The sequence below is a fragment of the Coloeus monedula genome, assembly GCF_965178545.1.
Source record: "Coloeus monedula genome assembly, chromosome: 1".
In the NCBI taxonomy this organism is placed as follows: domain Eukaryota; kingdom Metazoa; phylum Chordata; class Aves; order Passeriformes; family Corvidae; genus Coloeus; species Coloeus monedula.
This window is the reverse complement of record NC_138781.1, coordinates 38,852,698-38,996,876: the sequence shown is the minus strand read 5'-3', so window position 1 is coordinate 38,996,876 and position 144,179 is coordinate 38,852,698. Positions and strand designations below refer to the sequence as shown.

The window sequence follows — 144,179 nt, the reverse complement described above, 5'->3', positions numbered from 1 at the left end:
AACTAGGCAATCACCTAATGTTAATTATAGCTTGTCACATCTCTAGCTGTGCTGATCTGATCTGATTTGCCTCTAGCCTTGGCTTCAGACAATTGAATGCACCTACACTCCATTATTCCCATGCATGTTTTTTCCTGAGCTGGGAATGATGATAGTATTTCAACTTCAAAATAAACCTCACAATATCCATTTCTTTTTTATGGTGGAAAATAAGATGTCTATAAGGATTTTAACCAGGAGATTTCAAGACAAGATAGGTGTCTAGGCCAGGAGAAGAGGCTGGACTAATAAGTGAAGTTTCAAAATAATTTTTATAACCTGTGATGCTGCACTTTTATCCATCCACAGCTCCAGGAGACTGACACCAGTAATATTTCCCTTTTCATCAAGGAAGTAATGGGCTTCATTAGAGACTTAGGAGATGTTTGCCTTCCTCAGAGCCAAGATGTTTGACTTCTTCAAAGTCAAGGGAGGTCGTCTCAGCTGTTGACATTTGTCTCTGCTGCAGATGAAGTTCTCTTCCTATTCAAAACGTATTTTAACCAGAGAGGTTGATCAAGAAGAGGGAATACTTTTCTGCACTGTCCATTTGACCTCCATTCCTACATGTCACCCATATGCACACGCTGACTCCTGGGCATTTTCTTTTCCAGCGTGCCATAGTAGCTGCTGCCCTTGGATCAGAAGTCAGGTGCCAAGGGCTTGTGAGAAGGAGGGTTGTACTGGGTGGCTGCCAGTGCTCTCCACAGACTGGAAATGCCATCACTCTAAAAGTACTGCAAAAGCTTATATCCTTTGTGAGAGGGTGCAGATTTTTGCTGTTGTGTGAGTTAAGGGTCAGTTATGAAAACCTTGCTGTTCTTTGCTTTTGCAAGCTGTGAGATAGCTCAGGACTGCATTATTCTTGGACCAGATTTGGAGTAGTCTAGCACTGAACATAAGCACATATTCTGAGCTTTAATTCACTTGGCACTTATTTTAGAAGCTGACCTAGTATCATTGTATTAAGAAATCTGTTGCCTTCCATCTAAGCATCCATGATGTTCCTGAAATGGGTGCTGACTAGTCTGTACCGAGTTTTCCCTTTATTTTTTTACTCTGTCACTTCAGGCCCACTGGATGGAATAATTTTTGCATAATGCAAACTAAATGATGACTAATAATAAGACCCAAGACTTGAAGCTGCTTTTGAAATTCCACTTCTTGAAAATAGATGTTGAAAAACACCCCTCCATTTCCCTTCTCTGTATAAATCTCTGGGTAAAATGCCTTGTCTAATACAGAAATGTTTCCTACTGCTTCTGCACTGGAGCATCAGTATTTTAATGATTTTTAAGTGCAAATGGGGTAACCAACAGATGACAACTATAACCTACTACAAGTAAGCAGAGAGAGAAGGGATAGCTAAGGTTTGTTTTGTTTAAAGAGCTGATCTAACTGATGGTGATGTGTTTGGGTTCAGGCCTAAAAGCTGTTAAAGCTGTTCAGAAATCAAGTGGATATAGAAAAAAATCTTACTTGCATGTAAGCCTGTGATCCCCAAAATATATTTTAGTGGAAATCTTTCTGAATAAAACATCTATTTTTTTTCCTAAGTGGAATCAACAGCATTGAGAAGCAGTATACTTGTCTAACAAAAAGTGAGAGAACTTTGGCCTTTTTCACCATTTTTACTGTGCACAGAGCCTGTATAAGGGGGGAAGGCCCCTAAGGCACTGGGCTTTGCAAAACATCTCATTTGGTTGGAAAGCCAACTTTCTAGCTAACCCAGTTTGAAACACCATGTTCCAACCACAGGTTCAATGCACATACACAAATGAAGCTACAAAATAAAGTGGTTTTTACTGAACCCTGATTTTGTGACAGCAGCCTAGCACACTGAGTGCCTGGTCAAACCCTACCAGCTGTAAAGCAGGACAGAGTGTTGGCACCTCTGTTGTTTAAAATGTCAGGACTCTTCCCACATGGAAAAGGTGGTGCATTATGCTGTCAGTGTTGATTTTGCAGCTGGACAGTAAGTGGTAGCTTGTGTGACAAACACACTGATGAATAGATTCAAGGAGCCGTTTATTGTCTAAAATTTCTCTGCTGAGAAATATCCCCTGGCTGTCAGGCTGGGGGCCCCAGGATTGCTGTCAGAGCCTTTGTAAGAAGTAGGGTGCTTTTGGTCTGATTCTGCTCAGTTTTCTTTGAACAGTTCCATGATTCTTAACAGCACACAGCTGTTGAGGACATGTGTGAGGGAGGTAGGAATTCTTGCTGCCTGAAAATCATATCCTATTCACAACACAAGCAGCAGTTGCACTCTTTGTAACTGGGCCATGCAGACAGGCTGAGCTTGTCCCTTTGAGGAGTCTGGACAGAGAAGTGCATTGAAAGCACAGGTAGTTGCTTCCTTTGGATCTTCCCTTGTGAATGCACACTAGGCTATTTGGAAGACTGCATTTCAAACTGGTATAGAGAGAAAGCTGGTTTTCCAACTAAATTAGATGTTTCGTAAAAGCATTCTTCTTTCCAGAAACTTTCTTGATTCTGCAGTTCAGGTATTCTTCACATATAGCATTGCAGCTTATCCTGGGACTGCAGCCTGGGCATGAAAACCCAGAAACTAACACCTTCAGCTGGAACAAAGCAAAACTGGCTTTGGAAATATAACCATAGGATCTTCTGAAGCTTATCTCCCTAGTCAGGCTGCCTCTCTCATTCCTTATCACCTGGCCTGTGTGCACGATGCCAGAAACTGTGTAATGAGCTCCAAACTGCAAAGACACCTCCTCTGCAGCAGAATGGGGACACACAGCAGCCACAGCATGTGCTGTTAGAAGGCATCTCTGCCATTCCCGATTAACTATAGGAGAGCAATTGAAAGCTTCTCTTTCAAATTATTTTCTTTCCAAAAGTACTTTGCCAAAAGTGCAGAAGTGACAGGAAGAGGAAAAATCCAGCTAATCTAAACTACAGCAAACCTCAGGTCAAGGAGCTTGTCAGACTGATGAACACGCTACACAAATTACCTACTTGCATTTACCCTTCTGCCTCCTCTCCTCAGTCATTTGATTTCACAAGTTTTGCTAGGGAGATTATAGATTAAATAGACAATCTTTGCCCAAACCAGTAGCAAAAAGTACTCAAGACCTTAAAGTGAAAACCAGGAAACTTCTACACCACAGGAATCCTGAATGTTCAGTTTAAAGAGGATTCACTGATTGGAAAATGCTAAATATTGACTTGAGGGCAATAAGAATGATAAATGTTCAGAAAGGAGGATGTGAGATCCATTTAAAGAAAGAAAAATAAGAAAAGAGGAGAAGTAGTCCAGCTAAAAATCTTACTTTACACTTTGGAAGGGGAAATCTGAAATTATATAACTATGCAAAAACCCTAGGAAAAGTGTTTAAGGCTTCACAAGCTGAGGAACTCCACTGAATACTAGGTTTAACACGGCCTCTAAAGCTTGAAAAGGAATGGTAAAGTCATTCCAAAAAGGCCAGAAAATGTCCATTTACTTTCTTCTAAATACCAAACAGACCCTCCAGACATGGGAATAGACTTCAGGTACCTGTCACAGCCTCAGTCTTTGCTGCCTCCTTCCTGGTCATCCCCCAGAGCCAAGCTGAGGGCTGGAGTTTGTGATGGGCAGCCCTGAGCTCTTCTCTCAGCCCCATATGCTGCCCACCTGGCTGCTCAGCAGGAGGCTGGCTACGGCTCAGGATGTGGGCTCTGGTATCCAGGAACAAAGGCCCCTACTAAGTTCTTGGACAGCCTGGAGGCAAGGATCTGGCATTGCACTGACTAATAGCAACACCTTTGTCCCCTTCCTGTGGCCAAGAACACTTGCACTTGGCCAGCTTTGTCAAGACAACCAGAATGGGCAGGAGTAGCAGGAGAGTTGGGAAAGGAGTGACTGCCACACTTCATTGTTTCCTGGGCTTTAGAAACCTTCCAAAGTCAGGTTGGAGGCTGGGACACACAACCGTTTCTAGGTCTCCAGCTCTTTGATCTTAGAACCATTAAGGTTGCAAAAGACCTCTAAGACCATCAAGTCCAGCTGTTAACCAATTCCATCACTAAACCACATCCCAAAATGCTGTATCTACGTGTCTTTTGGGCAGTGACTCCATCGCTTTCCTGGGCAGCTTGTTCCAGTGCCTGACTACCGTTTCAGTGAAGAAATTCTACCTAATGTCCAATCTAAACCTCCCCTGGTGTAACTCAAAGCCATCTCCTATTGTCCTGTTGCTTGTTACCTGGGAGAAGAGTGACACAGATTCACAGAATAGCTGAGGTTGGAAAAGGCGTCCAAGATCATCCAGTCCAATGGACAAGCCCACCTGAACCCCAAACTCAATGTGCTGCATGACCTGACACTGCTGACCCCATTCCTTCACTGCACAGAGACAGTCTGGAGTTCCTGCACCAGATCCTGGTGTGTTCAGCTCCCTGGGACCACACAGGAACGTAGTTCATCAATTGTCCCTTCAACAAACTTAATTCTGAAACTGCCACCAAGACACAAATACATGCCCCAAATTGTGGGGGAGCCCAAACAAGTCTAGCACAAATAGGAGACCTCCGCAGCCTGAACAGAGCTCTGTGAGACTCCCTGGCCTCCATGGCCAGTTGTGTGACTGTTCCTCCTCTTCAGGGCACAGATCCAAACCCTGTTGTCAGCTCCAGCCACATGTGATGGGAGAGTAAAACCATCAACTTGCTGGTTGAAAATACTAATTCCTACATAGCTTGTGCCATCACAGGGCCTTTCCAGCTATTCCAGGTATGTAGAACCAGTGATCAATATTCATCTTGCCTCTAGTCCGACTTCCAGCATTGAGAGACAATGATGTCCTTCTGTACATGGCAAAGTTACTCCTTTATTTCACATAGTCCCATTTTTTCTGTTTGATCTTTGCTGATTTTTGTCTTTAACTTAATTCTGCTTTTCTATAAAATGTGGTGTGTTGTTTTTATAACTTTCACTTGTTCTATTTGATTTCCTTCACAAAGATAACACAGTCATTTTTAATTTTTCATAGACGTCCTGTTGCTGCTCATAGTAATAAATTAAATTGTTCATCACATATAATTCATTGTTATGATCGTGTGCTCATCCACTTTGAAAGAGCGGGACTTATGCAGAAATGATTGAGTAAATTAACTATCTAGGAAAGCAAAGGTAGGACTTAATAATGTCCAATATGCTTTTGTACTTAAACTTTATATCCAAAAGCTGTAACACAAGCAGTTCTTGTTCTTTCTCACCTTTTTGCGTGATAGAATACAACCAGACTGTGTTCCAGGCTTGCCAATGTCTCAAGAATCTGAAAATCATGACCATCATCTGTCTTCTCCAGTGAGTCATGGAAGCAGATGGCCTTCCAAGTCAGCACTAAACCACAGTCCCCAGTGCTCTGACAGGGGACTCTGACTTCTCTTCTCTGTCCTGCTTCTAAGATACACCCATGGACAGAGTGCAGACTGAGCCAGCCTCTTCTGGCAAGTGAGGTCACTTACCAAGAACTCTCTTATTATTTTCAATATATTTTGAAGAAAAACAGCAGGCTGGAGCCAATTGATCGTCTTTTCCCAATGTGTGGGATCTGACAGGTCTAAAAAAAGGTATGTAAAGAAGAGGTAAGAGTTTGTTTATATGCCAGTCAGGACAAGGCCACAAAAGTAGACCTGTCATCTATCCTTATCTCAGGGGTTTGGAGCAATTCAGCTCAGAGAAAAATTATGTAATGAGAAGATACGAACATGCTAGAGAGGACATATACTCTGGAACAGTTTGCCCGAATAAACTGTGGCTCCCCCACCCTTGGAAGTGTTCAAGGCGAGGTTGGATGGGGCTCTGAGCAATCTGGTCTAGTGAAAGCAAGGGGTGTTGAATCTTTGAGGACCCATTTAATCCAGGCCATTCTGTGATTTTATGATTCTTAGTAATAACTCCTGATCATTGAAGAGCAAGATGGCAGAGAGTAACACAAGTTCCCTGTGCTCTGTTACAGAAATTATAATAAATATAATACAAATTCTGAAGCCAGAGGAGCTTTTACTAATCACCTTTCCTTAATTAAAATGTCCCATACATGTGGTCAGGAAAGGAAACATGCTAGTGTGAGCATGATATAGAGAAGTTGTTTATAGTTTAGCATCCTCTCATTTTTTCCTCTTAGGGTGTTCTGTCTATTAAATACTTCCTGTCCTTTCTCACTTGTATTGAGAAAAATTAAGAGAGAAATGGGGAAAATTGGCAGATAATTTAAAAAACCTACCATCAGTAACAAGATTTTGCAGTTTAGCAGCAACATTCTGAACTTCTTTAAACTGTGCAAAACCAAAAAGTGACAGCTTTTGGTTGCACCTTACATGTTTGCACATAAATTCCCAAATGTATCTATACTTCATTTCTGTCCTATTTCAATGCGTGGAAGTGACAGTTTCCTCAGCCGGTGAGGCTATGACAGAGGAAATAAGAGCAAAATTGTAAAAATTTTGATTTATCAAAGCATTTAAGTCTTTTGATTTCCATCTTTCTTTCTCCAATCTGTTGTTTAAAAGTCCTGATTTGGAGAGCTTTTCCGCAAGCCACTCGTAAGGTGCATTCCATTTGCAGAGTAATCTGGCTCCACCAAGTGACAATTGTTGTGATTGCCGCTCTGCACCTGCAGCTAAAATAATACAAATCTGGCACTAGATCCCACAACGAGCCAGTGCATCAAATTTTCATTGGAGAACTTTCAACTCCAGCAATTTTAGACCGTAGGATTCCCTTCAACTCATATGATGCCAGTGTGGACACAGAGAGTTGCCACTGATATTCTTGTTCTTTGTTGCACTGCACTGTGCCACCAGCATCCAGGTTTCTGTGTGCACCCATAATGGGTAATTTAAAGGTATACATTCCATGGAGGAGTTCAGAAAAAGTGAAGTGCAAATACACGTTTCATTGTCTATGTTTCCCTCTTCACTACGTATATATAATAATGCTATACATGTTACTGCTGGATTAGTAACAACATTGCTGTTGTTAATTGGTATATATATATATTAACAGTGCTGTGAGATGAGGATATACCTGTGGCATTCTAGCTTTTTTCTGAACTTAAACCAGGATATGCTAAAGTAGTAATAAATTTTGCCTGTAGTAGAAGAAACAACAGTTTCTGATCTATATAATAACCCCCTATGTATTTTCTTATTTTGAATTTCCTCCATGAATAGATGAGAAGGTTTATTCATCTTTTACCTACTTATTTACATTAAACTGGTGAATAACCAAAAGTAGTAAAAATCTTTAAATCTTTAAATCTTTTTCTACAAAGGGCTGTACCTTTTACCAATTTCTGTTACAAACATCCAACAGAAATGTTATAATTCCACTTATCTGAAGAACTTGGTCATGGGAGCAACAAAACTAACTAATTAACATTGGATAGGACATTTCAGATCCAGCTTGTTCTTCAGCTGGGAAAAGCAAATTTCTGACTTAGAAGCACTACATATGGCCCACATTGGTGCTATATTTTGACTTCCACACCATGTGTCGCACTACAGCATGTAGCTTGAGTTCCAAACTCCAATGAGAGGTGCCTGGAATGCTGCCAGAATCACAGCTCTGATTGCTTTGATTTAATGCAACTGTATGATGTGACTCTATCCACATGACTTAGCAGAGAGAGATCAAACCTGAGCTGAGGTTTTACATTTGAATCCTCCACTGACTCCAGTCACTGTAACAATTGTTTTGCCATATGAATACATTTATCTGCAATAAAATAGTATCATTAACAGATGCAGTACAGCATCATCTTCATAGAGAAAAACATCAGCTTACAGTAGAGAGTCACTTGGGCTAGAAGTATCTAGCTGTTTGGGGGGATATGCCCAACTGTTGGGGTAAAAAAGAGTGGAAAGTTTGGGGGGTGTTAGGATGAAGGTGATTGTACAATATCATAAAACCATTACTGCGTTGGGCACTTGTTCCGTAACATCCAATGGAATCCGTCTTTTCCCCAAGCCGTTTGTGTTTAGGAGGAGGCTGGTGGATGTTTGGAGGAGCTAGGAAGAATGAACAGGGGGACAAAAAGGAGAGTGGGGGAAAGAAGAAGAGAAACTGAAATGCTGATTTCGCTTTCTGTGACATTATGAAGCAGAGGCTTCCATTAACTGATTTGCTCATCGTTTTTCATATTGAAGACTAAGATATTGTCACTTTTTATGGTATCATTATGTATTTCAAAGGGGGATCTTTACACTGGATTAATGAAATGTGTTCCCACAGAAGCTTACGTGACAGAAGGAAAGTGAATCCCAACTTTTTTGATGCAAACCAAGAATAAGTTAAACAAAATAAATGGATTTACACCATTGTAAAAGCTGTGCAGACAAAAGCCAGCGATTTTGAGCTGAAGAAACAAAAAATACAGAACCTTCCAAGGACTGGGTACACATAAATTACTGCTTTTTCCGTTCTCACTGGAAGCTTCTCTAGTTTTAGAACTGCCCATGGCAGAGAGTTGGACTAGGTGATCTTTAAAGGTCCCTTGCAACCTAAACCATTCTATGATTCCATGTTCCTATGTTCGGTGTACCTTTCATTAACCTGTATTTATATTTGAAAATTCTACACAGTACACTTACCCTTCTGATTGCAATAGAATTTGTTTGCTGCCCTAAAAGTGTTGTTATTCATTAAGTTCTACCTTTTTTCCTTGGAGAATTTCCACACTGTGCTGCTGAAGATGGTGAAACAATTGGATGTGAAATGGAGGTTGATAGTAACAGAAATTAGCCTTCCCATTTTATTTCAGAGGTCTGCCAGCAGTCTGACAATGCTGTTTCCATAATGAAAATGGCTCCAGACAAAAGTAAACAAATCTAAGTAGAAATTAGGCATTGTGTCTACAATATAATTACTGCTTTTGAAGTAATTGTGAAGCAATTTTCACTTATTATCATAAAAAGGGTACATTCATGTCAGCAAAGGATAGACCTTTTGGATGGAGATGCCTAGCAGAACAGAAGAATTTGAAGATGGGCTTTCTTATATCTGCAGTCTATTTTCATTATCTTCTGAGCAGTTTAATAGAGACAACTATTGTTCAGTGGTGCAATTAGTATTTATGTAATCAACAGCTGTTACAAAGTAAAAGGTTTAGAAAACCTATTTAGAAAAACAGATGTGGCCTGCAGCTAAAATTCCCAAACTGCAGTAGTTTGGAGGAATTCTCAATCAGTAGTACATTTATGAGTTCCTTTCTGGAGGATGGCTTAAACAGAGATTATTTGGTAACTCTATACTGGGCCATGCAAGTCTTTCTAGAAAGCTCCTAACACTCTAGTTGTTTACAGGTTCCAAATACGATCAAAACTCCAATTCAATTTTGCTGGCTTGTTTTCATTTTAAAGGTGTGCAGCAGGTTCTTGTCTGGAGAAAATAGTGTCAGAGCTGGGAGAGACCTTTTTCAAGTGAAGAAAGGCCGTTTCACAGTATGTTACCAAAAAATGTGTCCGCTGGGCATCAGTGTTCAAAAATGAGAATTCAGGATGTGCTTGGTGTGTGTGGCTTGGACCATTAAGAGACACCGGATTCAATAAGAGAGCTGTGTAAATGGGGGGCAATTGGACTTGAAAGCATAGAGAAGTGCACTGTAGGAAATATAATTCCAGTATTTTCCTAACATATATCCAGGATGAAGCAATTGGAAGGACAGATTGACAGATCTTAAGAGTGTCTGTGTGAATGTTTATTTAATATTAATGGAAAGTTGCCTCTATGACATACAGCTGGGAGTTCCTGTCTGGTACCTTCACAGACAGAGTCTTTTAAGATCCTTGTTGGCCTGGATCATCCTAAGTGCATAATGATCCATCACACCTTATATTTTTAAATAGGAGAAACTTCTGAGCCATTTTCTGGTGTTGTCAGAAGTACTTCATCATCACAGCATGGTGAATGCACATAATTGTCCCAGAAAGTGAAGACCCAGCAGCTCCAAAAGGCATGTGAATTGTGCGCTTGCCATCTCTCAAGACGCAAGTATTGAAGGAGAGCTACTTAGTGAAATTCAGCTGAAAATTAAGTGCATCAGGCTATCTTTAAATGCAATCTTGGAAGAAGAGGTATTTATAAATGAAAAATACATTCTTAATTAAAACCTTTACAGAAGGATTGGGTAAGGGCAATACAAAAGAGTTCAAGTAGAAAAAGCCTTCCCGCATTGCCAAATGTTTCATGGTGTACTACCTATTGGAAAAAGTTTCCTCATTCAGATGTTATCTCTGTTCCCATATTCCTTTGCAATTTTGAATTATTCTCCAGTCCTTTCATTCCCATCAGGAAGAAAAGCCAGACCTATTGCCTGGATCCAAAGTAATTTCTTGGCCTGTTCCAGATGGGAAACCTATTTTGGGCTGCTGTTTCACGGTGATTTCCACAGGCGTTTCTTGGCTGGCTGCCAGCTCCTGCTCCTGCTCCCCTTCCACATGAGGTGCTGGGAGCCTTCAGAGGGATGCTGAGCTCCCTGAGCTCCCTCTGTCTGGCACCCCTGGGAGCACATTCCTGACTCCAGGCTTAGTGTTCCTGGGGAGGACTGTGCCAGCACCTGGAGGGTTTGTTGCCACTGAGGCCTGTGGGAAGAGGGGCTGCCTTCAAAGGCAGGAGCTGTATGTGAGGAGCCAGAGGGAAAGCTTGTAACCCCTGCTCTGCCTTAAATGGAATCCCTTCAAGCGTTCCAGTTCAGGCACCCACATGGGGAAGCCTTGCCAAAGCCTCTGCTGGGTTTGCACCGAGGACAAGGGATTAATCTGATGTGTAAAAACTTGTTTACTTGATGTGAAGAAATAGTTCTGGTCCCACAAATGCCAGTGCTCTGGCTGGGACATTTTCAGCTGTCGTTTGTAGCAGCAAAGTCTGTGTTTTTTTAATAGCATAAGGGTGTCTGCAGGGACCTCCAGAATGTGTCAGAGCAAGTCTGCCAGACCACTGTGCTGCAAAAAGGCACTTGAAATGGATGGCAAAGGTGTTGGGAAAGAACTACAGCCTGCACTTGGATTATGGATATCAGGTTTTACAGCAGTTAGTCCCATCCCAGACTCAACTCTGCTGACCATGAGGGCAATCTAGGACATCAGCAGGTGTTGTGAGGCTTGGGGCATTTTGAAGGGCAGAGAGCAGAGGGACACAGTGGGCAGCTATTGACCCACTGGTGGTTTGACCAGCAGTAGCTAGCATCCCCCAAGCTTTCCTCATTGCCCTTTAAATCAAAGGTCCTCTGGGGCAGTTCATTTTGGGAGCCAAGGGTGGCTTCAAGTCCTGGGCTGCCCTGTGCTGAGGGCAAGGGAACACACTGGGCTGGGAATATCCATGGGGAAATCACCTCGTGCCTTGAGCAGCTGACAGGCACACAGCCCTGTGAGCCTGGAGCTGTTGGAGCTGTGCTCCAGCTCCGGCACCAGGGCTTGGCTGCTGATCTGAACCCAGGGCAGAAAGGACACACGGGGACCATTTGGGGTGTGAGGTGTGGGATTCTTCTTAATTTCATTTTTATTTCAAGTTCTGTTAATGAAATCAGTAGTGCAACTAGGCAATCACCTAATGTTAATTATAGCTTGTCACATCTCTAGCTGTGCTGATCTGATCTGATTTGCCTCTAGCCTTGGCTTCAGACAGTTGAATGCACCTACACTCCATTATTCCCATGAGTGTGCTTCTTCCAGAACTGGTCATGATGACAGTGTTTTCAGCTTTAGAATGTGCTAACCATCCTCCCTGTGTTTTCTTTTTTAGTGGGAAAGAAGTTGGTAATAAGGATTTTAACCAGGAGATTTAAAGACAAGATAGGTGTCTAGGCCAGGAGAAGAGGCTGGACTTACAATACAGGTTTCAGAATTGTTTTCATGAACCAGCAACTACAGTGCTGCACTTTTAAAGGATTGTTTCAGGACTAGTTTTCCAATTCCCCTAATTTTACTGATAAAGTAAAGAATACTTCTTTTCTTGTTTTTGTGAGCTTGAAAAGAGACTTAGATGGTGTTTGACTTCTGCTGGTGAGCTCCTCCTCAGATTTGCAACAATCAGCATAGGGAAGGAAAAAATCCCTTTTTGTGATGTGCCTGGTGCAGAGGAAACACTCTCCTCTTGCTTCATGTGGATGTTATGCAGAGATTAATCTGTAGGGAAGACACTTTTCCTCGCTGACCATTTAGCCATCGTTCCTACATTTTACACACATGCATGCCTTCATCATTTTCTATCTTAACAAGGGGTAGCAGCTTTGATGTTTGGATCTGAGGTTAGTGCCAAGGTTTTGTAAGAGGGAAACTACTCTGTGTGTAAGCCAGAGTCTTACATAGAATCATCACAGAATCATAGAATGGCCTGGGTGGAAAGGGACCTTAAAGATTTTTAGTTCCAGCTCCCCAGCCATGAACAGGGAAGGACACCTTCCACTGCACCAGGTTGCTCAGGGCTCCATCCAACCTGGCCACTTCTCTGGGCAACCAGTTCCAGTGTCTCACAGTAAAGAATTTTTTTCCTAATATCTAATCTAAACCTACTCTCAGTTTGAAGCCATTCCCCCTCATCCTGTCAGTATGTGTCCTTGTAAAAAGTTCCTCTCCATCTTTCCTGGAGGCCTCCTTCAGGTACTGGAGGGCCACAATTAGATCAGCTTGATGCCTTCTCTTTTCCAGGCCAAACAAGCCCAATTGTCTCAGCTCTTCCTCACAGCAGAGGTGCTCCACCCTTCTAATCATCTTGGTGGCCCTCCTCTGAACTTACTCCACCAGGGTGATGTCTTTCCTGGATCCATCCTCACTGTAAAAGTATTGCACTTGCAAAAATTTGTGTTCTTTGTCATGTAAAGTTTATCTGTCACTTTTACAAAAAAGGCAAAGGAAGGGGAAGTGTGGATGTTCGGGAAGCCTGACTTTGCCCTTGACACAAAGCTCTGATTTGTGACAAGAAGACTGGGTGCTTCATCAGACCATGGCAGCTGTGGGACAGAACGTTTGCACCTCTACCATTCAAAATGTTCTTCTCCATGAAATGGTTGGTTCACTGTGCTGTGAGTGGTTTTGTGCACCTATGCTGCATAAACAATAGCTTTTGTGACAGACATACCAATACATTGATGCGGGGAACCAGTTATCCTCTAAAGTCTCCCTGCTTTGCAATAGGGCCTGGCTATGAGTCCTAACACAGTCTGGTCTCCTGTCAGAACTTCTGTAGGTCCAGGGTGATACTGGTCCAATTCCATCCAGATTTTTTCATACTGGTCCATGTCTCTTGCAGCTGGTGTGGACATCATGGGTTGCCTGAAAATCATGTAACTCATTTTAAATCTGCAGGCAGGTGACTGTGCCCTTACCTTTGAAGTGACTGAGCAGGTCATCAGAAACCACCGGGCATGACAGGAGCAATGGCCAGACACGACAGGCTACCAGCGAGTGAAGAGATCCGTACCTGCCCCTCCACTTCCCCTCATGAGGATGCTGAAAACCACAATGAGGTCTCCCCTCAGTGTCCTCTTCTCTAGACTGAACAAACAAAGTGGCCTCAGGCACCCCTCATAAGACTTCCCCTCCAGGCCCTTCACCATCCTTGTGGCCCTACTTTGTATGTCCTCTAATAGCTTAATATCTCTTTTATGTTGTGGTGCCCAAAACTGCACACATGACTCAAGGTGAGCCAAACAAGGTTAAGAATATCTACATATCATTATCAGAATTACAGATCTAGCTAGATTAGGATTGAAAAGGAAGAAGTAATTAGGGTTTTCTTGTTTATTTGGGAAGAGACATGGGTGGAGAAAGGAGGATCGAAACATGGGAAAAGTCCTAATAGATGTTAATGACATAAGCACAGCTGTCCGTGAGTACCTGCCCTTTATCACTACAGCCTGAGGCAGGGCAATTAGCCAAGCCTGTTGTTGTGATCATACCACGCATGTCTAACTTGTTTCCAGAGCCAGGAGGCCCAGTGTGCATTCAGTTGCCAGCAAGAGAACACCCAGGATGGACAAATTGAGCATCCCATCATCACCATGTTGGTATCTGTTCCAGGACTGATGATATCAACATCTCCTTGTCAGCCTAACATCAGTATTCGTGACACAAATGTTGGTTACACACTTATTAACAGATTGATTGCCCTGCTTCAAAACGCTGTGTGTGTTTTACTGACTCATCTTGGAAAATGTCTTGTTACTCAGCCAAGACGTAATAGGGAGAAAAATGACAGTCTCCAGGCAGGGTCTGTAGGAGGAAGCCTGCAGTTGTCCCTTTGAGGACTCCAGAAATGCTCTGAGAAGCTCATATAGCTTTTATACTGTTTTCTTTGGATCTTCAGGACTTGAGCTAATCTAAATTACACCAGGCCCCAGAATAAGGAACTTGACAGACTATATGGTGAACAGGTTTCAGAAATCACCTGTTCGTATTTATCCCTCTGATTTCACAAGATTTGCTAGATTAAATAGAGAATCTTTTTCCTATGCCATTTTTGTATCTCTCTAGTACTTTTCAGTAGTAGAAAGCTATGAAAAAATTCAGTGGAAGGTTCCTTGCATAGGTGTTTCTTCATGAGCTTCTCATTCAGTTCCTGGGATTCAGCCAGTCCAAGTGAATTCTGTTCCCAGAGCTCCAGCTTCTCTGCCTGCAGTTCTGGAGGCACACTCAGGGCTAAAGCCTGTGTCATCTCTTACCCACTTGTCCCTTGCTTCGAGTTCTGGCTTGGGTTATGCAGTGCACTGTGGTTGCCATTTGGGTATAGGCTCTGTTCACCATGGAGAATGTGACAGGAAAGGAGTTGATGAACATGGGAACTGAAACTCAGGACATCCAAAGTAATTCCCACCTTAGTCCAGGGTCCTTTGTGTGATCTCGGTCATGGGTCTTAAGCTTAACTGTCTGCAAGAAGGAAATAATATAACCCTGCCTTCCTAGAGCACTGATGATATAGAAATAGCACAATAATAGGAGTCATATTTACACCTTTTAGAGCAGGGTAGGACAGCCTGATCTCTTCCATACCTGTCACTTTGAATGTCACCCTTTGTATACAGCACTGCTGGCAAGTCTCCCTGCAACTGCCTGAGTCAGCTCTGCTTGTTTGAATTAATTCCTCTGGATGGTGGATTTAATGCTGTTCATTTTATCAAGCCTTCCTAGGCTTTCTGACAGGGTAATTGACAGCATTGGTAGGTTTTGCATGGCTCTTATTGTGAAACACTTGTAATGATGAAACCTTCTCACCTGAAGTCCTGAGGACTGAGTCTATAGGATGTTAATAAAATTAATTGAACAGAGTGAAAAGAATCCCAGGGATGGCAAGACCTTTCCTTCTGGCAAGCACAGGTATTTTGCAAGTGGGCGTGCTGTTCTGACAGAGGAAGAGTAGCAATGGAGTAAAAAACCTGCTGGTTTCCAGACAAAGAACAGCCTGGTTCTCATTCTCTGTTCACTTTTTTTATGTCTGCAGCAGACAGAAGTGTCTTGAACCCCTCCAACTCTCTCTTCTCAGTATTCTCCTGGCATGTAAGACATGGCATTGGGCCATGTGGAACAGGAAGCTTGCTCCTGCTCTGCTACACTTGGTGTTTTCTTCCACAGGCCAAGTAACATAAAGTCCCCTGATATTTTCTCTGTGATTTCTTGGGCTGTTGCATTAATGGTTATGTATTAATGCTGAGGAAGAAATGCTTATGAGTTGTAGGTTCAGGACGTACCTCTCGTTGCAGTAATTGATGTCTGAGAGTGTTGGCAGGATAAAGTCTACAGTTCAGTCTGAGTTTACTATTCTCCCATTCAGGAGCCTGGATAAATTGTGGTCACAGGTTTTACCTCAGGAGATTAGCCTTCTCAAGAGGAGAGAGACTGGCACCTTCATGCCTGCTGTGAGACATAACACATGGAGTTGGTGGAAGGCAAAAATACCACAGGTTGAGTGCTGATGGGAATTGAGTGTGTGTCAGCCCAGAGCCACTCTCTGATCTCTACCAGTGTCCAGCAAAGGACAGTAAAATTAATTCTGCTCTGAAAGTACCAGAAAGCTGAGGGAGGCATGATGAATAAATGAAGAAGGACAAGAAAACACACGGGAACTATTTTCTTAAATGCCAGTTTCTTAAGATGTCTGAAATGATGGTTTCATTCTCTCTCTCTGTTTTTATGTACTCCCATTGATTTTACCCTTCCCTCTCATCAGTAAGTTTTGACTCTTGGTGTTTTCTAGAGGAACTGAGATCCCAAGAGTGCTGGTTAAGAGGCCTCAAGGTAAAGAGAGGTTCTGTTCTCCTTACTACAGCAAAAGACAAGCCCAGTGCTTATTCAACAGAAAGAGTTCCATGTGGGATGGAGAGAAAAAATGGAGAAAGTGGGTGTGTGCCCACATTGTGGAAGTGCATCATTTCAAGATTACATGGAGTCACAGCTAATTATTATCAACACGTTCAACACTTTTTGCACCCCATGTTACATTCTTATTATCAAACATGAAATATGTTATTCAGCAGCAACAAATAAGGCCTGAAAAAATGTACACAACTTAATTCTAAGGCTGCTGGACTGAAAAGATGAAGATGTGAGCTTCTGAGGGGGGAAGACAATGAGAATAGGAACAGGAGATTAAGAAGCTATTTTAATACTTTAGGCCACATATTAAATTTGTTATTTATGTTCTTTCTTGATAAGGATAATGAGGGTTGTTTACATTACTCAGGGGTGCCACACACAAGGGCTGCCAGGAAGGCTTAGAAAAGAGGGCTTAGTGGATGAACTACAGCTCCAAAGATTCAAACTATGGGCTGCTGGGTAAGCCAAGGGGCATATGATCTTGAGCAGCTGTGTAGTGGTTTTCAAGGATGCATGGCATGCAAGTGGTAGTCTGAAGAGGCCTTTGGAGTCTGAAGAGGGATTTGGATGCTTTTGAACCATGTCTTAATATTATTCCTGCACAGTTTTTGTTGTTTCAGAAAGTTCAGAAAAACAGACTACCTTTGAAGAGGCTTAAAACCAAACTGTCAGGTGTATTTTCTTTTTTTCATAATTTACCCCAGCCCTCGAAGTGTTCTACATATTCTGCAGATAAGGAAGGAGGCTGGGGGATAATTCAGCAATCTTCATGCACGTTAGCAGCCTCAGCAATAAGGCTTACTCTTCTCTGGGGGATTTATGATCTTCCTAGAGAAGGGCCAACTAAATAAAGAAATACAAGAAAGTCATGGTGTGGGAAAACTTAGCTGTGTCTCCCTCAACTAGTGTCTTCTAGTTTGATCTCACTTTGCTGTTAATTTTTATATTTATATTTGGCATCTTTCTGAAGTGCTTCTCATCACAATGGAAGCATAAATCATGTTAATTAATGAGAGTAGCAGCCAAAAAAAAAGTGGAGCTAGCGCTTCTTTGCCATAGTCAAGAGCTCTTGAAAAACTTGTCCTTGATGTTGTTTTGACTGAACAAAAATTAGATGCATAATCACTATTAGGCTTGATTGACTACATAATTCTTTCTATTACACTGATGAAAAGTACATGGCAGGAATTCTTAGCCTTGTACAACTTTATTGCCACATACACATGTTGCTAAATAGCTGAGCATCTCCTTGACTTGGACATTTATCACTGAGGGCGTTGCAATGTCTGAGATAGTCCACAATAGTTTAGTCATGATGGAGAAAAAAATCCTTCCTGTTGATGTAAAATCTCTGTCAGGCACAGGATTAGGGTATGTTATTGTGAATCAGCACAGTACAGATGGAGAACCCACAAGCTCCAAACCCTTGGCGGCTCTCTCACAGTCATCTACAGTCATTTAATGAGCCTGAATTTAAGTAACCCCCTTTCTGACCTCAGATAACAAATCACACTGCTCACTGTGGGACGCTGAGCCCCTGGCCACCCAGCAGCAGCCAGGTTCCAAGAGTTATTTTCCTAAGAATAAGACAATTCCTGTATCCCTGAGTAAAACACCTGTTGCAAAGGATGTAGGGTGATTATGGCAATTCAGACCAAACTAGGTAATTATTAACTTTTCAAATATTTTCAAATCCTCTTGGAGTTTTTGAATCATCTTTCTGTGCAGCCAGAAATTGCCCTCTGAATGTCCAATGGTGAGAAGGCTTGGGGTCAATCCTCTTGACCTTGTTATACATACACCAAAGATCTTTGAGCGGCCAAGAGCCACAGGAGATACAGCACAGACCACAGAGATACAAAACTAGTGGAAGATGGCAGCAAGTCCCTGCATGTGAGGTGAAGGTGAGCAAAAAGCATGGCAGGGTCACAGAGAAGTTTGGTTTGAAAGCCTCTCTTGGCTTACCTTATTTTCCAGAGGAAAGAAAACACTACAGTTATCCAGCAGTACCAGCACCAGCACAGCCCTGCGACAGGCACGTGGTATCTTGCCATGGAGGTAATTTCTGAATGGCAGATCAGTCCCAAGAGGCAATGTTGGAGCCACAGAGTGTCTGAAGGACAGGTTTTCCTATGCACTTACTGTTCATCTCAAAGCTGAATCAGGGTTATATGTAAACAAGGAAGTAAATACACTGGGTTCCCCCACAGCAAAAGATCAATGTAGTCTGAAGATTTTAAATGCAAGACTGGTCCTGAAAACGCACTTACAATCTTTCTCTAAAGGCCTGCCATCGTTCAGAGCTGCTGTCTTGGCAGGAGTTAAATGGAGCAGAACTGGGTTCCTGCCCTCCCACCTGAACAGATAATCTTTGAGATCTCTGGTACAGTAGCCTGGTGTTGAGTCAATAGGCAGAGAAACCAAAATACTTAAACAGCTTGAAAGCTGTGGCTGACACAGCTGCATCTGTGGCATTACAGAGCTGTCAGTCATGTGCTGTTCAGTGCCTGGTAACCATCTTTCTGGTCTTACAGCAAATCACCTCTTAATTCTTTTCCCCTCTTGATCACTCTTTCTCTAACAAAATGCTATTGATTGCTGCTGGGCATCCCAGGCACAAATCAGACTCTCAGTGCAAATTCAAGTTGTCTTTGTGGCCAACTCTTGCTGGTGTCATGGGGTGGTGGGATGGGAGAGGCTTCAAGGGAACACTGTCATGAAGGAGGGGAAGGGGGAGAGGATCAGCAACAAGCAGGGAAGTGCCAGTGGGACTGAGGAAGCTTCAACAGCCCTGAGTCAGGCAACCTGAACTGAAGAAGGCAGGCAGACAAGGCAGGCAGGACACAGCAGGATGTGGGAGAGTCTGAAGCTGGCTGCACACCTGCCAGCTGGCTACTAGAGGTGAGGAGGGGTCTCAGGAAAGGAGAGGGGATGTATGGCTGGAGGTGCTGGAAGATCAGAGCAGGCATCTCTGCTCTTTGACCGGCAAGTGGGCAGAGCAGGAACAAAGTGAGCTGTAGAAGACGTGATGTAAGTGTTGACGTTACCTCATTTGGCAAGGGCAGGAGGTATTCCTGGAGATGGGACTTGAGAACAGGCACAGCAGAGCTGGATTCCTTGCTCTCGACTGAAGTCCAACCACAGCAGACTCCAGCAGAATCCTCTGGCACTGGGGCCTGGCATATAAACACGTTAAGAGTTGCTGTTCATGGGAGCAGTGCAAACAACCCAGGGGGCTGGCTGATAGCTCACATCAGTCACACATGAAATTCTATTTATACCTACCTACACAACCAAATGAGCTGTGATTAACAAATACAGGCCATTTCAAGCATCACAGACTAGGCTTGATGCTAATTAAAAAAGGGGATGGAGAGGAAAAAAATGTTTTCCAGCTCCCCCTTGTGCCTCTTCTCTGTCTTTGTTTTGTTCTCAATTTTGCTGGCAGACTCCATGCCCTGCCTCCCAGAAGTGATTTAAAGAAGTTATTTGATTATATGAGGTTATTTGATTATATGTTTTGTCTTACAGGACAAACATCACCCCCTGGGAAACTCAGGAGGTGCTCATGCTGCAAGTCCATGCCTGCATGCCTGCAGCTGATGGTCCCCGTCAAGCCCCCAGTGCTGGAACCGTGTTTGTGTGTGCATGTGCACACATGAGTGTTTGTATGTGTGTCTGTGTGTGTGTGCACAAGCACTCAGTGGTTGGCCAGGTGGAATCCCTGTGTTTAATCAGGAGAAAGCTAAGTTGTGAGCCCTCCTGGTTTGGGACGAGAAAAAAAAAAGAAAATTGGGAGAAGGTGAATCCTAATACAGATTAAAAAAACCCCCCAACGCAATAACTAAAAAGGAGGAAAGTTAAAAATATCTGGTATTATTATTTCCAGGCCCCAGAGGAAGCATACAGGGTGGTGTTGAGTCCTGTTCTGTAAAGGGCTGCTTACTCTTAAGGCTCATTCCCTCATCTTTCTTTCACCAGAAGCAGCAGCTGAGAGGGGAGATGTGGGGCAGGAACCACGGGCACAGACAGAGACCCTACAGTGACATCATTTGGATGCTCCAGCTCTAATGCTGCAACACATCCCCCCTCCCCTTGCCAAATGCCACCACCAAGAGGAGTTCAGTAGACCGGGTTGCATCCCATTTATGCTCGGCAGTGATTTAGGGCTCTTCCCATCTCTTAATTCCCTTCTGCTGCCGTGCCGTGTTCCAGGGATTGTGCTGTGAGTGCGGTGCCTGTTTGTGGGGCTGATGCTCTGCCCAGCTCCGATGCAGAGCTGCAGTGAGAAATGGCTGCGCATTGCTGAGCAGCTGGAAGCAGTTATTAACTGAATTTGGCATCTGAGCTGAACTACAAATGCATCTGGGTGGCTTGAATTGTTCTTAATTATATTTTTGTTTTATTGTTTTCATTTCGAGCTGTGCTCTACCACTGCTCTCTGTATATCTCTGTGCTGTACATTTTCTTTGCTTCCAGCCCAGGGTAATTGCTCCTTGTCGTGCTGTGTTTGCCATTTTAATTTTTTATCATCTCAGATACTTTCTTTTCTTTCCCCCTTTTGATTATTTGGTTATGTCATTCCCATTTGCCCTGACATTTCAATAAATTCACCTCTACATTATCTTTGTCCCTAGAGCTGTAGTTTATCCCTCTCTTTCTAATGTCTCTGTCTCAAAGCTGGATATAAACTGTTTATTTTTTCCTAACAGCTTCCCTTTTGGGCTGAGCAGCAACCAGCAGCAGAGTGAGTGTGCTGGGCCGCAATCCTGGAGCCAGAGTGCCCCCTTCCAGAAATACTGAGGAATAACACAGCTCCCTTTAGGGACAGAAGCACAGCCAGGCAGGACTCTGCAGCTCGGTGTGTAGCCACAGGTTAATATCCAGGTACTTAGTTGAGACTAACTAAAAGGATGCTGCTGCAAATGATGTGTAAGGAAGTGAAAATTTCTGGAGTACATTTCTAGATTGAGGGAATTCCCTTTATCCACTGGATTTTTCACTTCCCTTTCTCCTTCAGGTGCTTGTTTTTGTTTCTTTCAAACTTGCATTTTCATCTTTCCAGCTAAGAGCTCAGATGAAGGGTCTACACTGGTGGTGGGCTGGGCTCTTCTGCATGCTCAGGTTGTGCATGAGGAGGTGGCCCTCCTGCAGGACAGCATTTTTCCCTTTGCAGTAGCTGATTCCACTCCAAGCAGGTGGTTTCTGTTCAGTCAAGGCTTTGGGCTTTGAGTTTTGGCAGACACTGACAAATTTCACTCTGTGGTTAAAGACCACTCTCAGCCGGCCAGTCCAGTCACTTTCAGAGGGAACAGCCTCTTGCAGCATCACTGGAGAAAAAGAGGATCGGGGGGACCTTATCACCTGAAAGAAAGTTGTAGGCAGGTAGGAATTGATTTCTTCTCCCAAGAACAAGAGGAGGTGGCCTCAAGTTACACCAGCAGAGGTTTAGAATGGATATTAGGAAAATTTCTTTACTGGAAGTGTGATCCAGCAGTGGAACAGGATGCCCAGGGAAGTGGTGGAATCAGCATTCCGGGTGTGTTCACAAAACTGTAGACATGGCACTTGGGGACATGGCTTAATCGTGGACCTGGCAGAGTTAGGTCAGTGGTTGAACCTGATCACCTTAAAGGCCTTTTCCAACCTTAATGATGCTATGATTCTGTGATTCTTACAACTTTTTGATCAGCAGGGTGGCATGAATGGAGCAGTTCAGGGGCCTTGTTGCTGGTCACTGGCTGCTGTGGAGCAAAGTCTGGCAGCTCAGTTTAAAGGGGTTGATGAAGTTGGGTTTTGAGGGATGTGTTGGCCTTTGTGCAGAGGTGGAGTGGCACAGCCAGCCACTGCATCCCAGTGTTTCTGGGGGAGACACAGGATGGATACTGCTGGGTGGAGAGGTGAGTGGAACAAGGGAGTATGACACTCTCTTAACCTCCCGTTTTTGGGGCTGAATAGTGCTTACCTTGTCACCACTCTCTACAGCAAGGTCCTCACAAATGGTTTGTCTTCTGTAGCAAAATGACTAAGACCTTGGACTGTAGTTTGAACTGTGAGTTCACTCCAGCAACTCTGTGTATATAGGTCTCTCTGAAGTGCTTGTGTTGGAAACATTTGTCCATTCAAAGCTAGAACACAGACTGACCTTCGTGTTAAAACTGTTCTCAGAACATAGGAGGCTGTGATCACACCTGCATCAAGAGGAAATGTGAAGGAAACGTACTGTCCACACTTCATTCCAGGGAGGTATGAATACATGTGGTTTGTTTGAAACTAACACCAGGTTTAAGGTAATGACATTATGCAATCCTTTCCAAATACTGTTCTTATTGCTATTAAACTTTATTAATATATAAGAAACACCATTTTCCTTCAAGGCGCTTCTTTTAAACTTCAATAAAGTCCTCTTGTGTTAAGCCACTGGAGTCTTGCTCTTTCTTGTATCTTTTAAGACACTCCAAAGAAGACAAAACCTACCCTGGTAGCTGTGTGTTTGACTTCCAGTGCAGGAAGGTCCCTTGGTAATACATGGCAGCTCTTCAGCACTCTGGGACATACACAGGCTCCTGGCAAGGCTGTCCCAGCAGTCAGCTAACACTATGGAATGGGAAGCCACGGTATTCACACGTGGTAAGCGCTGTGCTATGCAGCCAGGGAAGCTCGGGCAGAGCGAGGGAACACAACGTGTCCAAGAGCACACAGTGAGTGAAGGACAGACTAGGGACTAAACCCCAGCTTCTCCTCTCTAGGCCTTGCCTTCACTATACCACTTTATCATTTTAAGCCATAGCTGCAGTAACACCAGGAATGTGACCCACATCCATGCAGTCACGCTCATTCAGGTCCTTCCACTGCCAGGCTGGCCAGACAGAGCAGCACCACAGGCTCTGAGGCACTGGTGCTGCTGCCTCAGGTGGAGATGCACAGTCCTGAGGGATGCACACTCCTGGGAGGTGCACACTCCTGACCGAGGGCACCTTCCTGTCCCTGAGCCAGCCTCAGGGGTGCCGAGGCTGAGCATGCAGGAATGCGCACGCACTGTGCTGGGAGAGCACCGGCACAGAAATAAGGCTGCACCCCAGCTGGACGAGGCTGAAGATGATCTCTCCTCTGTGGAAACCTCAGCAGCTGGTAGACATCAGGTGATTTGTACAGTGCAAAGTACTGTGGTTGGGTCACTGGGCTGAACTAGCTACTGAGCCTAAATTGTGCCAGTTTGTAAGCCAAGAGGCAGTCACTGCATCGGGGCTGCATCAAAAGCAGCGTGGCCAACAGGTCAAGGGGGGAAGTTCTCTCCCTCGGCACTCATGAGACCCCATCTGGAGCACTGCATCCAGGTCTGGGTTCCCCAGCATAAGAAGGACATCGACCTGTCAAAGTGAGTCCAGAGGAGAGCCACAAAGGTGATAAAACAGCTGGAGCACCTCTCCTATGATGACAGGCTGAGATGGTTGGGGATGGAGAAGACTCTGGGGAGACCTTATAGCAGCCTTCCAGTACCTAGAGGGTGCCTACAAGAGAGCTGGAGAGGGATTTTTTACAAGGGGATATTGTGATAGGACAAGGGCTAATGGCTTTAAACTGAAAGAGGGCAGGTTTAGATTGGATGTTAGGAAGAAATTCTTTACTGTGAGGGTGGTGAAGCACTGGAAACAGGATGCTCCATCCCTGGAAGTGGTGGATACTCCATCTCTAGAAGTGTTCAAGGCCAGGTTGGATGGGGCTTTGAGTAACACGTTCTAGTGGAAGGTGTCTCTGCCCATGCATTGAGCTGATCTTTAAGGTCCCTTCCAACCCAAACCACTCTATGGTTCTATGGTCAGTAACTACATGACAGCGAGGGTATGCATGCCTGCAGACATATGTGAATAGGCACACAAAGCTGTGTCCCGCTTCTGAGGGCCTTACTATTTTATTTCTCTTATTTCTGATGTAATGATAGGACTAAACAAGGAAACTTGTGGCATTAAGGCAAACTCAGCTCTGTTGTAGCTGTTTCTGGCCATTTTGGGGGCTAAGATGGGTGAAGAGGCAAAGCAAATACTGCAGCAGCTATCCAGGGTTTGTGCTGAGTGTGTTTGAAGGCTAAGCCACAACTGGAGAGCCTCACCACAGACAAGCAGTGTGGACATCAGAGCCTGCAAGCACTTTGTTCTTCAGGCCCAGAATTATTTTTAAAGATCCTGACCTGGTTACAGACTTGCAGACACCTGACGGGTGGGAAGGAGCAAACACAGAGACCTTCTCCATGATTTGAAAATAATTATTAGCTGTGAATGTAATCACCAAGCTTTATTGTCCTGGCCCATCCCATGTTTGTTGTCTCCTCCTCTCCTCTAAGTCCCCAAACGTGACACTCTTGTCTTGGCTTCAGCGCATTAGGAGGTTTTTCAGGGCCAGATTTTCAGTCTGAGCATGGATCAGAAGCTGTGGTGCCTGGGGCAGCTAGGAGAGGCTGACACCCCTACAAAGCAGCAAAGGCTGAACCCACAGCCTGTTCATTTATGCCAAGGAATTTTGGCTGCAGGTGTGAGTTAATTCCTGGTACTGCTGGCAGGCGATTCCCCTAGCTATTCACAGCAGAGCTTTAATTCAGCCCACCTATGCTCAAGTGAGGCTCCTGTGCAAGGACAACCCTGTGCAGAGCTTACATGAGTTTAGCTACCAAAAAGGTTTTTTTTATGATGACATTAAAAAGTGACATGTGAAGTTAAAAAGTGACACCCCACTTTGCCTCAGAAACAATGGAAGGACCTCTCCATTGGTGAAGCACCTGTATGAAAAACGGTGCTTTTATGCCCAGGATTATCACAGCATTTGCTGTGTGCAGAGGTATTAAAAGCAAGCAGCCATCAAGTGACAGTACTGTGCTTCCTGACATGTTGTCATTGTAGAGCAGTTCTTCTCTGAGGCACAGGACAAATGAGTGTAAATAATTATAGAATCAAAGAATCATTTGTGTTGGAAAAGACCTCCAAGGTCACCAAGTCCAACATTGCCAAGCCCACCACTAAACCATGTCCCCAGGTGCCATATCTACATGTTTTTGGAACACTTCCAGGAATGATGACTCCACCACTTCCCTGGGCAGTCTGAACAACTTTTCAGTGAAGAAATTTTTCCTAATATCGAATCTAAACTGCCTCTGGCATAACTTGAGGCCATTTCCTCTTGTCCTGTTGCTTGTTACTTGGGAGAAGAGACCGACCCCCACCTGGCTATGCCCTCCTGTCAGGTATCTGCAGAGAGCAATAAGGTCCCCATTTGGAGCCTCCTTTCCTCTGGGCTGAACACTCCCAGCTCCCTCAGCTGCTCCTCATCAGAGCAGTGCACCAGGCCCTTCCCTTCACCTGCTTAATTTTCCTTCTCTGGACACACTCCAGCCCCTCAGTGTCTTTCTTGTAGAGAGGAGCCCAAAACTGAACACAGGATTCAAGGTGCTGCCTCACCAGTGCTGAGCACAGGGGGACAATCACTGCCTTGGTCCTGCTGGTCTCACCATTCCTGATACAGGCCAGGATGCCATTGGCCTTCTTGGCCACCTGGGCACACTGCTGTCTTGTGTTCAGATGGCTGTTAACCACCCCCCCCTCCCCCTGGACATTTTCCACCTGGCAGCTTTCCATAAATTCCACAAGTTACAGAAAACATGATAGAATTCTCCTTGTGAATTGTAAGAACGAGCATTCATTTTGTGATGCATTAACTTGGCAGTTTTGCTTATACTCCTATAAAGGCACTAACAGGACAGATGTTCTCCTGCAGGTGTGTGTGCGGGGGGTCAGTTTGGCCCCATGTCAAACTCTCAACAAGGGGAAGCCTGTGCATGGGCACACAAGAGGGCAAAGGCACACTGCACAGTAGGAAATAGGGCTGCCAAGCCACACATGCTAAGCAGCATGAGACAAGGCTGGAGAGGTTCCTATTGGGCAAGGATAAGAAGGTGAAAAGAAAAAATCCTTCATGCAGCATGGACTGAATTCTCCACCACAAGCCAGCCTGAGGGGTGTTAGTTTAGACATCATGGAAATGCAACACTGTTAAATTGTTAAACAATTTTTGTCATCTGCCACTGGGAAACCAGGTGCATGTTAGGTTGACCATATACTCCTATGTTTTCTCTATCCAAATGTGTTCTGCAGAAGAGAAGTCAGCTATCAGGATGTGCACAGATCTGGGCTGCTTCCTGGGGCTTCTGCATGAGCAGAGGGAAGGCGACCAAAGGATACTTGAGGTTCTCCTCGAGATCCTCCCATATTCTGGGACTATGCAAGAACCAAGTCAGTCTCCAGCCTAGGTCAGAGACAATCTTCAGCTGTGTGCTGGTGACTAAACCTGCCAAACTGGCATACAAGAAGGCATCAGCACCAGCCCCATTTTATACAGCATTACCACTGCAGCTAATCCAGGGTTGCATGAGGCCTATGGAGCATCACACACGATGGAGAAGAGCTCTTGTACAGCAGCAGTCCAGCAGCAGGCCTCTCTAGATGTGCTTCATTTAGAGCTGCAGCTTGTGGGCCAGATGGGCTTGTGACACATCGTTGTTTTCCTCTGCCTTTGTACCATCTTACAAGCAGCACTCAATGCTGTTGCATGGAATAATTTGAGTTACAATCTTAACCTGAGGGGGTGGGGGGGCAGAGAGAAGGTAACCCAGACGTCAAGTTTTTAGCATGTAACTTTACAAGTAATTCCCTGAGGGTACTCCTCCAGCCAGAGGCAAAGGCAGTCCTGGAGCACAATGCAGGGGAGCAACACCTACTGTGGGAATTCAGGCCAGGCAGGAGACAGAATGGTTCAGCCCCCTGTCAGTGCAAGCTCTGCCTTCACAAACAACTAGGGTGTGCATTTACAGCAGGTATGAACTGTTCTGTGAAGGGACCTGGTGTGGCAGAGCAGTGTCTGCACAGAGGAAGGTTTTTTGGTGTGAATGGCCATTTTTGTTCCAAATAACCAGGAATGTGCAGCCTCTCAGCCTCCATGTGCACCTGTTCAGCTCCTCTTTTGCTGGTGATGAGTCTGTGTCCTTGACCAATTTTCCTGCCCAGCAAGCACAGGCTCTACAGTGCTTTTAACGAGCTGCTCATTGCAGCTCAGTCAGGTGCCAGGGGCAGCTGCCTCCAGGCTCTCCTCATACCTGGATGTTCCTCCCTCCCCACTCGGAACTTCAACTTTAAATAAAAAAAAGTAAACTAAAAGGGGGCGGAAAAGGCGGCATTCACTGATGAAGGCTCTTGGAGCTTCTCGCTGTACTCATCAAAGAAGAGGAAGTGCCAATTACTTCCTTGTAGGAACTGTTTCTGTAATCAAAGTACTCTGCGGTTGAGCTGCAAATGCCGATTCCCTCCCGCCCAGCACAGCCCGTGGGTCACGAGCCAGAACAGGAGGTAGCTGGCTGCCCACACCCTCATCAGTTTACACTTTCACACAGAACACTCATACCTCTGTTTCCCTTGTGACACTCACCATTTCCTGCTGGAGTGAGGACAGGCCAGCCTGCTGCTGTGGGCACGTTCACATTCAGGCCAGCACTGCAGATTCAGAGCCCAGCAAGTTTCCCACGAACAAGCCCAAATGCTCCGTGCTCCCATCCCCAGAGCATCTTGCCAGACTGGCAGGTTGGGAGAGTGAGTGGAACAGAATCATGTTGTTGCTGGGAAGTGTCTTTCCTGCCCCCCTCCCCTCCATTTGCTGTGGTAAGGCTCTTGCAGCCAAACAGTGAAGAATGACTTGTGGCCCATCCAGAGCAATTCAGCAAAAGTTGAAAAGAGCTCTTCCCAAGGACCTCCCAGGCCCTGGAACCTCTGTGCCTTGTGGCACTACTCACAGGGGCTCAGACTTCGTGGCAACAAGGAAAGCCATGTGCAAACATGGCACCAGAGAAAACACGCCACCAAAAAAAGCATTTTTGTGCTGTTATTTTTTCCAATGCTGGCAGCCATAATTTTGTTCAACTTTTTTTGGTGTGTGCCTTTTTTTAAAATACCAGTAGATATAACATTTCCTGAAGCTTCACTTATCTCCTAAAAGAGTGCACACTCTAAACTGGAAAAATAAAACAGATCTTTGCCCCTCCTATTGTTTTTTCTCTACCTCTCTTATAATGCAAAGACTTGTCTTAACCAAACAGTATTTTTTTCAGTTTAATCCTTTAGTGTATCCTTTTTTCAGTTACAAAGTTATATCTCCAAACTAATGCCATGTTTAAAATAACTATTTTAATGACTTACCCAAAAAAGCCCTGTAAGTGTAGCAAATGAAGTGCACCAGAAAACCCCATCCAAGCACCCAGGAAGACAGAGCAGACAGACAGAGGGAGATGCCGGCTCTCCCTGCCACTGTGCCCTAGCACAGCCCCGTGACCTTACAGCAGCTGATGTTCTCATCCAGAAGAGAATCTCTTCTGCTTTGTTCATCCCAGCATGCTGTCCTCCCTGCCAGATTTTGTACAGAGAAATACAAAGAACACAGACACTCAAGTTTAGCTTGGTGACATAATGCCCATATTTAATCTTTTAAAACAAGAACAAAATCAAGAATAAAATCAAGAATAAAAATTTCATTTAAGTCATACAGTACATTAATCTTTCAGCAATGACCCAATCTACAGTACTCAAATGCCTGGCATGAAGTCTATTATCTCAGCATTTAACAAGTGTATAACCAGTGACACAGTAAAAGAAGAGCTCACAATACACAGCTAACACAATGAGTTTAGATTTTCTTCTAAGAGTCCAGCTAGGGTTTGTAATACATGGGTCACTTTTGAACCGTACTTTAATCAGCTTTTTGTTCAGTCAATCTGTCTGGGGGCTTTTTTTCCTGTTATGTGAGTTTTTCCATTATGTACAGGAAGATTATTTCAAATGAAATTGCACAAGTTAGAATATCTATCTATAGGCATACATGGTCAATCTAACTAAAAAAATTTAATAAGCAGTAATTACTCAGTCCTGGTTATACATTCCTAAAGGCTTAATAATACAGTTTTAAGGAGAAAAAAAAAATAAAACACAACAAAACACAGCTGTAAGGGTGGCAATCTCTGTAAGAAGCCTTCTTCCCTCTGGAAACAACCAAGGGCTAACTGTACTGTCCATGCTTGAAATGGGCTCTACAAAGAAGTCATTTCAGCAACTAAATAAAAAAACCTGTGTGACTGTGTCCTCTCTAAAGTCTGAATGGTTCGATGCGTAATTCAGTGAAGCTCTCAAGCAAATAATACTGGTAGGATGCAGACTGTTAACAGAAATTAGGACAATATGCCCTGATAGCACATTTGGGTAGCAAAACTGTATGTATGGAGAGGCCATTACCCAGTGGTTAAAGCAGCTTGAGGCAGGACAGCTCTGCCCACAGCAGCTGCAGAGCAGGGGAAAGGGTGGGCTCTTCTGCTCCTTAGCCAAGGCTACAGCCGAATTTTCCCCACCTCTTACCAAGCACTTGCCCGCCCCACCCTCAGCCCCTTCCTCCTGTCAGAGACAGAATCCCCAGCCCAAAGGCCAGAGGGGCGTGGCAGGGTGCAAGCCTTCCCTCCTCCCATCCCAGATCCTGATGCTGAGCAGCAGGCAAAGGTCTGCTTCTGCTCCAGCTCCACCACAGGCAGGAGGGCTCCTCTCAGCCCACAGTGCAGGAGCTCTGCAGGCTGGAGGCTTCCTGGGGCCTGGCCCTGACTACCAGGAGCTGACTCCCTCCCAAGAGTAGCGTTACCAAACACTAGAGACCCAGAGGGCTACCTCTAAGGTAAGTTAACTAAATGAGGGTGATGGAGCCATTTTCTTCCCACATTAGCAAAACATAAATGTAACTAATTAACACAACTGCTTTGACTTCTTCTAATCTCTCTTTTCTGGTGCCAGGTCCTGCTACAAATGGAAAAAACCCCATAGAGAGCTGCTTTCCTAGATGGAAAAGCGGCAGAATCTTAAGCCTTGTGGATCTGCTTTGTAATTTGCTACTGGCATAAACAACAAAAAAGTCCCATTTGTTCGGCTGGTTTTTGTGGTGTTTTTTAAGAAAAAAAAAAGAAAAAAAAAATCCAGAACATCTAATGCACCTTCTCTGCACATCACACACGCTCACATGCACACGCACCAATGGAGAGCTCCAGAACAGGCATGGGAACCACAAAGCCCAAATGGTGAAAAGACACGGGGCATCTCACATTTCTGTTTTCAATTCTCATTTAGCAATGAAGCAGCAAAATGATGGATTGCAAGAAATAAACAGTCACAGAACACACATACACCCAAACGCAACCATGGATACGTTTTTCCCATTTTTTTCTTTTTCTGATATACGTTGTTATTCATCTGATAGTTTCTTTCTGGCTGAGCTGAAGTTTTTGAAGAGCATCTGGTGCTTATTTAACCTTGATCAGAACACAAGAACCTCAGTGGCAATGGACAACCCATACCATTAGTGCCACAACCAACCCTCTCTGCTTGAGATTCTCTACAAAACCCTTTTGGAAGTTGAATCTGACTCTGCCTCTTTAGTGCCACTCTTGGTTGTTGGTTGTTTTTTTTGTTTTTTTTTAAATTAACAAACACAGCATATTAATGCAAATTTGATGTTTTCTAAAAAATGCTCAGATAATTAGTTCAGCAATATGCAAAGTGCATCTATTTGGTTCTTTCCATAGATCACCTTCTGTTTTAAGTTTAAATTCCTTCACAGTTTAAAATATTGTGAAGAAATTATATGTATACTTTATGTATAGAACTATTTATATACATACACATATATACACACAACTCTGTACTTTATATAGCCATAAACACTCACTACTTAACTATTTATATTATATACACATGGCATGAACACACGCTCAGTGAAGAGTTGGTGCAGGCTGAAATCATTCCATCGGGTTTAATGGAATAACAATAGTGAAACCATGAGTGAGTTATCAAGAGACACAGACATACATCTATTAGATAAGTGAAAGACCAATTAAATCAGCTCTTCCATTTTCCTATTAGCACAGGATTGTTCCCACCCCATTCCATGCTCCATATGCACATACACAGCTACTTTGCATTCAGTTTACGTGAGAGGGCAGTGGTGGTTCTTTTTCCTAAATGAAAGAAGAGTCCATATTTACTCGGGCTCATCGCAGCCTCTTCTGCAGGAGTGCGGCACAGCTGGGCCTGGACGCCTTGGAGGGCTCCGAAGGCTGCGCTGCCGTCGGCTGAAAGCACCTGCCAAAGCTTTATTGCATGGTTATGGGACAGCTATCAACTGTTCACAGTCTGTGAACTCTTTCCAACAAGTGGTACAACTGTATAAATACACATTTTAGCACAAAACAGCTTAACACGAGGCAAGTCCAAGTACAAATGAGACCTAAAGGCCTATGGGTGAACTTTAAAGGCCAGCAGTTCTTCAGAGTGCATGTTGTTTAAGGAACGCAAGTCGGGTAATTTCAAAAGAAGTTTTGTGAAAATAGAGGCTTCGTTTGGGTGATTTTTCATAATTAAGGTCCTTAATGCACGGATTAGTGTTTCCTGAAGTGCCTCCACAGAATTGACATTTTCTATTCCGGAGCGATCTAAACAAAAGGGCAAGGTGAGAGGGAGAGAGAGAAATTAAAAAACAGGAGGGTAGGGGAGGAAAAAAAAAATTGATGGAACAGATGTAGTGTGCAACATAAAACCACGGCAAGAATCCCTTACTAAATTAACAAGCACAAGAAAAATCTGATTCTTATGCCAGAAGTTTTAAATCACACAGCAAAAGTCTTTCAAATGTTATTTAGCATTAACTTTTCAGAGTACTAAGTTCATGCCAAACTGGCAGCATTCAATCACTATTTCTGTGATCCCTAACCCATGTTTCCAGAGAAGGACAGATTGAAGCAAAGGTTTAAATGTGTTGCTGAATCACAACTTTCAACCCAAGGGGAAAGACAGGGCACATGGAAGTAAAAATTTAAAATGTTTCTTAAGGCTAGATATAGAACCCTAAACTTAAACTGAAGGTTTGAGGAGGAAATCCCACTCAGGACAAGCCACACTTTTATCTGCACAATGGTACCCTGAGGGGCAAAGGTAGTACAAGCCTTCATATGACTGGGCTCTATTTCTGAGTATGTTCTGAAGCACTTACAAAATGAAACACAATGCACCCAAAAACTCCCAGCTGGGGAAAAGAAGAATGTCAACATCAAGACAAATATTATGTTCTCACATACTGCACTCCCACCACGCCTGCAGCATCTCTTTCAAGAGAGCTGTATTTAAGAACACACCTGGTTATCCTTAGGTGGAACCTAAGCAAGCGGCTTAAAAGAATGAATTTTTAAGTAAAACATCTCACCTCATAACCATGCACAGTAGCTGGTTTTTTCCAAGCTGTAGCTTCTTTTCTTAAACACTATGTAAATTCAGCAGGGCACATACATACCCAAGTGACTGGCACAAACAGAAATGTGCTTTGATGTGTACATGTACTTAAGCACTTTGCAGAACTGGGACATGGAATGACAACAGCTTTCTGGAGTAACACTGAGTCAGTTCATACAGTCAGAGTGGAAATCCCTTCCTTATGCTGTCACTGTCAATCCAATCAGATAGCTCAGGTGAACCACCTAGGAAGTCCTCCTGGACTACTCAGCGCAGTTCCCTACTGCTATAGGAAAAATTATTACATAATCCACTTAAGGATGCATCTTGGAGCAGTTACATGTGTTTTGTTCCTTCAGGAAGACTGTTCCAGAATCTTCTGCAATTAGGAGCTCTGATTACTATTAAACAATTTTTATTAGCACACATTCCACTTTTCTGTGAAGACTGTCCATTAGGTTTGACAGCTGCTGTCCAAGAGAACACAAGTGAGGAGACACCTCTCTCTTTATTTATTAAATGATCTCTCCTGCTTGCCCCCTGCTCTGCAAAGCTTTGCTCTATTCCGAGCAGGTACGATGACATTTGCACAGAACATGCTCAATGGAGTTTCACAAGAGCTCTGTACAGTGAGAATAGTACTGCCTTGCCTCTGAAGGTGGAAGAATGCAGCCCAGCCCTTCCTGGCTGCCTTGGGTGAATTACTGCAACCTCCTCTCTTCAATTAGTCCAAGTCTTTCTTCTCCCTCTCAGTCTACTTCCAGTTGCTCCCAGGGGCCAGCAGAAGATTTTCTTAGTATTGTGCCAGTAAGAGAATAATAGAGGGTGTCTAATTTATAGTTTTCTACCACAAAGCAAGACACTTAGTTAAGGGATTATCTGGTCTCTAGATCTGCAAGAACCACATTCTTTCAGCTTTACTTCCACCTTGCTTCTTTCTACTTCAGTGCCCATGATCCACCTTGCTTTTTCCTCCTTCAGTGCCCATGATCCACCTTGCTTTTTCCTCCTTCAGTGCCCATGATCCACCTTGCTACCTCTCCTCCATCTTCAACACATCCAGCTAACTGAAGCCAGAGGCGAAGCATTCTTTTAATTCTGGAATGGTACCAAGGTAATTCCGCAGCATCATGCAAGCGTGATCCTGCTTCTTCTTTCTTTGCCACACATGAAAAGAAGGGGATGTACAGAGTTACACACAGCCCTTGCTACTATCCCTGCTTCTTCTGCATATTCCAAATACCCCTCCTAAGAGTGGTTATTCATCCAGTGCTGAGTGGAGAGGTTTCTGACAAGCATTCTCCCCACTAGTGGTATTTAGAGACTTAATTCTTTTTTCCATTGATGGGTTTGGGTTTTTCTTCATTGTAATCAACTTAAAGTCTTTAAAAAGATCTTTAATTAGTGCAGCATGGTAGTTTATATTGTGGATCACTTAATCAGCATTCAACAGTCACACTCCTTTCTGCTTTTGGAACTGATGTAAATCTTGACTACTATCTCCCTTTCAGTCTTCTCTTGAATAACTTTCATTCTGAGATGAAGAAGTCTTAATGGCCTTTTTCTTCCACCTTCAGCTCTTCTTACATTTACAGCATTTCTTCCTTTGCCTGCATCTCCATGTCATTCTCTCTGATCCTGTTCTTCAACTCTTCCTTCATCTGTAATGAAGCTCCATCTCGCCTCATAGAAAGTGACTCTTTTGGTTACACTACTCCTCTAAGAGTGGGATGCAGGGATCTGTCTTTCAAGATCTGTTTAATCAACACATGCCCACAATCCTTCAGTTCTACGGACACCTTCTCCTCCTAGCAATCCCTCATGCTGTAAGCATCTTCCCCAGGAACTCTGCTGAGGCCACTTCTGTTCTTCAGTACCTGCCTGAGCATGAAGCCTGCTCACTTACTCACTTGTGCGAAGTAACAACTGCAGCATTTCAATCCAGCCTCAAATAACAGAATAAAGTTGCTCTGAAAACTTTTGAACTCACAGTGACCATCAGAGTTAGCCTTGTGTCTGGAATACAGCCCCAACACTGACTAAATAAAGCTGCACTTTATAAAACCCTGTAAAATTTTGTGAAGATGCCCAGGAAGGCTGTGATCACACTGCAGATCAGATCACGAGGTAGCTAAGATAGGCAGCAATAATGTCCAAACTATGATCTGAAAAATCCTCAGCAGCTGCAAGAAGCCTGAATACCAAACACCTTCTCTTTTTGTCCCGTTGCACGGCTGACACTACATGCTGTACATGTTACGTGCCAGCCCTAAGCAAATCCCTGCTGGGAGCCAGCAATCAGCACAGTACTTTAAAGGCTGGGGAGATGGCACTGTGCTAGAAGCACATTTAACAGAACAGATACAGCCACTTAGACTGAAAACAGGTGGCATGAGATATTCTAGGACCCAGGAGCTGAGCAAGCAAGAAGAGTGGCTGTAGGCCTAGTTACAGTGCACAAGAAGGGGAGAGACCTGGTTGTCAGTCCTTATTTTAAAAGCTGCCTCTGGTTCTTGTCAGGAATTTCCAGAGTCTGGAAAAGCAACTAAGTCTTCAGGTTTCTCTGCTACCCGAACATTTTCATTAACAGATTCCATGCTTCCTTAAGATTATAGTGCCATGCTTCCTTCACACTGCCACTTGTTCAGGCTCTTGAAGCTCACTAACTCTGTGCCACCCTCTGCTCATTATCATGGCCTACAAACTGAAGAGGCGACAGCTGCCCCTCCTGTGCTGTGACATTTCCGTTTGGCCATGCACAAAGCTATTAGACTGAACTGTCCTACCTTGTTTACAGAGGCCTCACGTGCCTACAGCACCATGCCTGGGTGCCCCTCCCTCATAAGACATGGGCCTCAATTGCTCATGTGAAAGGGGTGCACCTGTTCAAAGAGTTCAGTGATCCCCAGCTGCTGGCTCGTTGTCCAAGTGGGCGCTGTGAACATTCCTGCTACCTACCTCTAGAGAGCTTCTTACCCAGCAAGCAGGGATTCTGCATCTTGTATTCCAGGTATTATATGCAGAGCTAATGTGCCTAATTTGAGGCTTGAGATAATACTACAGAAGTAGGTGCTTAATCCTTCTTTGAATCTGGGCCAGGGTGTTCTGTCTATCCAGGGACTGAAACAAGATAGGAGGCTGGTGAAGATGTTAGTGGATTGGCAGGCCTTCAGTGCTAAGAAGTCACGATGCAGATGATAGGGCTTTCTTGCTGACATAGGTAGAGATCAAACTGTTGGATTTAGACTTAGGTAAAATACACAATAGACTTAAATGACAGTACTTGGAAGCAAAAATACCACCTTATCCAAAGACTTATGCTGTGCAAGTCAGGAGTAATTTCAGTGATGCTGTCCTGTGAAACTTAGAGGAGTCAGACAAATAGCATCTAAATGGCCACAGGGCAGCTATGTGTTTTTGCATTACACAGAAAGCAGGAGGAAAACATAATCCCATTTTCACTTTTTTTTTTTAAAAGGCAGTATTAGAAAGACTAGGTATGTTAAAAAGTAGATCACAGGCTGCTAGTAGCTTAAAACCTACTCAACTGCACTTAGACATGAAATAATAGGCTATACATTTTACAGAAAGCTTTTCATGGAGAGCCACATTCAATTTTTGGCAAAGGTGCAAGTTAACCTTCTCTCCTTACCAGCAGATACCAGGACAACCGCTGTAAACAAACTCATTTCCTCATCGCTAAGTTGCAGCGCATTTAGTTTCTCACTGAATTCGAACATTGAGTTGAGCAGATCACCAGCTCCCATTGAATGCAAGTCATCCACACTGTACTTCTTGCCACTCAGGAAGGTGACAGTACGTTCCTTTGCATCAAACAAAGATGCAAATCGTACCATTAAAACCTGGTGAAAGAAAAAGGAAGAAAAAAATTAACAACAAAACCAGATAAATGTAGGTGCATTTCTAGAAAAGCCGAAGAAAAAAATTAAAACTTTTAACATCATTCGAAGTGTCTTGTTAACCGTTCTAGAGGCATTCTATACAGAAATTGTCAGCATGCTATTGAGCTGCAAAACACAGTGCAAGCTCTGGCCCAGTAATCTGAGAGAAACAAACAAGTGACAAAATTAGGGAGTGGATGCAGGGGAGGGGCTTCAGCATATGAAAGGCAGGAAAATTAAAATTTAAGCCTCGGACACCCTGAGCCACACAGACCATGTCATTCATAAATATGCCAGTAGGACAACTTGCTTAAGCCAAACAACAGCCAAAGGCAAACAGAGCATTAAAAGAAATGTTTTCTTGGCCACACTTATGAGGAGCAAAATGAAGGTACTGAACCAGATTCTCACTTGGCATAAACTGGAGCAGCTCTATGGAAACAATGCTGATTTACACCACCTGATGATCGGGCCCCCTAGGCATTCTTTGGAAAAGTACCGTGCCACATCACTGTGCCCACAGGAATGTTAATGAGCCCTGGTAGAAAGGAGCCACATGTAGAGCTTTCAAAAGGCTAGGGAAGCACAGCTTGAGATGGCACCTGGTCTGTAGCAGCTGGGAATACCCCTTTGGTACAAGCACCTGGGCTGGAGCAGTTGACATGTGCTAAACTTACCCCTTTGGGGTGAAATTTCTCTTGTGGTTTCTCAGTTGTACTGTGAAATATTTCCCTCTGGAATGGCTTGTAAAGTTTCATTTGCTCATGTTCAACAATCTTATTTACATTTTCAAGGTTTAAGTTGCACAGAACAGCCTTCTTATTTGAAGAAAATGAACTAACTGGCATTGGCTAAAACTTCAAACTAGCTGTAATCTCTTGGAGTGACAGTTGTCTCTTCTCATTTACCCTATTAACTGCATTAATTTAAATGTTTACTACAGGTGAGAGGAGAACCACGTTTTCAAAGACTAGTGCCTTTGACAAGCTAAAAAAAGGAGTGTTCAAAACAAATGAAAATGTTTGAGAATTCAAACACTGTTCATGCACATTACATGACCTGCTCCTAAATTTTAAGGGCCAAACAACATGCAGCAACCTTGATGGACACATGAGCACTATATACTATTCACCTTTGTTAGCTAAGCTATCTGTCCCCTTTGATGACATTAACTACAGAGTGCAGAGACCTAGATGCAGAAGCCATCAGAATACAACAAAAACGGGCAAAGGGCAGGCAGACAAAGCTGAACTTGAGCATTAGCACAGACCCACTGGGTATCCAGCAACCTTTCAGTTCAAAATGGTATTCTCCCTATAGAACTGGGCTTTAGAAACATCTTTAAATAACGAGCAACCAGGATTAATGCTGGTATTCAAAACTGAAGCCCATGAAGTTGTGCTGACTTATACTAAAGCAAAGACCTCACCTATTTCAATGTCACCATTCTAAACAAGGAAGAACAGTTTGGACTATGGCATAGCACAGGACTGATTCATCCCATTTCACTTCAAACCAGACACGTACTTGTGCAAGCTGAGGATACACCTGATCAATCCTATCACTTAACCATAGCAACACAGGCACATAAAAACTTCCACTCTTGGAGGTTGCTTGATCACTTCCCTACTACCTGTAGTCAAACTGAGTCACTACTCAAATGGAACTAAGGGCCTTGTTAGCTCTACCATCAACTGCATTTGGAGGGGAGGTGGAGGAGGGCCCACTCAAAAACAGTCGAGTTCCTTATTTTAGGCTCACTGCAGCTTCTGAGCTGGCTCTCATAGAAGCCATGCAAATGCCACCACGATACACTGAGCTCCCCAGTACTCCCAGTTCTTAGAGACCTTTTTAGCTTATGTGTGTGTGAATATATATAGCTGTGCAGCTTCTGCACCAACATTGTCTCCATGTGTCCTCTTACCCTCAAAGGAACAGGCACTCCTCAAATACGAACTGCTAAGAAGCACAGTGCCAAGCCAGCCACACCAAATTTGGAGGCAGCACTTTCACTCGGGTTCTTCCATTAACAGGCAGACATTGGAATATCCTAGTTCAGTTACCCAGAAATGACCTTGGATGAACCAGGCTTTCAAGACGCTTTTGCCTCTATTGCAGTGGTTTCATTAATCCTGTTGTGGATTTTTTTCCACTGTTCTGCAGCATAACTTTTTTTTTTTCTGTTGCTAAGATGCCACACAGGCCTTTAACTACAAGTAGCAGCCCACTAACAGGAATCATTAATGTTTCTTATAAATAAGTGAATAGTGACAAGCATGCGGCCATACATCATTATTAATTCCCTTGGATACAGAAACCTCCTTATCAGCAGTGCTTGTAACTGGCAAAAAGGCATTTGAGTGAGACTTGAGAAAAGCTTCAGGTGAAGCAAGGCCAAGACAAAACATAAGGTTTGGCTTTACATTATAGGGACTGTTCAAGCCAAATTTTTCACCCTCCTTGAGGGTGCTGCACTTTGCAGAGGAAGGAATCAACATTTTTGTGCAAGGTGAAAGTAGTGAAGAAGTAAAAATACAGCCCCTTTGCTACAGGAGTTCTACATGAATATTAAAAGACCAAGAATAAGTACAACAGAAAAAAATACATGACAGCAAAATGAAATAAACAGCAAAGCCAACAGACTCCAGGCACCAAGTCTTCCAGTAGAACTTGTACCTTCCAACCCAACAATTTTAGAACTGGGCTGTATAAGCATAGACAGAAGACCCAACACATCACACAAGAAATGTCTTCATTTCAGGTAAACATCCAGCATCTCTCTTTGAAAGAATAAATCATGTAAACAAGAGCAAAGGCATCAGCAATGCTACGCTCCCCAGAAAAGCACAGTAACATCAAACACTTGGGACTTTGGCTCCTCTGGCCCTCTCTATTCAAATTTCACATTTGAATATTTATAAAATGTGTACAGTCTCCAATAGACACAAGGGTCTGGAAGGGCAACTAAAACATGAAGTAAAGGTCACCTAGTGAAGGTCACTAATTATAAAACAGCACCAAGCTCTGTGGTATCATTTCCAAATTAACACCACTAATTCACATATACGTCATGATCACAAGTGGATGCAATTAACCACGAGGACCTAGTAGGATTAGTCTAGAGTAAGTCAGGCTGCAGCTGGCACACAGTATCTACAGAGATGCAGCAGTACAGGTAGTTACCATTGTTACTGCATTGGATGTGGAAGCTTCAGACGCTCCCAAGCTGCCACCAAAGGCTACTGGAGACTGGTCAGGATGGATACTCTGGCCTTGGCAGGAAGCAGAATGGCACAAGCAAGGACATGCAGAATGGTAAACACATTCCTCAACAAAACTTGTAAGTCAGTGGACAGCTTTCTAACCTATCCACCCTTCCAGATGCAGTACAGTTCCCCAGAGTAACCAAAGGTAGCTAGAAACCCCTAATTATCCATTTATTAACACCCATTGAAGAGCGAAGGGTAGAAGGGCTGAGCAGTTTTGAGCTCATTGAAAGAGGGACAGGTCACCAAGGTCTGACCAAACAGATCCCTTGGACACCATCACCCCAAAGAATGCTCAGAGCATCCATGAACAAGCTGGTTTCACCTGATGCCACCCAGTTCTATTTGGTTCTGTTCTTACAGGGTCAGACAGATGCACAGCTTGTCAGGTTCACACTATACACACAGTGGTCTCACCTCAAAGGTCCCAGCCTTCAGAAGATTGACCTGGTCATGCTGGGAGAGATCTCGGAAACCTGGGATGCGCTTGGCAAACTCCACCACTTCCTTCACTGCAGGAGTAAAACTCAGGGAAAACTCTTCCCAGATTTCATGGCCAGACTTGTTTGGGTCCACGTGGGGAGTCTTACTCATCGGGCAGACCTGATGTTTACAAAACACAGACAGAAAACAACTTTTTAAGACATTATTCCAAATACTGACAAATATTTAAATGAAACAGGTTTATTACTCAACAAAGTTTTGTAATAATGACACAGAGAAAAAAAGATCAATATTCTTCAGTCAATTCCCAAAGGAACTGGACTTCTTCCCCTTCCTTTAAAACAAACAAGAAAAAAATCCATGGGATTGTTAGCAATCTATTTATTAATTTGTTAACTTTGGAGCCTACAACACTGTGTACTACAAAATACCTGACAGAACCAAGGTTATGCTATTGTTCCCTGATCTCAACTAATCTGGTCTGACATCTGAATTTCTCTTACTTGTATTATCCCTGTAATTTCACAGTAAATTGTGATTTCACAATCAATCAGTTGCAATCTCACAGTTGCTACGACATTCATTCTCTTATCTTTCTTGTTCTGCAGGCAACTGAAGTGCTTCAGTCAAGATGACAAGCAAGCTTTGCTTTCCTGAGTCACAGGTTTACACCCTCATTACAAGGATAACCTTCTTCTGCAAGTTTGATTTTACTTGTATCACTGAAGGAGGAACACCAAGGAACTGGTATTCCAGTATTTCTCAGTCACAAGATGACAAGGTTCTCTTTCTTTTATACAAACATACAGTAATTTTTTTGGTAGGAAAGTCTGAATCGATTATGAGATCAGATGTATCAGTCAAGGCTGACTGCCAATAAATTCCCTCTGCAAGAGTCAACCAGAAGCTCTGAGATATTTTCAGTTCTAGCCTGTAAAATTTACATCTTTTACTGAAGTTTAAATATTTTAATATTCATTTCACCTGCCATCATCAAGGACAAAAATTCCTTTTAAGTATTCCTCACAAGCGTACTAAATGGTATATGTAATCTTACATAATGTCAGCAAAACAAAGAGAAAGCAGTGAAATAGATTAGCAATTCCTCAGAGCTGTGCTGTTTTTTCAGGGCATCTTGAATATGGTAATTGCCTAGCAATTCTTTGCGTGGGAGGTCCTAAGATTACAAGAGTATAGTATTTTGGCAAAAGGAAAGGTCTAGGCACAGAACCAGAAGGACAGCAGATGCCAACCACTGCTCTGCCTGTGATACTGCAATGGTTCACATTGGTATTGCTGAAACTACAGCACTCTCTGAAAATAAAGGATCTCTGCTTCAGTACCCTGCTCTGCATTGGACACAAAAATCACCTTCACTTCTCATTCTATGACAGTATACCCTTACTACCCTCACCCACATGCACCCAGTCCCAAGGGGAAACTGCCACTTCCACACCCTGTGCATTGTGTCTGTAGTCTCTTGATAGACCTCTGCCCAAGAGTCAGAGTATCTCAAGTTAGAAGAGACCCATAAGGACTGAGTCCAACTCCTTGCAGAACCACCTAAAACTAAACCACATGCCTAAGAGTGCCCAGCCACTCCCTGAACTCTTGACAGGCTTCCTATGGAAGCAGCTGTCAGCTTGTACAGTTTCTCCTCAGAGGAACTTCTTCAGGAATGACCTGTTCTGCTTTTGTGGTTGCAGGGGTATTGAGTAAAAATGACCAAACCCCTGAACATCTGTCTCCATACTGGTTCAGAGCCTAATTACTTGCCCTTATTGCTGCTGACTCATTTTGGTCAGATCCTGAACTCATTGAGTTCTTGGGCAAAACCCTCATCCATATCAGGGATGTGGGGCGGGGAGCGGGAGCTGCAGTGCTCTGTTGGACTTGGTTTTGTCTTCTCATCACTGACTGAGTAAACCCTCCTTGCAGCTGCCATGCACAGGTCAAACTGACTGGTTGAGCCTCTGCAAGGAAGCACCACTCCCTGCCTGCCCATACTGACAGGTTTAACCTCTGCCTCCCAGGAGCGCCAAGAATGCCGTTGTAGTGACACCACATACTTTCCCTGCAAGGAAGAAAGGCTGGGTATTATTATTTGCCATGTTGTAGTGCCTGGAGTCTGCAATTAAGGTCGACCCTGCTATGGATGGCATGGCCTATAGATGCAGTAGACAAAGAAGGGTAAAAAAAAAAAAAAAACCAACAACCAAAAAGTCCCCATGGAAATACAGCATCAAAATAAACACCTTCACTGTGGAGACCTTTGGGGGTCTACCAAGAACCTGTGAAGGATCTTTACAAAGTAGGAGGAAGAAAAACACCGGCAGCTCAAGTACTTCAGAAAGGTCAGGGGCTCGCGCCTCACACCAGGAGTGCGGGATGAGAACGAGGATGTTATGTTCTCTCATCCCAGGCGGCTCCAGTGATAAAGAGAAGGACAATCTATTTTAAGGGGCTTACAGAACTGGCTGCCTGAATGGCAGAGAAACAGCAGGTGCAAGGCAAATGAGAGGGACCTGTTAAGGAAAGGCAAAAAAATTCCCAACCAAACCAAACCAAAAACCATATGCAAAAAACGAGGAAGCATCCTTGTTAAGAATTCAGTGAGAAAATGCTCTAGCAAAGTCATCTAAGGTACCCAGAAGTGTGTCCAGAGCCTCACTTGCGTAAGTACTACAGGAAAGACCCCGAACTTCTCTCTAACAGTTTAGCTGTGCATCTTCCTCCTGCCTCTGTTCAGATCTGAAGATGTTCTACACTGAAAAGGATGCATAGCCTGTGGGCCTCATTAAAACAAAACAAACCAAAAAATCCCCACCACCAAAAAACCAGCTCACCCTGCAACAGAGATTTTGGAACCCACAGCAAGGCCTGTAGACTGGCTTAAAATCCTAGCCCTGGGGTTTCACCCTAGAAATTTTCTCTGAATACCCTTAATGAAAATACAGTACATCTGACTGTATAGGTTATTTGAAAAAAGTAAAGTCTTCAAAAGGACTGAGTGAAAAGGGGTATTTATAAACTCCTATTTTCATTTTAAAGTCAAGTCACATAAAAAACCCGTGACTTTTTTTCCAACCAATACTCTTTGATGTTATTTTACTTTCAGTTAGCTAAAAACCAAGTCAAGAAGCTCCATCACTTGTATGATTTCAAATCCTTCACACATCGAGCTGTTTTTGTCCTTCATCCTAATTTGCACTATCAAGCTTGTGTCACCCTTTAAAGTTTCAGCAGTTGTGCCAACTGCATGCAGCTCCATTGACCACTCAGGCACAGCTGGATCACACCCACCAATAACTAAGTCAAATCAAACAATTGATATCAATATACCAGATGCATTCTTCCTCCAGTGCTGCAAGAGTAAGTGGTATTCTTGTTTGGAGAAAAGCCATCTTCTGGGATCCTCTCACACATTCGCTGAGTGTAACCACTGGTGAAGTTCATGCAGTGGCTGTTCGTGAAGCACATGGCGTGCCCGCTTGGATAATGCATTGTGCTCCTCCCTTTGTACTGTCCACCAAGGTGCTGCTCCCTTTCAGGGTACTGAGGGCCACCAAGGCCACCAACACAGTGCTCACTGCCCAAGATGTACTGCTCGGTGTTCTTTGACCCTCTCTCCCCACTCTGGGGCTGCATCATCTCTGCTGGGTTTTGGGACTGTTCTTGGTTGTACATGAAAGTGTCTTTGTGGGCCCTAGTGACCATGCCGATCACTTCCTCCTTAGCCATGTCAGCACTAGGAGGGGGAGAAGGGCTTTTGATAGTTTCTCGCTCTTGTTTGGGCTTGGAGGAAAGATCTTCTTGAGGTGCTTGGTCTTGATGTTCTGGTAATGCTTCGTTGGGCAAGTGACTGCTGAACTGACTGTTCATCATGGTTTTCATGGCACTCTGCATTTCAATCAGCATCCTCTGTTTTTCACGTTTGGGAATACGGCCAAATCGAACAGCTACCAAGGTGGAGAAATGGATAGTGGTGGAAAGGGAAAAAAAAAAGAAAAAAAAAAAAAGTCACTCCTGAAAGTGTTAGCATGCACACACAAAACACACACCCCAACAAAAAGTCCTGCCTTTTAAGGCAAGATTGTAACAGCTCTCACCAATACTACAGCAGGGGTATTACCAGTGAAGTCAAAGAGCTTCTGGGGCATAGGACTGGCATGAGTCCTAATGTATGCTGTTGTTTGCATACAGGCAGAAGGCAGCTCTAAAGCACACAGTCTGTAAAGGCCTTTTCCCCTTTTGCCTCAAACCTGGCCATGGAGTATACACACAGTTGTGCTGACTGACTAAGTGTTAGGCTTAAAGGTTGGATCAACTAAATCAGCCCAACTCTGTGAACTGACAATTAGCTGAATGTAAACACAGTTCATATCATCTTTGCATAAGTCCTACAAGACAGGTCCTCACGGACCAATTACGTAACTTACCAAAACAAGAGAATCAATGCTGAACGAAGCTTACCTTGGCAAATTTTCTTGACAACTTTGCCTTGACAAGGACATTTTCTGCTGGCAAGGGGATGGGCATCATTGTGGCTGCAGCACTTTTGACCCTGTCCTAGGGAATCTACAACTGCCTCTACCACCCTGTCCAACCGCAGCCGCACAAGGGCTTATAACCAGTTTCGACTGATGTAATTATGCTCACGTAGTAGTCCATCATTAATGTAGCTAAGTCTCTTTCATTAAAGCAGGTGCAACCTTGTGCACAAACAAGCGCCTAGGGGATGAAATAACTCCTATGCACGACATGAACTCGGAACAATTATTTAAAGGAAGCTCTAACACTCCACCCACTAAATTATTAACAGCCCAAGATTCCTAGTTCTTGTGAAATATGCACCCAGAGAAAATTAAAAAGTGAAACAGAAGGAAGCGTTCTGGTTTGTGACAGTAAGTTGTAGCAGACAAATGAACTATGCTTTCAGCATTATTTAATAAAATGTCACAAGGAGTGGACAGCCAGCAAGGTGGTCAGAGACACAGACCAACATCACCATTTCCTCCCTGTCTTTCCTCTCCCTCTAAGAAAAGAAAGAAAGAAAAGAAAAAAAAAAAAGGAGCAGATACATACTCATCCTATGTACCCAAAACTAACTCTTTAGGCTCTATAGTGACTACTCTAAGGCTATCAGGTTGGGCAGAATTCCCTTCCATTGAAAAAGCAATAGCAACAAAAGAAAACAGAAAAAAAAGAAAAAAAAAAGAAAAATATGAGTCTTGTTCAGATTCAGGTAGGATACAGCTCTAAGTCTTAACTCATTAAACCAAAATCGAGACACTCATTACAACCATCCCCCTAGCAGGCCACGGCAGCACGTCCTAGTGCATCAGCCTCCACAGGCGGGAGGACAGTGCTGCAGGAGGCTGCCCACAGCGTTACCTCACCAGCCCAGGACACTCATGGAGCAAGAGGGCAAGCTGAACTGAATGCTCTCAGACAGGGAACCTGTCCTCGACAATAGGGCTTGGCTGCATTATCTGCCATTAAGACCCTCAACAACTGGTTTTGAGGCGGGCAGCAGATTCCCTCTCAGAGGATCCCTGCTCAGTACAGGAACGTACCATCTCTTGACATCCCAACAGACAGGCATTTTTTGAAACGACACTGCTGGCATCTGTTTCTATTCATTCTCATTATAGAGCAGTTGTTATTCTTCAAGCACTTCTTATACTGGATGTTTTGCTGAATGCTTCTTCTGAAAAAACCCTGTAAACAAGCAAAAAAAACCCCACAACTATCATTACAGCACAAGTCAAATCCTTCTGCCAAGACTCACCTATCTGTAAGCACAGAAAACCTCACTGCATCACATCAGCTGCTTCAGAACCATCAGCCCCAAGAGACTTTAAAGAACTTGGTACTCCTCATGACTTACTTCCCCTTTGTGTGTGATCTGTATGTAATGTGAACTAGTTATGATTTCTAATTACAGAAGACGCTAAGTTATTCCCTGCATAGTCAGCACCTAAGAGCAAAGGATCTCCAGTATTACCTCTATCACTGCACTAACAATTCCTAAGACGTGCTCTCAAATACCTATGACATCAAGTGCAAAGATGGGAGTCAAAATAACATCTTTTGACTTCCATCTCTGCAGTTTGGCAACAAAACCATTCTGCTGCACCACATCACCTTCAAAGGCGTTTTTTTCACATAACCCTTTATGTTGATAAGCTCCTTCACAGAACATAACATTTGCACTGTTACAGGTTAAGAAAATATGTATCTATTTCTGGCTCTCCCTGTGGTAAAGAATTGCTTTTCCAAAGCTGTTTTGTTCTGTGTCCCAGCCCAGGTGACAACTCACACCCACTATCTTAATGCAATTAACATGCACATGTCTTGCGTGACATGGTCCTTACCACCTCAGCTTCCAGTTCTTGTCCTCTGCTGTGCGCTCCAAGTCAGGCAGGATTGGACAAGGGGTGGGAACAGAAAGTACTGCAGAGTTTGGAAAATGCTGTATATTCCTAAGCAGTTTGCCTGTTCCCTACAGCTTCCAAAATTTCTCGTATTTAACAGAACTATACTGAATTTTTTTTTGGCAGTAACACCCCTTTTCCCCTATGGGGAGAACTTGAGCATTTCACCAGCAGAAAGGTGAGCAGAAATATAGCTCACCTTGCAGCCCTCACAGGCATGAACACCATAATGAAATCCTGAAGCGACATCTCCACAGACTTTGCAAAGAAGGACCATGCCATTAAATTCTAGAATCAAACAAAAAAGTCAAGGATATAGAAACCAATGACAACTGCAGGAACACGTTTCCAGCTTTTAAAACCTGGACTTAAATCGAAATATGTCAGGTCAGTTCAACACACAAAAAAATACAGCAGAAGAACAGACAACATGAACGTACAAACCCCCTGAACAGTTCAGAAGGTACCAGTGCAAGGGTGGGGGAAAAAGAGGACAAACACGAAGCACTCAACCGAATAGGGAGAAAGCACATATTCACTGGGCTTTCAAACACAGCAGCACTGCACTCAGCAGTAGAAAAAGAAAGTCTGCTTACATTTAAGCACTTTTAAAAGGACCATTCAGTTAACTAGGCCACCAAAGTTCAGGCTCAATCTGTTTTTTCCATCAGGACAAGAAAGCCTATGAAAGGCTACAGTTTCCTCAACAGAGAATAAACACTTTTTCTTAAAAACCAGAAACACTAAAGGACACTCTATAATATATTCAACATCTGCCATACACTGTACCTATTTGATAACAATTTAGGACTGGTAACTCAGCCATACCTACACATGTAGAGACCACTCATTTGAGTCCATATCCAGAATGGCTTGCATGCTTGGACTTGAAAATACCTTCTCATCCTGTAAAAATGCTCACGGCTTGGGTTTTTTAAGTTTTTCCCCCACCTATTTTATTTCAGCTTGTCAATAAAATTTTTTTGCAAGTCCTAAGTGCTGGTCTAACATTGGTTTCACTGAAGCCAATGGGAATTTTACCAGTGAGTTCAGTAACCACAAAGTTACCTTAATCCAACAGAGACAGCTGGAAATACTCCCACAGAAACATATTCTACCAGAAAAGTAACTTATTTGACATTTGGGTTTCATTTATAAAGAGAAACTAAAACATTTTTTTAAGGTTTTCAAAAAGAACAAGAACCAAACTACAATTTTTTATTTTTTTCTCTTTTTTTAACACAGTTAGTACTGAGCTAAAAAAGTTGTCTATCTATCTGAACAATTTACAACAGGTTTCATTTCAGGAACCTCTGCCCAGATACCAAAAATCTAGCTACTAGAGAATTTTTAAGTAAAGGTTCTTACTAAGAACTTAAGGTAGGAACACTTTAAAAAAAAAAAGCCAAACTGACAAAAAGCCCCTATTTGAGGTAGAACTATTAGACACTTATTCTAGCTTCATAACAATCCAAAATGACAAAACAATTCTGCCAACAAAAGAATTCAGCCTCCAAAGGACTAAATTCCAGCTGTTTGCTGAATCACTCATTCCAGTACTTATTTTGAATCCTGCCCTTCCGAAACTGTTCAAATATACTTCTCTACCATAGATCTTTTCTGATTACCAAAAGAAGTGTGAAGTAAACAGGTGGAGATAGATTGTTGTATTTTAAACGGCCATCCCTTAGTTCTGGTTTACAAGTATTTTAGTTTTCACATCCACAAATTATGACTTGGAATCAAAAAGATAACTGTTCCACCCATAGCTATGTCAGTATGATGCTTGGGTAATTTATTTATTTTGTTCCTCACAACTGGGGAGGAGGGAAGGTGAAGGGGCAGGGGACAGAGCATGAAAGAATAGAGAAACTAGATTTCCAAGACAGTTCCATAAATACTCTTGAAGGCAATGTCTGATTACATTACCTTTACTTCATCACTTCTTTTTAACCAAGTTTTTGATTTTACTAAGATCAGTTTTCACTGATGAAAATTTGAAGCAAAGCTGGACTGTATTTATGGACTGTTTGAAGTTGGCAGCAACGGGACCCCCATCGTATCAGCATTTGTGTGGCAACACTGTATGTATTACCACACACACTGTGCCAAAAGATAAAAATGGAGGCTTTGCTGTGCACCTGCACAAGCCAAAGGGGGACCTGGTTGTGATACGTAAGGGGAAAAACGGTGTTTTCAGGAACTGGCACCAAACATACTTGTGACTCCATTATGGCCTTTTGTCAAACCAGCAACACTTGACTGGTTTGTTTTAATAGTCTCCTCCAGCCGATCGCTCTTCGGTGCCCCGTCAGAGCCTTCACTGCTCCGGCCATTGCATCCACTTTCCGAGGAGGAGCTGTTTGGAGGAGATGGCACAGGCGAAGAGGACGACTGGAAACCGCTGTCTGAGCTCTCGCTGTGACATGAGGCTGGGCTAGATGCCGAGCTTGAAGAACTGATGTAAGCTATCACACCCCCTAAGGCAAGAAAAAAAAGGCAGCACGTAGTGACATAACCAGCAGACATGCACCGCTGCCATGTGAGCCACGCCATGACCCAGCACCACCACATCAGCCATTACACGCTCCTGGAGCACTCCTTTCCCTCCCTCTCTCCCTCAAGCTTGTTTGTCTCCATTTGTTTTCTACGGCTGGCCTCCCAGTCTGCCCCATCCCCTTCTCCCATCTTATCAGCCTCCTCTGGTCCAGGCCGAGATGAAATGGCATAACCAAAAGATGGAGCAACAAGCCATGGTGTTGGAAGGATGGGACAGCAGGGACAGGGCATGGAGTGACCCAGAGAGAGTTTCCCTGGCCACCCTCTGTGCAGAGCTCATCTGGAGCCACAGCAAAGACAGGATCTTACAGCACTGTGGAGCCAGAATGCAAACAAGCTAGGTTAGGGACAGAAATAGGGCAGAGAAAAAGACTTCATGCAGGCTACGCGCCAGAGGCACAGAAAGGAAGGGCTGGGAGGTGCTCACAATGCAGAGGGGAAGGGGGCAAGGGAAGGAAATAGCACTGCAGTCTGGTTAGCCTACTGAACGCCATTTGTCCAACTGCAAGCCTTTGTAGCGTTTCTAGCAGCAGCTAAACTCCAACTGCCAGGCTGCTATTCGCAAACAGTCTCTGTCCTGCCGCGTCTTGCAATCTGACACACTTGAGAATCCCTGAGATGAAACGGCTTTTTGTCCTCAGGCAGACCTGGGAGTAGTTCTGGCTTTTCACAGGCTCCTTCTCCTTGCTCGTAAGCAAGAGAAATTGTTTGCACTTCATACAAGTTTGTCTCCAAGACTCAGCATTTCAAAAGTCAGTATAAAAACATTTGATATTTCACACAAGAATTTCAAAAGCCATAGCCATGAAACTGTTTAGATAAATTACACTCAGTATGTTCTACATTTTATGCCTCTATTGTTCAGTAGACTCTTCACTGATGACTCAGGACACTGCAGCAAGGAACTCCACACACTAGTAAGAATTCAAAACTTTAAAAAGGCCATGCACTGCCTTCCTTTGGAGGAAAACAGCACTAGTGTCTGTAGAGTCCTTGATCAACTGAATTGGCACGGCAGGCAGGGGCTGTAGCATCTAACATCAGCCATCACCTCCTCAGAGATGAAAGCAGCAGTATTATACAACCCTGAAAACACTACTGCTTGCAGGGAACAATTCTGACTTACAAATTTTCAACACTTTTATTAGACATAACGGTCCTGTTAGCACCTCTGCGGCAACAAAACTGGCATTCCGGATCAGGTTTTCAGACAAAGGAGGATTGGCAAGGGGGGGTCACAGGTTCAGCCATGGCATGAGAAACAAGGCATCATCAGACACCCGTGCTGGGCTAAGACACCACCTGTTTGACAAAGGTCTGTGCCACCCCCCAGCGTCGCACGCGCCTCTGCCAGGTGCCAGGTCAAAGCTCACAGTTCACCTGGTCCAAGGGAGGCACCGGGCTTCTCAGCAGGCGCCATCCTTATCTGCAAGAAGCAGATCGGGACACGCAAGCACAGCCCCTGCAGGGAACTCCACGTTTCTCCAGGCTGCCACCGCGCCCCATTATCTTTAAACCCTGCTCATAAAAGAGATGCTCTTTTCCCTCAAGGGTAAGGCCAATGTCACAGAGGAGCACAGAAAGTGTGTGCCTACGGGGGAGTTTCACCCCTCTTCTCCTGAGAGCAGGAGAAGCTCCAGATAGCTGGGCTGCTCTGGCACCCTAGAGAGCTTGGCAGTCTTGCCAGCATCATAGTCACGATTTCTTGTATTTTTTGTTATTTTAGAAGTTACACTTCCCTGTGAACCCTGTTTTTGTTTGGTCAGCAGTCAAAAGTTGACTCTCACACACAGCACAGGGTGACATCTCAGAACAAAGAGCACAGACACGGAGCACGTACACGTGCACACGGATGCTGGCACTCCGCAGAACGGGGGTACCGGGGCACCCGGTGGAGAAAGGCAGCCCGGTTCTGTGAACTACCGGGGATTTTCTTAGGGAACCCGCCGGAAGGTGGTGAAATGAGTCCTTTGGGCTACACGGAGCCGCGCTACTGCTGCTGCGGAGTCACCGTCGGCTGAGTGACAAGAACCCCTTGGGCTCTACCTGGCGGGATTCACTTAAGGGATGGGGCGGGGGGCACCGCAACGTGCTGGTATTTCATTAACACAGAGATCTGGGAAGAGGGAGCGCCGCAGGGGCGCGAAGCAGGCGGCGAGCTGGCCGAGCGATCAAACCGGCCCCCGGGACGCTGCGGTAGCAGGGGGTCCGCAGCCGGCACCCCCGACACCGCCCATCTCCCTCGCTAACAAGGCGGAGACGGAGCGGGGAGCGCGGTCGCCGTGCCCGCAGCCGCCCTCTCGCCTCACCCCATTCCACCGCACCGGGGCTGCGGCTTTTCCCTGCCGCGGTCACGCGGCGCCGGGGCTGGAAGAGCCGGGCCCGCCCTGCGCTGCCCCCGGGCCGCCCCCTCCCCGTTACACAACGCCGCCCCCGCGCACCGGGACGGGCCGCGTGCCGCCGCCGCCGCACACGGCCGCACCGCGTGTCCCCCCACGACCCCGCGCACTCCCCCGCACCGCGCCGCGCCGGCAGCCGCCCGCCCCCCCCTCCCTCCCCCCGCGCTCCACCGCGGCGGGGGCGGAGCCGCGGGGGCGGGGCTGCCCGGCGCCGCAGCGGCGGCGCGGCCCCACGTGTCCCCGGCGCGCCCCCGCCGCCGCCGCCGCCCCGAATGTAGGTCACCAAAACAGCGGCCGCCCGCCCGCCCGCGCGCCTCACGTGTCCGCGCCGCCCGCCGCCCCGCGCCGCCGCCCCGCCGCTATTATGCAATGCGCGCGTCACCGCCCCGCGCGACCAATGAGCGGGCGCGCCGCGCGGAACGTAAACACAGCGCGCACATGGCTCGCCCGGCGGGTCCATGTGAGGCGGCGCGGGGCCGTCCCGGCCACCAGCGGGGCCGGGGCCGGGCAGCGCCGCCGCTCGCCGCGCTCCCCCCGCCCCGCCGCGCCCCAGCCGACCCCCGTCCGCACCCCCGCGCCCGCCCGGCCCCGCGGGACCATCCCGCGCAGTTCCCCCCCCCCCCCGCCTCCCGCAGCGGCCGACCCCTGCTTACCCGCGCTGACTTCCATGGCGGCCTCCTCCCGCAGGGGCACGAGCGGCGCCGCGCTGGGTTCCGCCGGGCCCGGTTCGGCTCCGGTCGGCGCGGCGCGGCTCCGCTCTGTCGCTGTCTTCCCAGCTCCGTGTCCCTGCCGCAGCCCTACATGCAGTCGGCGGGAGGCAGCCGGCAGGCAGAGAGGGAGGGAGGCGGCCGCGCTGTCTCCTGTCAGAGCAGCGGGTGCGCGTCCCCGCCGCGGCGCCCTCCCCTTTACAACAAAAGCGCTCTCGGGGAGCCGCGCAGAGCGAGTGCGGCACCGCCGCCCGCCCCGCCCCGCCCCTACCCCGCCCCGCCCCGGCGGCCGCCCCGCCCCGCCCCCGGCCGCCCCCCTCACCCAGTGACACACTTTCCGCGCCGGCGGCAGCGCTCACGTGCGGCGGGAGCGTGCGGGAGTGCGGGGGCACTGCGGCGGCGGGGGCAGCGCACGGAGCGGGGTCCCCCCGCCCCTCGCCGGGCGGTGCGGCTGGGGAGCCCCGCCGAGGTCACCGCCGCTGCCGCAGCCGGCGCGGCGCTCGCCCGCCGCGGCCGCGGCACCGCGGGGCACGGTGAGGGGCGGCGGTGTGTGTCAGCTGCTCCGCCGCCGAGCACCGGCAGGAAATGCCACCGCTGTGACTGCCGCAGCTGACGAGCGCTCTCCTATCCCGACGCGAGCATCTGACAGCTCCCAGTTCCAACTGTCAGCGCTCCGTGCCCTCCTAGCCGCGTGTTTTCACACTGCCGGGAAAAGGGAATATCCGGGAAAGACCCCTCTCGGCAGCGCACACACACCGCTGCGGCCATAGTCTCTCCCTTTGCAGCCATAGGGAGAGGCCGTCACACAGCTGATCCCAATCTCAGTCTCCTCTTTTCTGCCAGGACGTGATTTTGTCACTCCCAGAGCGGCTCCAGCCTCTAATACCTTCTGCCATGCAGTGATGTCTCTGGGCTCAGACCCCCCGCAACGGGGGAGGGATGCGCCCCCAGAGGACCTAAAGCAGGGGTGTCCCCGCCGGGGTCCCCATCTCCCGCTCCCAGAAGGAAACCCACGAAGAAAAACGCACCACAACAAAAAAGGGAACGTAAACTTGGAGAATACTCTCCATTTAAGCGAATACAGAGACCAAAATGAAGCTCTGTCCCTCCCAGACCCCGGGAGTCAGAGGCAGATGTGTGGTTTCATGGACTATACTGACCTCCAGACTGAGCGAGGCAGTGGGGTTAAATGAGGTTAACAAGTGGAGGTTAAACGCAGCTAAATGTAGTTTACCGCCTTCTAATTTGGGTGAGTTTCCTCTCCTCTCAAATGAGGTAAACAGGTCAGTTTGTGTGAGCTTCAGCACTTCTCGAATAAGGTAAGAGGGTGAGTTTTCCCATTTTTCTGTGCATGGTCAGCAGTTGGGAGGCATACAGCTTTCCAGTGGTCCACACTCAGTATCTGTCACTGTCTCCAGACCCTTCATCCCCCAGCCCTGATTTCCTGCAGAAACAGCTCCTTATATTCCCAGTTCTCCTCCTCATACCTACTCCAAACTACATTTCCTGAGCCCTGCCATGCTGCCCTCTGGCTCTTGTATAGTCCCTGTCTGCATTACTGGCTGCCGAGCAGTGCTGCCTGCCCTGGGCATGGTCAGGTATAGGGCACAATGGCCCACCCTCCCTTCCCGTGCTCAGGGCTCTGTCTCACTCCTCTGCCTGGCTGCTGGTCTTTGTGGACAGAGCACAAGTAAGATGTATTTGATATTAGCCTATCAGGGCATCTCAAACCTCTCAACAGATGAAATTGGCCTACAGACTCAAAGGAGAAGATAGTGAATAAATCAAATGCTGTTAGAAAACTAGCTTGGACATTGGGAACAACAGCAGAGCAAGTCCTCTCCATCTGCGTACTCTGTGTCTCTGGGATTTTTAATGTTACATTTGGATTTTAGCAAAACAGATGTTTGAATAATGCTTATTAACTGGTGGGTCATCGACCCCAGATGTTCACTGTGTCTGCTAAAAAACACTGCAGAACTCTTGCTTTTGGATAAGGCTTCAATTTGCAGGTGGTGGTGGCAGCACCCAAAGTCATCTTTGGTATGGAGGCACTGGCACTCAGACCAAAGGTCCACCTGGCCTGCAGGCCGTTTGTGGTGTTCAAGGGAGGCTCCAGGTTTTTCAAGTGCATGGACTCCATTCCTGAGAGTGGTCAATAAGGGGAAGGACTGCTTGTTCACTTCCTTTGTGGGCAAGGATAAATGCTGCTGCTCCTGCCTGGCGGGACAAATGGGAAAGGCAATGTACGCAGGTTCGTAGGATGCCGTAAGGAGAGGCCATCACATTGTTGCTCCCAATCTCAGTCTATCCTATTTACTGCCAGGACATGATTTTGTCACTCCCAGAGAGATTCCAGCCTCTAATATCTTTTACCATCTACTTTTGAGACTCTCAGGGATCATTATACCAATTTCAGCTTGCTCTTACCTCTGGTGCTGCAGTTGGCAGTCCTGAAGCCAACCCCCATCTATCTTCAAGAATGTATTTATTTTGCTTCTCTCTCCTGTCTCAGAATAACCCATCCAAACCTAGGACAGCTCTCTATGTTCCCATAGTACATCTTTTCGTGTTCCTTCCCTGAGGTGGCTCCACACACACACACACACACACACACACACACACACGGTTTGCAAGAGCCAAGCACTCCTCTTGGGGATGGAGTATGGCAAAAAGTAAATAATGGGCCCACCACCCAGCCTCACACAGGATCCTTGTCCACATCAAGGACACCAAAAGGTGTGTTTTCTGAGATGGTCCAGCAGGTAGAGCTGGCTGTGGGTAGCCATGGGATGATGCAAACAGTGTGACTCCTGTCCTGGAGTTTCTAAAGGAGGTCTCAGAAATGGCCCTGTCCACTCCTGTGCTCTATTTCTGCTGTTCAGCACAAAGCTGTGGACTGCCACAGTAGACCACGAGAGGCACTTCAATGTTTGGAGAAGAAAACTGTCTCAGAGAGCCTCAAGGTTTTTATTCTGCCCTGTAACCTGGAAGAAGACTCTACTCTGCCAATGTAGTAAGAGGGTGAAATTTTTCTCGGAGCCTCTTTCTGCCTACCTCTTCCAAAGCCACACAAGCCAACACTTGGCATAATACCTTGTGGCTCTGGGTGCTGGCCAAGTCATGGTGCCTGGGCTTCTTCTTGAGGGGCTTTTCTTTGACTCTAGCTTGGCTGCTAAAGCTCTAGTGTTACTTGCTGAGCTGCAAATAACATTCCCTTAAAGATGTGATGCACAGTGGATATTCCCTGGTCCCCACAAGGGACTGTGATTCAGCTTTCCATGAAGGGCAAAACAAATCCTAGCATTATGGAGAGGCAGTGTACTGCTGGCATTCACAGTGGCATGGCACGTCTCCAGCCTGAAGGCTGGGCAGGCACTTGAATGATCAGTGGAAGAGTGATTGGGAAGCTGTGTGGTCAGTCCTTAGAATCCTTCAGCCTCTGTTTACTGCTGCTGTCTGCAGAAGACTTGTGGTTCTGGGAAGAGACTGAAGAGAGGCATTGAAACATGAAGGGGCAGAAGAAGGGAAAAAGCACAGGAGGTGGGACAGAAAGCTTCTTCAAACCCCTTCCCACCCCTGGGAAGGAGCACAAACATTTATCCCTCTTTCCTCCCAGCCCACACACATGGAGCAGATCAAGCTGCATGTTTAGATTCCAGAGGTTGCAGAGTGATTCCCGTCTGTGCTACAGATCTCCTACCTCTGGATGGGAGATGGCACAATGGTGTTGCACCAAATAATGCTGACTTAAGTGCAGCTGATAGCTGGATGGTGGGACAGGATGCATTTTGGCCACCTCAGCACAGGTATGTAGAGGCTGATGACTCTTTTTCCTCACGTCTGAAATGCTGGTGGTTCCTCAGGTTGGAACTGAATGCCTGCACCTTTCTGTCCCCGTGGAGAGGCCCTCCTAATCCTGGTAAACATCCACACATCAGCTAGGAACGCTTGAGTTTCCATCAGCAGGCATTTGTGCTTGTGGATGAGGTGGATTTCTTCAGTGCCTGGCACATTTACAATAATATTAGTTTGATCCCAAAACATAAACTTTGCAAAGAGACAAAAATTGTTTACCTGAAGAGTGCCAAGGAGCAGCATTTTTTCATGCTGCAACAGCTCCTGAAGTTTTCCATTTCTTTTTTCCCTTATTACCTCAGGAAAAAATTCCTAACCTCTTATTTGTCTTTTTGACTGATGCTCAGAACAGTGCTGACATTTGCATAGATCTATGCTAAGTCCCAGTTCTCTTCCCTGGTTGTTTACAGCATACAATGGTTTACATATAATAAAAGTTATTTTCCCACATATAAAATCCTTTGTCACTCTTTTCCTCTCTAGTCGGTCTGTGTGATAAGATCCTCTTGAAACCCTCAGTAATGTGTCTGTCCTGAATAATTTGAGCTCCACAACTGCAGATGGAACTAGTTCATACAAGTACACTTAAGTGAGGCAACTGATACCAAATCCATGCTTGCATTTCCAGTATCTTTAAAGCAAAGATTCACTTGCTATCTACAGTTACTACCTTAAATACTGCCCTCTAAAAGTCTTTATAAAGATAGCTGTAACTGTGACTTCTTTCGTACATTAAATGATATAAATAGCCATAACTCATCTAACTAATCTTAGCCTCTGGAAGGCAGTGGAAATTTTTCTATTGATTAGAGTCAGCTTGGGTCAAGCCCTACACAGTGTTTTCTGACCCCCTGCCCTACTTTTTCTCCATTCCTGTTTAACATACATATCTCTAACTCTTTCAGCTGGTGCACTTTTTTCTCTCTGTTGAGGAGAAATCCTGACAAGGAGGTCCCAGAGGTCTTTAGCTTGTCATCACATCCCTTCATAGGCTGAATGTGTGCAGAATGCTTTAGGAAGAAGCAAAAGCTAAATATAGAATAATTTAAAGCTGCCCATTAAGGGCATGCCTACATGACACAAATGCAGCTAGCTTAGGTACTGGGAGTGGTGCAGTCACAGAGCTAAGTATAACCAAGCAGAGGATGTGGCTCACAAACCATCTCCTTGCACTCACATCCTGTCTCTCGGTATCAGAGCCTTAGAGGAAGAAATAAAAGCTCCTAATAGACAGTCATATACTAACTTGCCCATAGGGTAACTCTCTTCCTGATTAAGCTCCTCAGCAGTCAGTTTATAGCCTGAAGCACATAACCCTGCCACTTTTTTCTCTTACCCACTGTTATTGCAAGCGTGCTTTTTCTTCACATACTTTGGTAATACAATTGGTTGCCTGGACTGGTCAAATTGATGGGAAATAACCTCATGCAATAGTGATGTACTACAACTAGACTCAGCTGCCCCTGTAGATTTAAATGGAAGGTGATGACTTGGACTTTTAGTCTAGAAAGACAAAGCATTAATTCTACATTAATTAAACCTATCTTATATCACTGCCCACCTTTTCCTTTTTCCTTAATCTGTCAGTGTATCATCTATTTATCCAGAAACAAAATCATCAGCTAATGAGACAACGATGAGAATATATACTGCTTGATTGGGCCAAATGTGATTTTTGGGAGAGAAGCAGAATGGGCAGTGCAAAGGATGTACAAGAAGCTACCCTTTACCTTCACTGAAAAACCAAGACTCACACAACTTAGCTACAGGTGATTTCTGACACATTGTGCTGTCTCAGAGAAGGCATCAGCAGTGTTGTATTCAAGGCACAGTCAGCTCATGACTGCTGCTTTATGCTCTGACAGCTGCCAGTCCCTTCTCCCCACCGACCAAATCTCTCCAGGGGCAACTGCATTTACCACTCTGGTGTCTTTTGTAATAAATGCCCTTCTAAGTCTGGATTTTTGTCTTTTCCTCTGCCTTTTTCAAACTCTTTTATATCACAGTGTCCTGAAGAGCACCTTATTTCAAAGCACCGATGCTCTCTAGGAAGTTAGCTAAGCTGCAGGCTGCCAACGATCACGTTGGCACTGTGTTGACATGGTGCTGGCCAGGACATCCCTGGTGTGGTGTCACTGCTGACACCAGATCAAAACCATTGCTTCAGAAGTCTTCTTGTAGCTCAGTCCCACCTTCTGAACCCTTCAGGCCACCAAAACATAAACCCAGTTTGCTTTTTCTCTTTGTCAGCTCTGTTCATTCTTGGGGAGATGTAGTGTAACACAAACATAAAGCTCATCCTGGGCAGAGCAGAGATGCAAATGATGCCTTCTCCTTGTTTTGGGGAAATTCTGCAGGTAGTATGAAGGGGACACACAGAAATGATAGACCCAGCTTCTGCAAGGTTTTGTGTATCACCCTTGCTTCTCTCCTCTGCAGCAGCACAAGCTTACTGTGATTACTGGTGTATTTTACAAGGAGAATTCCAGAGAAAACTCAGCTCAGTTATGAACAGAGGCAAATACAACTTGCATCTGGGCCTTAAATAGCACAAGTTTGTAGAAAATTAACAGCTTTCATTACAGGTGCCATTGGTCCCTAGTCCAGAGAGTGAGAAGTGCCTTTTACATCCAGGCAAAACAGCTATAGTCAAATCTGAAAAAATTCTCTGGGAAATAAACCAAAACACATTTTGGCCCTGAGACTTACTACCTGTAACTACCTGAAGGATAGCTGGCAGCTCAAGAGCCAAGACAGGTTCAGACTCTATCCAGCACAATGTTCTTTCCCCTGATTGTTGTCTCACCCTGGCTAACTTGGAGGCCAAAAGATGACTTACAGTTTCGAGGTGCTGAGTTAAACCAAGACATGAGGCACGGGACACTGTATTGGACCTTGTGTGCTGCTGGATTAGGCCCAACTGGTCAAATTCTTGTTCTGAAAGGCTGGCTTCTGTAAAGAGCCCAAAGAGTTAAAGTTATTAACTGGCTTCTGAATAAAATGCATTAGGAATAAATATGCTTTAGGATAAACCTATTAAATGGATAAAAATGCCATTACCAGGGGTGAAATATGATTGTGTGACCTTTTAAATAAATAAGCCTGCTATGCACCAAATTATGTCAGATAATAAGCTTTATACATGATAAAGTCATGCAGTTGGTCTCAATCTTCAGGCATTCAATGAAATATCGCTAGCCATAAAGGGCTCCTGAAATGTTACACTAAAGAAAATTGCTTCCAGCTATAAAAACTTAACTGTTAAAACAAATGGAGTTTCTCTCATAAAACCCTTTGCAAGGCATTGGTAGCAAGAGTGAAAGCTCACTAGAAACAAACCAGAGGTATTCAAACTATTTTGCAAGTGCACGATGCTTCTTAAAATAACTCAGATTCCAGATAAATCTGGAATAACTCTATTGAAAGCAGAAGGGTGTAATCCCAAAACACCAGCATGAGATCCAAATGATATTTGTAGGGCCCTAGAAATACGTTGGTGGGATATCTTCGTGTACAAACATTGCTGTGTATCCAAACTAATTTGCACTTGCAGTTTTGGCACTTGTACAAGCAGTGGAAATGCTGACCTCTCTGGCTGTCCTGAATCTTGGGTCTGACTGTGTTATGCCTCAGCGACTTGTCCAGATTACTCCTGACACAACAATATTCCTACGAAGGGACCATTCGTATTTGATGGGATGGAAACAGAGCTGGATATTACCAGCCTTGTGAATAAAGGCAGACGTGCAGGAAAACTGGCTCTCTGCATTAAGTCAGACTAAGAACTTTCTTCTCTAAACCATTACAAATAAGAGGGAAGGAAGCCAATTCTCTCATTCCTTCTAGTGATCACAGGCAAACCAACAAAACCTCCTGGTGAGGCACTTGCAGTTTTAATAAAATCATCATGGTCATTTCATCTCTTGTTACATGAACATCAGCAAATAAATGCAATTCCCAGCTTGGGTCTTGTGCTGGTTTTGGCTGGAATAGAGTTAATTAGTTTCGAACACAGTTCCAAGGACTGAAAATACTCTTGGAATTCCTCAACAAAATCAATTATCTTCTTCAAAAGTTGGTATCAGACATTGACAAAAAGGACCATTCCTGTTTTTTCTGGGTTTTCTTTTTTTTTTTTTTGGTTTGTTTGGTTTTTTGTTTGTTTTGTGGAGTTGTCTTGTGTGTGGGTGTTTATTGTTTTTTTCCCTGAATTGGGAAAATGCATCCTAAAAAGGATCTTCTTAACCTTCATCTGCAGACACTGACAATTTTCACCAAAGCTCAATCCAGTACAATCTTTTCCAGGAGGGGCATTTAAAGAGACATAGAAAAATTTAAGCACACAAAATCAGCCAGCCTTGCTCCAGTTCCCAAAGAGTTCACTCTCTGAGCCTTAGCAAAGAAACAGGTACATTCTCCACAACTAGTTTTAGTGCTTCTGCTAAATAGAGTGAGGTACACCATGCCAAACACAACCTAAACAGGACCACTGCAAAGGAATGGGTGGCATCATGAGGATAGCAGTGAACTTTTATCATGTTTTCCTGAACTGGAATGCAATGTCTAGAAACAAGTTAATAGATCTGTTACAGGCAGGAGCTCAGCTGCATCCTGAAGATGCCTCCAGGCACTTGCCATTTTGTTTTATTGCTGTTCCTCAACACTGGTCAGGTGTACGCATCAGTCTCGCAGAGAAGACACATTATCAGGGGTGAAGGACAACTGCTTGTTATATAATCCTGCCAAACCCTTGATACAGCAGTTCTCAGCAAACAACCATCTTGCTCTGAGTCATGTGGAAAGTCTCTGGTTCAGTGAGCTTCCAGGAGCAGACCATAAAAACAGGTTATATTTCCACTTCCCATTTCAAATTACAGGAGGCACTTATGAGTCAAGGCAATAATTTTCTCTTTATCTACCTTCAGATGCCATCCTGCATACGGATCCAGCCCGTGCACCTGCTGAGCCAGAAGCCCTGTGGGAGTTCCCAGCCAGTGCTGGATGTCACAGCGTGCAGCTGTCCTGGGTGGCTGCTGGCACAAGGGCAACCACACTGTGAGGACATCCTTACCTGGCTCTTCAGAGAACTGGAGATGCTACCTGTGGGGCTGGACTTGCTCTGTGCTCACCAGCCTTTTTCCAAACACCCAACACTGGTCCCTGTCAAAAGCAGGCGCTGTGTCCATTAGACCTCTGGGCTGGCCCTGCATGGCCATTCACATTTTTTCTTGTTTTATTTCCCTTTGAGGCAATGTCAAGTCTTAATCCAGTGCCGAGTCACAGATCCCAGCAGGACACATTACAGAGTCTCCCGCCTCAGAGCTGGCCAGCTCAGACCCTCTGCTCTCCCACCTCGGCTCCCCCCCGCCGTGCCTGACAGACCATCAGAATCAGCTCTTGTGACAACAGCGTTGGCACACGAAGCTGAGCAGCTCATCTTTTACAAACCAAACAACTACAACTTTGGCAATCTCACTCCTGTTGAACAACATCAACAACAACAAAAAGAACCGAGTCAGCAGCAAGCAGTAGCCCGTTGCACAGAGCTGTAAATAAACACAGGAGAAACGAGATGGGTCAGCTTGGGTTGGCTAGGGGTGCTGGTCCAGTGTTACCACTTCAGGGTGGGCCAAAGTGGGGAAAGATGGAAGGCAGTCACTTCCCTGGTTCTCTGTCTCACACCCTGAATAGGACAAAATTGCTTCAGCCTTTACTGCTATTACAAACTTCCTGTGAAACTACCATACAATTCAATATTCAAACTGTAATGCAATTAAGGTCATTTTAGGGCAACTTGCAGAATCCGTGAAAACCATCAAGTTTCATATCTGTGATTCATTTCCACACTGTCATAATTTGGCTAACGTAATTATTCATGCTCAAAACTTTTCTTATTTTAAAATTATTTGTTCTTAAAATAGGTTAAAATTCAGAATGTAGTCAGAATAGCACCTACTAGAAGGTGAGATTTGCTACAGAGGCATTTTGAAGTTTTCAGTTCTAAACAGATGGGGCCATCGCTGGAGAAAATAGAACTCATGTATGCCATATGCTTTACATAGTTTTATGATTCTCGTATTTTTTATTAAACTAGCCAATGAAAGTAATAACCATACTGGAGATTTTCATTTAGCCTCAGGAGTCAGAACAGTGATTCAGTTGTTCACAGTGTTCTCTTTCTACCTTCTCAGCAACATAAATCATAAACCTAAGAATTGGGTTTTCAGTGTAACTTACAGTAATCAACTTATTTTGTGTTTCCCATTGATATAACTATTGCTTTAAAATTGATGTTTACAATGGACAGCAATCACCTTCCCAGCACAAATCATTGGTGCTAACATGAAAAACTTAGTATCTTACCATTAGCTCATATGGGTTTTTAGTCTCTCCCTCTTAAGAATGGACTACCAGGCATCTATCAGAAATAAAACTACTTAGGTTAAGATTGGGGACTAGATTCAACACCACCAATTGAATCAAGTATTTTCTATAATTCTATTTAAAAAAACCCCAAAGCTCAAGAGAGTTCCTTTTACTTCCACAGACTTTTCCTGCGTAGCTGAATCCTACTTTGTGTCTTTTTCTGTAAAAAAGATATTAAACAGATATTCTCCACCAACACCTGTAGCAGCAACTTGCAAAGTGAAAATAATACAAAATTTTCTGTTTTGCTTAAAAGGTTCACTGCGGCTTTGTTTAACTGTGCTTTGGCAAAACCACTTTCCAAATAGTTGCAAACAAAGCAACTTATAAAACATTATTTTTATATATGGCTCTGAAAGAACTAAGAACACAAAGCTCAAAACACAGAATTTATAAAGGTTGTGTAACTTGCCATCTAAACTTAACTGACTAATCATGAAACCTGTGAGAGAGGCAGGTGGATTGTAACAGCAGATGAGTTGAAGGGCCACGATTCTCGTACAAGGAAAGGGTTCAAATAATTGCTTGTTAGTCACAGAAAAACAATGCTGCAAGAAAACTGTATGAATAAATGAACAAGTGAACACTGAACTAATGAGCTACTTCCTCTGTTTGGTGGATGAGCTCTCAGGGGATGACGACTCATTTTCATTACACGTGTGAACACTATGCAGAGTTAACAGGGTCTTGGTTTCTGCCTGCTGCTCTGTTGACACACAGCCTGGTGACAAGGCCTGGGATATGGAGGGCTTGAGTACTGGACACAGTGCATTTATTTCACAGCACCAAATGAGAACTGTCCTCCTGCTCTGGATTTGGTGAAGTGCAGCTGCTGCCTGGTGTTTCAGGGAAGCAGAATGATACCAGAGACACAGGCACGTGGAGCTGTAGGTTTGTTCAGCCAGGTTTGTACCGTGGGGACTGCCCCACACAGACCTGGCTGATGAGCCCTGTGAGACCCTGGCTAGCTGTAGCCTCCTCTATCAGGTGTTGTCACCAGGCAGCACCAAGGTACTAACAAGCCCCACTGAAAGCCAGCTTGTCTTCTTTGCTCTCCTCCTTTATTTTTTTTCTCTTCTATGTGCCTCCCCACTCTTGTGTTTCCAAGAGAACTCCTCAACTTGCACATGGACAGCCAGCTTGGGTCCAGAGGCATTCCTCTGCTGCTGTTGTGCAAGGAGATACAAACTGCAAAACCCCTATGGAGTCAGCTAGGGTCCAGCATATTAACTAGCAAGGGTTTTCCCAAAGCCAGGCACCAGAAATGCAGGGAGACCTGAGAAGGCTTGGAAGAGGGGTACCTGCCATCTGAGAGAGCAGGGTCAGCCAGCATTGGTCTTATCAGAGCCAGGCTTAATTTAATCACTCATCTGCTCCCTGATCCCCAGGATACCCCTGCTCTCTATTCCCCTGAATGATGGATGGATGACAGTATTTAATGAGATTGAATGTCATCTTCATTACAATAAGAGCCTTTAATTACATCACTGAACATCATTTGATACCAAAGAAAAGCATGCTCTCCTAAATTTCAGGCAGTGACAAGGGGTCCAAAAGAACTGGGTTGCAGTCCTGGCTTTGCCAGAGGCCTCTTCTGGCCCATTAGGTAAGAGCAGGATAGCCACTGAATTAAAGGTTGTGTAAGCAGCGTAGCTCAGACACTTCCTAACTGTAGGGAGCGAGACTCTGCAACCTAAACACTCTGTGTGTAATTATTAAATTGAAGCTGATTCAGAACCCTGACACATGAAGAGAACGACCTACAGGCGCTCCATCCTTTCATACAGCTTTACATTTCAAACAATTACTTTAAAAGGATTGGATCAAAAAGTTGGTGCTTGCTCAAAGCCCCAGAAAAGAGCATCCAATTCAAACCCAAATTGGGTATTTTTGTGGCTGCAGCAGTGTTTCCATCACTCTGACTATTTTGGCTTGATACTCTCCGAACTAGACTTGTGTCTGCTGGAAAAGAGATGTACAAAAATATGGTGTTTTTTCCCAGCTTGGAGAGTGAGTAGATAATAGAGTAGGAATCAGGCTCTATTTTTAGAGCCTCGCTTTTTAATTCATTAGCTGCACAGAACTCTTCACAGGCAGTCACTTTTCTCTACTGGGTCAAGGCTAGTGAACAACTGCTGCATTACAAGGACAGAGATAAGTGAGAAAGTCAAGCTATAACTCTCCTCCATCACTAATTACTTCATTTTAAGGCGCCCACAAAAATCACCAGTGAAATTCCATGACCTTCTGCTGCAAGGAAGGAGCCAACTGCCTCCTCCACCAGCATCTGTGCCTTCCGCAGGCATCACGCCAGTGTCCCTCTCCCAGCAGCACACAGCTGCCTCGCAGAGATTCCCAATGCTTTGGAGACAAAGCAAGGAAACAATTACACTCACTGTTGATTAGTGAGTCCCTACTTTTCAACCTAGCTAGTGTTGCCAAGTAATGAGCACTTCTATTAAGTATGTGGAAGGGAGTACTACTTGTTTATTTAAAGAACATCCTAAATCACACAATCTGTTTTTACACATCCCACCCTTCAGGACAGAAATAGCGCCCTTGCCAGGCCCTCACCTTGTACCAAAAGCTGAGTGATTAGCTAATCTAGGCAGCTGACACAAAAGTGAAATCCAGCCTAATAAAAGCTAACAGTCAACTATTTTCAACAGCACCTAAAACCGGGCTGAACCAGGCTGGTACTGTACAGCCCCATTTCTCTGCAGTGTAACTGTGGTATTCATTTTGTCTTGCTTAGAAACCAGACAGCTCTTTTAATTACATCCAAAACGTGCCTGCTCAGACTGAGAAATGATCAGTCCTGCACACAGAGCCAAGTAGAAGGCTTGGAAACAGATTACTGGATTCCTCTATGTCTTAATAGATTAGTCTTAATAGATTTGCCTAGTGAAATTCCTGAAGCTTCCTCTTCCCTCCCCCTGCCCTCCTTCAGCTACAGCTTAGTGTCCCTGTTTCAGGCAGACCCTTGGTGTCTGGGGAGTGTTGAACTCAAGTTACAGCCTCTCACTAGGACAGTCTCAGATGACTGGTTTCTACCACAATCTTAAGGAACACAGGCTACTAGCTATCTCTTGAACTTGCAAAACAGGTTCAAGAATCAAGCAGGAAAGGCAGAGATCACATAACCTCTCTCTAACCCTGACTTCTCAAGCCAACAACCCCAAACAAAAGCAGTTTTTCCTCAATGTTTTGCCTTTTTTAAATAAAGATTTTAATAAAAGATAATTTGTCTTACCACTTCACATAAATTTTGCACGGCAATGTCCCTTCAAACTCAAAATCATTTTTAAGAGCGTAAGACACTTCCAGTGTGGAATAACACTAAGGAAATCTGATTTCTCAAAGACTTGGAATGAGCTGTACATATCCAGAGCATCCTTTGAAGGCACTACCATCTGTTTCAAATTCCTTCACTGGTCTGACAGACACCATGGTACACTGTCATCAGCAGTTTTCAATAAACTTTGGAGGGGACAGTGCTTTCCCCCTTATTTTAAAGCTCAAAGAGTTACAGGACCAAGGGCCAGCCTCAGGCAGGTCACTGAAGACACCTGCCACGTGCTGCATGATTTGAAGGCTGGCAAAGGATACAGCATTAGTGCTGACTGCCCCATCACCTACTGTCACCTTCCCCCATCAGTGGCAAGGGTCCAAACAGCTTAACAACCCCTAGTACAGTATCACCAGTCTTGAAGTTGTTGCCTTAAAAAAAACCCCAACCAACCAAAAAAAAAAATCATAGATTCGGGTTGAAGGGACCTTAAAGCCAGTTCCAAATCTCCTGCCACGGGCAGGGACGCCTTTTTCTAGACCATGTTGCTCAAACAGACAGAAGAAATTCCAGAGGAATGGACACACTGGCCATACTGGCACTACCTTAAACCCTTAAATCTACAAACCAGACAGATCAGCCCCCTCTCTGCAATAACCTCATCCGTGCTCGGGAGAGACTTCACTCATCAAATTTGCTCTGAGAAACTTCCTGTTCTACACCATCACAGGAGCTGCTTTCAAGAACACCAGAGATACTTCAAAGGAGAGGCTAAAAATATCTCCCTTCTTTAAAGCAGACAGCTTTAACAATTTTTAACAGAAGATTACTTTGCCTTTTTCTTGTTTGAACCAAACAAAACACATCATTAAAGAATTGCCACCTTGAGCTGTTCTTCCTGGCTTTAAGAACACACTGCCAAAACATCTCTTCTTCAGACTACCACCCTCCTGTACGAACTTTAACTAAAGAGGAGTATTAAGTGAATTTCTCAGTTGAAGGGAAAAATCTTGGCATGTTTTAAGTCTCAGGAGAAAAAAAAAGAAAAAAATCAATCCACATCCCAAGCTGCTGGAAGACACAGCTACTTTTTGGGCCTTCTATCAATGCCTTTTCCTATCACTACCCAACAGACATAGTACACGATCTGTGGAAGCTAGGACAGCCATCCCCCTAATTTACCAGGAACTGCATTTCATCTCTTGGCTTTTATGTGAAAGCTGACTTCATGCTGAAAGGTCACACTGTAATTTCACAAAAAGTAGTCAAAAATACATTCATCTATAACTGTTATCCAAATGTGGTTATTTCTACCACCTAACCATGCAGAGAAATCAGAATGCAGCTCTTTAACAGAGAGACATGTTTTCTGTTCTGGTAGCAAAAGGAAGGTTTAAGAAACTGTCCCCCCTCAATCTTGACAAATGAAATAATACCTACTCTACAGTCAGTATTTTACTATTCAGCCTAAAACCTTATCATTCTTTGTGATGTGTCCACATTTTTAATACCGTGCACTTCAATGACCAGAGCAAGCTTTACCTTTCCATTCTGTGCTTAGTTGATTCAGACAATGTAGCTGAGAGGCCCGAGAGCTGGTTTGACACTGAAGATGTAAAAAACCCAGAACTTGAAAAATAAAATTGCCATTAGTATTTAATCACCTATAAAAAATAAATGAGCACTTTCAGTTTACATCTCATTGCACAAGATCAAAGCTGGCCTTCAGTCTAAGCACAGGACGCAGAGACCCCAACCTACAGACAGTGACTAGATATATGCACACCAAGAGAAAAAAGATCACGGACCAGCCCTTGGGCTTTCAATACACACAGCACACACCCTTCCATGTTGAAAGTGAAACCCACCACAGACCTCTATACTCAGGGCCCACGATCTTCACAAGTATCAAATTACATTTCCAAAAGCCTGTCTAAATATGGAAACATCTGAACTCCTGGAGAATTCTACACTTATCCACATAACTCAAGAAGCAGCAGAAGCACTGTTAAATTTAACAACCTGCATGAGCTTTATTAGATGGCCACGTTTACAAGAATTAGCGGTAGCGGTGCAGCTGCAGGGTGTTGCGCCTTCTCCAGGCCGCACGGCGTGAGCCACCGATGGTGTGGTGGAATTTGTGGCCCTTGCCAAGCCCACGGCTCTTGCGCCCAGCTGACGTGAGCCCACGCATCTCTCTGTGCTTGTGGACGGGCTTGGTGATCCATTGGGTGTCAGGGTTCCGCCTGATGGTCTTATGGAAGGGATCAATCAGGATCACTTCAAAAAACTTGTAAGTGGAATCTTCACCCACCCAATACGAGTTCAAGACTCTCAGAGCACCACAGTGACGGCCAGCACGTTCCTAGAGGAAAAAATGAATGCAAAAGGCTGTAAAACCACGGATGCAGCACACTCTTCATGCAGAAAGATGACTAACTCACATATAAAATTTCAATTTTCCCCAAGAGAACCTCTTGTCCTACAAAAAATCCTCCCCTTCCAGTTGCAAAGGTACAAGAAAAGTAATAGCTGAAAAGAATGCTGTGTTACAAAAAAAAAAAGGCCGTTCGGATTCCTGCATGAAACAGGTTTTAAAGACCATGAGCAGGAAGGTGCTTGGTTGACAAAAGAAAGAACTCTCTGTACACAGAAGCACCCAGTCAGTAAATACACAATGTTAAAAATAACTTCAACGTGAAGATGAAGAGCACGAGCTGCACTTGAGCTCACGGAACAATCTTTTGTGGGAAGTTATGAAAGACTGATCAATTTGTGCATCCAAAGCTACAGGGGAGAAAGGCATTTCTGCAGAGAGTAAGCCTGTACTGGTAGGAGTAAAGGAATAGCTGATGTAACAAATCTTTGTACTACTGCTGGCATATTAGTCCTCGCTATTCCTATCCTCACTTGTGGTTAGAAAGATGCAATCTTAGTTTAGAAAACAAAACAAAGCAGAAAATAGCAATTATAGCTATTATGCCATCTGCCTCTCCCATCAAGAATGCTCCATACTTAAAACACCCTACATGTGTTCAGTTGTAGGACTTCATCATGGGGAAACATGAACCAATGGACCCCATTCATCTTCTTCCCCAATGTAATCCTAACCTATTGCTACAGGCTTCCCTAAACAGCACTTAATTATTTCCTGCACATGGAGTAACATTTTTTCAAGTCCTCATTTTCTTCTAGTGTGAGACCAACACCTGTATGTTGAGCCACCCTCGACCAGTTTCTATTCGAGGAAGGGAGCTCCAACTGAAGCTCTACGTTTCTATAATCTGAAAAATACAGCTCTTCAGGAAAGACTGTTGTCAGATTCAGAAAATTTCAAGCTAAAACTGAGGGCAAATAACTTCATCCATAATTGTCATAAGTGAGCATGTGATTAGCCATCGGGTATCTGGGAGTAACATATATGAAGAGAATGCCATGAGCACCGAAAACAGAATTGCATTTTTAATTCAAACTCATCACCTTTGTTTCTTTTAAATAAGCATATCCCATTTACATTTTTTCATTGGGGGGAAAAAAAAAATCCCACCATATTCAACTTTCAGAAGTCACTCAGAAGTATTTTTTAAATCCTGAGAACAGAAAAGTCTTCTGTTTCAAGACGGACAGGCAGCGACACTCTCCCTTCTTCCACAATATCTCATTTGAGAATGCAGACTGGTATTAACTAACCCACTGAAAAAGTTCTTTTTGTAAAGGTGAGAACTGTATCTCTTCCAGACTACTGCTGTGACAGCAGTAAAGTTTACAAGATCTCATCGAATCAAAGCCTACATTTTGAGTACTTCAGTAACAATATCTCACCTAAAAATAAATTAACCTCCAACCTGTGTACTTGTGAGATACCAAAGCTTTTTATAAAGAAGCAGGTGGTCTCTGGCATGCTGCCTTCAGCTCCTGCAATACAGCTAAGTATGCTGTGCAACACTACTACTACACAAACAGGCGCTACAGGCTTTAAGTCAGGAAATCACGTGTACTTTGTGAAAGGACCATCAGCTACAGCTGGTGATCCACACCACGTGGCAGGGAACACAAGAGTGGGATTTACTGACAAGTTAAGACACCTTAGCACACACAAATTCTTATGTCTGATGCCTAGCTCTTTATTTCACTGTGGCTTGGACTAGTTACGTGTTTTTCATAACAAATATTGTGGCATACTTTAGAAGTATACACTATGAACATCACTAAACCAGCCAAGTGGTTCCCACAGACCCCATTTTTAAAGTCTGAATTGTTTTTTATTGTCTCAATAAAGCTTTTAAAGACATTCTGGTGCCTTCCTGCCACCATTATTCAAAATCTTTTACCCAACTTACTAACAAAGCAGCTGGTTTGGTTTATATTTTTTGTCTCTGAGTATTTTCAGCTTTTACAGACTAAAACTTCCCAACCCAAATTTGTGAGCAATAACCAAAATATTCACCTCTGCTACAGACTGAAGACTCCGGGCAAACTTGAGCTGGTTAACACCGTGATGTACAGGTTTACCATAGGTTGCACCTTTCGGGACTGGGCGTTTGCGACCACCACGGCGAACACGGACACGGTAGATAACGTAACCTAAAACAAACAGTGCCTTAGGAGCAAGAACAATTCTAGTAGCAATTTTCATCCCTGTACCCAAAAATTTACACGAAATGCTGCAACACAAAGTCATTATACCAATTTTTACCAAAATTTACAATTCAGGGTGGATAGTACAAGATATTTTTGTCATTTTCATTACAACTGAGTAAGGAGAGTGATATCCTGTCACAACTATTTCTTGGTTCCAAACCAGAGCTTATGGCACCTGGTTAGTCTGTTTTAGTCCCAAACAGATTAAAATCAGCTACAGCTATATTGTAATACTATTATAAAAAAAACCCCACCAAAACCACTACCCAAACCCCACAATTCAGATGGCAGCACTCACAAAGCACTGAAGCACAAGCCATCCACAAACCCTGCTGAAATCTGGTCACTGAGAAATGAGGAAACTAGATGAACAGTGACAGAAATGCCAAGTCTTAGCTTTTTATTTTCATGTGAATAAACATACTGGGTTTTTAACTGGATTTCCTCAAGTTACTCATGGATGACCACTTCTCCCATTTTTTTCCCTGACAAGTAACTGTTTTCCAATGACAGTACGAACTCCATCACCTTGCCCAAGTACATGCACCTGTAACAATCATAGTACGGCTTGTGCTGGAAGGAGCCTTAAAGACCTCTCAATTCCAACCCCCCTGCCATGGACAGGGACACCTTCCACCAGACCAGTCTGCTCAGAGCTCCATCCAGCCTGCACTTGGACACTGCCAAGGATGGGGTATTCAACTTCTCTAGGCAACCTGTTCCAGTGCCTCACCACCCTCACAGTAAAGAGTATCTTCCTAATATCTAATCTAAACCTACTCTTTCAGTTTGAAGCCATTCCCCCTTGTCCTGTCACTACATGCTCTTGTGCAAGTCTCCATCCAGATCCCTTGCAGCTCTTTTCAGGTGCTAGGTCACAATTCAGTCACCCTGAAAAAAGTCAAAGTAACACATGACAAAACTTGGGCAGAGAAAGGACACCCCCCAACCCTAGGATACTAAAAACACTGCTCAATTCTGTGGAACTAACTTTGCACGAGAACAAAAACTGAGGCCAAAGCCCACTTGATCTTCACCTGCCAGAACAGCCACAGAAGGCACAGATGCAAAATTAAGTGAAGTTAAGGTTTTAAGGCTTTTAAAAGTTTAGGTTTAAGTTTAAGGCTGTGGGCACTGCTACCGACTGAAAACATTTATGATATTCTTTTCATTTCACGCAGGACACTTTCATTTATTGGGGGATACTTCAGTTCCAGATTTTGTTTTTCTGCTGTCACTGAAGGAAGCCAACGTCACTCCATCGTGAGGCACACGGACTTCACCTCTCCGTGCCATTACCTTGCTTGGCCTTGTATCCCAGCCTGCGGGCTTTATCGGGTCGTGTAGGGCGCGGGGCCCGGTGCAAGGCCGACAGCTGGCGGTACTGCCAGCAGCGCACGCGCAGCAGGAACCGCATCACGTCCGACTGCTTCTTCCTCCATAGCTCCTGGATGTACTTGTAGGCACCCATGGCTGTCTACCTGCTGGACAGAGAGCTCAGTGAAAACAATGCACCAAAAGCAATTCCCAGTTTGAACATCTTCCAAGGGTGGCACTGCACAAAACCACACATGGAACAGCACTGAAAGACAGGGACCTCCGAAGCGTCTTTGTACCACTGACACCCGAGAACATGGATCACACCGGGCAGCCTTCAGCACAACATGCTGCAGTCACCATTCCCAGCAATTTTCTTCCTTTTTGCATGTTCTGAAGTGTTAAACTCCTCAACTGAGAAATTTTCAGATGTGTTATGTCTGATACTACCAAACCCAACGATTAATACCTGAAACAAGTTGTAAATATCAATCTATAAAGAACCACGGGTCTGCAAGGAGTGTGGCCTTTACTGTTAACTCTTACTTTAGTAAGGTTTTACTTCTAAGTGAAAGCTGAACAGTTTCATTAGTAAGTGGAAATTTAACTGTTGCTTAAGAAATGAACTAGACTGGGACTTTTGCTTCCTTAGAGCTATTCACCTGGTGTCTCCCACATCTCAGGAGAGACAAGGCCTTCCTCCGCATCTGCTGAAACTGGGCTTTAAGTAGAATGGGATGTACTGATCATGCAATACTAAACAAGAAGTGTCATAACTTAGTGTCCTACTGCTGCTGACATTTGTGTTTTGCTCCACAGAGACCCGGTGGGTTTTTTAAAGGTTTTTTACATTGTTTCTGCTGAACACCATCGGGGTCAGTTTGTATTGACTTCAGCAGAGCAAGGACTCAACACAAAGTTCCTACAGATCAAATTTTGCCCTTAAGAAAATAACGACTATTACAAAGTCCCTCTTCTGAGCTGAAATTGTCTTGAAAGCTGAAGGCATTTAAAAAAATCAAATATTACTTAATTTTTTAATCATGCTTACTGCTGTCTTCCTGAAAACCTCTGAGGCCTTACACATGTGCAGCAATCAGCACGTGTACCTGAACCCCATCAAGCCCCCACCCAACTCACCATCAGATACACGCAGCTCACTTTATTTACATTTAAAAACACGCCGAAAACAGTTCGTGTGTGACTTTGGATACCCCTCTTGTTTGAACGTGCCCAGCTATGGTTCATCCATTCCTACTCCCAGCCACCCCATCTTTTCACTGCATAATGGCACAAAACCCCCACGAACAAACCGCAAACCAGGGCGCGCCGTCTATCACCGACCTGCGCCCGCTCTGCCGCGCCAGGGCCACCCTGGGTGGCCCGTTCCCCTCCCCGCCCCGGCCCACCGAGGCGCAGCCCGCGGGCCCTCCTCCACCGGCCTCAGAGAGGCGCCGCGCCGCAGGAGCAGCCCCATCCCACCCGGAGCCGGGCGGGCGCGGCGGCGTGACGGGCGGATGGACGCTCGGATCCCGGGATGGGCACGGATTGAGGGAAAGGCCGCGCGCGGACTGGCCCTCACCTGATGGCGCCCAGCACCGGAAAGGAAGAACCCTGCTACCCACAACCCCTCGGGGCCACCCGCACTTCTGGCGGCGGCAGCGGTGCCTCACGGGTAATGTAGTCCGGCGGGGCCGCGAGCCGCGCGTCCCTCCCCGCTCGGCCCGGCGCGGCCCGGCCCCCCCGCGCCCGCCAATAGGAGCCGGGGGCGGGGCCCGCGCGGGTCAATGGGGCCGGGCGGGACGCTCTGTCCAGGTGCGCGCTCGCGGCGGGGGGGGCGGCCTCGGGGGCGCGCTCTGGGGCCGGGGGCGCGCTCTGGGGCCAGGGCATTGGGGCGCGGCCCGCCCGAGGGCTGGACCTGGGGCAGGGGCTTGGCGCGATGCGGCATCCCCTGAGACACCCCCTCCCCCCAACCCCCGTAAGAGCCCCAGGTTAGGGATTGGGGTGGGGACTTTGCTTAAAACCCTGAAAAGAAGCCTTTAAAAAAAGCTCTAAAATAATAATAATTTTTAAAATCGTAAGATTATGAAGAACGGCAGAGGGAGCTGGGTTTGTTTAGCCTGAAGGAGGCTCAGAGGGAACCTCATCCCTCTCTACAACTCTCTGAAAGGAGGCTGTAGTGAGGTGGGGGTCAGTCTCTTCTACTGTGACTGCAGTGAGAGGACCAGAGGAGATGGCCTTCAGCCGAGCCAGGGGAAACTCAGATTAGGTATTAGCAGAAAAATTTTCAGTTACGACAGTCAGGCATTGGAATAGGTTGCCCAGGCAGATTGTGGGGTCACCATCCCTGGAGGGGCTTAAAAGGCGTCTGGATCTGGTGCTGGATGATGTGGTTTAGTGGTTGCAGTGGTAGTTCTGGGTTGATGTTTGGACTGGATGATCTTAAAGGTCTCTTCCAACCTGATGATTCAATTGTATTCTAAATAATAAACCCTAAGGGCAAAAACAAAACCCTAAAAACAATCCTAAAACCTTTTCAGTGGAGGATAGGGAGAGGGCACCATGGAGTCCCTGGTTCTGCAGGCTTTATGCACTGATCTGCTCCTGTCCCTGCTCCCATCCCTCCTGTATATGGCATGGCACAGGTTGGACGGGGTGTTGAGCAACCTGGTCTCATTGGTGGCATCCCTACCCATGGCAGGGGGCTGGAAGGAGAGGATCTTTAAACTACATTCCAACCCAAGCCATTCTATGATCCTGTGAGTTAGGCTTTCCCAGCCTGCAAGTCCTTTCTGCCTCCCTAACTGCGGCTGCGGGATGACCTTTCTGTTTTTCAGTGTATGCTTTTCAGAGCACCCTGGCTTGTGAAGCATTACCTGGTTAAACTGGAATTGAAGCAGGACAGTGCCAACCCCTCCTGGTCCAGAAAAGGTATTCTTCAGCTCTCTCTATGGGAAATGGCTCCAAAGAGCCAACTGAGTCAGGGCCTGCAGCCCTGCCATGGCTCACTGGCAGAGGCAAGCGCCCCTGGCTGCTGGATGCCTCCTGCTAGAACCAACCCCCACCCATCCAAACTGATTTAAAGCAGACTGAAAAAACCTGCTTCTGCATTTGCTTTCCTCTGCTTCTGCCTTTAATGCTCCTGTTTTGTAGTTCCTAGTCTGTAAAAGCTAGAAACTTTCTGTGAGTGAAATAAAAAGGAAGGAACCACCACTTTCTCGCATTTCCAGAAGCCATCCTGGTACCATGAGATTCCATCAAGCCCACTGCAAGCCCAGGAAGCCCGATAACGCCGTGCACACACGCCAACAAACACAGCCCCTGCCCCAGGGTGTGCATGCTCCAGCGCTCCCAGTCTCCCAGAGCCTGACAGGACAAGTGTCGAGGCTGCAGCCAAGCATCAGCACCACTGGCAGCAGCCTAAAACCTGAAAAAATGGTGTGGGAGGAAACTCTAGTCCTAAAAATATCAGTCGCTGGCGAGCGCTGGGAGGGAGCTGTGCCCCCGCTGCTTTGCGCTTTGCCTTGCGCCTTCCGTGGGCTTCGCTCCCGCCGGGTGCCCATCCCTGCGCCATGCCAGGCTAACAGCCTCCCGTGTCTGCACAGGGCTCCGCTGCGGAACCGGCCCTCGGCAAAGATGGGGAAGGGCTACAAGGTGGTGGTCTGTGGAATGGCCTCAGTGGGAAAGACTGCGATTTTGGAGCAGCTTCTCTATGGAAAGCATACTGTTGGTGAGACATTTTTACTTTTGGGGGGAGGTTGCTTCCTTTTCTAGCATCTTGTTCTGTGTGGGCCCCCAAACACCAATAATCGAGGACTGTGAACTGCGCTGAGGTGAAGGAGGAAATTAATGTGGTTTTGTGGCATCTCTTGGCTGTTCTTAAAATTCATAGTCCCTTACTTAAGGATTTTTAAAAAAGCCTTGGAGAAGAACCTGTTCTGTGATGTTTCCAGTAATAAAACACAAGAATGTTTAAAAAGAAACAAACACTGAAAGTAGGTGATGTGCCTCCTGCCTATTTACAAAAGAAATATCTCATTCCATGAAATATGCCGTAGATGCCTGAAAAATAAATAGCTGTCACATGATGAGTGTAGACTCTGTTTAGACTTTTGTTTCATCTTCTTAAAGCTTTATTTTGCTTGGTTTTGGCTAACATTTAATCAAAGCTCTGGAAAGAAAAACAGCTCAGCTTTAGGTTCCACATTCTGTGCTGAACTTCGAAGGCCAAGCGTCTCGGCTTTCTAAGAAATCCTCCTGTGGAAAACAGACTTGACAGAGGAACAGAGGATGCCTGATATTTGCTGTGCACAAAAGAAAGGGAACAAAGGCAAAGCCGGCATGTTTCCCTCTGTTTCCACATTTGGCTTTGAAACAAAGTGCAATGATCATCAGGCTGACAAATTATTCCTGCCTCACCTAGAAACAAGGGGTGGCACCAGGGCTTTGACTGATGTTTAGTCACTTTGCATTTTTTTCTTGAGCCGGTAAATTAGACGTGTGGATAAGTTGTTGGATAAACATGAGGACTTCTAGGATGGTGCTTTGCAGCACTGCACCTTTAAAATGTGTGGATGGGAGGAATTTGCTGGCAAAGCGTGATACAGAACTGTGTGCTAATACCCGTGTTTAAAAGGAGGATTTCCTCTAATGTTGCAGCAACATCTGTTTCCAGCATCCTACCGAGAGCTAGGCACGTAGCCCCGCGTAGCTTTCAACGTGAAGGTTGCAAAACCTGCAGGCTGAAGGTTTTTCCCTCTGCTACCAACCTGCCTCTCCTCTGTGCCAGGCTGGCTGACTGTCAGAGACACCCCAGCAGCATGAGCAAGGCCACGTTACTTAAATCGTATTGCCTTGCATTAATTCCTGCCTCCTATTAGCAAGCCAGGCAGGAAGGATATTTGGGTGTTGCTGATCAGAGGAGCTATTTATGGAGCCAGCCATGTACATGATTATACAGCGTCATGGACACTGGCTGACATAACCGGAGGGAGGCCTCGTGCCTGGGGTTTAGCCGTGGGTGTCCCTCTGTCACTCCCAAATGCTCTGCTCCAGCTTGGCCATTGAGCAATGTGGACCCCCTCCCCGAGCCCCCACCCTTAAAAAGATCAGTTTTCCTGGCCTGCAGCTCTGCTCTTATTTTTTTGAGTTACTGGTAAGGGAGGGAGCAGCTGATACCGGATGGAGAGTGCAAGGGGAGAAGGAAGAGGTAGTTTCCTGTTTTCTGTGATTTTGGTCAAATCTTATTCCTAAGACATTCAGAGAAAGAGGGCAAATAGCAGAGTCAAGATTAATAATTGAGAGTGTCATTAGGGAGCTGCTGCAGCCCCAAGAGATGAGTGCCCATGGCCCAGCAATTTTGATATCCCCTACATAGGCCATCAGGCACATTTGGGGGGATGTACCGATAAGCTGGTGCTTTTTGCAGTCCTGCTGAGTGGTCACCATCCTCCCTGCCTCTTCCTCAGCACGTAGGCAGTTGTGGCAGAGGGTGCCTGGAGTATGGGCTGCTGGAAATGGTTCCCAGAAGACCTTCAGCTACTGTTCCACTCTGTATTGATTTAACTCCCGAATTGCAGAGGCAGGATGCCATTGTGAGGATCTCGCTATGCAAGGACTGAGTTTGGGGAATGGTGAGTCTTTGACTGCTCCTTAGCTGAGCTGCTATAAACTGCACAACAGTGCTACCATTGCAGGGGTGGCCCTTCCACACCTAAAATATGATTACAGGACCTTGATCCTCATTTCCTAAAGCTTACGAGCTCCAGAAAGCTGACATGTACATCTTGGCTGCTGGCCTTTTTGGCTGGAGGCAAGAAAGGACTAGTGTGTTTGCTGAAAGCCTATCTGTTCAGAGCCAACCATCGAGGCAGCTCACCGGGCATGGCAACACGGACACAAGCTGTTTCAAAACCTGTGCTTCCTGACTGACGTCAGGAGTAGCTCTGCAGCCGCTCCAAGGGCCCGGGAGCCATGGGGAGGACAGCCGAGCCAACACAGGGAGTCTTTCCATTCCGATGGCAGGCACATCCTCCTCTCAGTGACAAGAGGCATGCTAGAACGTGGTTGGAGGCTCAGAGCACGAGACCTGCTACCATACTGAGGTACTGTCATGGGGGGTCTCCTCCTGGCCGTAAATCAGCCATGAGTCTGTCAGTGCTCACGTGCCTCCTGTTGACTTTCCTGTAAAAAGGAGTGGTGGCACAGCTGGTGTCAGGGAAGTGATTAGAGTCCTTGGAGTTTTACACTGTTATGTAAAGCCCTTGGCTTTGAGCCCATGCTCCTGGCTGTGTGTTTGGTGATGGTGCTGTAAAGCCAGTTGCACTGTGTTTCTTTTCCTAGGAAAACATGCACCTTCAGGTCTCCCTGGCTTGTCATAGATTAAGTCCCTAAGTGCCAGTGTTACTTACATGGTCAGCAGCTAGCACTCTTGCAAAGGCACTAAGATTGCTTGAGGTCAAAGAGGAAGAAGTATTCAGGAAGGAGGAATACCCCAAAAAAGGAGTATGTGTCCCTGTAGCATGTGAGCAACAGTGTCTGGTATTGGATTTTGTGCTAGGCTTTAAACTGCAACAGAGTTTGCCTTGTGTCCCAAGATGGGAAAAGAGAGGATAAATAGACGAGAGACACTCTCAGAGCCATGGAAAATAATGTAGCTATTGCATGGCAGATACTCTTGCTAAACTAATACAAGGAATTAGGAAAAAAAACCAAAAGGAAATGTTTGAAATGGATGCAGATTTAGCTTTGTAGGGACTATATTGCCAGAGGTCAGGACTAATAGTTGTTAAGTTGCACATATTTCTGTAGTACATATACAAGTACAGCAGTGTGCCCAGGTGGCCAAGAAGGCCAATGGCATCCTGGCCTGTATCAGGAATGGTGAGACCAGCAGGACCAAGGCAGTGATTGTCCCCCTGTGCTCAGCACTGGTGAGGCAGCACCTTGAATCCTGTGTTCAGTTTTGGGCTCCTCTCTACAAGAAAGACACTGAGGGGCTGGAGTGTGTCCAGAGAAGGAAAATTAAGCAGGTGAAGGGAAGGGCCTGGTGCACTGCTCTGATGAGGAGCAGCTGAGGGAGCTGGGAGTGTTCAGCCCAGAGGAAAGGAGGCTCCAAAGGGGGACCTTATTGCTCTCTGCAGATACCTGACAGGAGAGCATAGCCAGGTGGGGGTTGGTCTCTTCTCCCAAGTAACAAGCAACAGGACAAGAGGAAATGGCCTCAAGTTATGCCAGAGGCAGTTTAGGTTCGATATTAGGAAAAATTTCTTCGCTGAAAGGGTGTTCAGCCATTGGAGCAGGCTGCCCAGGGAAGTGGTGGAATCATCATTCCTGGAAGTGTTCAAAAACCATGTAGATATGGCACCTGGGGACATGGTTGAGTGGTGGGCTTGGCAATGCTGGTTTAACAGTTTGGCTTGATGATCTTAGAAGTCTTTTTCAGCCTTAACTGTTCTATGATTCTGTGATTGCCTCGTACCTGGGATGATCTCTCTTTTTGTGACTCAAGTGTTGTGTTTGTCCAAATCCTCACCTTCTCTTGCTGTCCTGAAGAAAGAGGAGCCAGTCTTATCTCCTCAGTCATGAAAAGGGTCCTTGACTGGCAGCAGAAGACTGTCCCACTACATACCTGTGGTACCTGGCACTGCTTGGCCCGACCTCTCTTGACCAGGCTAGCAGGAGACTTACTGGCTTAGCTTTGGCACAGGACATCTGTAAAGAGGATGGGTATTTTGTTAAACAGTGTTCCTGTTCAGTGATGGTGCAGACAGGAGTCTTCCTTCTGCCTTTAAAATATTTCTGGCCTCTCAGCCTATGCTAAAGCTTATCAGATCAACAGGAAGAGATGAGAACTCTCAGTTGCAGAAAACTTACCTCTGCCTCCTGGCTGTGTAAATAGCTAGTATGGTCAGGTTATTCATAAGCAGCTACTTCAGATCCTCTTACTAGCTAGGAATGAAAACACCATATATTAGTGTGGCAGAAGCCATAATGAGAGAATTTGCCTCACTTGGTCCAGCTGGAGGGATTTGGGATTTTGGCTTACACACTTTGGACGTGTGTAATTAACCTAATTATGCATTCACAGAATCATAGAATGGTTTGTGTTGGAAGGGACCTTAAAGATCATCTCCTTCCAACCCCCTTGCCATGGGCAGAGACACCTTTTACATCTTCGCTTTTTAAATTAAAACTACCTCGTGATAGAGGTGCAGTCAGCCTTGCATTTTAGAAACAGATGTAAATGGAACTGAATATTTGTAACTGAGGGTCACAACTTGGCTATTTGTTGGTGGGACCAGTACTTCCCTAGCAGCTAAATCTAAACAGATCAGCTCCTTTTGAGGTCTGTCCAGCTCTTTCCCAAGTCAGGGATCCTCTGATACACTGTCATTTGAGATATAAGTAAGCAAAGCCTGTTATTCTGCACTTCACAAACATAAGGAATAGCAGGCTTTAGGAGCTCTTTGCTAAATTCCTCTGGAAAAAGACAAAAAGAGATAACACAGGAGATTATCAGAAGTACTCAAGAAGACATAAAATTTGTACTGCATTAATGCTCAAGATCCAACTGGGAACTTTTGAAATTCCATCCCTCTTGAAATTTTGATTTACTCGGGTATTTGCAATCTATCTGCTCTGCCTAGCCTGAGTATGCAGTATTCATTAGTATATTGAGCCTTTTCTTCACTTCATTGGGAAGCCACAAGGGGTTGGAACAAAACCCAATTCATGACTGAGGCTTCCCATTGCAGTTCCTCTGTGGCAGCAGTCGGTAACAAACGAAGACCTTCCTGCCTCTCCTAAGATTTGCACCAGCTAAGTAGGTGCTAGAGAGTGGCATCACTTCTGTCTATTCCACCTTTCCCTCTCCAACTTTTTTACACTTTAGTTTTCAAAGGAAGCATGATATTGTGCACAATCCTGTTAGTTCCCCTTCACCCCTGTAACTTCTGAACCTGAAAGCTGGCCCACTGTAGTGCTCTGCTCCACGGAAAAGCTACTCAAGCTGGCAGCAGTCTGCAGGTAAGTGACTTCCCAGCACAAGCTGCCCTTGCCCACCCAGGTAGAGAAGGTGGAAGGATGCCTGGGGGTGCCAGTGTAGGAAAGAAGAATCAGGATCTTTGTGGCAGGGAGGATGGGATGGTGCCAGCACCTTTCTAGGACACTGACTAGTGTTGCTACTCTTACAGCAACTTGCCTGACCCATGTTTGAATGGAGACCTATGAAGTGTTTGAATGGCATGGTACTAACAAGAAGTACAAACATCATTGTTGGCAAGATGTGGCTGGTACATGGTCGGGGCTTTAGGAGTAGGGCCTAGAATAAGGTGAAACAGGTATTTTTAAAAATTATCTGTGTTTACTTAGGAAACTACTTGCATATACTCCCTCCCCCAGTGCACGCAGGTGAAATTTCACCTCTGGAATCTGATACTGGTGGACAAATTTCAACTCTCTCCTAAGTGCCCCTCCTATTTGACATCAAAATTTGTTGCTCTATTCTGCTGAGTTAAGTCCCAGGTCTTAAATTTTCCTCTTCATTTTTAAATAGGATGTTAAAAGACATACTTTTCACTGCTGCTTTTAATGCCATTAGGAAGAGATTGTCTCAGGATAATGTGGATATATTAGAGGCTGTTGAATTATAGCGTAGCATTTAGAGGATGAAAAACTGTATAATAATATGTGTTGCTTTTTAAAAAGAAAACTTAGGTACTTACAGTTCCTTCCTTCTTGCCAAAGCTGTACTTACTGATGCTAGATATTTCCTTGACCTGTTTGTACAATGCAACGAGGCAGAGCAAGAATATAGTGCTGTGTTTAAACAACAGTGCTGTATCCAGAAAGGGCTCTGTTACTACCTCCGTCTTTAAAAATGCCCCTTTAACACATTCTACAATCACACAGAATGCATTTGTGCTTCCTCTTTTTATTAACCTTTGCTTTGTCCTTCTGTTCTTAGTTTTGCTCCCACACATTACTGTGGCTATATTTGGAGGCAAGATAAGTTAAATCATTGGAAACCTAGTAAGAGTTTGATCTATGAAGACTGCACAGAGAGGGGCAGAAAGAACAGCTTGTGCCACTTCCCTGCACAGGAATGCTGCATACATCATATGAAACCATCAGCGTGGGTGAAATGCTTTAGCTTGTTTGTCAGTGTGAAGTGTTTTGAATAGTGTCATTGAATATAGCAAAATCCTTATTTTCATAGGCTAGATAATCCCTCGTGTTTTCTTAAACAATGCACTAAAATGGTCCCTTTTTGGCAGACAAAGAGAATAAAGCAGGACTGATTACTGTAGTCCTGCAACAGCAAACAATTGTATATAGGAGTGCAGTGGAGGCAAAAACGTGAGTTGCAGAAGGTTTATATGAATACTTAAAACTAGCTCCAGAAGTGGCCCAGCTACACTATACATAGATTGTTTCGACCTGTAACCTTATGCACCTGCATCCAGGAGGAACACAAAGCTAACGTGATTTATGTGTTCTCAGGTTTGGCTTAGAAAACATAATTTTAATCAGTTCAAAGCAAGCTGCCTTGAATTACCTCACATTTACCTTGGGGAGAAGCCCAGGGAAGGAGGGCCAGTATGCAGATAAGGTGGAACAGGTGATACATATATGAAAGCTTGTTACCTTATGCATGCTCTTGCCTTGCAGTAAATGAACTTGCTCCTATTAGCAAATCTGAGTCATTTTAGATCCCTAGGGGATTGAAAAAGCTCACTGTGTATTTGAGTAAATAGAGTATGCAACTTTGTTTGCCTGCAAACATCCCCTTCCCTTTCTGGCTTATTTTCACTTATTGGCTAGTTGTACCACCAATACACATTCGTTTACAGAATTGTTCCTTTGGCTCCTGCTTCTGCAGTATGATCCAGCTCATTATGAGGCAAAGAAGTAGGCTTAAGATGTTAGTACTTGACTGTCTGGTGTTACCTGGCTGTTGTTCCAAAAGGGTATGTTTGGGCAGGCTCGTTTTGCAGCATGTTTGGCACAGAACTGGTACAACTGGGTGGTTGGAGTTTGGGAAACTTGGGAGGAGAGCATATATCTTATCCTATTCTGAATGTACATGTTGTATAGATTAATTTTACAGGCATAATCATGTGCTTACATGTTAGTGTATTTACAGCGTTACTATTGGAAAGAGCTAGTGCAGTCATCTATGAATATAGCCCTCTATGGACATGCCAGGCAAGGTCAAGGCCTGGTCGAATCACTCTAGAAAACACTCACTGAAAGCTACTGTGGGGCACAATTCTGCTGCACTGCAAAGAATTCCTACAGTGGGGCTGCTCTTACAGCAGTGGAACGTTCCTGCTTGTTTTCAAACAGGCTTAGAAGAGGGTGCCACAATGGAAGATGTGTATTTGGCATCGGTGGAGACAGACCGAGGCGTGAAGGAACAGCTGCGGCTTTATGACACCAGGGGTCTGCAGGAGGGCGTGGAGTTGCCCAAGCACTATTTCTCTGTGGCTGACGGCTTCGTTCTGGTATATGCCGTGACCAGCCTCGAAGCCTTCCAAAGAGTCGAACTGCTCAAAAAGGAGATCGATGTCTTCAGAGACAAAAAGGAGGTAAATACATGGTTGGCTAAATGCTCTGTCAGCGATAGGAAGTTAAGGTCACAAAGCCCAGCTTTTGTTTCTGTAAACGTTGTGTACAAAGGAAAATGGATGCACCCAGAGCCTTGGGCAACCCAGCAAAAAGGAGGCCTTCTCATGCCAGGGAAGCCTAATTCACATGCCACACAGGTCATGCAAAAGAATGCTTTTTTTTTCCTTGTCCTTATTTCCTCTACTACAGCTAAAATTCAGTCAGCTGAATGCACCAGCCAGGACACTTATGACTAATAAAACATATGGTCTACAGCAGTGCAGCTCATATGTTTTTTTAGATATTGTACAGGGGAAGTCAAGTGCATAGAATAATATAACGAAGGGCATTATCTTTGCTTGTTTTGTATTCATGTACTTGATGGCTTACAAACTAGTGTAATTGACAATGGGTCTCCCAGACATTAGTCAATTGGCAAAGCAGCTTTAATGTATTTTAACAACCATATTGAATCAATTCAATTGTGTGAAATGACGGCTCTATTTTCCCTTAGAAAGCAGCTAGTGTTTTCAGCTGACAGTGTTCCAGCTTAGCTAAACAAATATAACTTGCATGTGGCATTAGCATTATGGCTTTTCCTACAGTATCTTTATATTCTCGAGTAGTTTTCCCTGTTAAATGTCTTCAGCCTACAGCTTTCCAAATGCCTGTTTTATGCTGTTTAAAAGAAAAAAAAAAAGCATGAAGAATTAATTGGATAATGGTAGGGAGAGACTTTGCAAAAATGTAACTTGTTTTGTACTGACAGCACAAGGGTGGAGGAAGGCAGGCTCGAGTGTGACGGCAGATGAATGTGCAGTCACAGGAGAGGTATGTTAGGTGGTAGGGCTGGTGTGAGCTGCAGACTGTCACGTATATCAGGGATACAGGAGTCAAGCATAACTGCCCTGCAGGGCAAGGAAAGGTGGACACACAGGGAATTTTTCCCAGGCGCTGTGTTTTGCAAGGGCCCTGATTTGTTACTATACAGCATGATGTAATGCAGAGAGGGAGTCACAGCCCCAGCAGGATCTGTGTCCCGCTCTTCTGTGTTACCCGGCAGAACTCTCCTCTCTCATTGCATGAAGGTGCTTTAGAAAACAGCCAGTTTGCTCATCCTTTTGGAGAGCTTAAAATTGTGATTTCGACTGAGGCTAGCATAGTTAAAGTGGTGGCCACAATAAGATGGATAAAATAGTTTTCATTCCTGTGATTTCCGTGAAAAATAGGCTTTGAGGTATACGAGGTGAGACTGGGAGTCCTACCTTAAGGTAACTGTTAATCAGCAGATTAATGATTCTATGACTTAAAGCCTGGGCTCTACTAGAATGAATTCTTTACTGAATTTGGGATGTGTCTCCACACAGGGTGCTTCTGAGCTGGCAGAACTTCAACTTGTTGAGTGGCACAGTCCCCTGTTGTGTGGCAGATGACAGAAAGCACTGATGGCTGGTTCCTTGCCTCTGCTGGCTGTGGGGGCTCTCCAGCACGCACCTTAAAGCCTGGCCAAATTTTACACTAAATAGAGGTTTTGTTCTCTTATACTGACAGAGCTTTGCCACAGCTAAAATTCAGCTGGAGCATGCATTAAATACACATGAAGATTACAGCTTCTTTCAAAGCCCTCACAGAGAGGAAAAAAAAAAACCCTAAACAGCATTTTTCCAAACACCCTGGACTGCTGTAGAAAAGAAAGGAAACCTCAGACCTCACAGGAACAGGACAAACATCTCTAGCTGGAAAGAAGTAGAAGGCATCCTGGAGTGAGCCTGACGAACAGGAAAGAGCAAGCAGGTGTGGCCACAGCAAACCCCACAAATCAGCAAGAGAGGACTTTATCACTTGATCTTTGTCAAACCACTAGTGTAGAGATGAAAACAGAGTTTGACTAAGGACCTTGAACTAAAAATGTAGGCATGGTTTCCCCTAAGAGCTGATGCTGGTAAAATATTTTTAGAAAACAGTGAACTTAAAATAAGGAGGAGCAGTAGCTTCACATAGCCAGCACTGCCTTTGGCACTTCTAAGAGCTGAAGTACTGGGAAGGCTTCATGTACTTACTGAGTTCAGCCACCCTGGGCTGTCTGGGTAATATACAAGTCACTTGATGGATCCTTACAACTTCAGATCTGAGTTGATACCGCCGTGCTGCTCTCCTTAGCTAACCAGCTGCTCTTGAAACTGCTCCCCAGAGGACGCTCCTGGTGCTTATCTGCCCCTTTCAGCAGACAGTCCCCTTCAGTCCTTCGGGTGGCTCTTGCTGCCTGGGGCTGGGAAGCCGGTGGGGCTGGGCTGGGAGAGGGGCCCCACAGCCCAGCCTGCCCGGGCTGCTGGCACGGTTGGCTTTATTTATGTTGCAGGATGGGGCTTGGGAAAGAAACAAACAGGGCAAAATCCACCACTATGGGGTCCAGGCTCTCTGCTGCTGTGCATTTTGTCATCTCTCAAGCATCCACTGCTCTGACCTACTCGGATGTCATGCTCTTATCATTTGTCTAGGGCAGCTCAATTGCCAAGTAAGTGGAGAATAGGGCTGTTTAACTTTGGATCCCTTGGGTATTGTTTCCCTTCAAGCAATCATCGGGGGGTGGGAGTGGGGAGGCGAGAAGGGGAAGTCCTGCATATCCTATGATGAAAACAAGCTTCCAACCCATAACTAGATGAGGCTAATTCATACCCCGGACCCTGATCTTCCAAACTACATGCAACTTACCTTGTGCCAGTGCTAAGTTACAGAACAAGTCTGAACTGTGTTGCTACTTGCCTGCTGTTTAAAAGGATTGTGAGTGGTGGATGGTTTTGGTATAAAACTCACCCTCTTGTTTGGTTTGTAGGTTACACTTATTGTCTTGGGAAACAAAACTGACCTCCTGGACCAAAGGCAAGTGGAAACAGAAGCAGCACAGCAATGGGCAAGGGCTGAGAAAGTGAGACTGTGGGAAGTGACTGTGACAGATCGGAAAACACTGCTTGAACCCTTCACCTTCTTAGCTAGCAAACTGTCTCAGTCCCAGAACAAATCAACATTTCCCTTGCCTGGAAGGAAGAGCAAAGGAAATAACTGTGACAACTAGACTAGCTTAGCATTGTCTCCTGCTACCAGGTCACAGTCTAAGTCCTTTTTGTGCTATTTGCTTCTTGCAGTTTCACTTAAAGCAATAATATCATTCAGCAATAAAATCATCAAGCTTATAGCTAAGAGGTATCCTTCCTTCTCATAGACTTGGCTTGAAAAAGCTGCTGGTGGTAAAAGTGTCAAAAAGCGCTTTATGAGAGCAGTTATTTTGCATCCAGGGCTATGGAGGAGGAAGGGATAGATGGATACCTCTCTAGCAGGGGCTTTTAGTATGCCTGGGTATAGCTATGTTGAGGGACAAATCAACAAGCTTACCAGTATATAATCCCCCTGCAGATCTATAGCCTGTAGTCACAAAAAGTATTAGCTGCAATAAAGCATTCAATTTGGAAAGGTGATATGTTTGAAATGGCAACAGTTCTTTTACCTTGACCTTAAACAGGGACACGGGGCTTTTTGATGCTTCAAGAGGCTGAGATCAGTGTTTCCTGTAGAAGGGTAAGGAGGAACAATTACCAGATTTAGCCACTGATGTTCTGCTAGTGTCTGGAAGAAAAAAACCCCAACAAAATTATACAAAACCACCCCCCACATCTTCTGGGAAATACTAGAAGAGATCTACCCCAACACAAACCTTGTCAACAAAGTCTAGTAAGCAGTGCTTTCAGGTCCGGAATTCATGTGTAGAAACCAGAAATGCCCTCAGAGCACTCATTGATTGAACAACAACCTAAGGACAACATAGCTGTGGGTTTCTTCCAGCATGTCCACTACCAATCAGTCACATACCCATAGGTGGTAATTTTACTGAGAATTATATGGATCGATTTTGTACGCAGGAGGTCTTGCTGGGCTCTGCTTAGGGCACACTTTCCTGGCTGCTCAGCCAAGCTGCAGCAATCCACCCTCCCTAGGCCAGATAACAACTGGTATAAAGTGCTGTACTACTCTGCATGCGAGGACTAAGGAGGGTGGAGGCTGCCTTTCGGAGACATCCCTGTGGCAAATATCCAGAAATACCTGTACAAATGGCCCCAGTCTTAATGTGCTGCACATGGTCCAGCTGCAGGAGCGCAACTGCACGTGCTCTATTTGACCCAACACTGGCAAACCTGTGCTGCAGGAATCTGCTGTCCCAGGTCAGCTTGTCAGTAAACTGAACAAAAGGCGATATATAGTGACAGAATGAACAACTTTTCCCAGAGACAGCGGCCAGGTTTTGGCACCTAACAACCTCCTGTACTAATTGATTCTAGCTTGTCTTTATATTTGAAGGCAAGAGCAGGGAGAGAGAGTGAAGTATGCAGTTTCTGTGTTTTCCACTAAATTAATGCTGTTTTGAACAAATACTGGGAATTTCACTGTGAATCAGCAAAACCACAAGCACTATTTGCACTGTCATACCATAACTGCTAAATAATGTGCTTAATGATCACAATTAAGCTTATAGTATTGCTCTTCCTGAATACTGATTAATAAAGTCTGTCAGCATTATTAATGTCAGAGCAGCAGTACACTTCACTAAAAATTAAGCAGGAATCCCTACCATTACAATGAAGGTAGACGAAACTGTTTATGTGCTTTGCTCAATATAGTTTGAATTGCTGTGGCCAAGGAGTAAGATAAGACAGCAATTATGAATGAGCAAGCTCTTGTAATGCCCTGCTAGGAACATACAATTGTTTCCATTGCAACACTGCAGCTGAGTAAGCACTATAGCACGACCTCCCCCCACCTGGCCAGTAATAGTCACTGTCCTCGGGGATGCTGCAGGATGACACTCCCTCCTCACTCATTTCCTACGAACACACGTGTACTCCTGGCTTCTCCCTACCTAGAGGACTCCGTATCTGCATGCTTGGGAAGTGGAGGTGACTTCAGAGCAGCAGTGGTTCACCTCCTTGCTGCAACCCCTTACCAAGGAATGGGTCATGTTCCTCTTCTTCAGCTCTGCAGAACCCTGCTTCTGGAAGGGACTTGAATCAGCCTTGGATCAATCAAAATAAGTGAAAATGTCTACTAACAGCACATCACTAAAGCTAACCCTTGAGCCAAGGGAGTGCAGGTTGACAAGTCAGAATGAACTTAAAATGCCTGGAGATGGAACAAACGGGGATGACTGGTTCCTGTCCAGCTCTGCATGCTGTAGACTCGGTGCCCATTACACTGCCAAGACTGATGTCACCTCTAGGCTGCCAGAGCTGTGCAGTGCAAGTGTAGCTTGCTCACTCACTCCCCTGGCCTCCCAGGACTCGGCAGTGTTTTAAGACAGACAAGAGAAAAAGGATCTTCTCAATGACTACAGCCATTTTTCCAAATAGGTTACATAAAGGCAAACACATTTTCTTTGATTTGGCTAAATTTAGAGTTTAGATAATTTGAGGCATTCAGATTAAAAAAATCACCACCCACTGTTCTCTTTCATAAACTTATTCTGATGTTTTTCTAAATACCTTAGTGTTTTACTGATGAGTGATGGAAAATGTAGTGTCTCCTCTGCAAACAATGTGCACACAGTGGCTGGTACTGAGTAAAAATGAAACTTGCTGTAGTAGTTTTACATAGGGTTAATAAGCAAAGTACAGAGTATAATGTAGTAGCTAACGGGCAGAACACCTATTTTGTTCTTACTGCTCCACTGACTCAAATGCTGTTCTAGGTTACTGGGATCACCTACCTTCTGCAAAACTGGAGTCCCTTCACAAGGTAATGGAGAAAAATTATTATAAAGAAGAAAAACAAATTACTAAACTAAACCATCTTTCTCTGTTCCTCTTAAGCCATTACCCTGCTGAATCAACACTGTACAAATCAGTCACCCCACCAGGTACAACAGTTAATTTGACATGTCCTGGTGGCACAAAGCAAGAAGCTGGCAAAAACCTACGAGATTAAGCCTTTTTACTCAGTAAAGACTACCAGAGATGCTCCTGGTGTGATGTAGCTACATACCAAATGGGCAAACAGCTGAGGGAGCTCATACACCAAAACACGTGCTGTGTCAAAAGACAGCAGTTCAGATGATCAGGGTAAGGTGCCACTACCCACAGCCACCCAGCAAAGGAAAGGACACCTCTAATTAACAGATTACTTTGGACCAAGTTAGATTTGCTCTGTATCTAGAAAGGAGGAGAAGTATGTAAATGAAATATATACAGAATTTATTTTAAAGTACCAAACCAAATCCAAGAGCGCAGATGACCACACAGCACTCACAAGAATGTTGCAAAGTGAAGCACTTGCCATGCGAAAATGAATCTGTGCTTCCGGCCTTTAGCTTAAGGGAGTGGTCAGAAATGCCATATCCACAACTAACTGCCCTGTTGCTACATACCTCAATGTAAACACTATGTCTCTAGGAGATAATCTTTATAGGTAGTTAAAGGATCTACAGATTTAAGTCTCCTTTATACTCTTTTATGGTGTTGTCTGTTAGCTTACCAGGACACGATTCCTTCTCCTCTTCCAAGTGTGAATAGACCATTCCATCAGAAAAGCACCAAGACATTCTTTTCTTCTGCTTCTTTCCCTTCCAGATGGCTTACACTTTTCTGGTTGTACTTTCAAACAACATGCCAGTCCTGCAGGGGCAATGCTGTGAAAACTTAAGCTATAAAGTAACTATCATGGACTCTCTAGGAAGTTACCTCCTCATGGCCAGGTCCCTGCACAACACTTAGTGAATGGTTGTGAAGGTCTTACGCTGTCATTCATTGTATGGTTGTCTAGAACTGTCTTCCTAAAATAGCAGCAGTCAGAGCACTCACTTGCAGGTCTCCCTTGTCCTTCACCATAGCAGAAATTCTCCAAAGCGTACAGAGACATGGTTCTGGCAAGGGACAATGACAAAGCAAGGGACTAAGCAGAAATCTTTTCTTCTTCTTTTTTTTTTAAACATCTTTTTATTAGCACAGTAACAAATGCAGACTTAAGTAGCCCACAACATACAACCAATCCACTGAGTGACTCCTATTCCACACCTTACAGTTAAACAGCTTAAGGTATTTCACTACAGGTTACCGTAAGTCCTGATTAAACCCTTTATTCTTTTCACAAAGATAGATTGGCTTATAAAATAATACATTAACTACTTCTCATTTCATATATGAGGCCATATATCCACCTCTCCATATCACAGATCATGAGATGACAGTCTTTAAAAAGGATTTGTTAAATACCAATGTGCCCTCCATAGGGAAAAACAATCCAAACATCTTTTTACAAAAAAAAAAAACAAAAACAACCCTGAAAAAAAAAGAAACTCAACCCAGAACAAAATAAATCCCTCAAACCCAAACAAAAAGCAAAAACAGTGTGTAGAGTCTTGAAAGGACTTTTACATAAACGTCAACCTATGTACCTGTACAAAATTAAGCTGTTTTAATCTTTTACATATTGCAAGCAAACGGAAAACCAAAGAAGTCTAAGAAGTTTACATTCTTCTCGGTACTATATGTGAGCTAATATTGCTGAACTAATTACAGTCTTAAAGTATGCTATTCCAAATCCTAGCTGTCTACTGTAGCAAGATACCTTAAGTTACAACAACAAAATCTTAGGAAATAAAAGACTGAATAAAATCTGTTATAGAAATACCCTACTCTTTACCAGCACCCTCCCTCCCCCCACCCCTTCAAAATCATAAGCAGCTCTTTCCATCACAGACAAATAATGTAAGAGTTTGACAAAAATCCAATTTATGTAGCATATCTTTTGGTCCATTGTCTGGCCATTCTGTCATGCTCTGCTCTGTTAGTCATATACTGAGTGGCAATGCTTCCAACCAGGGGGTCAGCTGAAAAGGAAACACACCGCGTATTCAGACAAGTTACCGAATAAAAACTTGTAAATAAAGCTCAAGTGTGAATTTAATAGGAGGCAAACACATAGGTAAGGTACACTGTAACAATCTAAACATACTGAATTGATAATCTGTATCTTCTCTACTTTTGTGTTTTTATGGTGATGTACTAATCTGTAACTTAATAGAGTGAAATGCCAATAAAGTTTTAAGATGTTTAAGACACAGCACTGAGGGTTTTCACCAATTCATGCATTTCAGGTTTGTTTTATTCCTTCTAAGAGTGCCTGAGATGATCATGCTAAGTGTACTTGTAACAATATAAAGCTGCCTTCAAGGAAAGATCACATCTCAAGAAGGGGTTTAATTTTCCCAACAAGTTTACTACAGTGTGAAATCTGGCCTCTCATTGTTAGACACATAAAAATGCAACCTGTAAAATGAACTTGGAAATTAAGACATATTCCTCTTAACTAGTGTGGACAGTGGGTGGGTTAGAGCAGCAGTGATGACCACTTGTGGCATAGTTGGTCACTGGTTTTATATGGACGATGGAAAGTAAAAGGCCAACCCCCCTGTTTTTGGAACTGTGTTCATGGGTCTTCAAGCTCCATTACTGAATTACTGTAGCCCTACAGACCAGTGGAGACTGGGTTTGGAAGGGGAAGGAGTTTTCACGTGCTTGTTTCCCCATGGCCTGAGAAGCAGCAAACAGCAGGCTGGTAGGGTATATCCCCCTCCAGCACCTCTCTGACTGCTCGGGAGAGAGAAATGTGCTGGAGGCTGGAGCCAAGCTGGCCATACCAATGGGATGAGGAGGGCCACGTTTTTTAGGTGCTGGGAGGAGTGCAAGGCGGCAGGTGGACTTACCGGGGTTACAGTCTGTGAGGAGGGAGCAGATGGAGAGAAGTACTTTAGAAATGGTTAATGCTGGACTCCAGTTGTCTTTTAAAATGTCCAGGCAGATGACGCCTTGGCTGTTAATGTTACAGTGGTAGATCCTTGTCCGGAACGTTACCTGCAAGAGAGGGGTGTGAGCAGGTGTGCCGGCGTGCCACAGGCTGTGGGGAGGGACAGCACAGGAGTACCAAGCGAGGGAGTGAAGCAGCGCCCGGGCGCGCCGGCCGAGCCGGGTCCCGGGCTGACCCACGCCGGGCTCCCCGGGCCGCCGCCGCCCTCTCGCGGCGGAAACAAAAAAGAGCCGGATTTAGAACAAAACCGAGTAAGTCTCAGGAGCCAACTTCCACGGTCAATGCAAAAACCCAGGCTCTGGTGGGTTTAATTTTTTTTTTCCCCCCACTTTTTTTTTTTCTTAAATTAATTTTTGCCTTTTTGTTCCCAGTGAAAAAAGGGCCCGGGGCCTTAACACCAGCATTTTTCTCTTTCTGGGCTTCCACGGATTTCTAAAATCCTCCAGACAGGCCAAGGCACTTGGAATGACAGCTTCCATCACTTCTAAGAGGCTCAGCGATCAAGGGGAATGTTAGTTAGATTTACTTATTTTCGTGATGTGACTGAGCTAGGCAGCTTGCCACAGAAGTTACCCGAAAGGGAAACACAAGCACCAGGAGCCATTCTCAGAACAAATTTGGTGCAGTTTGCATGGGTTAAGATTATGCACATGAATAAAGGCTGGTGGGTTCACATCCTAAATCCTCATAATTTGTCAACTATCCTCACCTAGAAATTCTATTGTCTGTTTATAGGTCACAGGAGTATTTGCAGAACACATTTGGTAAGCATGCGGTATGACAAGAACACACTAGTGCTTTCTCTAGAGGTGGGACCAGCCCACACATAAAACTTGCCAGTCAATCCTCATTTTTTTCTACTGCCTTTCTGATGCAAAGAATTTGCCTGCAACCCTCGCTCTCACAGGCTTGGGCAGCAGGCCCAAGTGACACCCAAGTGACACCCAAGTGTGGGGTGACACAGCTACAGAACCCTGGTGACTGGCATGTCCCTGTGCACTGAATCCATGCAGTGTTTCCAAGAATGCTCCCGATGCACAGAGCACACGGGCTATTTTTGAACTTGCAAAAGCGGTTACTTGTCACACAGGAGACACCCACACTGCATGCTTGGGGAGATTTTGTGCTTTGTTTCTTGTGAGCTGCCTGGATTTTGGATTAAAACAGGAAGCAAACAAAGGAAACCCCAAATCCCTGCATGTTTGCACATTATGGGGGAAATAGCAAAATGACTGCAAGAGAGCAGAGATGTGTCACCCTCCCACACCTTCTGCAACAAGCTGTCACTCCAAAACCAAGAACTCCTGATGCTTTCTACCTAGGGAGCCTTAGAGGTATAGCAGACAAGAAACCTAAATGACCTTTGCTTCCCAGATCATCTAATCTTCCGAGGAAAGGCAGCAATTACTCCCGGCAGTCATGTGGAAGTCCACGTGCAGCAGCCTGAGCAGTGGGCGGATCTGCCTCTGCCGCACCTGCCCCAGCCCACACTGTTCAGGGCACGTTCGTGGCATTTGCGGTTGCTGGCAGTGGCTCTGCCCTGGGTTCCTGAGCAGCCCTCAGCCCAGCCCTGCTGCTTGCTCAGTGTTTCTGTGTTTGACCTGCACCTTTGGTCTCCTTCCAAGAAGGTTTCTAACTGTAAGCGAGGTAACAATTTTGACAGATTAAACACTTCCAGAAGGGGAAGCATGGAGTATTTCCAAGTTAATACAATAAGGACCAAATAAACAGAGGTCAACAGGTCTAATTTGTAAAGACAGAAAGTTGTTAATCCTGAATCTCAGCACAAAAGCTAAATACTGTGTAGACAGTCTCTCAGTCCAGTTGACTAATAACTGATAACAAAGCATGAATGCTGTTTGCCTTTAAGAGTAAGACTTACTTTTTAATTATTTTTCATGAATGAGGGGAAAGTAAAAATGAAAGAAGACTGCCTTATACTTGCAGAACATCCTGGTTCCTTAACACACCTTAAGATATAATCCTTATGGCACTAAAAGCAGTTTTCTCCAGTTAGAGGAATTCTACCAAGCACTGTGGAAAAAAATCTAAATTTGTTTTCACTTTAGCAGTAACTCAGAACTGGGATGGTGTTAGACACATTCAGTCCATCTGTTTGCCATTCACAATTTTTGCTGATGGCACAAAAGCCAGCAGTGCAGGGAACCCAAATGGAACTGGAATAGGGAGAAATTGGAGGCCCACTTGAAAACAAGCAAAAATATTTAAAGTAAATGTTCATTACACCCTAAAGATGAAAAAAAATTCTCACATAAACCTAGTACATTCAGACCAAAATCAAAAGAAACTGAGTTACTTAGAAGGTAGTGAAGAGAACAGCATGTGGAATAACAGAAAAATATAGTGTAACTGAACAGTTCTTTGGAAATGTCCCACCTGAGATTACATTAATGCAGTAACTATACAGAGTTAAGCACAGCTTTTCAAAAGACATAAAAGAAGCTAATCTCAACCTTACCCTGAAGTGATAGTAGAGGTTAATTTACACAAGCAGCAGAATAGGAGTGGGTGGAAGGAAGTGGTTAGAGGTTATTAATACAAATGATCACAGCACACACACCAGATCAACACAAGTTACTGTTTCCACCTCAGTAAATGAAATATAACCCAACTGTAATGTAACTCTTGGGAAAATGCCCGTTGTAATAGTACAAATACTGAATTCTTAAATTCTAATTATACTTGTTGATCAGATTCTCCTAAATCCAGGCTCACCCAGCACGTGCCTGATTCATTTGCTATCTGAAACACATGCAAAACCAGAATACAACACAAAATGAGAAAACATAAAAAGCAGAGAACAGATTAACATTTTCAAGGTGTTGTATAGAATGCTTGGTTAAATGCAAAAGAACTTCATTATACATATTTAGGACATGAAAGAGAGTATCTGTCCCTGTATCAGATTTCTTCCACTGAAGTTCCTTGTACCATGCAACGCATTTCCAAGTCAAATTTTTAAATCTTTCATTTCTCCAACCTCAAGCACAGTAGTGCAGTCCCTCTTAATATCCTCACAGGAATCTAAGTATCACTTCTAGCACAGTCTTCTGGCTCTCCTACAGCAACATCCTCTCCAAAAACATTTGCTCCAACATACTGAATCGAACCCTCAGCGAGAGCTAGACCTCAAAGACTGCACCTGTATATCCTTCATCACACGCCTCTAGGATGCTCATCAACCACACAGTATTTGTCAGTGTTTATGCCTCAACACCTTCTCTCATACATATTCCTAAGGGCTTGGAAGCTTGCCAGGATGACCATTTTCACCTCATTTTATTTAAGAAAGTAAATCCTTTAATGACATTTCATTTTCAGGTTATGAAATGTGTTCAGCTACAGGCCCTTCACGATCAGGCAGGCCACCACAGCAGCAACTGCCCCCACAGGAGTTACCAAAGACTTAAAGAAGCCATAGAGGTTTTCTTCTACTGGTCTCACCAAGTAAGATTCAAGGGATACTAGTCCTTTTTCCTTACAGAGCTTAATATTTTCAGAGATCAAGGCTTCTAAAATGACATTCTACTCTATTCTAAAATGACTACTGTTCTGTGAGTCCTTACCATCAAAACTGATATACACTGGGTTTTGTTTCAACTAGCTGTTTCTTTATTTCTTGCCCTAAAAGGCACTTACAGGAAGGCTACTGTAATTACATTAGCCTACCACTTAAACACGATCCACAGACAGTATTTACTCACTACTGCAAGCAGTTGGACAATCTGAAATCAACAAAATAGCAGGAATAAAGCAGGAGCAATATGATAATCATATTTTCCACATTACCATTAACACTAGTGTAAATTTTAATACAGGAGCAGCTTTGGTTCTCGAAGGAAGGTTCTTCATTTCAACCTTAAGTGCCCAAGCAGAACAAGTGTGTCCTATTATAGCACCACCATGCTTTCTCCTAAATCCCATCTCAATGAGACTGAAGCTGTATGTATTTTACTTCTGTACACAGATTGTGGTTTGTAAACCAACTCGGACTTCACTAGATGAAAGACTCCGTTTTAACGAAACTGCTACAATTCAGTGAATCACCATTAAACTCATCTTTTAAGGCCTCAATAAGTGTTGCCTATTTGTTTGGTTTTTTAATCCCACCCTTCTTTTCATCTGGGTGAGGGTTTAGATCTGAAGATAAACACAAAGGTATCCTAGTCAGAAGCACCGAGCAGAAAGCAGGGCTGAGCTGGAATGACACAACTGTTTATTTGGTTCTGCATTGGGAAACTTGCCTGTCTCAGTAGCACTGGTAGTTACAGTATGGCCTTGCAAGGCATCCTACTTGACTGTTGAAGCAGCATGGTGGGAACACATCTGAGAGCAAGGACTGCATCTGGCTGGGGAGTTTGTACCATCTACCCTGCCAGTGGTACATACTTCTACTCAGATGGAGCTGCTGAAGGGAGAGGCTGCAGAGTGGACCTCAGACTGCAGGCAGTGCCAAGACCTTTCTCCTAGGCAGGACGGGCAGTAGACCTGCCTGCAAAAGGTGTTGCCCAGGTAGAGGACCTCCTGCAGCAGCTGGCTGAGCTATAGGAGGCAGTGAGAAGCCTGCGTGGCATCAGGGCTGCTGAGGAGGAGTCAGACAGCTGGTCCCAAGCACAGTCTGCACTGGACCTACAGCCCATGGCCAAACAGCCAGAAACTCCCGCTGGCACACACGGATGGGATGGGGGCCAAAAATGCAAAAGAATGGACGCTTGCCACAGCAAGGACCTGCAGGAAGAGACTTGTCCCCAAAGCCTGAGGTGTCCCTGCAGAACCACTTTGCTGCTCTGAGATTGGAAAGACCCACGAAACAGAAAAGACACTGAAGCCAAATAAGGCAGTCCTGAGAGTTAAGGAAAGGACTCTGGTGCATGGGTATTTTTTTCATCAATCCTCCTGGTCAAAGGGAAAGGGTTCAAAAAGGGCTAGTCAAATCTAGCAAACCGACAAATGGTTATGGGACTGGTGCCACAGCCGGGGGTTTGACCGGGCTTGCTTTGGGAAAGCAAGACCATGGGACTTGCTTTGGGAAACCTGGTCTGCTGGGCACTGGTGGGATCCATCTTTCAGAGAAGGGGAAGGGGCCTGCATGGATGAACAAGGAGCTCCTGGACAAACTCAAACACACAAAGGAACGGTACAGAAAGTGGAAGCAAGACAGGTAGCCTAGGAGGAACAGAGAGAGGTGGGCCTGTGAACTCATGAAGTTCAGCAACGCCATGTGTAAGATCCTTGCATCTGTATCTGGGCAATCAAAATCACTTGTGAGATCCCACCTGGAGCACTGCATCCAGCTCTGGGGCCCCCAACATGAGAAGGATGTGGACCTGTTGGAGTGAGTCCAGAGGAGGGCCATCAAGACAATCAAAGGGCTGGAGCACCTCTCATACAAAGAGAGGTTGAGAGAGTTGGGCTTGTTCAGCCTGAAGAAGAGAAGGTTCTAGAGAGACCTTAGAGCAGCCTTCCAGTACCAAAACGGGCCTACAGGAGAGCTGGAGAGAGACTTTTTACAAGGGCACAGACAAGGAGTCATAGCCTTAAAATGAAAAAGGGTTAATTTAGAGGGGATATTAGGAGTAAATCCTTTATTGTGAGGGTGGTGAGGCACTGGAACAGGCTGCCCAGAAAAGTTGTGGATGCTCCATCCCTGGAAATGTTCAAGGCCACGTTGGACAGAGCTTTGAACAACGTGGTCTAGTGGAAGGCATACCTTCCCACAGCAAGTAGTTTGGAACAGATGATCTTTAAGGCCCCTTCCAACCCAAACCATTCCATGATTCTATGATGAACAAGCCTGACCTGTAGCATAGAAAGCAAAGGTGTAACAACGCACACATGGGAAAGCAAAAGATCTCTCTTTAAATGCTCACTGGGCTCACAACACAATAAATTGCGTACAGTTGGTTGGACAACAAATTATTCAGCAAATTAAACAACAACAACCCTACTCTAAAGTGAATTGAATTCTAACATGAGAGAACCATCTGTGTTGCCAGAGAATCTCCAAAAAGAGATGGACAGATGTCAGCAGGAAAGCACTAGAGATGTCCCAAGGTAGACCACGCTGTTTGTGAACCGGAACACTATCTTAGGGGTAGAATTGAAGGACCTGTTGGTACGACCGAAACCCTGAAATTATGTGAGCAAGAACAGGCAAACAGTTTCCTTAATTTGGCAAGCTTGTATTAATTTGTCTTGCGTAAGCAATTAGCATTGCTCTGCTGAGATGGACCGATGGCCTGAAGAAGTCCTTTCTGCTGCAGACTAGACCAAAGCCTGAAAAGATGGTGCAGTCATTGGCATGTATCTCATCAATCAAACAACTTTTAAGTAGAAAGTTAAACATGCACATAAATGCTTTCAGATACAAGACAAACACCAAGTGTATACACAAGCACCTCTTGTAACCCAACACTCTTCCTGTGGTCACATATTGGAACCACCAGATAACATTTACTCACACTGGTATTTGCCTTAGAGCACTGGAACACAACAACACTGGAATGTAAGAGCTTCACAAATAACACACCTACAGAAAATTTGTTACTGTACAAATAGGTGAACAACACAAGCGTCCAACAAAACTGAAAAATTAAATACTACTTTAGCAGCCAAAACACACGTAACTTATGCTTACAGTACCTAGGTGGTTTGAGAAACAAGTATTTGAAGTATTTCTTCTCAAGTTTATCTACTTCTCAGTTTCTCAGTCCTGTCCAATGCTTGCACTAAATGCTTAGGACTTCTTATAAACAGAAGCAGGAAAAAAGAAAACAAGCTCTAAAATAATTATCAAGAGGACTGGAAAAGCTGTTAACATTAGCTAATAGAAACTAATTTAATGCCTAAAATGAGCTTAAGTTTGTTCTTAAGAGTGGATTTCAAATGGGCTGTATTCCATTAACACTGCATGCTATCCATGTTTAGCACTCATGACTTAAGATAGTAGCTACAGATCTCTTACCTTTGGAGGCTTGAAGGGGTATTCTGGTGTAAACGTGATGTCAAGGAAGAAAACACCTCCCTCATAGACTGAACCTGGAGGTCCTAGAATGGTCGATCTCCATTCGTAGATGTTATCACCTTTGGGGCCAGCGCTAAGAGATAAAAACCAAAATCATTTAGAAATACTACCACAGCTCAAATAAATATGACTTCTTACATTCTTCAAGTATGATATAGAAGAAATATTTCAGTCTTACTCTTCATACACCACCTGAAGTAGAGACTGGGATTAAAAGAAGATTGAATGCTCTCAAACACTCAGAGGTCTTACCTGAAGTTATCAGCGTTCCAGCCTGTTTAGCAAAGCTGAGAAACTAGAGGTGGGGTATGGTTCCATCTTCTCTCTCTCGACAGATACAAGAGCAGCATTGCCCAGAACTACTCCTAAACATACTACACTATCAATACAACACAAGAGCTAAGTTTCAAAGAACAATTTCCTACTGTATTTCAGAAATGGCTCTTCCACCTCAGTCTTAATAAAACTATCACATTAAAGACTATACTAAACAAATTAAGGATTTTTGTTCATTTTTAAAATCTTGTTTGTTCTTTAAATTAAAATATATCCTGCACTATTGTTAAACAAAGTCTCATAGTATAATTGAAGAAGCCAAATTAATGATGACGCTCTTAAATGTCAAAATTTTCTACATTTTTATAATTTTGCTGCACTGATTTCTAAGATGAGGCCACATGATCTTACCTTGTTGATACTGCTTGCATTGTGGAACTGCCTTTTTTAGGGGGAATTAAAATCACTGTGTCAAATTAAAACAGCACTTTCTCAAATTAGCTCTGCCTAATTTGAGACTGCCTAACCTGCCAGCAGCTCACTACGAGCAGTACAAACTAAAGGTGTTGCAAAGATCAAATGTCTGCTTGTTAAAATTAGTTTTACTTATATCCTCAGACACTTGCACTCTGTAGCGTGCCATATGTCACTGAGTATTCTAAGTACAGCTCAACCTGTAAAGCCATTAATGGTGTAGGACTCCACTGCTGCCTCTTCCCTTCTGTACTGCTATGGTAGTATCTTATTTGTAAGATGCCAGAGCTGGAAAAACCGTTTGCATAACAGGAGGTGGTGACACAGCTTTTTCCATCATGGACATACCATGGTTTCAGAAATCTCTTCTCCCCTTCTTCTGAAGGGGATGGATCTTAATGTTCCTAATACAATGAAAACTAGCCTTGCTCTTCTTTCCCCCTTCTTTTAACAAGGCTCCTCTAAGACAGAAGGAAAAAAACAGGCTCTTTTCATATTACAACAATCACAGAGCAGCATTACTTGAGAGGGAAGGCAATACAATAAATTCAATATACACATGACAATATGCATTTGATTAATGTGCAAGGAACCAGAGTAATCACTAAGTGTTAATAACAATGTAACAAATAGAAATACAATTGCAAGAACATAAATTGTCATAATAACAGTGATCAGAGACACTTTTTTTTCCCCTGCTTTTCCCAATACCGGTGAACATGTTCTCGACAGCAGGGGAATCCAGAGAGAGAAAGGGAATTAATTCTGTTATCAAACCTAATGTTTTGGGGTTTTTTCAGATTAACCTAGTAATAAAATTTCACAAATATGCTGGTGCTAGGTAATTCAACAATCATGAAGTTATGACTAAAAGCATGCTTCCAGGGAAAGGAAAGCACCTAAGAAAGCAGTAAAGGAAGACACATTCTCTGCAAATGATGCACCAGCCACAAGGGAAAGATTTTTCTCTCCAGAACACAAAACCCAGCACAGCTCAAGATCAGTATTAAATTAAAGTAAAAGCCATTCCATCCTGAACACTCCTGGCATTCCACTCCACCTTAATGACTTGTCCCTGTCCTGTGCAGGTCTATATATTTGGGCAGTCAGTACTCTCCAGCTACCACTTGTGCATTAGACTGGAAAAGTGTTGTATTTCGACAGGAAGCTCTACCTCTGGAAAGACACCAACTTAACTGTGCAAACTTACTGAAAAGGACTCTCTGGGGCACCCTTAGCCACTGCTCCAAGGAATCACCTCTTTATGTACCTATTAGCAACCTCCTGACACACTGTCATTACTGCAAGTTGCACCGGCAATCATCCTCCCCTCCCTCCCCTAAAGATGGAGCTACTGAACGGGAACAGGTACTTGAGCTTTGTTAGCACCGATTCAGTGTTGGAATTTATATCACCAGAACTGCCAATGGGGAGCACTTCAGCACTCAAGAAATGTGATGTGCGATTAGCACTGAATACAGCCCTCTGAACCAACGAGAAATATTTCAACATTTCGCATTTTATTTCCAGCTTCAGCCCAAAGGACTGTCAATAAAAAAATCCCACAGACTTAAAAAATATATTATCATTAGTAATAGTCCTAGAAATCTCTTGTATCCTATTAGGTTTCCAATTAGAGCTATCACTGCACACAAGTAATATACTGCCATATTAAGAGTGCAACATCTCTGTAAGACATCAGTAGGCTTTAACAATGATGTACTAAGCTTTCCTTTTAAGCTTTTCATAATTCAATTAACAGAGTAAAACAGCTGTGCATGTCCAACTTTTAGACATTAACATTGATTTCTTATAAAAGAAAGACTGAAAGAGGAAGATGCAAGTCAGCTTCAAGTATGATACTGCTTAGATTTAACTTAGGACTAGTAATATCAAACAGCTCATGAAGACCTAGTGCATAATAGAAAAGTGACAATACTTGACCACAGTGTAAGAACAGTGGCATTAACTTTTGGTGGAGATACAGAAACTGTCACAGGTTAAAGATCACATTCTTTGTTTAAAATCCTTGCAATTATCTGCTTTGAAAAGAAATTCACTGATGCATGGACACAAGGCTCACTGGCACAGCTGTCACCTTGCCTGATATGTGCCACCAGTGCTCAAATTAAGTGTCTAGATCTACTAATACTACATTTTGAAGCTGTCCAACATATGACCACTGGGAAGGCAATTTTAACCAATTAAATAGAAATAGTTTCCACTGCAAGACGAGAGTTTCTGTATTAACTCAGCAGCCCACAACCTCTTCACTTCCAAAGAAAGAAATGAGTAAAAGACCAGCAATTCAGAGTGAAAAATGACATCCAAAAGAAAACTGAAAAGATCCCAACCCATTATTATCCTATCAAGCAGCATGTGTTACACTGCAGTGCAACTGAGATCTCTCTTGGAAAAACAGTGATATACTCAGTGAAGACACACTGCACCTACTGTAACAACTTATCCTGATCATTCCCAATGATGCTGGCTTATCCCCCAGACAGATGTTATGACAGAAACACTCCTTGGGAAACCTCCCAGTGGCAAGGTATTGTTCAAGGAATATCTAATTTTCCAAGTCTAGAAGCAGGAAAATGCAAGGCATTACCTCCTGGTAGACGCAAGGCAGGGATAAAGTCTCAGCACAAGCGAGACCAAGCTCAAAGTCCTGCATGGGCCAAGTCCCAACCAGCCTTATGCTGCTTTGGAAAAACCTGATCTTGCCCTGCCTCTCTTTGCTGGCAGGTGCCATATTCTTTCTCAACTTAAAAATCCAACAGGTAAATTAGAAACACCTAGAGCAGAGGCTGGGGAGCAGAACAATGCCTAGGTAAATTAGCTGCAGATGCCTTGCAGTACTGAGAAACTGTAAACACAGAACTCCATCTCAGAGATTCAGTGTTCATGGAGAAGACACACACATGCACTTTCACATATGGAAAAAGCTGAAATGACAGTCTGCAAGAACACCCAGCATGTGACTGTTTTGTATTAAGCCAGCCAGAGACAACCTCCATCACAGGTCTGCAATACATGATACCACCCCGATATTTTGCTCACACAAACTCAGCTTCCTCCTCTGCCCTGGCACCCTGGGCAAATCACTCAAAATATGCCTATGCCACGGAGGGAAGGCAGGACTTCTTGGTGTTCACCACATACCGCTAATGTATAAAAATCCCTGGGAACACAGCGATGGTACTTTCCAGAAGACTGACTCAGAGTCTGTTGTTTATGTAAACATGCTAGTTCATTTGGAAACTACCCAGTCCTTTCTAGGAGTTTGACCGAATGATAATTTAAGTGCTCCTTTCAGTGAAAATTCAGACTGGCAAATAGTTTAATTCCTCTTCTTTGAGATACAGAAGACACACAATAGCAGATCACTGCAGTGATAAATCAAAATAGTTGATGCTACAAACACTAGGTTAATACCCTGATGTACCAAAGCAGCACATATTCCTTTTAAAAGCTAACTAATTTAGCAAAGTAGTTTAGAAGTGCCAGAGACTGCTATTCATCAGGGTGATGAGAAGAAAGGCAATTCCATGGTATGATAAAGGAAATAACACCTAATGAAAACCTACAGTATGTTTCAGTTAAAATTGCAAGTAACAAACCCACGAACTCATACACCAACTACTCCATATCCCTATTGCTATTTTTGAGGCTATTTCACCCTAAACACGAAGAGTCTGATGAAAGTAGTTAAGCTGTTTGGAAGCTGCACACTTGAGGAAAATAAATATAAATTCTAAAAACACCGCAGACATGACCTTTTCCAAGGGACATAGATCAGAAAACAAACAACATACTAACGGTACATGGGAATTTCAGGGTGGCAGAGAATCTAATGATCTCTAAAGTAAAACTGCACCTTTACAAACTGATAGCAATATCAATTTTTTTGCTGTTGCTTTGTTTTCTAGTAAGAAACACTTAATGGCAGAACATAGAAGTGCATCTTAGTTATGGACTTACTAGGCAGCTTTAGGAAATAGCTAAATGTTAGAAGGTCCCTTTGCTCCTTCCCCCCCTGCCCCCTTTTTTTTTTTTCTTTTTCTCCAAAGATGCAAGCCCAAAACACATTAGAAGTTTTGGCTGCCAGGCAGGCAGCATATCATTCTCACCTGAAGTTCTGCTGCACCTTGATTTTCCCTTCAAACCCACCTCACTCCTCCTGACCTCAGGGTAAATACACTTCCTTTCCTTGTAGCCCACTGGGTGGGTCCACACTGAATTTGTTCACTTATATTGTTAGACTGAATCTGGTGGAGAGATTGGAAAAGCACCCCAGAAATACTGGATCACTGGGGAAGGCAGGTGCCACCTCTACAAAGAAGCAGGACAGCTCATCTATCTTAGCCATTGAAAACAAACACCTCCAAAATCCCCCATCCAAAGAAATTTTGCTCTACAGATCTTTAAGCAAGCTGTCTTAACATAGGAGTGCTGATGAACAGAGTGAAAACCAACAAAACAAAATGCAGCTAATCCTTTGGTCTAAACATCGCTTCAAAACCTTCATATTAATGCACAGTTCTAATTTTAGAAATAAACTGTCACCTTCTGCACATGCTTTAGCTACCAAAATCTATTATTATTATTTTTATTACTACAGCACTGAGACATTCCATTCATAGGCAGGACCCCACTATGCCAAGCCTGCTACAATACAATCCAAAGACCTGTGTACACAATTTACAAAGGTTTTTCAATTATAAAATAAGCATTAAAACATTACACACTTATTAGGAAGAAATTCAAATAGACAAAACAGAAGTAGTTAAAAGGATACCCGGGGCCATCCATTTCATTGCTATTTTTTTGGCAAAGTAGTTTAAAAGTGAGATGCCTCCCATTTTTAAGTCAAAGAATGGAAATTAAAGGAAAAGAAAGAAAAAAAAAATCACAACACAAGACAACTACTCCTGGGCAACCATGGAAAATTAAAGATAATATACTGAATTACTACGTGCCTATGTGTATCAGCAGCAATTTTTGTCCACTGTCATTACACACAACCAAGCTGCTCCTCCGTGTTAACACAAAAATGATGGATTGATATCAGGTGAAATTCCTGCAGGCTCAATGAGAGACAGAGGGAAAAGACAGCAAGAGAAAAAGCTGCAGCCAGCTTTAGTTAAAACATGGGAAGGGAGCAAAGGAGGTAGAGGTAAAATTGCAAAAATAGAACTTAATTCTCCCTCTAGTTCATGTTCAGGGATATGGTTTTCAAGTACAAAACTGTAAATATTATTTTTCTTGTAAGTCATTGAAAGTATTGTGTTTTCTGTCTTCAATTTAAAATGGTAGTCACAATATTATTGCACAAGTGTAAGTCCCTTACAAATCCCACCACATTTCTAACAGAGTTAGAAATAATATCATTCTTCTCTGCATTTTCATGCACAAAATTTCTGTTTTAGCATCTGGGAAAGCTTTTCCCTTAAGTATCAGCCTAAGGTAAAATTAGGAAGGTTTGAACAATTGCACAAAGCTTAAACTGGAGGATAAATGGTGCAGTGAATTACTTTCCTACTAGGTTAAAAAAGGAACTAAATAACTAAATAGCTCTGATAATGGAGCTGATAAGGTGTAATGCAGGGATTTATGGGACCTCAAGGAGGACTGATCAGGGGGATTTTTTCGTGAGAAGAAAAAAAAAAAAGACTATGTTTTCCAATTTATAAAAAAAAATACTTGGCAATAAGATCACACAACAACCAAGAGGTACTACAGCCAAGATCTCGTTCTTTTTCTATTACAAGAGGAACAGAAATGCCGTGGGGTACTTGCAAATTTAGGACTTTTACCCGAAGTATTTCGGTCTCTGCAAAATATTACTGTGAAGTTACTACTAAATTACTTGGTGAAAAGGCCAACCCTCTTAAACAATTTCACTGCAGAGTTTGATTTTTAAACCAGGCTTCAAAGATTTAAAATAAAATCTCAGTTTTGACCTCAGGGAGGTCAGGAGAAGATTTATGATATTCTCAGGAGTGTGCTACAGCTCTATTTAGTTCAACAATAATCACTCCAATTTAGGAGCAAGTCCTTATAAAAAGGGTCAAGAGAAATTAATCCATTTAGCATTGGTTCCAAAATTGAAAATAAATCCAGCCTGCTCAGTTCTCAAGGGTTTCAGTTTTTCTTTCCAGTGGCTTCTTCCTAGCCTTCTCTACTGCAAAGTACAGGAAGCTTGTCCCACTACATACATGTAGGAACATTGTCAGTGTCAAACATGACTGCAGAGAGGCTGTTTCTGTAAGTCTGAGACTTTAGTATGTACAGTATGGAAATACAGAAAATGCCAAACTAAGTAATCAATAAAATTATTTTCATTGTATGCAAATCTTTTTCTTTTCTCCTCATAGTTTTAGTTTGAGGCTGTGACCAAAAATTAAATGAATTAAAACATCACAGTTTATATGTGACCTTACATGTCCCATTAAATAATATCCTGCATAAGAAACAATAAAACAAATTGGGAAAGAGTAACAGAGAATCTGACCCACCTAACAGTTAGCAATGTCTTATTTGAAATGACAAGATGATGTGATGGTAGAATCTGTGGTCTGCCAACATAACCTTATATTATTTTTAAATCAGTTTCCTTCCTGCCATTTGTCTACTGACTAACAACTACCAACATGGGGACAGAAATTCCTACACATCATCAGACTGCATTTCCAAATTATTTATGTATTTATAGCACAGACGTATAATTTACAATTGGTAAGCAAAACCAGGCAGTTTCACAAATGCACTATTTCTGCAACTACACCATTTTTTGGCGGCCTCTTCATATTCCAACAGGTTATTGGAAATTGGTATAGAAATATAACTAGTGAACCTATTTATTTCTGTAATTTTAAACAAACTAAACTGGTTGCCTAGCATCAAATTGACAGATCTATAATTAAAGACAAATAAAAGACAATCAATACTACTAACAAATATGAAAGTTCTTGTGTCACCAATCTCAAATGTGGTATACTCCTCAAAAGAAAACAAATCCACTTCCTCCTGGCACTTACTGGGATACAGTAGGTTACTCATACATGGAAAGGAAACTACCCCCTCTGACAACTAAACAGTTCAATAATGCCCCCTTTCCCTCCATAAGCCCTAGAGGTGCTACACTGAATGATAACAGGGCTCTTTCCTAAATACTGTGCTTTATCCATTAAAGAAATGGAAATCTACTACAATTAACCTGCCATTCGAGAATCAAGCTGGGACCTACCTCTGTGTTTGTGTCTATCATGCCCATCTCCTGTCTCGTTCTCATCAGTGTGAGAATACGGAAGCCAATCTCACTACGCAGATACAACCCAGCGCATCATAAATATTTAGGAGCCCTGTAGTACATCAATTGTAAAAGTAATAAATTTGAACCCACATGATCTGGATGCTTCTGTCTCTTCACAAGTCACTTGCCCTGTCAAGGAAGAAAAAATAGAGGATCCCACCTATTTCATAAGTCTACCTATCCAGCACTGAGCTAACACAGTGGGGACTGTTTATTTTGGACTTTATCATCCATTTGCTGTACTGATTTCATTATAATTCTATAGATCAAGAAATGCATACCCTAAATAAGTTAGATTAAAGGGCAACAGCAGCTACAAACCAGCTTGAAAAAAACAGCCCCAGAAAGTTAAAGATGATGTGTAACACTTGGCAAGATGCCCCTTCTATGCTGAAAATTGAAAGCAAACAAGTCTCTTGAGCTTCCCCAAACTAACAAGGACAAGATTCTTGAGGCTTCACCCAACTGTCTCCTTGAGCTAACTTCCTTACTTCCATGGGGAGGATAAGGGCTACTTGAAAGAGAGGAGACAACACATTGCCAGACTAGAGATGCACTACCATCTCTCTTGCACTGAATGGTAGGAATTCTGCTGGAAGTCTGTACTCAGAACAGATGAAGTAATATTTTAAGATTACTAGTTTATATGCAACTTTTAAGTTTTCAAGATAACATAACCTAAGGGGAAAAAAAAAATCTGCTCCTGTCCTCTACCACATGTTCCTAAACTGATGTATCTGTCCCATCGCCTACCTACCAGCCAATCAACTCCCCCTAAAACATGCTACAAATTAGAACAATCCATCAGCCAACCAACAAAGAGAGTCCCCTCCCCTTTAGATAGGTAGAGTCAACATCACCTAACCAGAGAAACAGGCCATCCCAGTATCTTGGCTTCACATCTTTATACTGCTTCCCATCAGCATACCAATGCTGATACCGATAACATCATGTTGCTAAACAAAATACAGTATGTCTTGAAGGACATATCTTAAAGATATATAAAAGATAGAAAGAAAAAAAAGTCTTATCTCGATGTCTTCCTCTTCTTCTTTACCTACATTAAACCTCCTTTCCTTGCCATTCACTAAATAAATCAAGATCATTGCATTTGAATTAACCTATTTCACTGTGTGTGCTAACAGCAAAACTACACAAACTAGCCATTAACAGCTCAAAATTTGGTTACTCAAAACAACAACAAAATATTCTCAATTATGCTGTACTACCCACAGCAACTCTTTCCTGATTTTCACAGTTCTAAACTATCAAAATTAGCTGGCAGAAAAGTAAAGTAACTTGAAAGCACTGCCTTTGAGTTTTGAAACTCTGGCATGCATAGACTAGAAACAGAAATCTAAGATGAGAGTTTGCTTTAAGTAAAACAAAATTACCTACACTGTAATAGAGCATAGCTGCCAGCCCACTACATAGCAGCCACTAAAAATGGCTTATATACCACTGCAAGTTGTTCTCATTAAGAACACGAGTCAGTCACAATAGCTAGCCAACATTTACTGTAGTAGATGCAAATATTTTGAAGGTGATAAGAGGGAAAAACTTTAAAAAAACCCCAAAAATCTATCAAGAGATTTAAGAAAAATAGAACTTCGATTTTTCTACAGCAGATTCACATGCATAAGGATAGCGTAAACAAGCATTTGCAATGGCTTTCCAAAGTTTGTTAATTTGTTTTCAAAGTATTAGGAACATTAAATTTAATCTACATTAGGAGCCACAAGAGGACTAAGCAGTGCTTTTAAATAAAGTATAGTTTTGTGGTCAATTTGCATGCCTTAACTTGAAGAACAGATAGTCCTTAACAAATTATTGGCCTTTTTCTCCAGAACCCTATTTGGCAATTGATATTAAGCAACTTCCCCGTGCAAAGCAAAAGAACTCACATGGATGAATTTTGAACTTCCCAATGCCTTTACTTCATGACCCTTTTACTTGGAAGCATATCCCAAATGTAAGGAAACATTAATGACAATGAAGCCATGAAGTGACAAGCAATAATAGTTTCAAGTTAGGGCATTACATCACTTACACCTTTTATGAAAAACACATTACATTCACACAAGCCAACACTTGGTGTCTTCTCCTCCCTCATTTCCACCAAAGAGAGATGACTTAGCAACAACTTAATAAGCTGAAAGACAACTCCTACGTGTGGCAGTTAAGTTCTGCTGACAGAGGACCACAGCATGCAGGGAACAGGGAATTGCCAGGGAGCACAAGAAATCCAGGCATCTTTCTCAACATCACTCCTGGTCCCACATGGCTTAGAAACTTGCTCCTTCAGCTGATCACTGACATTCTTAGTTTAAATTAAATTTAAACTTTTTCTGCCATGAAAAAAAAAAAAAAAAAAACCACAAAACCAAAACATGCTAAATTCACACTTTAAGTACCTGAAACCACTGATATTAAATAATACTTCATGTATGTTGCCATGGAGGCTGTTCTAGTCATTAAAAAAGAAAGACATTTTCCTCACAAACTTCAGGTGCAATCCAAGAAATTCACAAGAAAAGGTCTAAAATACACATTTCTTCATTGGATGGTGGTAACATTCTAATTGGTAGTAGTTCTAGCATGAGGTTTTCTATTGCATGTCATAAATAGAGGCTGAAGGAGGAGACCACACCTCACAGAAACAAGCATCTTAGAGACAGAGAGCAGCATACATTTTCTAACCTTTTAACCTCAGCATTGTTACAAGTAATACTTTGAAGCAAGAGTGACAAGATTATAACTATGTTTTGAGAGTTGCACCTTGCTTTTGTTATGCTGTAACCATACAGGCAGTAACAGAAATAAATGCCTAGGAAACTGCAAAACTGACACAGAGACAGATGAGCGGTTTGCACCTAATATTACACCATTAATTTTTTGAACACGAACTGAACACATTGCTTCTAATTAGGTACAAATATGAAAACAGCATAATAGCACACAGTGGTATGGCAAAACACCTGGAAGAACTGCCAGCCTTAATACCCGTGCTTGATGCAATTTTACATACATAACAACATAAGAGAAATAAATCTATCACTAACTACAAATCGCAGGGTTTTTGAGCATGAAGGTAGGGAAAAAGCTCTCTAAGAACAAAGAAAAGTGATGTGTTTCCAGTCACTCCAGATTCATTCACTTTGATTTTTCTTACTAAAAGGCATTTCAAGTATTTCTCTAAGTGAAATAAAGATGTTCAAACACCAGTACGTTTACAATGTAAATATATTTACACTGTGTTGGAAAATTTCTCATCCAGTCTAGACAATCCTACCTGAACTTTCAAAATAAAATTACAAACAGGTATTTCTTCATTTAAGTTTCTATATCAAGACCTCAGTTCAGGAAGGCCAGTAAATAAAACTCTCAGAGTACACACAAATAGCCTTCTCAACAAATTAGTGAGAATAGACAATTTCCAAAGGTAGCTGACACTCCCATCCTTAAAAGTGACTTATCTTTTTTTTTTTTTTTTTTTTAATTTTCTATTGGGTTTTTAATCAAATGTCGTTACAGGTTAGGATGAGCCAACTATTTTTCCAATTAAGGTAAAATAGCTGAAAATAACTCTCCTCTGCTGAGCTTGTACCTGTCAGAAGAATAGAACACATCACTCACCAAAAATCATCCCAATGACAGTATCATTAACAGGTTAGCAAACTAACCAATACTAATACGATTTTTAAATTCACTCTATATAAATATATAGAAAACCCATGTAACTTTCAGCCATGAGTTAATGATACTGCAAACTTGAAATCCAATCAGGAAAAGCCAACCTTAATCTTAAGTACTGGAGTAAGACACCAAAGTGAGTATTTGTTTTGTGCTTTAAGACTCGATTCTCTGAGAGACATACTAATTTGACAAAAATATAATAGAAAATACTTTTAGAAATCACTCTTAAAAGTGCTTTTGTTATATATATATACACACATATATGAATGTGTGTCATAGAGCACAAACTTTTTACAACATGACTTACAAAGACATTTTTTTCTAAACACAATTTTCCCCCTATAAAACAATGTTAAAATAAACTTCAGTTCACACGTAAGTGTACTAGAGATAGTATTACTGCAAAGATTTTGATCACAGGGCAAGTGCAAATTTTATCTACTAGCTTATCAAAAGAAATACAGATCCATCAGGCTGGATCTGATCTGAAGTCCACCTAAATTAACACCTTGTATCTCACTGGCTTCCAGTGTCAAATTGGAAAGAGATGGGCATCAGAAGGGTTCTGCCAGGTCTTCTGTTTTCCCCTACCATAGCAAGACCCTCGGTGGTAACTGCTTGAGCATCAACACCAGGCATCCATGTTTTCCTTCTGAAATCAGTATTATGAATAAGCTGCAGTAATTCTGTCTGATTTTGCCCTCCACAGAAGCCTGAGGCTTGCTTAATTCCTGGTTTCGGTAATGTAATACAGCATGGAACTCCTGTGCCCCATTTCATTCTGCAAAAAGTAAAAAAAAATTAATTTCATTATCTTTTAATCTCGTTCTATATGCCTTTGTTCTTAGAAGAGGAAAAAATACCTTCCTGTCTATTTTTTCTAGAGGTTAAAAAAACAAGAAAAAGGCTCAGGCTCCTCCAGGGAAGGGGTCACAGCACCAAGCATGATAGAGTTCAAGAAGTGTTTGGACAATACTCTTGCACATGGTGTGATCCTCGAGGATGGTGCTTTGCAGGGCCAGGAGTTGGACCCAATGATCCTTGTGGGTTCCTTCCAACTCAGCATTTTCTGTGATTTTGTAAATGATACATTTATTGGTTTCAGTTTTTTGGATTTTGTTTAAAGGAAACAATCCCTGTATCTTTACATGAGAAGTCCTCCAGTTTCTTTTTTAATAAATTCCATCTCTCCTTTCCAAAATCCACCTACTTCTCTAATACACTCTTTTAGCTAAAGTGGACACCATTCCACAGAAGCTGATAGATGAGCCATTACTTTGTATGTGCTTGAATTAAGCCTTTTCTCATTCGCATGACCCTTTTTTCAAAATGGGAAGACTTATCACCATAGGTGATAATGCCCCTAGTGAGCACAAGGCCAGTAAAGAGTAAGTTTCTTTCCCTACTTCCAAGTTTGCAGCAAACCACTCTTTGCTAAAGACCTATCCTGTAAGCATACATTTGTCAAGTCTCTTTCTAAAAGCCAGTATTTCTTTATCAGTCTGGGCTAGTTGAAATCAATGACAAAAATTCCATCAAGTTCAACAGAACTAATTCACACACAATGCGGGGCAGAGAAACCTCTTGGGAACCCGGCAACCCCCACCCCAACAAACCCAGCAGCAATTGCAAAAGCCAGATCACTGAAGAGCACTTGGACTGGGGGGTTGCTTCATCACACTTAGCCCAGTCAGTAATTATGGCATTCCTCATTCCCACTGACAGCAAAGAACACTTTTGAAAGCATCCTTGTTGCATCTGCGTCCCAAGAAAAGACAAAATATTGTATTTTTAATGGAAGAGTAAAATCTAAAGGTTTGTTATCAATCAATGCTGCTGCTGAGCATCTTCAAAACAAGCACCGAGCTTTGCTTCTGTCATTAAACTGACAGTAGTTTTTAGATAATTACAGAAGAGCAGAACCTTATAAGGAAAGCACAGAGCTCTGCAAAGAGCTGAACTCCTCTACAGGAGACATTTTAAGGTTCTTCTGTTTAAAGTCACATGATTTATCCAAGTTACCTTTCCTAGACTCCCAATATAAGAATTTGGAGGTCAGGAATATTTTGACTAAAGCCTAGGTAGTTCTAATTGTTGTTTCTATTAGCTTTTGCTCAACTACCTTTTTCTTTTCTTTCTGAATCTACAGACGGGGGTTTGTTTTGGGCTTTTCTGTTATGTGGTTTTAGGTTTGGAGTTTTTTGGAGGGGTTTGTTTTTGTTTTGTTTTATATCTTTAGCATATCAAGATATTTCTCCTCCCTAGCCCCAACATGTAGAAACTGTGTAGTTTAAAGTCCTGCTGAGATCTGCAGGCATAAATGTCAACTATAATAGTCTAGCCTTTTAACATATTTCTTTCTTCACTCCTGATATTTTCCCACTCCGTGGAATTAATTCCATAACCTGAAGTGCCACTTATTAAAAAGGCAAGACATGGTAAAGAGCTTGCTACCATCATCACTTCCTTTACAGAAATATAGTGATTTCACTCATTACAGCACACTCAAGTTTAATCAACGCTGTGGCTTCTGCTCTGTGTAGGTATTAATCATTTATAAGTCTTCGGATTCTATTGCTCACTTTGTAGGTCATTTCCATAGGCATTCCCTTGTAACCTGATCAGACATGATGCAAAAAAGTCACTTCTGGGATGACATGTTATGAAAAGGGATGTGGAAAAGGAGCATGAAAAGGGATAAAGTCAGTAAGGGAGGAGGATTTCTGGTCCCAAAGAATACAAGACAGGTGTGCACATGTGTATGTGGAAGGAGGGAGAAAACCACTTTTTGTGCAAGCTGGGATTGGACAAAGAGTTCAATGTAATGCTCAGAGCAAAAGTAGATTTTAGTCTATAGGCAACTTAATTGGAAGAAACAAACTCCCCCCACCCCAAACAAATCCCTTCACCATACTCTTCTGGTACAACAGCTCAAGGCATCTTGTTTAAACCTAGGAGCATGAGTTTAATATTGCTCCCAATCACCATAATTAATTATACTGACTTCGAACATTGATGGTAGCCACATGCCTACCCAATTCCATTTCAAATTCTGTTAAGTTCTTGGCCTCAATAATTTCCTATGACAGTAAGTTCCAGAGACTAATTATTTGTGTGAAGTACATGCATAATATCTTCCTTTTATTGCTCTTCTATTTGACACCTCTGATTTCAATAGAACATCTCTGTTCTTCTGTTATGAGAAGAAGAAAACAGATGTTTCTAATTTATTTTCTCTTACGCTAGAATTCAGTGCAGCATGAAGTTAGCAGTTAAATGACTGACGTAATTCATCCTGATTGTGTTCTTCCAGACAGAGTAAACTTACCTGCCTACTAGGAGGATCAGAGAAAGATGAGCAAAGAAGTAAAGAAATTCAAACCTATGAACTTTAAGCATAAGGCTTATGACAGAAAATGAGAAAACAAATACCAAAAGCATTAAAAAATGCTCCCCTATTCGATGCTGGTATGTCCATATTTGGAAAACATTCAAACCAAACCAAAAAACCCACTCCAACGAACCACAAACTAACCAAATGAAATACAGTGTGTGTGGCTGAAGATGCTAGTGAGGGAGAGGGACAATTAAAAATCCAAAAGAACAGAATTTTATACGTAATGTCACCCAAACCTCTGATATCCCACATACTCAGCATGCTATTTTAATCCTCATTGTGAAAGCAATCACAGTCAACAGTTGCAGCTTCTTTTGCGAGCATAAGCAAGTTCTCAGGTGCCATCATCAGGGTCATGGATGAACAGCTTAAAAAGGGATCGACGCCACAGTTTTGCAACGACATTTCTGGGCACTTGCAAGGTGTACATCTATATTTGTGTGTAACTACCATTATCTGGGTGTAAACTGCATCATACAAAAGCACAACTTCAGTCAAAACATTTCATTAAATAGGAAGGTCCATGTAGAGGCACTAAATTTGTAAAAGCAAGTGGAAGTAGATTTCAGAGGGAACTCACCAGATTGCAGACTGATGACATTGGTGTTACAATTTCAGTGAAAACCTTGCTTGGTTTAGTTATTGCAGGACAGGAAAGGGCAATTCAGAGGAACAACAGAGCTTTTATATTACTTCAGCTATAGGACTGATCCCTAAATACAAAAGTTGCCTACCCTCAGATCTCCTACTAGCCTGCACTGCATCTTACTATACCAAATTCCAACTTCCCTCATCTTATTTTAATGTAAACAACACTGCAGTTGAGGAAAAATACACATTTCAATGCTTCATTCTGCAGGATGATAGGATCCCTGATCTTTACACCAGATTTATTAGCATATTTGCTACACATGAAAAAACATCAGTTATATTGCCCAGCTTTGAGGACTTGAAAACAAATTTCTGGAACAGAGAAACTCTTGTTGACCATACATATCATTTGGATCAGATTCTTTTTTTTTAAAGGTGTATTTTCAACAGTGAAACAGATTATAAATAAATAAAGTGTTACCACACAGTTAGGAAGTTCACTGTTGCAAGCCAAAACTCTGCAAAGACTATGATTAGCCAGGGCACAAGAGCACAATTAGCTCTTACCTGATGACAGGATCAGATAAAAAAAGGAAATCCAGGTGGGTGAAATACAAAATGAGGTGTCCTGATTGAGTGTGATGACATTCTGATTGAATTTTCAAAAAATGTCATATATCTTTTAACAAACTTGTGTGATAATGGTACTGTTATATCTAGCTCTGATCATACAGACACTATTTAATGTATAAAGTTTGAGTACACAAAACCTGTACACCCCCATAGCTGTACTCACTCACTTCAGGGACATGTGAACACACACACTTGTATATGGTATTCCATTGCAGCTGATCTAGAATTGTATTATCATTTTTGCTACAAAGTAACAACAAGCATATACATTATGGCAGCACTGATCCCCTCTCAGTCATGAAAAGAAGTTTGACTTTACCCTTTATGCCACTGGGATTAACTGGCAAATCAGCATTATCCTTGGAGTCTGTTTTGCACACCCCTAAGAGACTTTCCTACATGTGCTTCTCCTGAGTGATGCAATGTTTACAGTTTATGAAAACACATAGTCTGTCGACTTCTACAAGTCAAATTAACTGCTAAAGAAAAAGAAACTTGATCTTACAGTAATTCTTTTCCACACAGCTACTTCTGCACATTTAGGAGGGAAAAAGTAAAGAAAAAAAACTACTTTCTCAGAACTTCAACTGCACTCTGGTAAGTGAACACAAAATGTGTGTTTGCACACACATACATGCTCTAAACACACTGCTGACAAAAACCAGATCTGATTCAACACTGTTCCCCTAGAGCTGTTGTACAGATAGTATCTAACAGTTTTAAAACCTGCAAATTACTACGAATTACCTCATAATTTGCAAAATGAAATGGCGGGCAAAATAAGAATCAAGCTAAAATCTACTTCATTTATTTCAAAGTTGAAGTCTGGTAGTGGTTCAGTCTTCCTGCACAATTCAACTACTGCAAACCACATATTGCGAGGCACCATTTACAGTCTTACTTACTGTAAGGGATTTACTTTTAACTGCTGGCAAAATCCAAGTACATATTCCCCTCCTGAGCATCTTTTAATCTTTATAGTTTATGTTCCTTTGATCCATGTAGAACAGACCCCCACCAAGTAGGTATGTCTCCTCAGCACAGGTTCCACAGGGAAGGCAGCTCTGGTTCAGTGTTGACTGAGTTCAAGTATATTTCTGAAAAGACTGGAAAGCAAGGTCTAAGCTGTGCAGCTCCAATTAAAGCAGGAAAACCAGCTTAGACTAAGAAAAAGTCTACCTATTAAAAACATCTTAGCAGCTGTGACCAATATGGATGAGAAATGCTAAGAGAGGTTGCCCAGTGGCTGTTGTGCTGGTTTCACACACTTTTCCCACTAGGGTAAAGAATGATCAAGAGACTCATCATCTCAATGAGTACTCTTACTGGAAATAGCTTTTGTGGAAAGTCAGATCCTTAAATGTATCCACATCTTAACTTTATTCTTATGAGACATAGTGTTCTACTACATACTCAAAGGCATACAGAAAGAATCAAAAATATAGGATAAATTAAGCCCTTATCTTCTTCACTACTACTTGTAAAGAGAAGCCTGAACACATAAGAGAAATCACCTTTCATAATCCTGTGAGAGTGATAAGGATGCACATGGGCCCAAGTGCCCACAGGCAGCAATGCAAGTATTAAAAAAAAGCGGTTAAACAGACCTCCCCTCATCCAGATCAATGTCCTACTGCACATACATTTATCTTCTTCCTTTGTTTGCTGTACTGTCACTAGATCTACAACTGCTGAAGTCTCCTAAAATCAGAGGACTTTAACAGCCAAAGCAATGCAAAGGAAAGACAAAATCCCCAATCCTCCCACCAAAAACCATCCCAGCACAGCATGTCCTTCCTATATTTTCTTATACAGAGAAACAGAATAATAAATATGAGTGAGGAAGCAATGTGAATCTGTGCATAGCATTATTTTTTTTTTTTAACAGTCTATATGTTTGCTTTTCATTAGCTCCCTGTGGTGGCAAAACTATAAATGTAAAAGTTAGAGACATAAAGGGAAAAAACAAAGTAGCCAATAGCAAAGATTTCAAATACACTTACACAGCCACGGTTTGTTTTACAGCCGCTTTACGTAACAATAAAAATGTAATATACCATGGACTTTTGGCAGTGTATAGAGAGGCAGCATCAAATGGCAATAACAGAGTAAGCACAAATGATCTCTTCAGAACAATTAAGCAATTTCAGGACCATTATGTCCAACAAGTAATGAGTCCAAAGAGACAGAACGGTCAAAAGTGTGAGTTTCCCCATACTGACCAGAGATCACATATATGACCCTCTGGAAGAGAGGATAACTGCACAATCATACTATATAACTCTTACTAGAAAATAACCCTGTTTAGCACACTAAACAAAAATAGAGATCTTTCCTTCAGAAGCCAAAGGCGAGAATGCATTCTTCCATCTGGTTGTCTCAGCATAATTAATAAATAAATAAATAAAAAAGGACAATAAAAATGCTTACCCTCTGTGCATAATCAGCTGAGAAAATCATTGCCTATATATAAAACAGTGAAGTGCTCACTCACTTCAGTAAACGGTCTGGCACTTTAAAGAAAAAAAAGGATAAATAATACATACTGTACATTAAACTGTACAGAACTGTTTTAGTGACCTTGACCTTTAGTAATATAAGCAGGGACATGCAAACCCACTTTCTGGACACAGTTAATTCACTATCTCCAGCAAAGACTGAAATTTAACACTGGATCTAGTGTGTCATTAGGATATGACACATTATCTTTCAGGAAAGCCAATCTAAGCAAACATTATAGTTCCATTATTTTAATATCTTAAAAAATGAGATTCTCCCTCTGAAAAGAAATCATTTGCTAAAACAGCAATGACTTTCCAGCTGTGACATTCAATGTGTACATGAGAGGAGGATTAGTAAAAATACCGACCAAAGAATCTTTCATTTGCCTGGCATACAGTTGTCTGCAGTGTAAATGCTCATACAGGCTCACCTTCTGCACAGTCAAATGTCCTCATAACTCCCAAGTGAAGTTTAGATGCGTCCTCTTGACTAGAAACCTTTCAAGCTAATAAAAATACTTTTCCAATGACCAAAGAGTACTACATAAAGAAAGATGACAAATTTCAATTTCTGTTTTACCTTGCACTCAGGATTATCCCATTTGCTCATTTAAGTACTTTAAAAACACTTTCCTCTTTCCCTTTCATAAGCTACTCTGATTCATGACCCAGATACTTTAGCAATTTAAAAAAAAAAAAAATCTACATACACATTCAGTAGTTTAGCTGATCACTGCTACTTCATTTGCAAGTAAATTAATAAAACAAGAATGGTTATGTCTGCTTATTTTTAAATTCCTAATATACATTTTCTTTCTGTCAACAGGACAAACTTGCCTCTTTGGTTCCCTGTAGGCATGGGCTGCAGACTTTGACAGATGTAATGGCTTACTGCTGAAGGATCAGCGCAGCCATCAGGAAAGAGAAGGGACCAGAAAATGCTCAGCTCAGAAGGATAAGGAGGCAGGAGACACTAGCACTGTTCTTTACATGCCTGAGATGGCTTGCAGAAAGAGGCCCAGCTCCATGAGCCAGAATATGCACTCCAGCTCTTTCTTCCAGAACTTACACCACACGGGTGACTTGGGACACATTGGATTATGATGAAGGAAAGGAAAACCTAGAAGAGAAGTATAGAGATTGCTCGGACTCTCTGCAAGAGACTGTAAGATTTACTACTGGAAAGGGATCTGGCAAAATACATTTTTTTTCTCTCTTGTTCCCTGATTTTAAGGGATTAAATCTAATCCTACCCTGTATTTTCACTCTTTCCTAGTATGTCATAGTTCAGCCATCAACTCTAGCTCCATCCTTTTTTTCCTCATTTGTTCTGAATCAATGTAGACTGCTGCAAACAGAACAGACTTCAGTCGGTAACAGACACCTCTCCTTTCCAGATCCAAACCCAAATCACCACTCCACCCTTTATGGCTGGACCCTGCCACCTTGTTGTATCCCCACTGCAAAGTGTTACCACACGAAGCCTCCGCTATCCAATCCCCACTTTTCAGTCTTTCCTGACAAAATCCAGTACTAGTTAATAAATATGTCCTAAATGGCTAGTTCTATGCTACTTAACATGCAGTGAAATGTGCACCTGGACAATCCCAATGCTAAATTATTTGTCTAGACTTTACATCTCCTCATAAATAAGACTTTTCTATGAAATACAAGGCAAAATCCTTGAAATACAATGCAGAAAGTACAGATTGCACAGTCTGTGGGGTTAGAAAATTTGCTTTTTCTGGGGGAAAAACAATGTACAAGACATACCTGATACATTACAAAACCTTGTATGTAACATAATATTTATAGTCATTAAGAGTACACAAAGTGACTACTAAGTACTTGAAACTGGAATGTCTCAACACATGTAATAGCTATGCATTTTAACTCATATTTTCTTAACCAATATTTATAGTCCTCCTAGATATTGAAGTGGAAGATGAAGTAGGAGCACAAAGACACCAAAGAAAGGGATTAGCTGTTGGACGACTTCATTATTTCTCTGCCACTATCCAGGAAGAAAAAAGCCCCAACACTAATATATCTCAAAATACATTATCCTATTACAATGTAGTAGTATCACAAAGTAACAGCTGTGATAACCCTGGAGTGCACAAAATCAGAAAATAACTAAATCACATACTCAAGATAATACAACATCTGCTGAATAAAACAACTCACTTATTTACCTCTATCAGATAAGGGGGAAAAACCCCCAATTTTGCAACATAAGCAGAACTTTTTTGGGGAAGGGAGGATAGGGTGACACCCTACAACCCCAAAACAGAAAAACTATTGTTGCAGCTTGTATGCTTTACTGTTTCAAAAATCTACTCATGCCCAAGAAGAAGGCGGCCCATGGATGGTCCTCCCAATCATCAAGAGGAGGATGCCCTGTGTCTTCTGCTCCTTACAGTGCAAGGAGCAGAAAGTGGAGCTAAATTGCTGGAGCAGAAAAACATCAGTCTTGTCTCTACTTCCACCTTTGCTGCAACTGTTCCAGCAACCAGTGCAATTTTCCTCAGCCATCCTGACGGGCCATCTCTCTCTGCTGTCCCTTATAGTCTCCATTAATACCTTTTACAACCTTGCTACCTTGAGTAGTTTTATGTCCTTTTCTGTTCCTCATCTGCAACTCACTCATCTCCCAGTCTTACCAATACCTGCAATGTGATTAACCTCACAAGGGGAGTGAGGGGACGGAAAAATTGGAAAGATGATATTCTAAAGAAAACATTAAGACTTCACTAGAGATTTCAACCCTGGGATGCAGCTGAAAGACAAGCAGCAGGGCAGCTGAAGGCCTGGCACTAGTTACATCCAAAACTTACATCTCCTAGGTCACTCTTGTCGCTACTGTACATCTTCCTGCCTCATTTCCTAGATTACAAGGGTGCTGTTGAAATTCAAAGTAGGAAAGACAGAATCACCACAATTTTAATGCAATGGAGAACTCAATGAGATTCATGGTGTTTTGAGACATAGCATAGCTATTTAAAGCCTTCAGTCTTTTCTCTCTCCCACAGTCACCCAAGTGTAAGGAGGCATGAATACTTTAACCAGAAGTCAAAGCACTACAAAATATGATGAGAATCTCATATTAAGAATTACCCCACCAAAAAGAAAGCTAGACAATTCTTGTTGATAAATAACTTATAAGGAAGACAAGGAGGACACCAACTATAAAGGCTTGTATGCATTCACCTCCATTAAAAAGGTTACTAAGACATACAGAAAGTACTGTGCAAATACAATATTACAACAATCTGATTGATCAGAAACTTCTGATAAAATGACCTTTTGTAGTATACTACAGTATTGATCTAATTACTTTAAAACTGTATTATTACAACTGTGTACATTTTAGCAGTCTTTCAAAACCATCTGCAGCAGCTAAATACTGCTTCAATGAAATAAATTGCACTTTCTCCACCATTTATAGGCCACTTCTCAGAGCAGCTACACTTGTTCGGAATATAAAATAACACACTGAAACTTTCTAGAAGTTGTCCACTTGAAAACCGCAAATATAGGACAATCCATACAGTCGACACCTAAATTAGCACCTTAAAATGTCAGTGAAGATATTCCAACTGCATCTAAAACCTTTAAGACAGTTCCTCTGGCAGTTTGCTTGTAAAACAATCACTGTCTCAAATAAATCTGACAAAGCTCTCAGACCATACCAGAAGTAGTTTTTTTTTCTTCATCAATTCACCTATTGTGAAAAGACACTTTTGATGTCAGAATTAATTTTTAATGTTTGGGGGCTTTTTTACTCCTGTGCACAACTCCCTGCACAATGTTAGGCATCAAAAGAAAACACACCAAGACCCTTCTCCTGATTTCTCCCAGCGACACACTGGAATTGGCACACCGGCCAACATGTATTGCTCAGATACCCACAGCAGAAAAAATATTAAATATTAGCAGTCCACCTGCTCCAGAAAGCTCCTCCCCATTTTGTCTTTACAATTCTCAGTACCAGTTCAAGATTCTCTGTTTCCAGCAAGCCCAGCAGCTCCAGAGGGAGAGATGAGCAATCTTTTTAAACAGTCATTTACACTGATACGAAGTACAAAACACATCTACTAGCATGCTGATCTGATTTGGTTCACACTCACTTTTGACTCTAAAAGTTGAAGCTCCTGGAGGAATTGAGACCTAAATTCCAAACTGTTTCACAGAAACAGAGAAGCAAAGAAATCTAACAGGACTCTACATCTTTAATCGTACAGCCTCTTTAATCCAATTACTTTGCATTTTCTCTTAAACAAATGAACTGCCAAAACTTGGCCTGAACCCCGTTCTCAAAACAGCTCAATTTCATCTAATCTGACCCATATTATCAGTTGCGAAATCATGGAATAGACTGGAGTGAGTGGGGAGATTCAAACCCCACATCTGCCCCGAGCTACAGTCTGCATGCCCCACGCTCCTTTTCTCCCCCAGCTTCCTTTCCCCAGAGTCCAGGCTAATAAAGAACACTGCAAATTGGATATTGAAGTTAAGCATACAGCTCTGCAACATCTCCTTGTAATGTCAATTAGCCCCTTACACACAGAAAATATGTATTAAATGCATGGTTGCAACCATTACACTTTCCCCAAATGCCTCGGAATTTCAACTGCATGTTGCTGAAATTTGCAAATTGGCAAGAGAAACAAGAAAACCCCTCTGAATTCCTGAGTGCACAGTGCTTATTTTGACAGTTGTAGCTTATTTATAGAACTTGACAATACATGTTCTTTCCTTGTTTTGTAATATAATGAAGTGAGTATTTAGATCTCCACTGTTAAGCCTCAGAGGGAAAAATAGGTATAAATTTATTTCCTTCAAATAAATGTATAGATTGGCAAGATTCTACCTATAATGACTAAATTGCATCATTAACTTAACTTAGTTTGAAACACTTTGTTTTGTGGAGAAAGCATAGCCTTTAACTTTGAACGTGGTGTGAGTCTGCACAGGTGTGCAGTAGTCTCTTAACCCATTCCCATAAAATGGTATCCTTTTTTTTGTACATTAAATGCTTCTGAAAAGGTGCTGCATGAAAGGCTGGTCTGTCATGTACAACTACAGAAGAGTGCAGGCAGAGGCTGCAAGTTTCACTACACACAAACTCACTGATGACATGAATCCACTGATGAACCAGTGCAGGTGAACTCCACTTCCATCCCCAGCACCACGCCTTCCAACAGCGGGGCCAAAGCAAACATCTGCCAGATGCAATGTTACCGGCTCCCAAAACCAACCCATTCTTCAGAAACCACAAGGCTCTCAGTCACTGGCAACCTGCTCTTGTTGAAATCCTCAAACACGAACCCATCCTCCTCAATCTCCCAGACAAGCCAGTTATCCATGGGTAATTTTGTCTTCATATAAAAAGGCAAGATGGATTCAACCCCTAAAGTATGAACAGCACACGTATGGTGTTTCCCATTTATGTCTATGGAGTATCATACACATATAATGCATATTTCTTCAAACAAAACCAGACATATAACCTGCTGCTATACACATATCCAGTATAAAAATCTAGACAAGCAGTGCTGGAATACAACTGAAAAACCAAACAAGACTGAGTAACTGAGAGGAAATATAAGAATTTGTCAGATAAAACATATGTGCAGCATCATAAACACAGTTGCACAGTGCCCTCCAAGGGCAGCGAAACTGAAAGTCAAATAATAAAATTAAGTGGTATACAAGGGAGTGTGCACAGAAGGGATTTCAAACCTCTTTGTTCTTAGCCATGATACAATTTCACAGCCGCTCTCAAGATTCATCGTTTCCATGTTTGGCATGCAAGAGCACAGAATGCAGTTCATTTGGGAATTCCCGAGCCAGGATGTGCCAAACAAAATCTACCACAGCATCAGCAAGCTTCTGCCACAGTGTCCGAACAGCCTGGCCATCAAAACATTTCTGACAGTTAAAATAAAAACAGAAGTAGCTTCAGGAAAGTTAATTCCTGTAATATTAACTAATTGAGCCTCAGCAAAGAAACTGCTCCTGTGCAGTCTTTGAGTACATCGGGCAGAGGACTTTGCCTGCAGGAGCTGCTAACCTCCACATACTTAAATTCACCCCGTGTAGAAATGTATTATTTTTATGGTTTGCAAGCTAGACCATACACAGCTGCAGAGGATCTCTAAATTAGTTAATACACCATTTCAAAAGGAAGAGTTATTTCTCCAGGGATCACATGCCAAACAAAGCAAGGAGGGAATGATGAACCACTGGTAGTTTATATGACAAAAGATATTTTTCAACCACACACAGCACTAATTATGAAGGTCCTTCCTATCCTACATCTGGAAACTTCTCACAGAAAACACATTTTCAACGCAACACAAGAGGAAATAGAAAAAGAGTTCTAAAACCACTTTTGTAAGCTGATAATTCACCTTCATTAAAGGTGATATTAATTTTTTATTTATGCAAGGGAGCAAAAGCTGGCATTTGTGTCCTTCCTGATCTAATAATTTGACTGTGCATACTAAGAAAAATATTAGAAATATTAGACATTGTTACTTAGAAAACATAAGACCAGAAAGTTTATGCTAGAATATGGTTGTGTTCAGGAAGGACTATTTTACACATGATAATAACAAAAACAACACTGATATTAGAGTTTAACACTGACAATCCATCCTTAGATAATATACAAGATTTAAAAGCAAAAGCACTTAAAGCATTATTGGAGTTGAAAGTATTGAAAAAATACATTTGCAAAAAATTACAAGCACCATAAAAAACAAATGTAAGCAAGACAAATGCCAGACTTCTATGGTATGTAGATGAAATATAGTAATTACAATATGAAGCTGTTGAGTTCAAAACTGCCTTTGAGCCACACATTTTATGCAGACTTCTCTCAAGCCAAGAAACTTTAATTCCACACTGCAAAGTTTTGAAAACTATTAATATTCCATACATTATAATGGAGAGCACTTCTCCCCACCATCTTTACTGAGACACATATTTATTAAGTGCTGACAGTTAACTTTCACGAGACTCTCAAGGAGATCTGGTCCTTATTTTGCAAATTTACAAAAACTTGGCTGAAGGCGCCAAGAATCACAACTGTATTTTATTATTAGTTTAAAAATGAATTTGTGATAGCATTTTGCTCTGAAGCAATGGTAAACCCTGCAGGTAAATGCCTCCTTCAGCAAAGGTTTGAAAATTATTTTTGTTTAAATAACAGCTGGTCTTGCCTATATGGACTTAAATGAGGCATGTGGAGACAAACTTGTTCCAGTTTGGTTAAGATAGACTAAAAAACATTAATTCTAGTTAATATCCATTTTGGTCCCTCTACACAGATGGGAAAAATAACATTAAATTACCATGCTTACATACAGTCAATACCAGACACCCAATAAAACACAAATTCAAAGCCCTTCTCATAATGTAACTGATGCACACAGATTCAGCAGAACAGCTCAGTTGCAAGTTAGCTTGAAACAAAGGAGATTTACATTCATTACTCTACTTTGCCAGAGACCTTCTGCATGACTTGGGCAAGTACCTTGTTTTTTGTGTGCTGTAACTCCCCATTCCTAAAAATGGGGAAAACCACTTGTTCCATAACTTCACATCAATAAGTAGATTTACCATCAGGAGATGCTTAGATATAGAGGTTGAATAAACGACACGAAGCGAATAAAAAGTACTTAAAGCTTTAATTAACTTCTCTTAAAGCTTTGGAGACTCCATCACAGAGACAGAAGGAAAGCTTTTGCACAACACTCACAATTGTTACCAGCAAACAAAAGTCAGGACTACCTACATAGCAAGATGGAACCATATTTTGACATCTGCAGACCCAAAGCAAAGGCATGACACCTCCTCTGTCACCAACATATACAAAAGACCAAAAGTAAGAAATTCCTAGTAACCTTCTTTGAGTTTTAAAACAAGAGTTAAACTCTCTGATATAATACAAAGTAGGAGAAGAGATCACCAGATACACTCTTAAAGATTTAAAACACTTTAGGTCCAAACAGTTATTCTCCAATTCATATTAACCACTAACCACCTTTTGAACTTGAAAGCCACATTTAACTTTCATAACTCAGTATTAATATTGGGAGTCCAATCATCTTTCAGAAATTAAAGACCTTCAGAGCACTGTCCTTCTGAAAATGATGAAGAGGGCTAAAATCCATTCAGAAGTAGCTGCCAAACATACACTACACTAGGACACTTATGAGGACAGCATTGCTCCCACCAGGAACCCACGAATTTGTGGCACATATTAAATAAATCTTTTTTAGAAAATGTTTCCAAGTCCAAAAATCTACTTTTTGAATGCAGGCCAAACAGAGACTGTTTCCATGCACATATTCTGCACCTCTGCACAACTAACTGTACTAGCCTGTGAAAATCAAAATCACAGCCTGAGGAAGGAGACAGAAGGGCAAAGGGACTACGAGAAATGAAGCAGTCAGTGAGAGACAAGCCCAAGTAAGCTTTTGGGGGACACACGCAAGCTATGGAAAAACCAGAAGCAAGGAAAGTACTGAGGAGAGAGGAAGTTCTGGAATAAAATTCCCCTCATATTACCCGCATATGTGTAAAAACCACACAGCTGCTCAATCACAGGGTGTTGAGTGTGCTTGGGGTTTGGGTTTTTTGGTTTTTGTTTTTTAAACAGATGATCTGTGGGTTACACACATGAAAACACAGTCACTGCAAGCTACAAAAATAAAAATGAAACATTTCATTTTAAGCTATTTTGTTTGAAATGTCAAATGGTTGTCACTATTTGTAATTGCATCTTGTATGTCGTATTCTATAACAAAAATACCTCATATAAGACGTGGTAAAACTAAGTTCTTACTAAAAATCATTCACAACCTGAATCTTTGTCTTGCAATATACAGAGCTGCTCTGGGATGTGTTAAAATATCTTGAACTCCCATTACTGCAGTAAGACTGAAAGAAGAACAGTATTTCGCAGTGAGGCCAAACATTAAAGCACAGCCAACCACGAACTTCTATCAAACACCAAGTATAAAACAGGGGAAAATACAAACATGGTGGTGAGGGGTGTAAGAACAGATGTCCAGGAAAAAAAAAAAAAAAGAATATTATGATGTTTCCAACATAACACGGGATACAGTCTTGAACGAACATTTTCAAATGTGACTTGAGGCTTTGGCAACCCATAAAATTGACAGCACAACAGGTAGTACGTGGCATCATACATAATGCCCTGAATATGTAAGTTTTAAGATTAAACTAAAAGAATGAGATGCCTAAAAGGAGAGGACTGGCCTCTCCTCCAGTGACACCTGAAAAAAATCTGTAGAGGCACAAAGGCATCAGAGATGTGAGGGGCAGGAGGACAGAGGAAAAGTTAGAATAAGCAAAGCCATAAAGGCAGGAAATTGAAACTAAGTTCTTGAACTATGTATTTAATATCTCCTTCACAGCATGCCAGTAATGTTCATACGAAAGGAAAAAATATAAAGGAAAGCAGTGACACTGTTAGCAGGCTTCCCAAGAACAAATTTTGGCAACCTTAAACATCATGCAGCAACCAGAGTCTCTCACGTGCTTAATCTCCCCACAGTCATAAACTGACTATTTCTATTTCTTTTTTTCACAAGAGGTGAACTTTCCCCATAACTGCAATAGCTGAAACTCATCTCACTGTTGTGGCAACAGGCACCTGCCTACCCTTCTACAAATCAGCTGCCACAGAGGCAAACTCTCAGTGCTTGACTGCACAACTGGAGCCTTGTTAGCCATAAGCAGAGCTGCTCTCCTTCACTCTCAGCACCATCTTTACAGAAGTAGGATGTCTTCACCCCAAGATGAGCAATACCAAAACTCCTTTGGTCACATACACACACAACAAACCCGTCCACTCACGTTTTCCTACCTATCAACATATTAAAAGGCAGTAACAACTACACCAGTTTAATGCATTACTTGCAAGAGTTGCCAGCCTTCACTGTCACTCATTTGAAAGTCAAAAGGAATGCAGAATACTTGTAACTCCACTATGGACGAAGATTAATCATCACTACTTGTACTACAAACTAATTTTTACCATTAGAAGTATTTGTGAGGGCTGAAATAGCACAAACTTACTATGTGGGCCTTGAAGTGCATTATCCTCAATGGTCTATGTAATTAAAAAAGAAAAACCAAACCTATACTGTATTTTGAATAGTAGTCTGCTAGTTCATCTTTACCTGTGGATGAATCCAATTGAAACAAGGACAAACTAGAGTTCTAATATTATTTACACAAACCTTCAGAAGAAACACGCAATCTAACACACTCATATACTATCACAACTTTTGGATAGATTTGCAAAGTTCAGACTGAAGTCCCAGCACCTTGACCATCCAGACTCAAGTAACAGTGCCTGAGACATGCCTGCTTCTGTGTTTCCTTCTCATGAAAATCAGGTGAATGTGGAAGGAGGAAGGAAAAGCATGTGGACTTCATCCTGACACAGAGCTGGGATGCACACAGGACAGACATCTCTAGCCCAAGAACTGGAAATTTTGTAACATTCAGGTAAGCCATTACTGTCCCTAAAACAACATTGTCCCAGTTAAAGATTTCAGAGCTTACTGGCTACCATGCCAACAGCACAAAAATCTTCTTAGTATCAGACTAGATGTCACACATCACACTCAATTCCTCCTTTAATTAATTTTGATCCTTGGGACTGGTACTGAAAGGGTGGCTCAGGACCTGTCAGGCTAAATCTTGTGCTAATGCCTCCCCACAGACTAACAGTGGCAAAAAGCTTCAATAAAAAGGTTCATGTACATTTGTGGGTGGAAACTCAATACTAGAAAGACCAATTTAAACAGTTATTTATAAACATAATTTTCTCTGATTTCTGCTATTACCAACATCAAAAGACATCAAACCTCAGCTACAGCAAGAAGATGGGAACAGAGTTAGGCTGTGGCAAAAAGACCAGACCAAAAGCCTCTTTCCTCTTGGATGAGCAAATATAACCAAAGATATTACACTACTACTGTCTACTCTCCAAATGCAAAAGAGGCTCAGGGACACCATGCAATGAAACAAATCAACCTGGTAATGTTTTAAAAAAACAGTACAAGTTCCTAAAACATACTTAAAAACAAGCCGCTTATAAAGGGCAACAGAATATCCCTGCTTTCTGTTTCATCAGCTAAGATGTATGTTCCAGTGGGGCACCCACTGAGTGACAAATTCACCTTCTCTTCCACTGTCAGCTGCTGTTCACAACAGAACTCTGAGCTAAAAACCTCATAGCATTCTACTATTCTCTGCTCCCTTGGCAAGACTCTTATTTATATAAGATTAGTGCAGTCAGGCATTAGAGTTATAAACTAAAACCAAAACAAACAAGGAGAAAGTTTTCACACTCTTCTTTATAGACCAGTTTCTGAAATGTACACACACAAAACAGTACAGCATATTGAAATGCAATTGTTAAAAAAACAAAACAACCCCCCAAACAAATAGAAAACTGGTCAAAATACATACAATCTCTGGAGGTACCCCACCTGGAAACTATTTAAAGTCGTGCAAGCATTCATGAAAGTAGTTGGCCACCTAAACAGCCGTTCCTCTGCTCCATCCAGAGCCTCTGAACAGAGTTACAACACACAGGCACACTTCAGCCCCTCACCTTCCCCCACCCTCCTCAGGTAAGGAATCGACACCAACCTGCAGTTGGGAGGTGGATCTAAGGTGATGTCAGCCAATTCCTTCTGAATCCTGTGGCAATAAAGCAAGAAGGAACAAAGGTAAGTCACTGTGCGGGATAGCAGTTAACACATTCGCCTTGCAGACATACTGCCACTGTGAGCCTGCCACAGCACATGAGAGACTCTCTCAGCTGCAGCCTCCCACCAGTCCAAACCCCCTAAGCAGGACAGGCGCCCTGCCCTGTTACAGAGACAGGCAGAGAAGCAGACAGGCATCATGCACTGAACCCAGACAGGTGCACTGCTCAATGCTCCTACAAAGATGCCAACCACACAGTGAAAAAGACTGTCCGCTTTGCTCTGCCAACCAGCCTGTAAATGAGGGGAAACCTCTGCAAATGTGATGCACCAAGAGAAAACTGCAGTCTGAAAAGGAATTTTGTCTTACGGGATTGGGAGAAACAGTCATTGCCAAATTGGCTCCCTCCTCTCTCCCCCAGCTTCTCATCACCATCCTGAGAAAAAAAAACCACAGCCCCGAGGGAGTCAATAACTGCGCCATTCTCAAGGACACTTTAAGGAAGGTGAATATCTATTTCCAAGGCTCCTGCACATTCCTACTACCTTCAATTCTTCCTTCTCTTCACCCTTGAGAGCCATACAACATCCCCATGTACCCTCCCTAGGGCTCCAGACGCTCCCTCTCTCCACTGTGCTAAGCCAACACCCTGTCCTCCCGGCCCAGACTATTCTGGGCTTACGCTGCTTTTGCCACAAAACGCCCAAACAGCTATCATCCTCTTCCCTGGAGTCCCATTACTGTCACTCAGGCTTCCCTTCCAGATTTCCCCACCCAGCCTGCCTCTCTTCTGTTTTAAACACAGCCAGCATTCTCCTGCCACTTGTCACACACAAGGACCACAGCCTTTCCACAGGAGGCAGTTTAAAAATCTTCTCCTTAAAAGAGTGAAGGGCACAACACGTAAACACTGCTTGCCACTATCTATGTCCGTTTACCATGGAAACCTGCTGAGTGGAGATCTGAAATAACCAAACTGCCTAAATGCTACAAAGCCACAGAGAACTTAGTTGCTTCAACAGGGTATTTGCATAAAACCCCAGTCACTTTTGACACCTACTGATACAACCTCTCTGCTGCTTGGCAAAGCTGTTCAGTGAGATGGTTTATTATTCTTACTGAAGGATTGCAAGTTTGCTTGAAAACTTCCATTTGTCAGCTTAGCTCCCTGGAGCAGGATGGTGCTGAATTCAGGTGACACACAGAATAAGTAAGAAAGGGTAACAATTTTTTTTTTTTTTTAATGAGTAGCTCCAAGAGTCAATCCAAGTGAAGAAAACTGACTGACATAGCTGTTCTGGAATTACTATTCCATGCAGGTGTCTCTCTCTACACATTATTCTGCAATAAAAAGTACTTTATTTTCAAAAAAAGCCCAAACCCACTCTGTGCTGTGAGCAAAGACTATTTTAGAGCAGAATGTTCACAAGTGGACCTGCTCTGGATTGTTTATTCCAGCCAGCACCCAACCATACTTAGAAAATTCAATATAGGTGATGAACAGACAAAAATAACAGTAATGTATTTGTTGGTAAAGATCTGGGGCCATATTACACCCCTTACACTGGAGTGCACTCCCCCAAAGCAAGCAAACTCTAAACTTCACAAACATTAATTAATTAATCTCCAAATCAGTCCTGGAAAGAAAAAAAGACACTCTAGACTCCAACCCACAAGAGATGGAAATGGGTGTTGAAATGCAATGCCTTACTTGGGACCATATAGCTTCCAGTAGCAGAGAAAAAAAATAAGGTCTAAATGCCAATCCTAGACCATTCCCATAACAAATGCTAGTAAGGAAAAAGGAAAAGACAGCAGAAATAATTGAGGGTCAGAATAACAGCCCAGAAGAAGAAAACCCAGGAAAAAAATTGGGATAAGCAGGAAGAGGGACCAGAGAGCAGAGAAGTTGGGCAGACACTCATTGCAGCAAGACACTGAAAAAAGTGAGACAATAGCAGTTTCATGTGGAAAGGTTGAGCAGAGGGGCTGCAGCTGAGGAATGAGAGAAGCAAGGGAACGGAGCAAAATAAAATGAGGAAGAAGGGAAGATGCAACAAATCAGTGAGAAAACTGACTGCAGCCTCACCTCTTGGCACTGGTAGATAGCAGTTTAGAGTTTTTACTCATGCTGACTTTGCTTTCCTTCTTCTTAGGCGTGCTTGCCTCTTTCTCTGTCTGTTGGTTGGAGGATGAAGATGAGGAGGAGCTGGTGCTGGCCCTCGAATCGTCATCCGACATAGCGACCCCCCCACCACACACCCCAACCTGGAGAGGAGACACCATGGGGCGTGGGGAACAAACAGTGAACACAAACACACACAGAGAAAGGCTGCTGACAATCTTGCTCTGTGTTTGGGTCATGCTCCTTTTAAAGGATCCTCGTGTCTCCCTCTCCTCTCTAGGCCCTACAGCCATAGCAGGAGGAGCAGTAGCTTCCCCTGCACTAGTAACACCGAGGAGCAGGGGGAAAGGGACTTTAAAAGCTTCCTCTCAGAAAGCAAGTGCAAAATGAGAGGAGACTGGAACGAGGACGACTGCGAGGATCAGGGAAGCTCAAAGCAATTCTTTCTAATCTCCCCCAAACTGCACACACAAGAAGAGCCATCACCACCCACCACTATCGAGCCTAGGGGTGTAGGAGATAAAAATGGAACAGCGCCGGTCCCTTGGGTTCCCGGGAGGCACGTGGGGGAGGCAGGAAGGGATGGGGCTGGGGGGGTGACCGTCGCCAGTTCTAAAATGGAAGTGGGGCATCACTGGCAACACAAGGAAGACCCTGGCAGATGTGCGACCTGTGGTGGGAAACCCCTGCCTGCTGGATAACCCCTGCCTGCGGGATCGGGTGCTGGAAGCCGTGAGGGCACACGGGCAGGAAGGGAGCAAACCAAGGGGAAGGGCTACGGAGGGAGTGGGGTGCACTGGTGGGACCCAGCGAGGCCCACTGCACCGAGGGGCATATGCCAGCCGAGAGGGAAGGGAGCAGAGGGTCTGTGCCGGGGGGGGGGCGTGGAGGAAAGGAGGGCCAGGGCCTACGAGGGTCGAGAGTGGAGGGCCGGGGGAGGCCGGTGTCAGGGAGGGGGGCAGCGGGGGCCAGCGGGAGGCAGCCCGGGTCCATGCGAGCACCCCGGGGGCACGGGGGAGGAGGGCGAGCACGGCGGGCTACCGAGGGCAGGTCCACACCCGAGAGGGGCGAGAAGCCGTCGGGAGGGATGGGGGGGCTGGCAGAGCACCCCGGGAGAGTTCGGGGGAGAGGCGAGGGGGGCAGCCGCGGGCCCGGGGGGGGCGGCACACGGCCGCCTCCCTCCCAGGGCCACGGGCCCCCAGGGAGCTCCCCTGCCCCCGCGGGGCGACAGCCGGAGGGGGCCCGGCCGAGCTGCCCCGGCCGCGGGCCCGCAGGGCCGGGGGACAGAGGTACTTGACAGCCCCGGGCGCGACCCCCCTGCCCCGCCGGCTGCCGCCCCATCGCCGGGCCGCGGCCGGCCCTGCCCCTCGCCCCTGCCCCCGGGGAGGGCGGCGGGGGGTGCCCCGTCCCCCTACCTCTCCCTTTGTGTCTGGCTGCTCCTCCTCGGTGCGGCTGGGCCTGGCCACTCGTGTCTCTCTCGCTGGGAGAGAAGCGGAAGTGCTGCAACAGCAACTATTAAACAGGCAATGGCTTCCCTGGCTGCCTCCCCCACCGCCGAGCGGGGCTGGGGGGCGGCGGGGCCGGGGCGCCACCCGGCGCGGAGCGGGGGGTGGCGGGGGCGGGCGGCGGAGCCCCCGCTCCGGGGATGGAGGGGGATCCCGGCAGCCACGGCCCCCCCCCCCTTTCCCTCCCCCCGGGGAGGGAAGAAAGGGGCATGCGGAGGGGGACGTGAGTTTTTAATGGAGACCCTCTGAAAAGTAACCTGCAGGGGTGTCGCGGGGGAGAGGGACAGGCTCCCTCCCCGGCTCCGCTGCTGCTTCCGTGCGAGAGCCCCGCGGGGACACGGTGGAAGCAGGTGGCTGGGAGAGGGGCAGCTCCCGGGGCTGCTTTTTTAAGGCTCAGAGGGGGGTATTAGGCTCGGCGCTGGGGCTGCTTGCTTTCCTCCTATTCTCACAACTGTTTCAACCCCAAAGCTTCTCCCCAGCCTCACCTGCTTTGTCCCTCCGGCAGCAGCAGCAACTTCTCACCTGTCTCAGTTTGAAAGCAGTAAGGGGGGGGGGGGGGGGGGGGGAAGAAAGAAGAGCCTAGCCCAAAGCCCACTCGCCCCCACCAATCCAGGCAAAAGGAATCCCCGGCAGCTTTCCCGTCTCTCACCTGTTTCAGCCCTAAAGCAGCAGCTGTGTCCTCCCTTCCTCCCCCGGCTCAGCCCTGAACCAGCAGCAGGAGCAGCCGCTTCCCACTCGCCCTCGCCCGGAGTTCAGGATTCCATTGTCCCCCACACTGCATTTGGTGACATCACTGACACACAAAGAAGGGGCACTTCGTGATGTCATCAACGCATGCTGGGAGAGAAAACAAAATTCTGGGCTTGGCAGCGACAGCACTAACACACACACACACACACACACACACACACACACACACACACAGACCCTTCAATTTTCCAAAGGTAAAAGTATTGGGGATTTTTTTTTTCCCCCAGTCCCCTGATGAGGAGCCCGTCTGCGGGAAAAGGCGTGTTGTATTCGCTAGCGTGTTATAATCGCGAGGCGATTTACTCATTTCTCCGAAACCTCTGCTGTCCATCTCTCGCTCCCTGTCCACCCAACGGAGAAAAGTGATTTGGCTGGAGCGACCCACCACCCCCGGCCCAGGCGCGGGGAGCAGCCCCAGTGGGCAGCCGCGGTTCTTCCTGGAGGTGCCGGACCCACTTGTGAAGGGACAATGGGGACCAGCATTCCCACCGACCTCACCCGGGGCACATTTGGCTCGGTGCCGCCAGTTTCCACAGCCTATCGAGGGATCGCCTATCCAGTTACTTGGTATCTTCAGCGGCCGAAAATACACTGGACTGTCACCACCACGCACCGCGATAATGGATCGGAGTTTGTATGTCACCCTTCCTCCCACGGGAGGACCTCGAGGTGATCCGCAGGCACACAGGACTGCTGGCTCGACAGGGCGCTGTTACGACATGACGCCTTGGGAGTCCCGAGGGGTCAATTACAAAACCGAAGCCGCAGTAGCGGCGGGGGACGGGGGCGGGGGGACATCCCGAGGCTGGACATCTCCGCTCCGCAGCGACCGCGGGGGGGAGCGGGGGCAGCCGAGGCTGGCTCCTCCTGGAGCCCGGGCTTCCCGTCTGACGCTGCCAGGCGCTGCCCGTCCCCGGGCTGCCAACATGGCCCCAGCGGCGAGTGCGGGTCCGGCCGGGGAAGCCTTCCCCGCTGCCCGCGGCGAGCGGCCGTGCCCAGGTGCTGCCTTCGGGCTCCTGTGGGACCCGGCGCTCTGCCGGCCGGTGGCACCGGTGTTGTGAAGTTGGCCCCCGGGAGGAGCCTGCCCCTTAGCAAGGGCGGAGGTTTGAGTGGGGGTGAAACTCTTCAGGCTGGGGTCTGGTAGTGGGTGCCTGTGGCTTCTTTTGGGGTCAGCTGTCAGCCGGGATGCCTGGGGATGCTGAGCCCTTCCTCCATGGGACAGCAGCTTCACGTTTTGTGACTCAACACAAGGATCTGGTCATGGCACTGATCTTTCACCATTTATCTCCTGTAATCTTTGAGCCAGAGGTATCCCCAGAGTGGACATCCGTGCAGGGAGAGTCTTTTCCTCATCTCAACAGCACCTCATTTCCCCATGGCCAATCCCCAATCTACCTGCACTCCCCAAATTTGCTGCCTCTTCTCCTGTTTGAGCCATGCAGTGTGCTATATATGTACACCCCAGTGACACTGCGAGTGTCACCCTGACAACAGAAGGAATTCCACTGCAGTGTCACGCTTAAATGGTCTTTGTGTGTGGGTTTTGATTTTGGGGCTTTTTTTTCTGCTAACCTTCTTCTTCAGTCTTTATTACCTCTGGTACCATGTATTAGGCCTCAGTGAACTGTCTTCCAAAAGCAATTTGCTAGCAGAGACAACCTGTCCAGTTTGACCTACGGGAATGACACTTGGGAAGCTATGGTCATCCTACCTTCTAGTAACTGTGGAGCTGTGGTGTCTCCACCATTGACCGTGGCCCTGAAGACACATAATAAATGTCATGAAAACTGGCATTTAGGTAAGGGTGGGTGATCTGATTACTTCATGCCCCTCACTGAAGAAACGGGGTCAGAATTCAGCTCCTGAAAACTTTGATGAGCCTCTCTGTCAGCATTTTCCTAACTGACCCAGGGGGCTGTGGAGGATGGGGCTGGCAGTATGGTGCTATGTGTCAGTTGACAAATGCAAAAGACATGAGGACACAGAGCAAGGGGACCAGGCTTAACAAATTTCACTGCTTATATGGAATAGCTCTTTTAAAACAGAAAATCTTCATTTTCACCACAAAAAACCCCAAAACAAAACAAAACAAAAACCAAAAAAAAACCAAAAAAAAACAAAACAAAAAAAAACCCCAAAAGCCCTCCAGCCCTTTCCTGTCGTTACAGGAAACCTCCAGCAAAGTCAAGTGAGACAACTGATATTAATAATGAAAGCCCTCCACTTCTGTAATAAGGGGCAGGGAAAATGTAAAGGTTGCTACAAAATCAGGTGCTTTTGCTGTATTATGTTACTAATCTTGGTAGGGGGTTATCTGTAGATTAACCTTTTCTGTAGCACACAATCCTTGGTAACCCTATTCAAAGTAATAATATGATAACCAGTAGCAGCGGTTATTTACTTTGAAGCCTACCCAGAAATGCTTTTGCTGAAAGCACCTACTAATGTCAGCACTCGAGCAGCTGTTACAGTGGCAACTCCCATTTTATGACTCACCTCCTAGGTCACGGCTAGGATCAGCAGTGGGCTGTTCTCCTGTGCTAGCCATGCCATACCCAGAGCACTGGAGAGAGAGGGAGCCAAGAGGCCGACTTCTATGCCCAGAAATGTTTTTGCAGCTTGCCTTGCTTCCATGCTTGGCCTCTCAGCTCTGCACAGACATGGAAAAATAGGAAGAGAGAGTAATACATTATTCTTTTCCCAGCAAAAAGAAGAACAACCTCCTCCAATCAATCTCGTCCTGTCTTGGGAATTTTGGCAAAACATCACTGATCTTCTTCTATTTCTTTCTTATACTGTGTGCACTTTATTGGGTGAGCTTTCCCTCTTATCAGTGCTTCCTCTTCCTGTCTCCTTAGTTTGTTTTTTTTTTTTTTATTTTCTTGGCCAAGTTTTTGCAAAGAACTTGCAGAGGAAAACTGACCCAGATTATTCATATTCCCTGTTCCTCAAGCTTTTTTAATCGATGGAACTAGTTCAGTGTAGCAACTGAATAGGATTAGTCACTTTTCCCTCTGGATTGAGTTTGGAGGAGGCTGCAAAGATAGATGACTGGAATCGAGTTGCCTTTGGGGTTTTGAGCTTAATTCACAACAGAAGGTAGCCAGTTCAAATCGCTCTGAGTCTTCTGCTAAGGGAAGGTGATTCGGATTAGTTCTTTTGTACCATCTCAGTTCCAAATACATTTTCAGCATTATTTCTGACTGGTCTGTTTGGGTCTGAGCCAAATCTCCTTATATTTCCAGCAATTCCAGTGAGTTTTACATCAGGCCTTTTGTGGGGAGCAGAAAGAAATGCTCATCTCTTTGGCTCTCCTAATACCAGCTTGCCGGTAATGTCGCACTTGCAAGTGACAGTGGCAAAGCAAGAAATATACTGATATCTCACACAGTCCTGTGATGACACACTTTGTCCTTTCTGTGTGACCCTGTGATAAAAGGTGAGGTGGCAAGGAAAAGTTACAATAAGCTCAGGACGTAGGATACAACTATTTGAATAAAGCTAGACAGAAACTCTTCCAAAAGAGGAAGGAACTTCATTCAAATGAGACAAAACATAACAGAGAATACACAAGTGGCTTATTTGTGTGACATAAGGTAGTGAATTTACCCGTTGTTTTCCCGCTCGCAACTATCTTGCCATAACTTAATAATGCTGTCCAACTTCCCTTGCTGTAATTTTCTCACACAATACAGCTCTTAGTCCTTAGAATTATATCTTTTTCAGTTCCTTACAGAAGAATGGAAGGGTCCACAAGCAGAAAAAGACTTGTTGCATCTCCTTTTCTTCCAGTACAAAAGAGGACTTAGTTGTGAAGGGAAGGTTTAGGTCTCATGGTCATTACCACTTAGGTTTGGTTCTGTTTGAGATCAGTCCTGGGACCTGAAGGCCTTGCTGGGAGACTGTCAGTGTGGACAGAAATACCTGAGATCTGTTTCATGTTTTTGCATTGTTAAAGTCCTGGCTGAACTCCTATAGACGTGGAGACTGGCTGGCAATTAATTCCAAAAGCTTAAGCAGAGAAGTATAGCTGCATATAAGTGTACATATCTTCTGCCTCTACTGTGCTTCTTTTGTGCATCTCCCAGTGTATGGTCTGGTTCATTTTGGTAATTGAAAAACTGGAAATGCTTAGATCAATTCAATTTCACAGCATCATAAGAAGTTTCACGAGATGTATTTCCAGGGGCTTCTGCCTCACTTCCAGGTGATGAGATTGAGTCTTGAAATTGCTTTACCTTGAAGATACAATGATTCACTGCTTTCTCAGTTTGCCCAATCTATAGCCATTGCTTAGCAATCCAGACTGAGAGATATATGGTGCTTCCCTTGTCTGTGTCTCTAGCATTGACTCCATATTTCTGATCTTCATTTTCCATCCTGTAAAAAAAGAGAATGATATCTGGAGTTAGACTGATAGTATAGATAGAGGTGCACACTCAGACTTCACCCATAGCAACTCATTGGACTTTTTTGTCACTTCCTTTTTTGTGCCTGATGGATTGATCTCCTTTTCTGCAGAATGCTGCCTCTCTGTTCTTCCAGTGGTCTCTGTGCTTCCTTTGGGCTTTGCAGTAGCTGGCTATGCTTTTCTTTGTAGAATCATACACTGGTTTGGTTGGAAGGCACCTTAAAGATCACCTAGTTCCAACTCCCCTGCCATGGGCAGGGACACCTTCCACTAAAGCAGGTTTCTCAAAGCCCCATCTAGGTTCCCTGGATTGCTGTATTCCAGACTCTTTGACTTTTTCTCTTCTGGCAGTGCGTGCTCCCCTAGTTCAGATGTCTTCCCTGTTTCTGCCTATTTTTTAGTTTACAGGAAATCTTGCTTTATTGATCATCATCAGCTTTCCATTTCTACATACCACTTTTCCTCGGCAGCAGTACTCAGGTTCTGAAGAAACTCAGATAGTGGAGGGATTATACTAGACTAAGCAGTAGATGGACTATCATCAAACAGTACTGCCATAGGAAAGATCCCAGGGTGATGGCATTCCTGTTGTCAAGAGCTCTGGAAGAGATGAAAGATGTGGGCCAACATGACCCAGACAAATGGACTCCTGGAAGTGATGGGTCAAACAGCAGCAAATGCACTGCTTTTCCCTCTCTTCTTTTGCTAGCATGCAGGAAAGTAAAACTTGACGTTTAAACTTGTGTTTGCTTTTTATTTGTCACCACTAAGTGGCCAATGGCAATGTCCGCTGCTGGAGCAAATCCGTAGCTGAAGTACGGTTAGGTTATGACATGCCAATGCTGGCATAGCACCAGGTGTAGCCCAGTAAAAGCCAGTCTAAAAGACTGGTTTGCCAGCACAGAGTGCACCTCCTGATGCTGCATTTTGTCTGTTCAACTGTAGTGCCTGCACAGCTATCCAAGAGATCTTCTTCTGGTGTATGCTGAACCTTGGAGTGTCTCTGTCTTGAAACAAAATAGTCAGATAGGAGAACTTCTGTGGATAGCTTATTAATAGTGTATGCTCACAGTTTATGCCTCTGCCGTTGATAATATCAGATGAAAAAGAACAGTATTTATCATATGGTCACTAGGATGTTACAGATTGACCATGGAATACATACCCTACAAAATTGCTCAATGTGGAGATGCAGATCTTCAATAAGATGCAGATCTTCAATAAGACATATGTCAGTCAATTGTACTAAATGGGCTGTTTAAGAACTCAGTAATATGTGGACAAAGTAATTTTCCTGGTATTTGAGATAAAAGGGTTTCTCTCCTTAAAAATAATGTTTACACCTACAGTCCTTTCTTTCCGTGCTTTCAAATATTTCTCAGTGTCACAGTAAGTGAATCTCTGGCTCAGATGGGTTAGTACAAGAAATTCTGCTTTGCTTGCTCATATGCAGAATTGGTAATACTCTAGTTTATTCTTTCTATTAAAAAAAGAGAGATTTCCCATCTGCTCCAATTCTGTGGATTTCTAAATACATGTGAGGAAAAAATCTACATGTCCTAACTTCTTAGAAAATGTATTTAGTGAGGATTTCAATTGAGTCTTTCAACCTCTGCCTCCTCATCTAACAAAGGTTCTTCTCAACAGAGAAGGATCAGGAGAGGTGTTCAGGGCTCAGTAATTTCACTCTGTGGCTTGACTACAGTTCAAGACTTCAATGGTCTTCAACTGCAATTTTTCTCCCTAGGCCTTCTTATTATTAGAGCCCTTCAAAAGGAAGCAATGGAATCGCTCAGACTTTTACAGATCCCTGATGCTGCATTCTCAGGAAACCAGTGTATTGCAATTCTTTTCTTCTCTTTTTGTCTGACCAGTACATGAAAGCAAAGAATAGAACATGCATCTGATTGTTAACCAGCACTTATATTTAACACCTGAATCGTATCGTTTTTCATCTTTATTGAGTGGTAAAGTATTCTTCATTTCCCATATAAATAATTAAAACAAAAAGGTGTAAGTTATTAAAAACTCCAGTGTTAGAGAGCTCTGAATTTCAAGACTTCTTGAACATTATTGTCTATTTTTTTTCTTCCTGATATAGGCCATGATAACTCTTAGATTATACCAAAGGTTATAGAAGTGTTCACAGCATGGACTAAAGCCTCACACGTAACACTTTTCATTATCCATTCTCACATTCATGTTCACCGAAGTTCCATGTAGCATATTCAGCAATTGCTGACATGGAAGTATAAACTTAGGAAACCTAAACATTTCTGAGTACCTATAAAAGACTTTTTTTTGTTGTTGTTAAATAACCTTGTGTTGTTTTGTTCTGTTCCCATACCATCATAAAAGGTGTCTTTGAAACGTGACTTCTTGCTAAGCTAAAGACCATCATGTCTATGGCCTGAAGGGCAGCTAAATATTTCAAACTTTATCTTCACAGACACATTTCACCCTTCACATCAATATGACTATACAGATACAGTTAAACAAGCACAACCCTATCTGTGAACTCCTGTCCCACCATTAAAATGCTGTCTCCAGTTCAATTAATAGCCTTTCCAGAGCAATATAAGTCAAAATTGGAAAAAGGCTCACTTCTAGAGTGTTCACACAAGGTACTGTATCAGTATAATTATATAACATTACATAATATAATAACCTCTTTGGTTGCACAGACATGCTTTGGGAAACTTTAACCATGGTGTAATGAAGTTTTGTTGCCAATCTCTTCATTGAACAGTTCTGCTAGAGCTGGAAAAGGAGGAGCTTCCTTTGGTGCTGTGTTTGCCACTCTTTCTCAAAGAATTCATTGCAGTTTTTCTACCCCTTTGACTTTTTCTTTGCTTTCCCTCTCCCAATAGCCTGAAGCACTTTCTTTCTCCATATTTGTATGACCATGATTCTGGGATTGTTTTTTACCTTTTCCATTTCTTCTTCCTTTTCTCTGTCTTTACTTAACTCTCTGCAAGTGATTCCCTGAATTTTGGCCAGTATGTCCAGTCAGCCAAATTTTTTTCTCCCATCTTCTCCAAGGTCAGTTAGTTCCTTTCCCCCATTCCTTCTCTAGTAAATGCCACTACATGTGGTCCTTCTCCGTATCTCCTGTTTCTTCCAGGCTTCCAGGCTGCTCCTTGAAGTGCCTTGTGACTGTCCATGGAAGCAGCTTTCTCTCAACGGATCAGTAACACAGCAAATGCTCTACAGCCTCACAGGTCCATGGAGGCCTATAGTTTGAGAGCCACTACCTATTGCATCTGTTGATGGGATAAAAATAGGAGCCCTTTGGACATGAACCTTTCATTCCTACAGCATAATTGGGCTTTGGGCATTACCACAATATGAACAGGATGTAATAATGTAATTGCAGAATTTTAAGTCCTGTTTCAAGGGTTTTAACTTTTTTTTTTGAACCATACTCAAAGTCAATAGATATTTTTATAGAAATAAATCTATTTTAGTAAGACATCTCCCAGCCCAGAGACGTGCGTCTGGTAAAAATCCAGTGGTGTGTGTGCTTAGAACAAAGCAGAACATCATGCCTCCTATTAAGAATACAATGTTCAAGGTGTCAGTGAAACTGCACAGCTCTGTGGCACTTTGGGTGGCAATCGTACCACACCCTGGAAGGGTTTGTTTGCAAAACTGAGGTTGAAAAAAAATATAAAAGTCACTGAACAACAGATGTCAAGAGTACTTCCTCTGCTAGGTATAGTCAGAAGGAGAGTTGCTCTTTGAAGATTTTCACATAAATTGTTGTGTCCTCAAAAATGAAATTTGCATTTCAGATCTCAGAATTTATGTATTGAAACTACAGGCAGTCTTTACAGCGTAGGCTGGTATGAAAGGCATATTAATATGACTTTTTAAAAACAGCTAATAAGGAAATGGAGTATTACCATTTTTTCTAGGAATTTGTTGGCAAAGAACATGGAGAATTTTCAAACAGCAGAGACAGGACTAACACCTTTCCAATGCCACTTCTAAATTCTGCCATTAATTTTGCTTTAAATATCTGCTAATCTCAGAAGATGCCCGTTTACTTTTTGTCCATGTCACAGAAAGGTGACACTCACCCTTCTAAATACACAGTGTCACACAGGGCAAACAATGCAGTACTATCATCTGCAATCTGGGAAACTGGGTTTATTTACCATGACAGTTTTTCACCAGTTTACCTTTTATTTAAATTCATTGAGCCTCATGTACTGACTGATGAAGTCAACAAGATTCTTTTCATTAGTTTAATCTGTTTCAAATCAAGCCATTGGATAGGAGCAGATTTTTAGAAGCAACTTATTAGTGGAAATGCTGCTGCTTTCTGCAACTTGAAGTTTGCCATTGGGAAAATCCTTTAGTTGCCTTAACATCTGTGCTGTAGCTGTGTGTTGTGGATGCGTTACCCAGGTATTGTGGGTTTCTTTAATTTAACTGCCTTAATATCCATTCTGTTATGTTTTTTCCACTGCTGTGAAATATTATTTTCCCATCTTCCAGTTTCTGTGCTATTGGCAGCCCTTCCTCTGTGCTTATCTGAAAAGCAAGAGAGAGGACAGTGTCACACTTGAATGATTTTTTATAAGGTCGGGATATACTGTGGGTTTCACAATAAGACAGCCTGGCCAATGGAGTTTGTATATATAGATTTTTCAGTTTTGTTGCAGCTGTGGGATTAGGCAGCACAGTAAAAGAAAAAAAGTGAAGAGAGGGATTCTGACTTTGCCTTGGCATAACTCTATTGAGTTCAGCAGGCTTACTCCAGATTTACACTGGAATAAAGGGAGCTCAGAGTCAAGCCCAATAGATCAGTTTACAGTGCTTTTGGAGGCATCAATTTACTCAGCCAGCTGGAATATCTTACTCCCCTACTGCCAAGGATCTGGGACAATTCACAATTCTAATATATTTGTGGGCCTGCTCTTTGTGGTGTGTAGATGTGTTTGCTTAGTAGAATTAGGAATCTGTTTAACAAATTTCATACAGCAAACCCTTCCCTGTCTTATGCTGAGGGACAAAGTAGAAAATAAGATGCACAGGGAATTTCCTGCCTCTGTAGAAAGACAAAAACCTAATGAGTGCTGCTGACCTGTAGCAGACCTGGATTTAGCCTTCCAGCCACTGCTTGCTTATGCAGCCCTCAGAAGCAAACTCAGACACAGGTCTGAGTGCTCTTGTTCATGGGGAAAAGGATGCCAAGAGCCTGCTGTGAGGAGCCCTGTCCTGACTGATAGGATTTCTCCCACACTGAGCAGAAGCTTTTCTCCCCTTCATTGGATGGACAGTATTT

General features: G+C 43.6%; 4 protein-coding genes across 5 annotated transcripts; 1 reads left to right on the top strand and 3 right to left on the bottom strand.

Annotated features, from left to right (window-relative positions):
- Window positions 1–28,846: 28,846 nt before the first annotated feature.
- Window positions 28,847–52,629, bottom strand: NR1D2 (nuclear receptor subfamily 1 group D member 2). The gene is made up of 8 exons (XM_082285053.1): window positions 52,360–52,629; window positions 48,968–49,228; window positions 46,948–47,036; window positions 45,888–46,032; window positions 43,654–44,270; window positions 40,285–40,470; window positions 36,352–36,562; window positions 28,847–31,906 (listed from the first exon to the last, which is right to left on the bottom strand). Exons 1-8 carry the CDS (start codon window positions 52,373–52,375, stop codon window positions 31,710–31,712), a joined length of 1,722 nt encoding a protein of 573 aa, XP_082141179.1. The 5' UTR covers window positions 52,376–52,629; the 3' UTR covers window positions 28,847–31,709.
- A 15,365-nt stretch (window positions 52,630–67,994) lies between these two features.
- On the bottom strand, window positions 67,995–73,585 carry RPL15 (ribosomal protein L15). Of its 2 annotated transcripts, none has more exons than XM_082293200.1 (4): window positions 73,527–73,585; window positions 71,927–72,108; window positions 70,434–70,570; window positions 67,995–68,351 (listed from the first exon to the last, which is right to left on the bottom strand). In XM_082293200.1, the coding sequence occupies exons 2-4, from the start codon at window positions 72,096–72,098 to the stop codon at window positions 68,046–68,048; spliced, it is 615 nt and encodes a 204-aa protein (XP_082149326.1). In that variant the 5' UTR covers window positions 72,099–72,108; window positions 73,527–73,585; the 3' UTR covers window positions 67,995–68,045. The 2 variants fall into 2 exon arrangements, with proteins under 2 accessions (XP_082149326.1, XP_082149325.1); XM_082293199.1 differs by having other exon boundaries at window positions 71,927–72,111; window positions 73,527–73,579.
- A 1,260-nt stretch (window positions 73,586–74,845) lies between these two features.
- On the top strand, window positions 74,846–86,713 carry NKIRAS1 (NFKB inhibitor interacting Ras like 1). Its single transcript, XM_082301553.1, has 4 exons — window positions 74,846–74,875; window positions 75,550–75,674; window positions 83,294–83,535; window positions 86,388–86,713. The coding sequence occupies exons 2-4, from the start codon at window positions 75,581–75,583 to the stop codon at window positions 86,625–86,627; spliced, it is 576 nt and encodes a 191-aa protein (XP_082157679.1). The 5' UTR covers window positions 74,846–74,875; window positions 75,550–75,580; the 3' UTR covers window positions 86,628–86,713.
- A 3,909-nt stretch (window positions 86,714–90,622) lies between these two features.
- Window positions 90,623–134,553, bottom strand: LOC309586375 (ubiquitin-conjugating enzyme E2 E1-like; the record flags this gene model as incomplete). Its single annotated transcript, XM_082303154.1, is given in 7 exon segments — window positions 90,623–91,424; window positions 92,301–92,448; window positions 99,387–99,519; window positions 130,036–130,086; window positions 132,185–132,363; window positions 134,375–134,415; window positions 134,418–134,553. Coding segments are annotated over 7 exon segments (786 nt in total). The 3' UTR covers window positions 90,623–91,326.
- Between the last annotated feature and the right edge of the window lie 9,626 nt (window positions 134,554–144,179).

What these genes read in the sequence shown, in the direction of transcription:
- NR1D2 (XM_082285053.1), bottom strand. An exon ending in ATGCCTGTGAGGGCTGCAAG is followed by an intron (nt 46,033 to 46,947) that starts GTGAGCTATATT and finishes GCTTGTTTACAG; the next exon opens with GGTTTTTTCAGAAGAAGCAT. An exon ending in GGTTGTCCTGGTATCTGCTG is followed by an intron (nt 31,907 to 36,351) that starts GTAAGGAGAGAA and finishes CCTTTTGTTTAG; the next exon opens with ATCGCTCCGGAATAGAAAAT.
- RPL15 (XM_082293200.1), bottom strand. Translation starts at nt 72,098, where the DNA reads ATGGGTGCCTACAAGTACATCCAGGAGCTATGGAGGAAGAAGCAGTCG. An exon ending in GGGATACAAGGCCAAGCAAG is followed by an intron (nt 70,571 to 71,926) that starts GTAATGGCACGG and finishes TGTTTGTTTTAG; the next exon opens with GTTACGTTATCTACCGTGTC. An exon ending in GTCTTCAGTCTGTAGCAGAG is followed by an intron (nt 68,352 to 70,433) that starts GTGAATATTTTG and finishes TTTTTCCTCTAG; the next exon opens with GAACGTGCTGGCCGTCACTG.
- NKIRAS1 (XM_082301553.1), top strand. Translation starts at nt 75,581, where the DNA reads ATGGGGAAGGGCTACAAGGTGGTGGTCTGTGGAATGGCCTCAGTGGGA. An exon ending in CTATGGAAAGCATACTGTTG is followed by an intron (nt 75,675 to 83,293) that starts GTGAGACATTTT and finishes GTTTTCAAACAG; the next exon opens with GCTTAGAAGAGGGTGCCACA. An exon ending in TCTTCAGAGACAAAAAGGAG is followed by an intron (nt 83,536 to 86,387) that starts GTAAATACATGG and finishes TTTGGTTTGTAG; the next exon opens with GTTACACTTATTGTCTTGGG.